The sequence below is a fragment of the Centroberyx gerrardi genome, chromosome 5, assembly GCF_048128805.1.
Source record: "Centroberyx gerrardi isolate f3 chromosome 5, fCenGer3.hap1.cur.20231027, whole genome shotgun sequence".
NCBI lineage: Eukaryota > Metazoa > Chordata > Actinopteri > Beryciformes > Berycidae > Centroberyx > Centroberyx gerrardi.
In genome coordinates, this window is record NC_136001.1 from 22,748,623 (window position 1) to 22,873,416 (window position 124,794).

At 45.9% G+C, this 124,794-nt stretch overlaps 5 protein-coding genes across 7 annotated transcripts in view; 1 reads left to right on the plus strand and 4 right to left on the minus strand.

The window, feature by feature from the left end:
• The window catches only part of dyrk3 (dual specificity tyrosine phosphorylation regulated kinase 3), a 12,205-nt gene extending 941 nt beyond the window's left edge, over positions 1-11,264 (minus strand). Inside the window, exons 1-6 of the mRNA XM_071910777.2 lie at positions 10,328-11,264; positions 7,922-8,031; positions 3,270-3,475; positions 2,565-2,877; positions 2,006-2,422; positions 1-1,843 (exon numbers count right to left, since the gene is read on the minus strand). The exon at positions 1-1,843 is cut by the window's left edge and continues 941 nt beyond it. Of these exons, the coding sequence (XP_071766878.1) occupies positions 1,112-1,843; positions 2,006-2,422; positions 2,565-2,877; positions 3,270-3,475; positions 7,922-8,031; positions 10,328-10,370 (1,821 nt within the window). The 5' untranslated portion in view covers positions 10,371-11,264 and the 3' untranslated portion in view covers positions 1-1,111. The remainder of the gene's footprint in view (positions 1,844-2,005; positions 2,423-2,564; positions 2,878-3,269; positions 3,476-7,921; positions 8,032-10,327) is intronic.
• Positions 11,265-13,077: 1,813 nt separating this feature from the next.
• On the minus strand, positions 13,078-42,539 carry rassf5 (Ras association domain family member 5). Its single transcript, XM_071910352.2, has 6 exons — positions 41,710-42,539; positions 28,212-28,336; positions 17,806-17,919; positions 17,355-17,688; positions 16,456-16,571; positions 13,078-15,699 (listed from the first exon to the last, which is right to left on the minus strand). The coding sequence occupies exons 1-6, from the start codon at positions 42,509-42,511 to the stop codon at positions 15,556-15,558; spliced, it is 1,635 nt and encodes a 544-aa protein (XP_071766453.1). The 5' UTR covers positions 42,512-42,539; the 3' UTR covers positions 13,078-15,555.
• Positions 42,540-44,444: 1,905 nt separating this feature from the next.
• ikbke (inhibitor of nuclear factor kappa B kinase subunit epsilon) lies at positions 44,445-55,566 on the minus strand. The gene is made up of 21 exons (XM_078283670.1): positions 55,390-55,566; positions 54,608-54,707; positions 54,270-54,407; positions 53,144-53,273; positions 52,835-53,016; positions 51,578-51,738; positions 51,138-51,248; positions 50,760-50,939; positions 50,292-50,488; positions 49,643-49,701; positions 49,410-49,501; positions 49,158-49,259; positions 48,290-48,347; positions 47,397-47,509; positions 47,235-47,311; positions 47,064-47,103; positions 46,832-46,933; positions 46,004-46,100; positions 45,705-45,796; positions 45,522-45,593; positions 44,445-45,401 (listed from the first exon to the last, which is right to left on the minus strand). Exons 2-21 carry the CDS (start codon positions 54,695-54,697, stop codon positions 45,338-45,340), a joined length of 2,157 nt encoding a protein of 718 aa, XP_078139796.1. The 5' UTR covers positions 54,698-54,707; positions 55,390-55,566; the 3' UTR covers positions 44,445-45,337.
• A 1,832-nt stretch (positions 55,567-57,398) lies between these two features.
• srgap2 (SLIT-ROBO Rho GTPase activating protein 2) lies at positions 57,399-108,854 on the minus strand. 2 transcript variants are annotated; one of them, XM_071910052.2, is made up of 23 exons: positions 108,595-108,854; positions 82,065-82,257; positions 76,134-76,296; positions 72,399-72,461; positions 71,057-71,272; positions 70,447-70,575; positions 69,040-69,261; positions 68,652-68,753; positions 68,120-68,317; positions 67,866-67,950; positions 67,217-67,244; positions 66,888-66,918; positions 66,029-66,089; positions 65,718-65,795; positions 65,374-65,508; positions 65,181-65,286; positions 63,860-64,084; positions 62,848-62,927; positions 62,306-62,486; positions 61,620-61,757; positions 61,262-61,478; positions 61,046-61,156; positions 57,399-60,949 (listed from the first exon to the last, which is right to left on the minus strand). In XM_071910052.2, exons 1-23 carry the CDS (start codon positions 108,659-108,661, stop codon positions 60,383-60,385), a joined length of 3,396 nt encoding a protein of 1,131 aa, XP_071766153.1. In that variant the 5' UTR covers positions 108,662-108,854; the 3' UTR covers positions 57,399-60,382. The 2 variants fall into 2 exon arrangements, with proteins under 2 accessions (XP_071766153.1, XP_071766146.1); XM_071910045.2 differs by having other exon boundaries at positions 62,306-62,504.
• Positions 108,855-110,285: 1,431 nt separating this feature from the next.
• Positions 110,286-114,274, plus strand: LOC139920664 (protein FAM72A). Of its 2 annotated transcripts, XM_071910704.2 has the most exons (4): positions 110,286-110,855; positions 111,042-111,119; positions 111,532-111,656; positions 111,741-114,274. In XM_071910704.2, the coding sequence occupies exons 1-4, from the start codon at positions 110,704-110,706 to the stop codon at positions 111,833-111,835; spliced, it is 450 nt and encodes a 149-aa protein (XP_071766805.1). In that variant the 5' UTR covers positions 110,286-110,703; the 3' UTR covers positions 111,836-114,274. The 2 variants fall into 2 exon arrangements, with proteins under 2 accessions (XP_071766805.1, XP_071766814.1); XM_071910713.2 differs by lacking the exon at positions 111,042-111,119.
• The last annotated feature ends 10,520 nt before the right edge of the window (positions 114,275-124,794 follow it).

Below are 124,794 nucleotides of genomic sequence, written 5' to 3' on the forward strand. Positions count from 1 at the left end.
CATGCGTTCACACTTTACCCCTCACTTTCCAGCGCCAACTTTCCTTGCGATCATCCCACAGGTGTGTGTGTAACGACTTGCAGATCTATATGAGTTTATGTGTGAGCCAACCTCACACAGCAGTCTCACGCAAACCACTTTGTGAAGTACAGAGAGTGAGGGTGACACCTTTGTGACAGAGTTAGAGTGGAGTTACTGTCCCTTCCCCCACTCTTCTCACTCAAATGGTGGAGGGGGGCTGTAATAGGCCGTCCCATACCCTCTCTATGACTCGCACAGTAGCACCACATACCAAAAATACGCACACAGACACACCAACGCCACATACTGAGCTGACATGCAAGCACCAGGGATCAGGAAAGGTAGAAAAAGAGCGCAAATAGAAAAAATGAGTGAGTGCAGGCTTAATTTATTGCTAAAAATTATTTTCCTAATCATTCACTACACAATGCCAATCCCTCATTATCTGTGTAAAGGCGTGTATGTTGTATGTATGAGTGATAATTATGTTTGTGTGTGCAGGGCCTAAAACTAGAGCATGATTCGTTCTCTATGAAATCAAGGTGGGTGAACAGATCTTTGCTACCTGATACATGAGTCATCTCTGTAGCCCTTTTCAAGTTTCACTCTTAAAGATAAACACTGCCCGAGAAGGGTGGTGAAATATGAGTGTTGAGAGTGTATGAAAGAGAGGCAAGTGACAGTGCAGGTGTGCTTGAGTGTGTGTAACTCAAACACTCACGTGAGAAAACACACAGGTAAAAACATTTGCTCATGTACAGAGCTATCCACTCACACAAAGAGTTTTTAAAAAGCAATGTCTAAATCAAACCGTATCAATGGCTGTAGACAGAAATCACACAGCCGCTCAAGGAAACTGCTGTATAAAAACTTGTAGAGCGTTTTTTTTATTGTCTCTCTCTCAGTTCAGCTAATATTAAAAACCAGGACCTGGGGTGTCGACACCGCTCAGTATAAAACAAATAAAAGAACAACCAAACGAGTTTTAAAACCTAGGATCCACTCATGTCCATACTCCTACCCCTCCTGAGGAGTGGAGAGGGGATGAAGTGGAGGGAGAGAGGAGAATAGAGGGTCTCTCTCTCTCTCTCTAGGAGACAAGTTTGGGTAGGACCGTGCGGAGAGGTATGGCCTCCCCTGAGTCTCCCATCATGTTGCTCCTCAGTTTGTTGTTGGTGGCTGTGGTGCCCAAGCCAGGCCCCCCCTTGGCCAGGATGGAGGGGAACGAGGTGCTGTGGTGCTCGGGGAGCCTCTTCACCGTGGCACCCTGGCTCTTCTCGGCGCCAGGCAGGGGCTTGGGCAGCCGACGGTACAGCCAGGGGTGCCTGAGGGCTTGGCTGGGGGTAAGGCGAGACGAGGGGTCCCAGTCCAGACACTTCTTTATGAAGTCAGTAAAGGTGGGGTCCTCGCAGCCCTTGAGCGCAGCACTCCACTCCTTGCTACCTGGAGGGCCTCTCATCTTGCCGCGGCGGGAGCGAGACCCTGTCAGCACAGTGGCCCCCGTGGGCAGGGTGTTGGCTCCGCAGTAGCGCGGGTGGCCCTTGGAGTTGATGAAGTTCTTTGCCCGTTTGGCCTGTTCCAGAACCTTCTGTGGAGGCATGCCCAGCAGCTCCATGACACAGGCCAGCTGGTCACCCTCGTCCTCCCCGGGGAACAGGGGGTAGCCTGTCAGCAGCTCAGCCAGTATGCAGCCGAAGCTCCACATGTCGATGGGCAGGCCGTAGCGCGAGCCAAGGATCACCTCTGGAGCACGGTAGAAACGAGACTGGATGTAGGTGTACACCCGCTGGTGTTCAAAACAGCTGGAGCCAAAGTCTATCACCTGGCAGAGACAGGGTGCAGAAAGCAACAGTCAGTGAGTGTTTGAGTGAGCATGCTCATCAGATGTACATGACTTATTGTAAAGCTTGTACACAATAGGGCTAATCCACAGTCTAACCTCTGCATGGATAACACACCATCATGAATGTGTCGCATGTCCTACCTTGATGCCGCTGCGTCCCTGCTGTTTGAGCAGGATGTTCTCTGGCTTCAGGTCACAGTGGATGATTCTGTGTCTGCTCAGGGCCTCCAGACACTGCAGGATTGAGTGGGCAAACTTCCTGACCAGCGGCAGGCTGAAGCCCTGGAACTTGTTCCGCTTGATCAGCTCGTACAGGTTCATGCTCAGCAGCTCAAAGGTCATACAGATATGGTTGCGGAAGGTGAAGTTCTCAAGCATGTGCACAACGTTCATGGTGCCGTTGCGATCCTGCTTGCGCAGGTGCTCCAGGATGCGGATCTCCTCCTGCGCCTGCCTGTGGAAGCGTTTCTCGTTGCGCACCATCTTCAGGGCCAGATGCTGCTGCAGTTTGTGGTCGTATACCTTGGCCACCTGGCCGAAGCTACCTTTACCGATTACCTGAAGAGGGAGAGAAAGAGAGAGGGAGGATACTGGGTTAGCTAAAACCAAGAGAACCAAGGTCACTGGTTTCACAGACCCATGACTGTAAATATGTTGGCCAGCAAACACCAAGGAACAGCAAGATAACTATGTGACTGACCTTGAGGAACTCGTAGCGGTAAGCCAGGTGGTCATGGGGTACGTGGATGTAGCCCCCCTGCTCGTCATCGTAGCCGCAGTTGTTGTTGCCCCCAGCAACGGCGGGCCTCTTCTTGGCGTTGGGTCCCAGGAAGTAGATGTCTGGGTATGAGTGGATTTCCGTCTGCTCCAGGGTGGTCAGTTGGGAACGGTACTGTCTCAGAGCCTGCTCAGGAGTGAGGGGGCCACACAGCTTGCCACTGCCTGTACCGTTCCCTCCAGTCCCAGTTCCCTGTGGGCCAGACGATTCACTGGAGCCCTTACTGGAGCCCGTGCTGTGGCCAACAAGCATATTATTAGAACCAGCCTGGAAACAATCTTAACAGGATTAATGATAAAAGTACTGAACAAATGAACTGGACAACTGAAGCGTATCTTTCTAGATTATTAGAGTTTTTGTGCAGTTTAATTACGCCTATATACACAGTTGAGAGGTAGGTACTGCAGATGGAAATCCATTTTTCCCAGCATTGTTAATGATAAATATTTAACTGTCATGGGCCATTAGCAAGGGATTTTTCTACCAGTCTCAGAATGAAAAAAAAGAACATTTATGTAGCTGGCCACCCTTTACATTTATGCTTAAATTACAGACTGGGCCATTGAGTGTGATCTGAAAGGCAATTTAAAAGCTCTTGTAGTGTCTTCATACACGTGCACTTCTCACCTGTCCACACTGCGCTCCTTGGACAGGCTGGAGGCTGGGGCAGGTCTACCGGGCGCCTGACCAGTGGTCCCGCTGTTCTGAGTGGTTGCTGTGCTAACAGCGTTGATCTTACGATTGTAAGTGGAGTCTTCATACAGGTACTTCACCTTCAGCTGACCACCTCGCACAGTCACCTGATCCCTCATTACGCCCTTGTTACTGACCACCTGTGAAAGAAAGGCAGAGACAGACAGTAGACAGAAAGAGATAGGCATTAGAAAATCAACTGGTAAACACTGGCCTGTAGCTTCTATACAGTCTATGATTGGGTGTAATTATTGCAGTTCATTGTGTAGAAGACATGTAGTCCATTGTGTTATGTGAATGTGTTCAATAGAGCGAAGAGAGGACCTCTGTGTGGATATGCGTGTGTCTGTGTGTGCTTGACCAGTGGTACTAGGTCTGACTACAGACTAGTGGCACATTGTGCAGAATAGGGGCCACTTGTAGCCTGCAAAAGACTTAAACTGAGAGGCAAAACAGTCATGTACAAAACATTTCCTTGATGCCTTCAAACATGTCAATATTATACAAAAACTATAGTATAGCGCTAACCAGTCTGGCAAGCGCATTTTGCAAGCAAAGCGGAGTGCTGATGGCAAATGTTCAAGAGGTTGACTGTGAAAACAATTGTATCAAGGTGGCCCCCAGGCTAAATCTATTCACATAGCACTGCGACACACCCACAGATGGATCAATGGCAGTGAATCTGGATCAGGCTGGAGCAGAGACATCACTTAAGACATCACTTATGGAGTGTGTGGCTAGCTAGCAGATCTAGCTCAAGCTTTCGTATCACAACATCCAAGCCCAAATATCAACAGCTGTAACTTCTGAGTGAGGGCTGGTGAGCCACTAGCAGAGATGCAGCTAGGTGTGGGTGAACCAGCACAACAGGATCTAGATCCTGTTGGGGAGAAAAGCCTGGGGGCTGAGGCTAAGGCTGTGTTCACATTGCGGAGCGGTTTCTGCTTGAAATCCGCGATCCGCTACAGTTTTGAAAAAAGTGGCAGAAACTAAGCGGAGCGGTAATGGGTGGCGCTCAGTTTGTTGCCGGGCAACCAATGTAGCGCTGAGCGTGATCGCGGAAAAATCTGCGATCTCCCTAGCAGCCGGTGGTGAGTGTGGAATCCGCGCCCTTCCAGAGGAAATAATGGCATTTTAGCGGTCATCGCTCCGCAATGTGAACACAGCCGAACTCCTGTGTGCATATGCACGTGCACACACACACACATGCACGCACATACACAGACAGACAGACACACTCTGACCCCCAACCAATACACATGCATGCTGTGACCCACATCCCTGTCTGGCTACTATTTTGTTAACCAGCTGTTTAAAATCAAGTACAGTTATAGGCAAGCTTTGTCTCAAGATTCCTATACATTTTCCATTTCTAAAAATTCCAGCGTTTATCTTCTTGAAAGGATTTAAAGATTTTGGTTGGGGTTCATTCTGATGAATACAACAAATATCACGTTATATGAAATGACGGTGGGGTCTACAACTGCAATTAAATGTTAAATTGTGTAATGGGGATTGTATGTGTATCTAAACTAAACTAACTAAACAATTACATTGCGTCATACTTGTCCAATATTTGTCCAATTCCCAAATTTTAACACCTGGAAATGATCAAATTCATTTTTCCAAACTTGCGTAGAAACCCTGTTGTCTAGTCAAGCCTAGTCTGCTAGTGTTTCTGCGATCTTTGAATAAGGCCACCTCTGCTTGGGAGGACGAGAAAGCAGGCTAGACGTGTTAGAGGAAAACTCTACAGTCTGGCTCTGGGCTGCCAGTAAACAGCTTCGTTTCAGCAACCCCAGGAATTCATTCCTCCTCCCTCCCTCTCTCTCCCTCTCTCTACCTCTCCCTCTCTTCTTTCTCTTACCAGCGGAAAGAACCTTCCACAAGATTATGGAGCAGAAGGGAAATGACAGTCATTAAAGTTAGATTATACTCTCAAGCTCCTGAAGCAGTGTGGCTGTTAATAAGACACACTGTCATACACTTCGCCTGAGCTTCTCGTGCAGATACGCAACAGAGGCATAAATATTAAAAGCGTCGTTCTCTCACTCTCTCTCTCGTTCACATAAACACTCCTTATTTTAGTGGTAGAGTGGTTTCAACCAGCTGAGGGAGGGAACATCTGGACACTAATGTTTTCTTTTTTCCCCCATTGCTGAGCGTGAAGATTGCTAGGCTGTCCTGTGGAGCCTCTGCCGATCTAGGGGCAGAAACCAGGTCAGCTGATAAAGACAACACAACAAGGAAACATACTCTTAAAGTAGGTGTTGATATGTTCCACTGACAGAGGACCTGACTTGGTGTGTGTGTGTGTGTGTGTGTGTGTGTGTGTTACAAGCATGATCCTAAAATAGAGGTGGCATGCAGGATGAGTTTCCATACATGTAACCATATAGTCTTAACTTATCACAAAAGCCCCATTGCAGACCCAGGGTCACATGCAGCTGTTGCCCTGAATGTTGTACTACAAACACAGTGGACTACATTGATTGAGTCCCTTCACCCACACACACATATACAAATGCAGGCATAAAAATCAAAAGCTTTCAACATGTGGAGTTCCAACCGTAATGGATTATTGATTGCCTGGGCTGGGGTGTGATCAGGATAACACATAAAACAAGCGACAATTAATGGGAAGAGAAGCAGGAGAGTGTGAATCTTCTCTACTGAGGGTGGAGAGTCCTCTGTGTGCAAATCTACACAGTGCAACAGATGGAGAAGAGCTAATCTCTTTGCCGTCAGAGAAACACCTAAGCATGCTTTTCTCCTTCACACACACACACCTCTCTAGCACACCTCAACACATGTAGCATGCACACAGACTTTTGTCACACACACCTCAGCAAATCCTGGTCATCAAGATATAAATTCTGGGTCACAACTATCAGAATTGATGTTGCTGGTAGTGTTGATCTCTCTCCATCTCTCTCACTCACTCTCACTGATTAAAATTTTAGGAAAAACCAGAACTGAATGCTACTACATGCTAGGGCTGGGCGATTAATCAAATTTTATTTTCGATTACGATTTTGGCTTCCCACGATCATGAAAACAAGAAAATCGAGATAAAACGATTTTTGTGCCGCATTCCGTTTAGCAATGTTGCTTTCGTTTTGTCTTGTGTTGTAAATCCAGCGCACCCCCTTCCCTCGCAGCGGTGCGCTCCGCCAAAGCCCAAACACACTGTGGTCGGTAACAGAGAGCCGCCGCGTTTCTCTGTTTTATTTTTAACCCTTCCTTGGTAGAAGATGACAGAAAGAGAGCTGTTGGTCGCCAGGAAAGGTAAAACAAATTCATTGGTGTGGAAACTCTGTACAGACCCAAGGTGCGTGTTCAATTGCACTGAAGAACTGCAACACGGTCAAATTACCTAATTCCACTAACGTTACTTAAATACCACAAGATAACGTTAAAGCCACCTACCGTTAATGTCTGTAGGGCAGCGAAGACAAGTTACTGTCTGCAAATCCCCGTATATAATAATCGTGGTTATGGTTTTTGCCATAATGGAGCAGCCCTACTACATGCTGCTAATTTCAGTTGTCTGCCTCTCTTTCGCACAAGGACCAGGAACGACTTTATTTAAATGGTGTAGAGCACAAGACAACTGGATGTGTACTGTATACACAAAGACACACGGGACTGGGATGAGCTACTGGCAGTCACATTCAATTGAGGATATTACCTCTGTGAGGGATGGAGGGAGTGCAAGAGAGAAAATACAAAGGAGGAACAGGACTAGAAAACTAGGCCTAAGCTCTGTGTAGGCGAGGCGAGGAGGGGGAGAATTGTTGATTGGTGATTTTGTTTGTGGGTCAGATTTTCAAGCCCAATAAATCTTTACAATCTATCAGACCAGAATATCCTGTGCTACGTCACGTGTATTTTCTGCCAAAGGGGCTATTCAGAGGGGCAACCTATGCGGCAAGGTATTCTGCTAATCCTTTGTGGCATATTTATGTGCATCTACAACCCCTGCATCTATTGATCAGCAAAAAAACAAGGCAAATGACAACGATATATGTGGGTCAATCCACTGAAGCCTGTGAACTCCACCTTACAAATGAGTCTCATTGGTCTAATGGTATCCTCATAAATATTCATAACTATGGGTGGGCTTACAGGTCACAATGGCTTGTGGCACTTCTGAACTACAAACATTCCCAGGGCTGGTTATACCTCAACTCTCTGCCTTATGTATTCACTTTGGCTGGAGGAAAACAATGGCCACTTCACTTCTGGTTACCAGCCAATCAGAGACACTTATGGAGGATTACCTGCTGCGACACACACATTCTTGCATATCCTCTGGGACAATATTACTCATCACATCTTATTCCCCTTGACTGCTATGACGGCTGAATATGTAATACATAAGTTGAAGATAAGCTCACCTATCCTGTCATGCAACACTGGAGGCTGGATTGAGGAAAGGAGGAGGGGCGCAAACGAGATGAATAGAAACAGGGCATGAGTAGGGAGTATCTCTCTTAGGAACAGGATGTCTGGACACAGTGTGTTTCAGCACAGGAAATAGGGCTTTAGTGACTCTGTATGTGTGTATGCGTGTATACACTTACCGTGTGTTTGGGCATCGGGGGCAGCCCAGAGGGACTGTTTGTATCCGCTTCGTCTTTCAGGATGTGGTCTGTCCTCATGTACGAGTCATACAGTCCATCGCCATGCCGTGCTAAAGGAAGAAAACAAAACCAAAAAAATAAAAATCAGTGGAACCATCAAATCTACATAAACACAGACACTCAGTGAGGATGGGGTTCAGAGGACAAGTCTCTGGAATGCAATCTAATCTCCTCCACAGAAACAGACAATCACCCCGGTTCTTCAAACCAGTCAAAGCCCCATTGATTATTTCATCAATCAACCTATCCATTCCAGTAACTCCCCAAAGACCAAAACAAATAATTTGATGTGACCACACAATTCCCCAGAGCTAACCTCAGCAAGCTAGCCCAACTCCATTGGGCGAGTGGAGCTCCTACTACCACAGCAACCTAGCCCAAATTTGCTGTTGCAAAAGGCCAGTATTAACAGACCCAATACATTGTACCCAAGGCCAGGGCTCAGAACTGACCGGCTTAGACAGGGCTTAGGGTCTCAGAGCGCTAGCGTTGCAAGTGGTATTATTGGCCTAATGGGAGTAACAGATGCCTCTATGACGACAGCATCTTTCCGTCTGCCCATCTGTCCATTCAGGCCGAGTCATGTACTGGACACACCAGGTGTGTTCAGAAATAGAGCTGGGATGGAAGGATGCGGGTGCTTGTCATTCAATAATGCTGTACGCGCTCACCTCAGTGGCAGGCAGCCAAACACATAGGCCTAATGCAAGATGATACAGAACGGGTGAAAGAAGCATTTGGGTCTGTGGGAGGAACCCAGTTACTCAAATGACAAACCCCATCAGTCAGCTGTTCATCTCAACAATCATTTTAGTTTACACACTGGTTGCTTCTGCTACTTGCTTATGCAAATCAATAGAAATAAACTGCCGGTATTAATCTCTCTGATAGCTTGTAATGGGGTTGAGTAACCTGCTGGCACAAGCCATGTGTAGGGATTTTGGGCTGGGTTAGCTTGTTAGCAAAAGCCCAAAAGAGTGATAGGTTTGGTGTTGGCTGTGGCTAGCCCAAGAGAGTGTTGTAACCAGTGTTGCAGGTGCGTCAGAGCCCTTGTCCCTAGTGCTAGGCTGTCAACAGACCGGCTCCTGGACAGATTAGACCTGCTGCCTGGATACAGACGCATTAGACCTGCACAGCACACAGAGGCATTAAGGCTCCATACACATTATTAGGCAAGCACAGACCCCATTAGTCCTCTACGAACTCCTAATCACTCACTGGGGGCTCAGCACTTTCTGCACAGTATCTGGCTCCACTGCCCAAGCAAACCTTCCAAGAACATTAACAAAACAGAATCCAAACCTATACGCAACTAAACATCTAGCCTACTGCACTCAGCTGGCTTTCACCTCTCCGCACTGAGAAAATCCTCAATGAAGGACACACAGCAGAGGGTAGAAAACAAAGTTCAGGCAAACAGACTTACAGCAGATCATATATCAAAAAACGTGTGTGTGTGTGTGTATGCATGTGGTGGGGGAGGCAAAGTGACAGTTTCCTGTCCTCCTGTTCCCAGTATTCTGAACAAAGTGTCTCCTTACAGACAGATGCTACTGCGATTGCCAATTTTTTGGCCAAATTTGATGTTAGGCGTATGGTAGTGAACAAAATGTACTTACATGTATGCAGTATATGCATAACTTAAAAGATCAGCTATTACCCCTAACATACAACACACATAAACCCAAAACAAACAGAACCTAAAAATGAATTCAGTACCAAATAAATGTGTAGTACCATAATGTACCAATAAATTGATTGTGATAAGCTGTTATCAACGATGACAATGCCTTGGTTGTGGTATTACAATTCAGTTGATCAAACAAAATAAGCCAGCACGGGTTAGGAGGGCTTATCCAGCACTGATAAGACAATGCTTACTACAGAGAGTCGTCGAAACCTGGGCAGCGCTTTCCGGGGTCTCTTCCAAAGTACGCACAGATAGAGGAGTCTTGTGATTGATACGAAGTTGCAAGCAAAAGAAAACATGTTTACAACTCGCGTCTTGTAAAATGGCCGAGGCATTGTGACATTGCATGTCAGTCGTCTGTCCAGAGAATGACACGACGTGACATTCAAGTCAGCACCAAATAACAATTTGTCAATCAAAGAGCTTTTAAGAGGGATCTACCACCGGCCCAAGATATTTCTGTAAATGCCAGAGTTCATTGAGGGCGAAACCAATGCCCTGGCAAGACTGGCAGCTAGTATTTGTGTAACCTACAACTCGTCTTCATTTTGTTAAAAAGAACTGTGGCAAATGCATAAGCAAAGCATACATGTTTGGACAACATTATAATACAACAAACAAAGGGTAAAAATACAGTAAGACTTCGTTGTGGTTACCTGTTGCTATTGGGCCCTCTGGTTTTCTGCTTATTATCATCATGATTGCAATTTATATTTGATGCCAGCATCCGAAGTGAAAATATAAAAAAAATCTCCAGAACAAGAAAACAACAAAATGTAAAACAAGTAGAAAAAACAATGGTTGTAACGTGCGTTTACTAGCTTACTTAGCTATTAGCATAACTTTTCCCTAGTAGTGTTAATAAATGCAGTCCAAGTGACCATTAGGTTGAACTGTCGATTTAACTAACTCGATTCTTATCTTTACCTTGGAGTTAACTTTTTTCTTGCCACCTACTTATCACTATGTAATCCCCCCTTGTTCTTCCAAAACCATGCAGTTGTGTGTTCAGTGTGCTCTCACACTCGCCCTGGCTATCATTAGCCTTGGCTGCAATTTGAAAAAGTTGAGCAGGCGGTGGGGGTCGTTTCCCTACGCTAGCTAGCTAGCTCGCACAGCCACAAAAACACTCGTCCGCCTGGGCGCCGCTCCCTCTGTTAAAAATAGTTTGAGTCCGAAAATTATAGCTTGGTGGTCTAACCCGAGTGCCCCTCGCCTTTCTCTGTCGATGGAGAGTGCCGATCCAGAGCACCATCCCCGTGCTTATTCCCGGTTAGCTGGCTTGTAGCAAACAGCGATGCTACCACTCGTTAGCTGTGCTTGGCTCCGGATGAACCCGCAAGATTTTGTCCTCCTGTGGGACAGCTCGGGGCTGCTTCACTTGTCTTGAGGGATGGCTAGCCAAAACAGGCTAGCTCGCTAGCTGTACTCGGGCCAATCATGCCCCATGTTAACCGCAGACATAACAGCCGAGGGCATCCCCTTGGAAGAAAACCTTCACCTGCAGTCAGTGCAATAAAGCGGCAGTGTTTAATCCGTCTTCTCTGCGGTAGGAGTATCTTATTCGACGTAGCTCAGTGTGTTGTTGCTAAGGGCGTCTTCTCTGTGCTCGGTGTGGTGGCGTCATCAGACAGACAGAGGGGGATGGAGGAGGGCGGTGCTTAGCGTCCATCTTGGCTCAAAGCAGAAGGGCGCCCCGCAGCGTCCAACTGGAGCTCTGCTCTCACACGTGAGAACTGTGAGTGCTTAAGTAATGCAAGTTTGCTCCCTTTCTGAAACTCGCTATAGCATAAAGCCTGCATTTTGTAATTTATAAATCTAAATGTATTGTGCACGGGCCAATCATTTCGTGGGTTTTCACTGCACAAAGCTTGGGACAGAAGGGGATTACCTCTCCTCAGACACACAGTGCTCTTGGTCATTCACTTAGTTTGGCAAATATAGTTCACCCTTGCTGGCAAGTTGAACCATGGTCATGGATTGAAACTGGAGAGGGTATGGAGATATATACAGGGCTAGATATAGTAAGGGGCAGGGCAGAGGACAGGCCGAGTGAGACAGGGCAGGCATGAGATGGGGGACAGGCTAAATTCAGATAGTGATACGTGGTCCGGGCAGAGGGTGTTGCTAATCTTAGCTCTTTCTCAGAGGTGAGAAGAGGGGTCTGTCTATATTTGCTGCCATAAATAAGCATACTGACACAGTTTCTGGCTGACCTCTGGGCAGCAGCCAGTCCCTAAGGCCAGCTTGGCAGTGCTGATTATTCTTAGATGGTGGTGTATAGAGAGAGTAGGGTGGCAATACCTTTAAATTGATCTGCTTATTGCACTTTCCTCTCAAAATGGTCCAAGGTATTAGTGTGAGGAACAAGCCCAGGTCTAATCACTGCCAGTGAATTTACAGCCACAGCAAAGCTACCTATAGGTCCTTGTGGGGGTTGGGAGCTCTGTCTGTATTTGGTCTCAGATCCTGTGACAGACACTGACACCTGTGGGTTTATTGGTCTAACACTTCACTTTGGATGCCCTTTGAAATCAGAATCTGTCTGAAAACAACCATAGGAGAGTACAGTATTGTTGTGTAAAGCTGTTGGAGTCACAACAGAACTGAAATCATTTGTTCTCATGTCAAGTATATCAAAGCTTCTATGACAATAAAATTACACAGACAAACATGCACACACATGCATATGCACGTGCACACACACACACACACACACACACACACACACACACACACACACACGCGCGCGCACAGTTGTTGCACTGACTGAATCATGTAAATGCAATTTAGATGAGGTGTTGCCACCTGCTGGTGACTTGAAAGCAATACAGTTTGGCTACTGTTGGAAAGCAGAGAGCTCAGCGCTCCCTCCCTGGACCACTACCAGACAAGGATGCTGCAAATCACTGCCCCTGCACTCTGACTCTCAAATCCTGATTTCACTGTGTGTAATATGGTGATGGCGCGCTCATAGTTATAATAGGAGGAAATTCTCGCTCCTAGAGCTGGCAGGAATTCTGTATCTTGCTCAAAGACACTTCAGCTGGGTGGACACATGCCAACATGGGGACATGAACCCATGTTCTCCTTGCTCACTCTGCAACCCTGCCGCACCCTATACTAAAGAACTAAAAAAAACCTAGCCTATCAAGATATAACTCTGAGAGGCATCTGTTCAAGGCACCTCCTCTGCTAGGAGAAATCCTGTATTTCTTTCCTGACTTAACACAGTTTCTGTGAAGTTAGCGTTCTATTCAATTTAGGGATGAAGACCCATACATTGGGAGCCATTTTAGGTCTCATGAGTTCTTGAGAGGAACACTGCAATTTTACAGACAGCTCAAAATGAGAAAGAGGTATTTACTAAAACCATATAAGAACCAGGAACATGAGGACAAGAGAATTCCATAAAGGGATGACCTTTTTATTTTGATTATCTGTACAGTTCTACTGATATTTTTATACACACTTCTTCAAATAAAACAAAATAAATTGCAGAAAAGCATTAAGTATTCACATCCTTGACATATTACCATGTCGAGGGGGTGAACCATGAAATAAATTACACGCGCGCACACACACACACACACACATTCACGGAGGGTTGTAAGGACAAATGAGTGTTAAGGTTAGGGTACAGAAGGGGGAATTACATATATAATACCAACCCCAACCCCAACCCCAACACAGCACCCATACATGCAGCCAGGCACGTGTGCACTGAAATACACACACACACACACACACATTCACACACACTGTACATACACAAGGGCGCATGGAACAAAAGGCACTGCCAGCAGGAACAGCATGGACACTGAGTGGTGGCGTAGAGCAGAACAGATCTGAAGGTTTGTGTTTGGGAAGAACACTGAGAATCATGTGCTTATGGACAACGGGCCTCATTTATCAGTATTTCTCTATGGATCAGATGATGCAAGATGAAGGTGTGTGATGGTAAAATGCATTCAATATATGAAACATGCATGCCAAATGTTTTTCCAAGACTCATTACTATCTAGTTTGCTGTTGAAATGTACTATATTACATGTGCGCTCCATCCATCCTTCTGTGGATCTTACTTGATAAGTGAGGCCCAATGAGGGAGAGTTGATGACACACAGACACTCTTTATCACACACTATTTACATTATCCTCACCGGTGAGCACACACACACACACTAACCAGTGAGAATGATACCAAAACAATAAGGATATTTATATTCATAATAATAATAACAACAAAGTTAAACCTTTTCACTCTTTTTCCAATGTCTACGTATATATACATATGCATCGCAAACACATCATTGGTACATCATAGTCATTATCATGAGTTCACTTGTTTGGGGAAAAATAAAAAAAAATTAAAAAAAACTGAAATGCATGCCCAGCCCCTTTGTTTCTACAGAGCTGTGGGCTGTTCAGTGGCCTGCATCTATATGTGCAAAACAGAAGCTGGTTTAACTTTTAAATATGCCACCTTTAATTAGATACAGCTCCTAACGTCTCTCTTCCCTTTAAACCCCCCTCAATAGATCTGTCCCTTTATGCTTTGGTGTAAAAATCCTTTCACATTCAAATACAACCCATAGGTGATAACAGTGTATGTTAAAATGTATCCGTAAAGGTATGTGGAGTGCCACGCTCAGTAGGACAGCAGCTTCCTTTCAGGGTGGAGTTCATGCATTGGCTGGGTTGGTTAGGTCAGAGTTTAGGGAGGGAAAGTGAAGAGAAAGTCACAGTTAACATCCCCTTATATGTGAGAAAGGAAGGGGTTAGGTTTGTGTGTGTGTGTGTGTGTGTGTGTGTGTGTGTTTGGTGGGGGCTCTTTTGTAGAACTGCAGTCAGGGAACAGTTGTCTGATTTGAAATCTTTATACCAGTGAAGCATCTGACAGCATCTCCATACCAGTGAAGTCTTCTAACGTGGCATTAAAGCAGGACACACCCTGTGATAGTAAAAGATAAGCAAGGCAGAGATAATGGGACAAGGCGGGCTAAGATGGGAAGGGGGTGTCTCTCTCTCTCTCTTTCTCCTCCTTTAGGTTTCCTCTTAGCTCAACATGCTCCCTGAGAAAAATCAGAGAATGGATATCGCTTTCTCTTCTTTCCATTCCCCCCCTGTTCTAGCATCCAAAGCAAAACACAACCCTCTGCCTCCTACCTTTGCCTCAGCATAAGCACTGACGGCCGGCACTCCGACCCTGCCCCTAAACACCTCCCTCAGCTTGAAGAGATACCAGCAGTATAATGGAATATGTCAAGGTGACGCCTTATACATCAAGTTATCAAACACTCCAAAAGATACACTCAGTATGATTGTCCTTCCATCCCAGAAAGATGCTGTGAAAAGTAATCATGTCTTCTGTTTTTAATTCTAACTGTATGTGCGGGGGCGGGACGAGCTGAGAGAGACTCATGCATAAGTAACACTTGCAGTAGCAGCAGCAGCAGCAGTAGCAGAAGAAGAAGAAATCTTTAAAAACACCATCGGATCAGACCGTATCACATCAGTCCCGGATGAAATCTCAAAACCACAGTCACAGATCTTTCTGTGCGCGTCCTTGGCGATGAAAACACACCATTTGTCCACTCGGCTATTAGACCACACACACCGTAGCCTTTCACATCTCTCTCAACCCCTGATTTCTCTTCAGAGGGCAGATGCATGGTTGGGGGGTGGGGGGGGGGGCTGTATGTGTCCTGAGAAAAGGTGTGTGTCTGCGTATGAGTGTGTGAGCGTGTGTGTATGTGTGTGGAGACAGGGAGGCAAGTTCAGCTCCGGCTCCGGTCTCTGAATAGATCCCGGGCCCATGAGGGGTCAGCGTTCAAAGGTCAGTCTGTCCCTGGGTCGGGGCCATAAGGTAACAGGTGAGGGGTCAGGGGTCGTGTTGTCGCAGCGCCTGCTGTAGTTTCTGTCGGTACGCGGCGTATCTCTGCTCCACCGTCCGCACGCGCTCAGCTTCCTCCTTCCCCAGGATTACCAGGAAGTTCTGCAGCTCCGGGACCGAGAACGCATGCCACTGTTGGAGAGAGTGAGAGAGAATGAGAAAGAGAGAGGGAGTATTATACCACTGCTGCACTGACACTTACTGATTTTTGTTTAAAGTCACAGTGAATCACGATGCATTTTGCTTCCTTAATGTGATGTATTAATGTGATGTTGGGGCGGGACATAATGCAGGGAGGGATCATTCAAAAGTGTCAAAAATGGGATAAATGGGATATCAGTTCGCGAGAGAAAGGCAGTTATATTGGATAGGAAGGGTGGAGGGCGGGATTGTTCAAAAATTTGTGAAGGTTTTATTGGCCAGAATGTTTTTGTATGCCTCCTGGCACACGATGAAGTCACTACTAAAGATTTTCAGTTTTACAGGATGTAAAAGTAATGAGATTTTGATATGAAAATACAATTAAATGTCTTTTTTTTGGCATAAATTGTCAAATAGGTGTATGGTATGATAGTTAGAATGAGCTAAAAAGGCAAAAAAAAAAAGTAATTTTTAATTTCATCGTGACTTAAATTATTATGAGCCATCTGTGAATGTCTGCAATATTACATCTATTGAAATAGTATATTGCTTTGGCAGCATCAATTATTTTCCTGTCATGCCAGTAAAGCTTATAAAAACTGAATTGAGTGAATTGAGAGAGAAAGAGAGATAGCGAGTGCTTGGTAAGAAGGACTCAGAATGTGCCTACATACCAAAAATGTGTGTGTATGTGTGTGTGTGTGTGTGTGTGTGTGTGTGTGTGTGTGTATTTGTGTATTTTCTCACCTCCACCTCTCCAGTCTCATTCTCCTTGAGGACAAAGCTGAGTTGCTCTGGGTCCGGTCCTGCTATCAACCTCAGAAGAAGAGGACGCTCACACAGAGGAAGCTTCTGGAACAGATCTGCACACAGAGGAAAAACATGCTGTTTCAATGGCGGCTCTTACATACAGTGTATTCAGTGAATGAGAAAGTTCGTCCTTAAAACAATATTCCACTTAGTTTTAACATGGGGGTTATTTGGCACTTGACCACCATGAAAACCAGAATATAAACTAATCACCAAGATCGGATGCAGCTGGCACGAGTTTGTAGGGTTCAGATTTTTACTTCCCATTCATTTGAATGAGGCCACGAAAATAGCCTGAAAACTGACATTTAACACGTTCGTGAACAGATTCAACAACAGATCCTGCTTTTCAGACAACAAAGCAGTCCTGGGTCCGTCGTCATTTTGCATTGCTATTCTTGGTTTACACTAAAATGAGTATTTAAAAAATAAAAGTAGATCCAATCTCCCAAACAGGAAGTATATCTCCTAAATGGTATCCCTCCGCTATGTTCTCATCTATCAATAAAAATTATATTCGAGAAGAAATTATGTTCTAAAACATTGGACCCACAGTCAGTTGAAAATCACAGTAGCAGGATCTGTTGGTGAATCTGTTCACCAACGTGTTAAATGTCAGTTTTCAGGCTATTTTCATGGCCTCATTCAAATGAATGGGAAGTAAAAATCGGAACCCTACAAACTCGTCCAGCTGCATCCGATCTTGGTGGTTAGTTAATATTATGGTTTACATCTCAAATTCCGGATAACCCCCATGTTAAAACCAAGTGGAGTATTGCTTTAATGTGCCATAAGCCATATTACGCATATTGGTGACTATTGTTATGTGGCCTTACACTGCCCGTCGCGGTGTGTCTGCCTGTACAGGGCGAACTTGCGGGGATTGTCCAACACCATGAACTTCTTCAGCAAACCCTGGATGACTTCTCTGGCCGTGGTCGCAGAGCTGATGTGGAGCTGCTTCACGCAGTCGCACGGCAGGTAGAAGGATGTTCTCTTTTCATTCTGCCCGCAGTCTGGCCCTTCCTGGCCTTCTGATGCTGGCCGATCGCGTCTGTCCGTCTGCCTGGACCCCCCCTCTGTGCCCGCCCCCTCCACAGCGGGGACCGTGACGGGTCGACTGAGCCTCAGGTTGACCTTGATGAAACCTGTGTAGGACCCATCTGAAGCCTGAGACAGAGAGAGAGTGGAGGGACACTTCAGTCTTTATATGTGCACTATAGTTGCTGCATGTGGATCCTTAATGTTATACAGTAGCCACCTACAACACATCTCTTGGAGACTCACCAGTTTCATGCCATTCTCAGAGACTTGAGAGTTGTAATCGTCTATCCTGGTCCGCACCTCTTCCTCTGACAGGGTTTTTGTCCTTCCCTCCTCTTCCTCCTTTGCCTCATTCTGCTATAAGGCACAGATAGAGACAGAGATACAGAAAGAGAGAAACAGAGAGAGAGAGAGAGAAAGAGAGAAGAGAAGTAACTGGTAAGTACTGGTAGTTTACTACTGTAACCAGCAGATGGTGCTGCTTCAAGCACAAGTTGCGTAAATAACAGATTCTCTCTCCTGTTTTGCTCAAGTTAATGCACGGATATCTGAAGTGAAGCTGAATATCAGCCACTCAACACCAGAAGGATAAGACACTCAGCATAACCCCCCCCCCCCCCCCCCCCCCCACACACACACACACACACACACATCCCCAAACTGTTGACTGACTCTAGAGCATCTCAGGTTGTATACTCGGTCAATGACGTGACTCGCGTGACCACTTCCTTTGATTTTTTTTCTGTCAGCACCTCAGCCAGATGTTGCTCTCTGTGGTCTCTCTACATGAGAAGTACTACTGTGACTGCACCTCCCTCTCCCATCCTCCATCTCTTCCTCCTCACTATGGTTGCACAACTCTGCCGCTGTTTTGCTCCACATGGGGACAGGAAATCTTGTGAATGGAGCAGGTGACACATTCAGCGTTACAGCATGGGCATATTGACAAGCACGGCTTCTCTCTCTTCATCGCTCTCTAGCTTATCGTAGGAGGGAGGGAAGGAGGATAGAAAGCGATGAATGGCGGTGAAGGAAGGAGGAGAGGGAGGAGAGGGGGTAAAGAGGGGAGGCAGTGAAAGGGAGCGAGAAAGGGGTGAGGACTGATGAAAGAGCGGCTGCTGAGCCAGCCTTAGCAACACAGAGTTTGACTGGGTTATTTATAGCAGTGGGTTGCATCCTCTCTATCGCACAATGGCGATTTTTTTCTTCCTCCTCCTGTTCGTTTGCATTTTCTGGGGCAGAGAGAGAGAGAGAGAGAGAGAGAGAGAGAGAGAGAGAGAGAATGCAGGGCAGGAATCATTTATGTATGGGAGTCCTCAGGTTGTGTGATAAGAGAGTCACTGCTTCATTTAGCACAGATGTGGTAAGTGCATGTGTGTGTGGGTGTGTGTATGTGTTTGCATGGGCATATAGACTGAGGCGCCTGGTGGTAATAAACAACACACACACACACACACACACACACACACACACACACACACACACAGCCTGAGCATAGCTTAGCTCATCCTGGCTGGCATTCAGCAGAGGGACGTGATAACATTCAAAATTCAAGGCTGAAGTCTAGAGATAGAGATGCCAGGACTGAACCCACTATGCGTGTGTGTGTGTGTGTGTTTTTATGTGTGCATGCGCGTGTTTATGTGTGTGTGAATGGAAACAGCAAGGACAGGATGTTGTGTCTGCTCTCCTCTCTTGTCTGTCATCACAGCTCATTCTCTTTCTCTCTGCTGCCTTTCTCTTCTCTTCCGTACTTGTCTTCTTCTCCACTGTGCAGTTAATAAGGCCCTATTGCATCATGGCAAATGGTCATATTTGGGTGTTGCAGTGGAACAGCAGTTAATGAAGCTGACGCTGCTGTCGGCAAATAGGACTGAATGTCACAAACTCAAACAGCATGAAATCCCTCTTAATTAGGGTGCAAATACCAATGTTTCTATTAATATTACTGTTAACACCCTTGGTCTCGCCCAAAACCCATACAAACTATTAATTCATCTGGATTAAAAAAAAAGAGTTATTTTACTGACCTAACGGTGCTCATGTCAGAACACAATAAAAATCCATACATTTGAGCAAATACTCTGAAGCAAAGGAAGACAATCTGAGGGATAAACCCACATAACTACAGAAGTGAAAGTGTGTGGTACAACAGAGGGTCAAGAAGGGAGTCAGCGACGTGGGAGGAATTCATACATCTAGGATTCCTCCCAGTCTTTAGGCAACAAAGTGAAAAGAACCTCGCAGGAATTCCTGTGTTTGTATCCGAGCTGCTAAATATATCAGGCAGCGCCCCGCCCTCCCTTTCTGCATACCAGTGAGAGTGGTCAGAGGACAATACAGCGGGACAATAGTCCAGCTTCCGCCCCTGCTGGGTCCACAGGGCGCTGTGCTGGGCCACCGCCCTGCCCGGACCAGACCATGGGGAGGCTATGAAATAGATAGACGTGAAATGTCTTGAACAGTGTGCCCAGAGAGAGCCTAAGAGAGTGCTTAAAGGAATACGCCAAGTTTTTGGAAGATTGGCCAGTTTACCTGTTAAGTGACGAGAACATAGACACCGAAATCATCCATCTGTCCCCAGTACATTGTTGGCTCCGATGCTCTATGCTAACTCTTTAGCATACACTATGTTGAGTGATAGTAGGTGATTAGCATTATCTAAAGTAAGAAGACTAACCTTACAGTATAAACATATAAACATTACAGTTGCAAAGTGATTTTTAGCTGTACAGTCTCCCATCGCCCACCATATTCATTTCGTATGGAAACATGGAAACTACTCGCTGGTATTTCAGCATATTTTGTAGAGATTTTTCCAATCTCCTACACAAAACTGTCAGACATGGCAGTATCATATCATTTAAGATTTCATTTACTTACTATTTAGCTTTAGAGCTCCTACAAGTCCTCATTTTTTCTCACTTTTGAGAAAAAAATGCTAGTCGCCTGCTATCACTCAACATGTGATAGCAGTGTATGCTAAAGTGCTAGCATGGAGCACAAACAATCTAAGAGGAACCCATGGAGGATGAGGCAAGCGGTGTGTGTGTTCTCTTCACTTAATGGGTAAATTGAGCAAGGGCCATTCCCCCAGATGAATAAATAAATAAAGAATAAAGATTTTACAGGTGAGTGGATTGTGAAAAACAGCCCAAGAGAAAGGAAGAGAGAGAGAGAGGTGCAGGCCATGCCAACCAATCAAATGGTGTGATACAGATGGACGCAAGGCAGCTTGTGTGTATAAGATATCTAGAACTGTTGCATAAGGATCACACGCACATGTATATGTGCCATGCTTATACTCACACACACATAAACACTCACACACACACACACACACACACACACACACACACATACCTCAGGGTGACATGGGTAAGTGTTGATGCTCTCACTCTGATGAGATCAGACAGGGGAGGTCATATGACTACTTGTAATGTCTCCGCCAAGTAGAGAGTAATAAACCATGTGCCAAACTTTATGTGTGTGTGTGTGTGTGTGTGTGTAGTACCTGACCACCTGTCCTTAATTTGAACCGACTCTTCTGACTCTTGACTTTATTAGTCAAACCCGGGAGTGTGACCATTATGACAAATAGGTTGCCTGCCTCTGTGTGTGTGAGACAGAGAGAGAGAGAGAGAGAGAGAGAGAGAGAGAGCGTGTGTGTGTGTTTGTGTAATCGTAAGGTAACACTACACTCTGGGGTCTATTACCATTGGCCATCAAGGCTCAGGAAACTGGCTACAGACGGAAAAGAGACACCTCGTCCTAAACTGGGTAGTGAGAGAGAATATGCGAGAGAGAGAGAGAGGAGAGAGAAGAGAGAGAGAGAGAGAGAGAGAGAGAGAGAGAGAGAGAGAGAGAGAGAGAGAGAGAATGGCTTAGAATGGCTACTACAAACGCTGCCACTATTCCTATCTCACTGAGCCAGATCAGAATCTAGTAGAGGGTATGTGGGTGAAGTTAGAACGCATCTCTTTAGATCACAGTACTGAAATACAGCAAAACATTATGACAAATGACCTTTCTGTGATGTGCAAGAAATGCAGACATAATTTAACAATCACACATGGACATGCACATAACACCCACCCACACACATACACACACACACACACACACACACAAAGAATAGCGTGTGTTAGCTCAGCACCATTAGTAGGTCAAGTGTTGAGGAGGAGAAGCACAGTCCAGAACACACACGCTGATTCCATTTCACAGCTCAGAGACTTGGGTCTGCACACACACACACACACACACACACACATGCACACGCATACACATGCAAACACACACACACACACACACACACACACACACATGCACACGCATACACATGCAAACACACACACACACACACACACACGCACAAATCCTTGTTTCGAACTAATGCTGCCTGATGTGTGCTGTGTATGGTGTGTGAGACTGTCTATGTAGTGTGTACGTGTGTATGTGAGTGTGCATTTCTAGTGTTAATGATAAACAACAGTGATTTAATTCATTCATTATCACTGCATCAAAGAGCAGACCGGAGAAAAGTGTACATGCCTACACACGCGCACACACACACACACACACACACACACACACACACACACACACACACACACACAAAACACATTAAAGCTGGCTGGCTTGTCTGGAGCAATGGGCTCAGCTCTGGAGATAATTAATAAAGAAAAGAGGATTTGAACCTCTACCACTGATCTGATGAACATACGTATCTCCCTCTGTGTGTGTCTGTGTGTGTCTGTGTGTGTCTGTGTGTGTCTGTGTACGTACTAGACTGAACTGGACACCTTGATATATACTAATGTCTTATACACATACCTTCTAAATGTGTCCATTGACAGTACTGACCAGACGTACCGCATGTTAAAGGACCACAGGTGAGAGAGCTGTGAACCTGCTAAGGATGCCACACAGGTCTTTGCATGTCTCCTTTTCATATTCAAACACAGGAGAAGAACAGGACACTTTCTCTGCACTGGGAGATTGCAGGGCTACTTTTAGTGTTCTGCCAGTAGACACAATTCAATTACTATTGAGGACTCATTGAGCCCATTCCTTCCCATGCTCAATAGCTGATAGTGCTGCCATATTATACTTCATGCCATTTTGCAATGGCTCTGCGGTGCCAGAGGACACCACCCAAATTAACCCCCATCAGCCGGCAGCTTCTCCACTGGCAGACCAGACAAGCTAACCCCAATACCCTTCTGTCTCAGCACTCCGCAACCTTAACTCCACACTCTGACAACACAGCTGGTCAATTATTTAGAGATTATGCTCTCTCCAAATCAGACACCAACGGCACTGCCAGGTCCAAGACACTTAGGAGAGGGCTGAGCATGTTTACGTGGATGTAGATGCAGGCCTACGTAGTTTCAAGGATTTAATCTCAAGGCAATCAGAAACACTTCCCTTCGTGCTACGTATCTTTCTCTCATTCTTTCTTTCCTTCTTTCTCTCTCTCTCCCTTGCTCTCTGTAGAGAAAGCATTAATCACGCACAACATGGGACAATCCATAACAATAGAATAAGCAACATCTATCACTCACAGGATATATTATATGTTATTATATTACATAATCATCTATTAACTAATCGAATGGACTGTACACCACGACCAAATCTCTGGAAGTGTATACAGAGTGCAAATCTTGATCATGTGTATCCAATTGTGTGTGTGTGTGCGTGTGTGCATATGGATGATGATACTAGTGGATAGAAAAATGAAACAGTTGCTACGGTAACTAGAAAAATGGCTTGTAACAGTTAAGTGGTTGTCCTCCACACACACACACACACACACACACACACACACACAGGCACAGGCAGATATATTGGTGTAAAAGTATCAGCCTCGTTTCTACGGAAACCTCTCCCACACAATCTAGAGAAGAAGCCTCCAGTGCATCTAAAAGGTCAATATAGTCTCATTAACAGCTACACAATACCTCTGCTAAAACATAGTAAAGAGCATTTTCTCTCTGTGGACTGTTGTTATGCCGCACAGTTACCTAAGCCACAATCTGAGATGAGGCCACGGCATAAATAGCAAAACAGTTAGGAGCACCCTTGTCTCCAATATCTAAACAGTGTTTTCAGATGCAGTATGGGTTGGGGTTATACTATCCACTCACATGACACAGAAGCTGTCAAAAGGCATCGTTGCGCGGCTCAAGGTTAATGAGCAAGGCTGAGAGGGCCGCTGATCAATGTTAGAAAACAGATGGATGACAATAACACCCCCCCCCCCCCAACCTCTTACACACATCCACATACACCTAAAGGGCCCACTCAGGCATGCACAAACAGCACCACTTCCTCTCGATACTTCTCCTTTTCAGCTGAATGTTCCTGACGTGACCGGCAGATTGTTCCCCACCCCAACCGAAAACACCAACCATGGACCCATCTGACTTCTTCTTACTCCCCACCCCACCGACCCGTCTATGTGTCACAGTCTAATCGAGCCTAACCCCAGTGCTGTACCTTAGCCGCGTGTTTGGGCTTGCGGAAGAAGGAGGTCTTGGCTGTGAAGAAAGTGAAGTCTTCGCTCTCGTCGTCCAGGCTGCAGTACCCGCTGCTCATGCTGTTACTGCTGGTCATGGAGGGGGTCAGCACCGTGTTGACAGTCATGGAGAGGTCCAGGTCCGGGGCCGGCCTCCGGCACGATGACAAGTGCTTAGGAAGTGCTGTTTTTCCTTGAAAGGCAGGGCTGATGTGACACCCGGCCACGATCAGAGTCTACGAGCATCTAACTGTCCCCTACTCATCCAGAAAAAGGCAGAGCTCCTCAGCTGATGCATCCAGAGAGCGTAAGGCCCACCTGCAGGGGTGAGGAGAGGGTGAGACAGGTGAGGTCGGCTCAGATTCGGCGCTCGGCGTGCCACCGGAGAGGGACCAGGAAATCCGAGAGCGAGCACAGACGTGTCACTTCCTCCTCTGACGCCGGTGTCACACACATGCGCGTGCACGCACCCTATATGCACATAACACGTAGTCGTACACAGCTAAAAATGCACACAGGCATACGCAGCATGTAACCGCCTCTTAACGTGCGCACAGGCACGCACACTGGTGTCATGGAGTCAGATTACAGCTGGGTTTCAAGTTAACCCCGCTCACCTGAGAGCACCTGTCATACCCGCAAACAAACACACATAGAGGCAGCCGTGCGATGCCACACACACACACTGTCCTCACTCCCTCCTGTGCTGAGTCTCTGTATGATGATCAGCTGGTAAGACACACAGCTGTAGGTTCAATTCAGAGAGTCCAGGTTGCAGCAGCTCTGTTATGCCGGCGTTTGTGTGTGTGAGCGTCCGTCCGTCCCTGGAGTCCAGAGTGAATAGTGGTGGAAGACCTCTTGGCTGCAGCAAACAAGCAAACCACACTGAGCGACGCTCACCGACCTCGTGCTCCTCCTCTCCTCTCTTCCTCCTTCTCCTCTTCTCTTCTTTGCCTTGGCAGTACTACTACAGAGACAGATGCCTCCCACTCAGCCTCTTTCTCACTCTCTCTCTCCCTCTCTCTCTCTCCCTCACTCTCTCTCTGCACCCGTTCTGCTCCCTCGCTCTCTTGCAGCCTTGCTCAACCATCTGTGGTTGAGTGTGTTATCAGCCTGCAAGCTCTGTGCTGAGCCACACAAACACCCTCCCCCTTCTCCCTCCATTCTCTCTCTTCCTGCTAGCTTCTGCACCCTGCAGAGCCTAGCCACTTCCTCTTACAGAAGGCGAGAGAGAGAGCGAGAGAGAGAGAGAGAGAGAGAGAGAGTGAGAGAGAGAGAGAGAGAGAGAGAGAGAGAGAGAGGCATAAAGGCGAAAGAGAAACACTGATGACTGAGCGAGATGAAGCCTCACAGCTCCCCGGTTTAAATAAGAGCACTTGATTTGCAGTGGCAGGGAGCAGCTAAGAGACTGGGGAAGATGGCTGCTCTGCCGTGCTAATGACGTTTCTTCTGCAGCATGTTATGGTTGACTAGAAACCTGAGGCTAGCATCCACAGCAGCTGCATAACATATAACATGGAGCTTATATGTAGGACCACACGGCATAATTAGAGAGAATGAACCCACACCGATGCCCATCCATGGAAGCAAATGCAGGGAACAGATACAAAAACACAGACCTAGCTTCCACCCAGCTTCACTGCTGCCTGCGGTATAAGGGGGGAGCCACAGTGCTTAAAGTAAGATTAACAGCATATTGTGTGATTACCCTCAGGCTAGAGATTACGGTGACCCCTAACCTTACACTGACCCTACTAGCTGCCCTCTGACCCTGGCAGTGACACCCTCATCAAAAAAGCAGCTAATGCTCCTGTCACCGCTGAGATGGATTGCAATGTGTGTGTATGTGCATCTGTGTTTCTGTCTGTGTTTGTAATATGATTCAAAATATTCTCAGACCGGATTAAAGTAAACCTCTGTATGACACTGCTGGAGCTGGAGGACAGCTAAACAGCCACCCCTTCTGACACAGAGTGTGTCTCTCTGTCAGGTTTGAGGCAGCCGAAGACAGATTACCTGCAGCCTCGGCCCTCGCTTCCATCAGTATAATCGCTATTGGAGAAGGCAGTGGGGAGGTTGCACACACACACACACACACACACACACACTGAACGACACTGCTGCTGCTGGCTTTATGTCGATGAAGCCCGGTCAATGCTGTCGGTGCGCTCCATGTATGTGTGTGTGTGTACTGGGGGAAAAAGGGAATCAATTTCTGCTGATGCACACGCAAAGAGGACTCTTAAAGATAGAGAGGAGAGAGAGAGAGCACACACACACACACACACACACACACAGGCACAGGAACAAAAGAGCAGAGGGGAGAGAGGAGGACCGTAGGACATAACTCGTCATCTCTCCTCTTGTCTGCAGTACAGTGCGCTCTCTGAACCAACAGCAGAGTGGACAAAGACAGAGTTTAACATGCCTCCAAGACACATATTCAACTCTCTCTTAGTTCTGACTTTAGCTCATTACTGTCAACTAGACCGTTATTATATTCGAAAAACTGAGAGTGACAGTGTTTAGGCTCTGACAACTCTACAAAAATATATATGCTAATATTTTTATACCAATAGATGTGGAATATGGAAACATTCATGTCTCAACTCTTTCTGGAAAAAATGGCCTCAATTCTAGTTTGAGCAATTGTTAAAATTTACTGTATTTATCCCCCTCCCCTCTTCCATCCTTGCCACCCACTGTCAGTGTATTTCAGAGCAGCATGCTTGTGTGATTACACGTGTATTGTGTGTGTGTGTGTGTGTGTGTGTGTGTGTGTGTGTGCGTGTGTGTGCGTGTGCTCTGTAGAAGCGGTGTACTACCTGGCACACTACCAGGGGTCTAATTTTGTGTTATCTGCCCCCTGGGCATGGCATGACTGCCAACTCTCTGCTGCAGGCCTGCTGGGTATCCATCTAGCTCTCTGAGTGTGTGTGATGTGTGTGTGTGTGTGTGTGTGTGTGTGTGTGTGTGTGTGTGTGTGTGTGTGTGCTGTGCCACACTGCGTGGGTGACTGAAGCTGGGATGCTGGGATGCCAAGTGCAGCACACAGGCTCACTCACTCACTCACAGGCTCCTGTACACACACATGCATATGCACAAAGAGTGGGCGAAGTACTATTTTGAGGGAGCATTTTACATAATTACTGTATCATTGGATAAACTGTAGCTCATACAGTATGAGAGTGTGGGCGCAACAAGATCAGAGCGCGTTTGCACGAAAGCAGGAAGTGAGCTTTGTTTTTAGGGTTTTTTTTTAATGTAGCGGACCATGCCTTGAATAAACAGTCACAGATGTCTAGTTTCTACCCTGCTCCCTAACACTTGGCTATATTGTGTTAGAGCAGAAACATTATTTGCAGGCTAGATCCTATTAGCATTTAGATAGCACATGTAATGAGAACACAAGGTACCATCTTTAACAAACAGCTAGTCCATATTAGAGGCTCCCTAGAGAGAAAATACAGCTTCTGAAGTGATGTAATTAGTTAATATTCATGTCCTGTGATAGAAGCTGAGGAAATGAGGACAGCAGTGGCACTGGCCCTACCGCTGATGGAATAAAACAAGCCTACGCTGCCGGGGAGAGAGGAGAGAGGGACTTGAAACAGGAGGGTGGGGCGTGGTGAGGGTTGCCAAAGGAAGAAGAGGAGAGCAGGCGGAGGAGAAGGAGACACATCAGGTGCTAATGTGAGGTAGCATATCTGTTCTGGGAACATTCTGTGACCAAAAAAAGCAAATGAGTGAATATATGAATAAACAAGTAGACAAGTGAGGAAGGGGAAAGCACGATGTGAAAAAGAGCAGAGCCCTAGGAGGATGGTTATGTAACAGTGTGGGCTTGGAGCGATGCTGCAGATTGAACCCTGCCATGCCAGATCCTGACCCATACACACCTCTGCACCACACACACACACACACACACACACACACACACACACACACACACACACACACACACAAAGAGTTCAACACACAAAGTCTGAGGTGAATGTGCTTCCTCTTCCACAGTGCCCCTGAAAAATGTAAGCTGTGTTTAAATTGGCTCAAAATGGCTCTAATAGCTGTACCCTTCACTGAATTCACTACTCAGGCGTATCAAGATAATGGCCTTTGAAATGCTCACCTTGTGTTGAGGGGCTGTGGAGCAGTGGCTTCTGGGAGATGGAGTTTCCTCAGGCTTCCTGTCCCTCTGGTTGCAGTCCAGCTGGACCTGGTCCTCACACTCCAGGTGACAGGTGTAGCTGCAGTCTGACAGACACACAGGAGAACACCAATCAGTGAGCAGCAACAAAATGACATGCCATCATTCCGGTATCTAACCTCTTGTGTTTGCTTTACTCTGCTGGGGTCTTTCCTGTGAGAGAGTGAGTGAATTATTGATTAGCCAGCTGTGTAAGTGGCAGATATTGTTGATAACCAGAGATAACTCTGATTCAATACCATAACATATGCAGTCACACATTAACCTCCTATTACACAGCAAACTGGTTCCACCTAGTGGTTGATGCCAGACACACAGCTAAAGGCTATTAGCCAGAACACAGAGTATTCATTAACAACAAAACACAACTGACAACAATGTGTTTGTGTATAGTCAGACTGAGTGAAAATAATTCCACCGACCTACAAGACACACCTATCATTATAGTGTGCAAATATAGGCTGATGATCAAATAGGATACCTGTCAAAATCCAGCAACTTAACTTACTAATTACACCTCTGAGATCCTCTTCTGTTGTTACATCAAGCTCAATCCACTAGATGGCATTTAAGAGATGCATCAGAATCAGAATTGCTTTATTTTGCTACACAAAGAATATGATCTATTTAGTTGGTGCTGACACATTACACAATACAGAATTGACATAATAGGTGCAGCACAGAACATAAGAGGGCCTCACATATAATACAAACAAGACGTACTGTATAACAATAGATTAAACAGACACACTACACTTACACATTCAAGGACAAAGAACTGTACCAGTACAGCAGTGCCATGGTCAACTCCCATCTACTGTTCAACAGGGAAAGAATAGATCTGGGTATTTCCCCAAAACTTTCCAAAGTAGTCTACTGTTCCTTAAAGTTTTAGCTGGGACCACATATGACGGTTTGTTTATGCCTTGCAGACTTTATTGTGGCCTCAGCCAGAGCCTTTCCACTGAAACACATAACGTCAAATCTCACTTCTCCTCTGTCGGTGAGATAGTCCGTTTTTAAAAGAAAGAGAGAAGACTCTTAAACCACATGAGCAGGATCAGAGTACAGAGAAATGGGGAAACTCTGAGTCAGATCCTCTTTATGGTGCTCGTGCAGACAAACTTCTTTAAAACTACTGTAGGTTACACCCATTCATCAGGGTTCAGCAACAACAACAAAATATTGTGCTGAAGAGAATACACACAAGCTAATCCCTCACCGATAAGTTGAAGGACCCCTATAATACTTAAAGGATCCGGCGCACCTCTTCATCGCTGCTGTCATTGCGGTCATTGCTGGATAAATAAGTTGAGCTAAGCTGAGCTGCCACCATGCTGTTATCCTGTTCCTCATATTAGCCGCTCTGTCTGTATCCAACACAGAGAGGGTCACCACTGCTTCTCTACTCAGCAGCAGCATGGTAACCAAGGCAACAGGCCTTCTTCTTGATGCAGAAAGAGAAGCAGGCCTCTACTGTACTTGTATGATGCTTAGTGTCAGAGCTGTGCATGCTCTACTTTCATAAGGTGGTTTCACTGGTGGATGGGTTTCATTCCAAAACGATAAACATGTAGCCAGTGCTCAGTATTTAAAAATCACATATGTCACATATGATTGCATCCTCTCAAATGCTATTATTTTGTAAGCTAAGGGCTCAAGCTAGCTAAAAACTATGAGTTTTATTTTCATGTCAGTAATCATGCTGTTTTCAAATGGTGGATACCTTATTTTGTATTCTGTCAGCATGGGATATAGATATAGTAGGCCTGATAATTCAAGTAGGGGTGAGAGCTGAAACAGGAACTGGAGTAACATATACAGTAATAGAGAAGCAGGGACATGGAGGAGTGCGTAATGGAGGGTGTGAGGTACACAGAGAGAGAGAGAAAGAGAGAGAGAGAGAGAGAGAGAGAGAGAGAGAGAGAGAGAGGGCAGAGCAAAGGGCTGTGATGCCTTGCTGACAGGTGGGATGGGTCTAGGAAAGAGGAAAGGGCAGATAAGGGATACACTGCCCTTGACAATTTAGAGGTCACCACAGAAATAGAGGGAGAGAGAGAAAGTGTGTGTGTGTAAGAGAGAGACAGACTGGCAGATTGGCAGAGAGAGAGGCCAACCCAAACAAAGATGGAGGAAACACGAAGGGAAGGGAGAGGAGAAACTCCTATCCTGCCCTGCCTTCTCTCATTCCCTCTGTCCATCCTCTATCTGGATTAGGGATCATGCCTCCATCTCTAACTCAGGTCAACCTTACAGTTCTCTTACTGTCATTCTAAAGGCAGACATCAGCCTGGGTGGTGATAATGAGGCCTTGCCCTTTGGCTTTAGCCTACAGTGTGTTTTGAGGACAGGAAATGCCGCTAGGAGGGCGGCAAGGAAAATGGGAGGAATGCTGAGAGGTGAAAACTTTCTCTACGCCCCACCTCTGATACACCACTATCAACAAGAGAGGTAGACCTGGCATCCTGCATCATTCCCACACTGATAACACTCTCTCTCCCTCTCTCACACACACAAAAAGAAATCAGTCAGTATCAGTCAGTATGTCAGTTTCTTTTGATTGGATCAATTGTATGTCCTGCTGCATGATTTAAGCAGAGTAAGTACATGACTAAACAAAACCCAGTGCTATGATTTATTTGTGACCACAGGGTCAGTGGGTTTTTAAATGTGTGTGTGTGTGTGTGTGTGGAGTGCAGTGGGGGAACACTGATAACTGCTCTAAACAAGCTCTGATGGGATCAGACTGGCCAAAGCTCCCCAAAGACCCCCAAAGCTCCCCTTAATTCCTTGGTAAGACCCTGTGTAAGACCTGCAGAGCACACTTAAGGTTCATTAGTGACCGTGTTAATATCCTCGCTCCTACGCTGTAGCTACTAACCCCTGTTACCCCCCCCCCTTACCCCTCACCCAGACGAGCTGAGAAGACAACATGTCCCTCCCTCCATCTCCCCGCTATGCGTCTGTCTCTGTCTGGTGCCACACACACACATCCTCCCTGACCTGAGAAACAGTGCTAATCTGTATCTGTCCCCCTCCGCTGTCTGTCCCACACCCACTGTTACAGAAAAACAACCACCCACATCCCCCATCTTCCAGGTCCTCTCTCTCTCTCTCTCTCTCTCTCTCTCTCTCTCTCTCTCTCTCTCTCTCTCCCACACACACACAGCACTCAGTCCAGTTCTCATCACACGCAGGAACATCTCGGGTTACAGGCGCCGATGCAGAAACGGGACGATTTTCTGGCTCCTTGAGCTTCCGAGGAGGATGAGATTGGAGAGAGGGAGGGAAAGACGAAGAAACCAAAGAGTGAGGGTGAGGAGATAGACAAGAGAAAAACATAACAATGGAAAAAATGACACCAAGCAGCCTCCGCCAAGAGAATGTGAATGGCTGCTTTTGGGAACTGGCAATCAATCCCATCATTAAACTCTCTGCGATCGAAGCTCCTCCTTTCCCCCTGTCTCCCTCGCCGCGGGTGTGATCGACCCTTGTGCAGCAGAGGAAGCCTAGAGGGAGTCACCAATATAGATCCTTACTACCGGACAGGCCGGCAACATGACTTTGTCATTCTGTTTCCGATTATCTCCTTCTATCTATCTATCTGTCTCCCCCCCTTCTCTCTGGAGGCAGTGGCAGTGGAAATGCAGTCAGACTGGAATGACGGGATAACAGAGGGAGAGGGAGAGACGGTGCACTCTGCTCATCTCCTCTCCTCACCGAGAGCCGTCTCCTGTACTGTGGAGGAGTAACCAAGGCCAGTCTGCCATGACGCCACACGACACCACCAGCCCTTCTCCTGTTGAGACAACAGACACAGAAAAGGCTCCAGACATGATGGCTCTCTGCAAGGGAACAGAAACTGATGACTGTTTATGGCTCATAACAGCTTCATTACAGTCATCTCTGGGGGTCCTGGCCCTGTGTGTGTGTGTGTGCGTTCACTGTCATTACTTGTGCACTCTAAATTCAACTCTTCTAATGAAAGCTGACCGTCAGTATCCCAGTGAGCTCGGTAAGTTGACCTATAGGCCAAGACCCCCTAAAAAACCAGCAGAGGGGAATCTCCGCTGCTCGCTTTAACCAAGTCCAAGCAACTTCCCCATTAGAGAGTCTGAGTAACACTGTACTTTCCACCGCACAGCATAGGGAAACCCCTGCAGTGCCTAACATGGAGTCCATGGTGGTAGTGGGGTGGGGGGGTGGGGGGTGGGGTTGGGACGCTGAGACTTCTGTTTCTGGGAATCAAGTCTCTATCCATCAGTCCCGCCGCCCGTCACACACACAACAAAACCCTTCCAATCTGCTGACTCCGTCCTCTCTTCCACTTTCTCTTTCAGTCTTCTCCCTCCCTTCTCTCTCTCTCTCTGCCTGTGTCAGCACGCCTCTCTGCCTGCATAACCTTGAGAGTCCCTCTGGGTCACTAGATCACTGCTGCAGTTCCTCCGCCTGCTCATCGGCACTCGTATATCCCCGGCACCGCATCCCAAGGAGGTACACCTGATACTAGGCCTGCACACACACACACGCACACACTAAATCAGTGTGAGGGAAAGCCTGAATACACTCGAGTTCCACATTTGACAGAGCCACCTTGTAGCCACAGAAAACACACATACACACACAAAAATCCTTGCACTTCTATCTTTATGAGGACCTTCCATTGATTGCATTCATTCCCAAACCATAATCCTAACCTTAGACCTAACCCTAAACTAGCTCCTTGAAGAAGTGAGGACCGTCAAAAATGACCTCATTATACAAAAATGACCTCAATCTGAAGGTCTAAAATCTCTCTCACACACGCTGACTCACACACAGGAGTTGCCAGGATAAGCATTTCACATGCTGACCTACCAGATGTTGCCGAAGTCAACAAGTCTCTCTTAACCTGGATAAAATCTGGCCTCATTCACTCTGATACACGTATGTGTGTGTGTGTGTGTGTGTGTGTGTGTGTGTCCTGGAAAAATAATTTGATTCTATATTTGGTACTGACATGTAACATTCTCTTATCTCCATCTCTACAGTATCTCTGTCTTCCATTCCTCCGTCCCCCCCATTTGTCCATCTAAAGACGTCCCCCTGAATCAATCAATCTATCAAACAAAGAGTAGGACCAAGCTTTAATTCAGCCTTCTTTGAAGGACTTATTCTGTCCAGTGAGCAGCCAGGGTTATGCAATGCTTGGTAAATGGATGTGACTGAATGCTTAGAGGGGTATCTCCTCTCCGTCTCTTGCTTCTCAAGAGCATTTCTGCGGCTGATAATCATATCGCCGCTGTTGGGCGAAAAGCTCATCATGCTAATTTTGATGGCTTTCATGTTGTAAATTCAGTTGAAGGATTAGATGCTCCTTTTCAAAACCAAAAGTCAAAAATGCAAAGTCGTCCAGCTAAAAACAAGGCTGTTTTTCTTAGCCCCTGAAAAGCTGTCATTTTGGAGGTACCACCATGAATACAGCAGGACACAGAAAGTAGAACTCGGTGCACCTCACTTCACTGTAAAGTCATCTTGACGATTTTTGCCACCTGATTTACAACGGTCTCTCCTATAGGCGTTATGTGCTAAAGGCCTTTAACTGGTTGACCGCCTGTTTAGCAGGTCCTGTCAATAGCATCGTCTGAGGGAAATATGTAGCTCTGTCAATAACAAGAGGATAGCCTAGACCCTGGACACATTCTGCCCTCCCCTAACACACATTATCCACCTCAACCACCTTGCAACAAAACCACTGTCACCGACATATTATATTCTTAGTAGTTTTCAGCATTTGAGAAGAATGTAGCCAGTCAGCTTCATCCCAGATAATTACATGCCTTGCAGAAATGATAGAAGATGTGGTAGAAGAGGGACCGAGGAATCTGGTTTGGCCCGGTTAGTTCTTAAAGGATTTACTGGGCTTCCTTACAGGGGATGCCACCTAAAAATATCCATTATCTGGCTCCAGTGTTGATGCTGTTTACGAAGCTGTGCAGCATGACGTCACCCAGGTGGAGTGGTGAGCTCTTGATGAGCCGCTCCCTGAGTCATGTTTGGTCAGGGTCTTATCAGGCCCTTACAGGCAAGTGAGGGCATACACACACACTGTCTCTCTCTCTCTCTCTCTCTCTCTCTCACACACACACACACACACACCCAAACAGACACACACGGTTCCTCAGAGCAACTTTTTTTTTATTCACCTGTCCGTATCTTGCTGTAAATTAATCAATAATTCTGCAGCACCCGGCCATTTTACTTTCTGCCTCTTTTTGCCCCAACTGCACATTGTGCTAATGTTACATTCTGTATTCATCACCCAACAAAACTACATTAGCCGGTCCTCTCTTTGGAGAAAACATGGGAAAAATCGATGCTTTATTGCCATGCAGCCTCCAGCAGCTCACTCTCATCTCAGATTCCTGCTACAAATATGAAAGTCAATATGATAATCCACTCACATAGGGTATTCTCTACAGATTAAAAAAAACACTAGAGGTCTTTTGTGCATGTGTGTGTGTGTGTGCGTGTGAGAGAGAGCGACGTTTATCTGTAGCCAGAATAGATTGTGGATCCCACTGCTTTCATCTGACCTGTTTACTGGAGTATTCTGCTGTTCACAACCAATCTGCAGCCTGTCCTCACTATTCACACACATTCTGACAAACACACACACACACGTGCACACACACAAAAGCGAGGGGGATAGATCAGCCGATGGATAGAGAGAGAGGGGCAGAGGGAGGGGGAGACATAGACAAAGAGTAACGGGGCTTGAGGGCATTGCAGTTCACAGATAGACGGACAGATGCGCACAATACCCAAACATTTTGGCCCACAGCCGGCCTGTGAGGCCAAACCTGCTCCAACTGACACAAGGCAACAGCATCTACTCATCATCTCCTTCTCCTCCTTAACACTGACTCCTCCTTTCATCACCACTGACCTCTGTCTTACCAGGCACTTCCTTTCTGTCAATTCTTAGATACCTTTTTAACTTTTATCTCTTTTATCTATCATTTCTCATTTCCCAGTCTCTGTTCTTTACTACTTCAGCATTCTACATTCTCCTCTCCTCTCCTCTCCTCTCCTCTCCTCTCCTCTCCTCTCCTCTCCTCTCCTCTCCTCTCCTCTCCTCCCCTCTCCATACCTGAGGTGGGGAGCAGTGATCCGTTGGAGGACGTTCGTCGGAGGATGCGGAGGCTGTCACTCCAGGAGCGAGACTTGGGCAGCCTCTTCAGCAGCCGCCCCAGCCGACGGGACACCTGTCCGAAACAGGCGCTGCCCACCGCCCCGTCCTCCCCTTCCGAATCTCCCCTGACCTCCTCCAGATGCAGAGACACCTGGTTGAAAAACGCTCTGCCCACCCCGACGCCTTCAACCGCCCCGGCCCCCGCCTCGGTCCCCACCTCTACCTCCCCTTTGGCCACCCCGCGCCCCGGGATCAGGGGTGCTATCTGTGCCATGGATGGGGCATGGTGGCACCATCCGGCAGGCACCGTCCTGTGCGCGTAACCCTCGCTGGCCCTCCTCTCCTGCCCCCGGCCGCCCCTGTCCCTCTGAGGACTGCCCCAGCGCCAGCCCCCCCAGTGCCCCCCTCCGCCATCCCAGCGCAGCCACTCTGCCACCGGTGCCACGCTCCGAATAAACAGCCCCCTCTCCGCTCGCTCTGCCACCCCTCCACCTGTACTCCTCGCTCAATCTCTAATCCTCTCGCCCCTCTCTCTCTCTCTTTTCTTCTCTGGTCCACACCTGTCCGCTCTCTCTCACTTTATTCTGTGGACATAAGCCCCGACTCGCACTCTCACTGCCGGCACGCTACCTGTTCCTCTCTCGTTCCGCCGCTCTGCTGTTGTCAATGTTCCCTCATCCTCTCTCTCGTTCCCCCTCTCTCTCTCTCTCTCTCTCTCTCTGTTTCTGTCTCTCTCAGCTCTCTCCGTCTCTACTGCAGCACCCACACACTCTGCAGTAACAAACAGCCAGCTTAAAGAGACAGAGACCCCCAGAACAGAGACACACTCCTGGCTTCTCCCGTTTCCCTTCTCTCTTCTCTCTCCGACCCCGGGAGCCTTCCCTCTTTTCCTTCCCTCAGCGCTTGTCTCGGCACACCTCAGTCAGTGTCCGAAGACACGGTGGGATCTCCATACACCGTGGAGGACAAACGTCACACACCACTGCAGTGCTGGCTACTGATGCTCTCTCAACTTCCTCCGGCTCTCTCTTCTCCCCCCTTCTCTCTCCTTGGTGTGAAACTCATAGCCTGCTGAGGGGAAGTGAGTCAGCCCATCCTATCTGAATCCACGACGGTGAGAAATCTTATTAGTCTGAGTGACATGCATCACATTGACTGTGTGTGTGTGTGCGTGTGTGTCTGTCTGCTTGTATGTCTGGGTCTTGGTGATGCACGGTCCGTTGGTTATTAATATGCACTGTGGAAGAGAGAGGACTGCTGGGAGTTCTCCTGCCCTACTTCTCCAATTGAAGAGTTTGGAGGCACAGGATGTGCCTCATCAATTTCACACACACACACACACACACACACACACACACACCAATGTATGACATAATCATGTGCAACACCATGAGAACGGTACTGATGATGCTCTGATGTCATGTAGTTATAACATCACACCTTTACTCGCTGCAGTGCATGTGAGGTTTGTGTATGGTGGGTTTCACATCGTGTGTGTGTGTGTTTGTTTATGTAGCCAAACTCGCCCTCAGTCAAAGTGTGTGTTTAAGAGTCTCTTTGTCCTGTCCTTTCTACCCAAACCACCTCTTCCTCTGCAGTCCTGGTATCACTATCCACCAAGGGCGACCTAAATATAGCCTGGCTGAAAATCCCCACTGTTCTGCCATACATACAGCCGAGCAGCGATGCACAGGGAGGAAAGCACATAACACCACACAGGTCTTTCTGCAAAAACATAACCATTATCTGCATGACCAATCTTGACACTTATTTCCTATGAGACAAATTCATCACGCTCAAATAATGTCATTTCCACAACAGATATGAGCCAAGAAATCTTCACCAATACCTAAGAAACCTTGAATATCTTAAACTAAATATGAATATCTTAAGCTAAACACATCACATATTTGTAATAGCTGCTTTCCATCAGATGTGTGTACAAATACTTTCAAAGAGAGTTGATTTGATGAACATGTATTCAACAGGCCTATTCAACATTCATTACCGCTTGGCATTCAGATACATTCAGATTGGGCATAAGACATATGAGCTCTGAAGGAATGTTTTGGCTGAAGTCTAGTTAAAACTATATCCATCCCAGGTCTGGCAGCACAGCAGCAGTGGTATGCTGGAACAAGAAGGTTATGAGCCATTTAACACAACCCTCCTCCCTCAACCCTCCTGTTTTCTCCTTCCACAGTGAATGGAGCTTTGAGAGGACAACCGGGAAACTGCTGAGGAGGTTCCCAAGACAAGGCCTGCACTGTGTAGACCAGGGGCAGAGGTAGAATAAGGGATGGGGGGGGGCGTATATGAAGGACACTGGGTTCAAGAAACATTCTCTAGAGAGAGATCAGGAATGCCATGGGGCATAAGGAGTACACTGGGAGGGTAACTGTGTGTGTGTGTGTGTGTGTGTGTGTGTGTGTGTGTCCGCATGTGGGCCTTCCTGGCGGTCATGTGTCAGTGCGAGTATCCCTCCCTGTCTCCACCGCGGATGCAGTGACCAGCAGACGACCCCACACATCTGCTGCTCCCCTCTGCATGGACACAAGGAGGACAGAGCTCCTCTATAAACCACACTGTAATAACAGGGATAATAACAGGGATCTCTGCTCCGCTTGTAATTATTCAAGCACATATACCATTAATAGTGCCGAGTCAATACTGGAGACTGTGTCAGCTGACATGGCTCAGATAAATTGCTCGTGAACACGGTTCCTGGTTGTGAAATCATGGTTAGGACGGCAGAAACCTGCTCTGAACTCATTCACATTCACCTTGTCTTACAGCAACAACGAACAGAGACATACAGGCTAATGTGCAGGACCAATAACAAATCAATAACAAACATGGCCACTTTGCAAATCACTAGAGTACAAAGACATTGAAAGGCACTTGCCAGCTTGGCAATGGTTGTATCTTCAAATACAACTATTCTGTGGGAACTAATAATGTGAGGAACAAAAAAAGATGCATTTACTATAACGGTGGCAGGGTGTGGCCTAGTAGTTTGAGGGCCAGTCCCATAATGGAAAGGTCGCAGGTTTAATCCCTGCATCACCATCTTGTTGAAGTGCTACTGGAGAGGATGGTGATACACACAAAGATCTGCATCTTACAAGCATGTCAAGTGCAGTGGTTCAACAATAGCGTAGTTCCCTGAAAGCCTTAATTAAATATTAATCTGACGTCTGACTCTGTCTGCGAGTCTGTAATCCCAACCACTCCACTCCTGAGACATAATCCCACGCAAGAGACACCCGGGATTAAGGAGGCTGGCGCTCCCTCCTTCCCTCCCTCCTTCCCTCCCTCCTTCCCTCCCTCCTCCCTTCCTTCCCTGGCCAAAGGCACAACAGTCCGGAGCAGACAGGGGGGAGAAACAGGGCAGCCAAAAAGGGAGAGAGGAGAAACAGGCTATCGAAACGAATCATGGGGAAAGCGAAAGAGAACAAACAGTGACGGGAACAAACAAGAGAACGGGAGAGGAGAAGAGAGAGAGAGAGAGAGGGAGAGAGAGAGAGAGAGAGAGAGAGAGAGAGAGAGAGTGAAGATGGGAGAGAGGAGTAAAGCGTTCTTTCCCTAAATGAGCCAGATTAGTGTCAGTAAGACAGACATAAGGAGATGTCTAGTCTGTCACACTTATTAGACATGTCGGTCATATGTCTTATTGTGTTATGCCCCATTAGGCCCTGGTGGCACATATGGCTCTGGAGTGTGTGTATGTATTTATGTGTCTTTGTAAGGATAGGGAGAGGGGGGGGGGGCTGTAGCATTGAAAAACCACATATAAAACTCCCTAGGGGAAGAGTAAAGAGTCAAAACGAAAGCAAGAACAAGAAAGAAAGCAAGAAGGCTTCACAGCAGCCTATGGGACTATGAGCGCTGGTCAGAGTGACAGATTCCAGTGTAGGGCAAGGCCACATCACAACCCTGCCTGGAACCGCTCCACTGTCCCAGGGGGACAAGCCGCATAGCTTTTTCTATAGGCTTTCTATCCAACAATGCCAAGGCAGTCGGCGGGATGGTGATAAATTAGAGACAGACAGAGGGAGGGAGGGATAGAACAAGAGAGAGACACAGAATGGCGGTTGTTTATGGTTGCAAAAGCCTCAGTCTCTCACTCCCTGTCATTTGCTGGGTGTAGTTGAAAGAAGGTTATGGAGAAAGAGCGTTTTGTGCATGCGTGTGAGTGTGTGCCGTTTCTATTTTGGCAGTTTCGGTTGTTTCTCTCCGCAAAAAAACTCCTACATCTGTACTCCTCTGCATAATGCCTCGGTGACCCCCACTAACTGTACACCACCCTCACCTCTGATGTTTTCCAAGAAAAAGGGAGTGGCAAAGACGGAGTACGCTCTGGAGGAAAACTGCTGACAGCACCAGATTCAGTCGGAACTAATTAGCTTGATCCACAGAGAAACTGGTAAAAAAAAAAATGACCTCCATGAAGTTCTTTAGAGGTTATAAAGAAACTCGTGATAATATTGTATTGTATGTGCGTGTGTTTGGCCGTGTATGTGTGTGAATAGCGCTCCAGTAATCTCTCCTCTCGCTCCACTGAGCTCCTGCTGATAGCACACTAAATCAGACAGCTCTGCAGTACTGGACGAACTCTCTCTCTTTTCCCCTATCCCTCATTCGCATTGGCTCTCTTTCCGCCCCCCCCCCCCCCCCCATGCCTCTTGTTTTAGCTCTCCGTCTCTCCTAATTTCTATCATCCTCCCTCCGCCTCTCCTCGGCCTCTTTCCACTATTTTCTTGTCCCTTCTTCCAACCACTTGTCATCCTTTCCTTTTCTCGTTCCATTTCCCCTCGGCTCGGCTCCGTTCCTGTGTATCGCCGCCTGTCCGCTCTTTATCTGCCCCGTTCTTTTCCTCACTTTCAATTCCTCCCCTCCCTTGCTTTATCTCGCAGCGCTCCGCAGTCGCAGCCTCCCCATGACAGAGTGCTGCTGACACACTGCCAGCTCAGCAGCCGCATGCACACACACACACACACACACACACACACACACACATACACAAACAGATGCATGTATGCACACACAGAAATGCATGCCCACATGCAGGCACAGAAGCACATACACAGAAACACACGCACATACACTCCATTTGGGCTGAGCTCAGGGTTTCCAGCAAAAGGTGTGAGTATGTGTATGAGTGTGTGTATCCAAGCCAGACTAAACACAGTGCCAGGTCAAACTGGCTTGGTCCAACGTCTCCATGTCCCACAGCAGTGCAGGTGGGGGTTATATCATCACAATCTGAGCAGCTCTCTCCACCAAGCAGCATGGATATGTGTCAAATATGTAAACCCAGAAATAGAGTGTCCTGTATTACACCTGTAATGACTAATTGCACAAATATTAGACCCAACACATACCCGCCTCTCACATCCTGAGCAATCTATAACACCAAAAGCCAATCCATTCAGATACAGACTCACCATTAGCTGTGAGCTTTAAAGAGGCTCGCACTGTGTTTCTGAATTCCACAAATGCACCACTGTGAATTCGGCTAACTTTCCCTCTCTATCTCTCTCTGTTTCACTGGCCTGAGCCGAGGCTGCAAATCACAGAGTGACACTATAAGACTCTGGGAGGCGATGCTGGGCGGACAAGATAATGGGGTTTCCATTGGAGGCTTTTGGCTGCATCTCTGGAGCTGAATGCTTGGCAATGTCATGCTCTGAGTGCTCCACTCTCCTCTCCTCACACACTCGCACACTCACATAGGCACATGCACACTGTGGTGTATATACACATTTACACACACACACGCACGCACACACAGGCACGCACACACACACACGCACGCACGCACGCACACACACACACACACACACACACACACGCACTCAAGCACCACTATGGAGAGTACAGCATCCTGCTATTTCCCAGTGCTTGTGTCCTTCATATCATAACCCAACAGTGAACCAGCAACATGATCCAGACCATGATGTCAAAACACACAGCCCTAACCAAGTTATTATGCACCCATCCCAGCAGAGAAAAGACAATAAACACAGCCAATGAGCCTCAAATCCTATTTGTGTAGGGATTCACAGGCATGTTTTGGATGTACACTACAGGAAAACACAGTCATATCCATAATAAAGGCAGGCAGGCTGCTGATTCCTCTTCTCCCCTCACCAGGGACCCAGCAATGGTAATTACACTAATCACTCACTTCCCTGGGGACAGACGCAAAATGCTGTCCTCTAAATGTAACATCCAAATACTTACTTTGACATTTAAGTGCCTGTGAGGTGATCTGGCGGCTACACACGTCACACCAGTCCTGCGTAACGGGCTTGGACTCGAACCAGTGTCCTTCGCCCTTCTCTGTCCTCACCCGAGGGTCCTCGTCCTGGGGGAATATGGACCAGGCCTCTCTCCGGGGAGGCTCCGTGCGGGCCAGCCTCACGACTCCGCTCCTGCCCTGTGTTAGCCGCTCCAGCGGCAGCCCGCCGGTCTCTCCGTCCGGTGACCCGGTGGAGACGCTCTGCTGTCCGCTGTTGCCGCCCTGGGACGCGCGTCTCCCGGGCGCTCCTTTATGTCCATTGGCAACCGATGCGCTTGGCATGACATTGATGCCAGTCCTCTTGAGCGAAGTCCCCCTCCGGCCACCTGTGTTATGGTTGGAGTCACAGTCGACGTTGCTGTTACAGTCACTGTTGATGTGTCTGGTTTGACTTTCCCGAGTCCCGGCGGCGGTGCGCCTGTCGCAGTCCATGCTGCCCTCCTCTCTGTCCCGGTGCGGGCTACGTGGCGCAGGGGCGGCCGGAGCTCCGCATCCTTCACCGGGCATCCCTCCTCCACTCTCCGCCGTTTCTCCCGCTCGTCCCGGAGACAAGGGGTGAGTTACCGCTTCCCCCGGCGCAGCTTCAGTCGTGACCGAGCCGCACTCCCGGTCGGTTCCCGAGCTTCTCCTGAACATCTTCTCCAAGGAGGATTTCCTCGGCATTTTCTTCATCCCGCGGCTGGACAGTTTAAAGTCCAGCCGATGCGGACCCGGGTGCTGCCCCACCACACTCGCAGACGCCATTGTCCTGTACCCTTATAATGCGTGTGTATTTGGCAGGTCGAAGTGTGTATTAGTGTGTGTTTGTACTCCGTGCCGTGAATGTAAACTCAACTCACGCCTGAGCCAAGCGTGTAGGCTAGTAGTGACGCAAGGGATCAATGTGACAGCGTTTAAATGTCGTGGGCGCGCTCCCTTAAAGCGGCAGGAGCGCGCACTAATCCCTGGTCACAGATTTGATTTGACAGCATAATCTCCCATAGATTAATTATTCACCACTGCATCACTAAGTGACACTACTTATTTCCTGGAGAGTCATTGTAATGTACGTTATTTTAGTAGGATAGGCTACTATTGCTACACTACTCCTGCTGCAGTACTAATTGTAGTCCCAGTAATAGCCTACTAAAACCACTTGAACTAAAAGTAGACTACAGAAAATGAGTGGCATAAACCAGAAACCACAATCACAAAAGATCAAGAACCTGTGGAGAGTTCATAGACTGGATTGAGAGGTATAGACACAGAAAATAAGAATGAGAAAATGGGTTGCCTATTTTAATTCATAATCGTATCCCAAGAGAAAAATATGTTATAGCAAAATATTAAAGGCCAATGGGCCAATAGCCATTTTTTTGGCTGGATGGGAGTTTATAGCTCAGAGTCGCCTCAGAATCTTTACTCTGGTACAATAGATTAACCTTTACAGAAAAGGATAAGTGATACAGTTGGGTGTAGCACGGCATGTTCATTCATTATGATGATTTTTGTGGGTGTTTAAACTGGTTTGGGGTATTTTTACATAAACTGGCAGACTTGGCATTGTTCAAACAGCACAAATAGCAACCAAATATCTCAGGGGTAGAAAACCTTGTAAAACAGGTCTAAGATATTATCTCATGTGAATGCAAAAATGAAACATGACTCATGTAAGAAGTAGAAGTTATCATGTCCTTTAAGTATATGCTGATTATTGTGGTAATGTGCCATCCTGCATTAAAAACAATCATAATATAATATAATCAAAAACAGTGACAAGGTCTAAATGATGAAAACACAATATCATACTTGTTTGTGTAGGCTAAAAACAGGAAAGTTATCAAATTTTCCACTTCACTGAGAACACATCATATGAGATGTGCAAAACCACAGGACCAACTGAGCTTGTTCCCTTAGCAAAGAAGAAACCCCCTGAGGACACCCACACAACTTGTACACAGCCCGAGCTAAACTTTCAATTTCTCATTCTCTATTTACTTCACAGTCACAACAGCTCACTTGTTTCCTGTTTTCTGTGTGAAACCTTTCATCTGCCCACTCCGTTTATACCCACACATACTGAGTGAAATGTTAAAGTCATCGGAGTATAGACTGAATATGATAGTGTGCCGTCATCATATGTCGTCATCCTTAACGGTTTTGACCCCCCAAAACAAGGCGATTCATTCTCAGGACCTCCTGATTCAGGTGTAAACTTACAGAATCGTGAAGTTAGGCACCAAATGATCCTTTCTACTTTCCCCTTTCAGCCTATATTACTTGATTAAGTATTGGAATAAGTCTAGAGTCTGCAAATATTCATTATTTCCCAAGAAAAGGGCATGAAAGATGAACAACATAACAATAAAGCTGTGTATTAAAAGTTTTTTTTCTGTTCTCATAAATAGACCTTGTGACCCCTCCAAAAACCCTCTAGCAATCCATGGGGTGTCCTGACAACAAGCCTGTGAACCACTGCTCTAATGTCATGTCACTGTGGTGCCAATTTGCCGTACTGTCATCAGACTGCATCAACCTTATGTGGTTCTGCTTTAAAGTGGAGACTGTGGTGAGTGGTGAGTTTCCCTGATGGCGTTTCCTCGCTGCTAGAGAGAAACCTCCCATTGTGATAAAATACAGAGCACGTCAGAAAGAAACACTGTATGTGAGTATAACACAATTAGGACTGTGTGGTGGGAGAAATCACTTTATCACTGCAGTTAAACATCAACAGAAACAGAGACAAATGCTACTTCAAAGCTACAGACTTACTGTGTGCTTGGAGACGCTGACAACCAACGATTTAATCATCCATTCATTTAAATAAGTTACAATGATATACATAAAGCACTCCTGGAAGTCATGTGAAGTCATTTGAATGATCAACCATTACAAAAAATTGCAGATTAGACGACCTCAACCCTTCCCCCAACACACACGCAGACACACAAACACAGACACACACACACACACACACACAAAGACAGTGACCTATTCAGCAAGACAGAGTCAATATTAATCTTGTCGATTCATCATTAAAGGTTCTTCACATTCTGCAGCGCTGCTTCCATGGAACAAGAAAGAAGCGAGGCCACAGCAGAATACGCCAGCGACTGACTTGAGATTCATTTTGCGTTGCCATAACAGTCCATCACTATGGCAGCCTATTAGAAATACAATAACACTAAAGGCATTAATGAGGTTTGTATTGAACTGCTGTATGGAGCCGCCCCTCCCCACACACAGTCTCTCGCCGGCTAAACTTCCTTTCCATGGCGTTTCCTCCTTCCCCATTCTTTACATCTTATCTCTACATTACGACTCACATTTTATTGATTGTCTTCAGCTGTTTCCTCCACTTGCAACATAGAACGGAGCCAGCCCTCGCAACAAGAATCAGTATAGTATCCATGATGACAGTGTCCATGATCAAATGAGTTGCAGTTAAAATGGAAAGATAGGATCCTCTTGAATATGTCAGGTCAGTAGCACTGTGTTTGTAAATCATTGCAATATATATATATATATATATATATAGTGTGTGTGTGTGAGTATTTGCATGTGATAAGATGCTAAGATGCTGCACTTCAGTCACAGTGTAGAAGGTCTGGCCAGACTGGGCTCCAGAGCCGCTGCAGAGTTCACTGCTCCCAAACTGCGGAGCATAAACACAAACATTGCAGTCAATCAATATCATACTCATCTATAAAGGGGCGTGACTTGTGCCTTAGAGACACAGAAGATGTATCTAGAGGAAGTTGGCTATTCAACTGACCTCTCTATAATGCTGTTGTTACACTGTAGCTCCCTGACCAACATCTCCATTTCCTCCTTCAGATGGTGCATCCTGGAACAGAGGGAGACATTATGTGATCAGCTGTCTCTTTCCATCTTGTACACACACACACGCGCGCGCACACACGCACACACACACACACACACACACACACACACACACCTGGAGACCATCTGACCCTTGTCCCTGGGAATGTTTCCAGGCTCCTGTCCTGTTCTCTTGGACTGCAGAATAAGCAGGACACTGTCCAGAGCCTGAGGAGGAGGGAGGAGGTGTTACATCACTGAGACGTTACATGAGTGACCTCACTAAGATGACCGGTGAAAACATGCACTCCCAAATGTACTGAAGGTATGGAAGAAGGAGCTCCAAAAGAAGAAGATCCAAAACATTTGCCACAGATTAAGACAAGAGTCTACAGTGGCCAGTTTGGAGCCAGGGATGGAAAGTGAAATGTTGACCTTGTTCTGGTGCTGCTCACACATCTCCAGGTCTGCCAGCAGGCCTCTGGAGAAAGAGCTGAAGTCCTCCAGTCGGGTCTGCATCTCCACTAGGATACTGGAAACACAGTAGGGACACACTAAGTCAAAGCTGCCATATCTATGATGTGTCAATACCAAAAACATATTTACTATTTATCTTTAGATTTATCTTTAACTTGCTAATTGTATCTTTAGCTTCAAATAAAAGATACATAGCAGGTAATAATGCTTTATTGAATTTTGGAATGTATTATAACCTATATGTCCACATGTATGGATTACCCAATCTGTATCTTTGGGAAAATAGAAGACAAAAATAAGAGAGTAAAAAATTATGAACATTTGTTGTCAGAAGTTAATGTCAATATCACTTGCCAGACAAATATCAAGTGGGGAATCATAAGCCAGACTGCTAACTTAGCCTGTTTGAGTTTGAATAGCAGCGTCCTACAGTGTTAGTCTTCTTCAGTAAGCTGCCGTGAGCCCTGTGCATGGAGTCAAACCAAACATACAATTATCTTAATGTAATTAGTCATGCTTAAAGACAGGGGAGGGATAAGCTGCCCTCTGTGCTGTGTCACTGGAAACTTCAGTCTGATTGTCGGTTGTTTCCCCATCAGATATTTTTACCATAATCAGTCACATTATCTCTGAGAAAAACAATGACAGTGATTTTTTACAATTGTAATTGGGAAACCCCAACTCGGAGTGAATCTGGTCAAAAGTTTGCACTGTTTCTTCCTCCTAATACTTGAACCCAACTTTCTATCAACTGTGTTGGAAAGGAGAGTTGAGTGCTCCTCTGACCTGCTCCATCTCCTCGTTGAGGCCAGAAGCTCTTTGTATCTCTGCACACAGTCCTCTCTGAACAGAGACTTCACTCGCTTAATATGGGACGACAGGTGGATCCTGGGAGGGGAGAGTGACAAGCAGAGCAGCAGATCACAGGAGAGCTCAGAATAACATCCTCTTCAGGCCGGGTGAATAGGACAGCAGGTGTGTAGCAGACACACAGTCACAACTAAAGACACATACTCACTTCTCAAACTTGTGGATTTGCTCATCATTGTATGCCAGCTCTGTGGTGAAAATGAGTATGAGTTAGGAGAGTGTTGTAAATATAAGCATGCAAACAGACAAACAGAACAATATATATATAGGACACACAGAAACATACGGAGACACACACACACACAAACATTATACATACTGCCAATGAGTCTGTCCTTGCGGTAATGCTGGTGAATTGCCATTATCTTCTCCAGCAGCACCTCCATCTTCTGACGGCTGTGGGAAGCAGAGGTCAGAGTTCAAATACCACATGCACATCACGGGCACACCCTGAAGCTGCTGTTTCCCCACCTCCGTGTACCTCTTGTCGTCGGCCAGACTCTCTGCCAGCTTGGCCTGTTCTATGAGCAGCTGGTCCAGTCGGTTCTGAAACTCTTGGATGCCGGTAGTGTACACTGGCAGGTGCTCTCGGATCTGCAGGGACAGCAGTCAAAAACTCTGATACCTGCCAGCCCAACAACTAGCCAATCAACACATCACAAGCCCACTGAACTTATGACTGATCTGTGGACTACTGTAACATTTACAGTATTAAAGATGTCATGAGTTTGAGTCTAGCTATGTTGGATATAATTACCCCCTCTCTGTCATGTCTTTCCTGTCACTCTCGATTTTGCAATGTCCAATAAAGTAGAAATACTGAACAAGAGGCACCTGAGCTGCCTAATGTCCCACGATAATCACCAGGATATATTAAACATAATCAGTTATGCTAATGAGGTAATTATTTAAGCTAATTACTGAATTAAATAGCGAATATCTCTGTGTCAACACATGGGCAGTACTATTATAAACTCTGTGTCTTAAAGCATTAACAAGGTATAGTAGTTTAAAGAAAAAACAGTTTTCCTCATTAATATGCAAGTTTATGCAGCAAGGAGCTCCAACATCTAATCAGATCTCAAGGACACTTCAGCAGGACAGATGCTTGCCGACACGGGGCCTTGAACCCCTCTGGCTGAAGGACAGTCTCCCTCCTCACTAAGCCACCCTGCTGTTCATCACCTTTGTTGGATGTCATCCCCTCTCTCATCCCTCTTTCCCATACTTCCTCTCCGTCTCCACTGCATACTGACTAATGACGGAGAAATGGCATAACAATGTGGAAAAAAAGATCTTCCACAGCGCCACCCCCTGCACCACATCCCGTCAGTCAGGCTGGTGTCTGTGATGTTAATTGGCGATGGGTCTCACCAGCCGCAGCCTGTTGCTGTTATCAGGTGAGCCTGGGGTTTCTGGAGCGCAATGGCCTCTGAGACAGACAGATAGAACAGATATAGGAGGAAAAAGCACAAATGCACAAATGATAGGACCCACTGAATTCATACAAGTTACTACAGACCTCACTCCTATGGTGGCCAATTTGAACTTACATCACACTCAGGGTGGGAAACTGTACCGAGCAACTACAACCTAGCTATGTCCTACTGTTGTGTACCATGATGCACTTCATACAAACTTTCATTATTTCGTAAATTCCCCACTGAAAAAGGTATTAGAAACAAATGATAAGATAAGATAAGATAAGATATACTTTATCGTCCCCTTGGGGGAAATTTGTCTTGGACTCTGTGTTGCTTTATGCATACATCATAAAAAACACACACATACATAGAATTTAACATACATATTCCTACCTACCAATACAAAGAACACAAAGCAACCATTGCACAGCCCCATCGCATCATATTGTGCAACTAATGCACTAAACACACAACCCCTGTAGCCTATTACTATTATTGCACTGGATCCAAGGAATTCTTAGGTTCACATGTACTGTATATTTTTGGCTCACTATAGCTAGCTACTGGAATCTAGCCTAGGTATCTGGCTAACTTCCCTGCTAAATTCAAGCAATTCTAGTCATTGTAGTTGTTGTTCCCAAGATTGCTACTTAATTTGATAACTGCTACATAGTTAGTTACATAGCTAGTTTTATATATATGGCAATCTTCCCAGTGGAGTTTCCTATCTCGAATGTTCAAAAAATGGCCACCGTAGGAATAAGGTCAATTTACTTTCTCTCCCTCAAAATGTGCTAGGTGTGTATGGATAAACTCACAGTGAGCGCAGTCTATGTTCTGAGGTGAGGCAGGACTGCAGTCTAATGGTGATCATTGTGATACTGAGCATGGCTTCTCCACACTCCTTACGCAGCTTCATCCTGAGGAACAGCAAGGGGGAGGAAAGAGGTACAGAGAAATGACCGGATTTGACATGGGTAATTAGCTTGGGTAATTACATAGCCAGGTAGGGAGGTAAAATGAAGTGCAGGGAAACAAAAACTCTTTGTCTGAGAGTGTATGTGTCTCACATGTAGCTATAGTATCCTTGCAGTAGCAGCTCTCTGTGTGTGTGCAGCAAGCGCACTATCCTCAGATACTGGTGCACCACTCCTACTATTACCTGCAGAAAAAAAAGATTGATTAAAAGAGAGATAAAAGGATGGGTTGGAGGATAAAGGGAAAGGTATTAAAATAAATGAGATTCACTTCATAGACTGTTGGCATGGATGGACTAGAAAAGAGCTGAGAGCAGCAGCAGTACCTTGGAGAAGCTGTAATCTGCCATGACGTCAAACCTGGACGGAATGACAGGGGTCTCTGCTGCAGGAGAGAGAAGGAACACATAGCCCAAATTTGTACTGAAAATAATATGATACTTTACAGAGCAGCACACCTGGAGCTGGTAGGGATTCAGTGTCTTGCTCAAGGACACTTCAGCAGTCAACAGGGGCTTGAACTTCGGTCCTCTGGATGTGCAACTGTCAGCTGCCCTGCCACCCCAAACGGGCTTATGGGAACAGTGTGTGCGTGTGTGCCTGCACATTATTAATTGTATGCAGACATCGTATGTAACCTTATTATGTCAAAAATAATTTTCTTCCTTTTTTGCTTTTTTAACCAACCCTAATTATGTACACATTTTGAGCAAATGTAAATAATTTGCCTGTATTTGGGTTTGGCAAACATTTCTGTCAATGAAATCTGCATAAAAATGCTGATTCAAAAAGATGTTTATGAATATGTGTGTGTGTGTGTGTATGTGTGTTGTGTGTGTGTGTGTGAGAGAGACGTAGGGTAGCCTTCAGACACCACATAAAACGGCCTTCTATCTCTCTAGGGCAACAGCAGAGAATAAAGAATAGCTCAGGAAGACTTCACAGAAACAGAGCAACAGTGTGTGTTTGTCTTACGTTCTCTGAAAGGGAGGCTGGTGTTTGTTTCAGGCCCATGGCTGAGTAGTAGGAGGGGTTGGGAGGGCGAGGTGCGGGGGAGGTTGACCACCTTCATGTTGCCCTCCAGAGGGAGGTCATAGCCCAGGTAGAGCAACTGTTGTTGCTGTACTCCTACTCCAGTCTGAGATGCCACCTCCTCAAAGAAGACTGACACCCTGGGTGAAGAGAGAGGGGGGAGAAACAGAGAGAGAGAGAGAGAGAGAGAAAGAGAGAGAGAGAGAGAGAGAGAGAGAGAGAGAGAGAGAGAGAGAGAGAACAGATGATTCTTGTAGTATGTGATGATCCTGGTTGTCACAGGTGTGATTCCTATCCCTGCCTTGTCTTCAAGTTTGTGTACAGAAAGAGTAGAAAGCTGCACAAGTCTGGAGGCAGCATTAATGGGGTATGATCAGAGTAATGTGTGTGGTGATGTCTGTGCAGACCCACGTGTTGTAGTGGTGTATGTAGATGCAGTGTGCCATGGCCTCTTGCAGGGAGAAGAGGTAAACAGGCTCCCGCTGCAGCACGTCTGTGGTGGCTGTGAAGAACTGGTCAAAACCCCAACACCGCTCCTGGTCAGCCTCCAGTATACCTGCTAACACTGGAACCAGCTGCACCTTCAGACCCCTACAGAGAGAAAGAGAGAGAGAGAGAATGGTATGAAGGGAGGGGAGCTGGTTACAATGCAGGTTTAATGGGGGTAAAATGAATTTGAGAATGAAAATGAGAGAAAGAGAGAGATAAGTAAGGGGGAAACAAGCATCATTGCCTCTCATCTCATGTGTTCTTACTAAACTCTCACACACACTCCAGGTGGTGACGTACTGTGAGAGCTGGCAGTTGTAGGGTAGATGGTAGCTCCACTCAATAGGTCCGTCGTCCTCCCTCTGCATTCCAGCTATTGCCCCCACAGGTTTCTCTGTAGTTATCTTGTACCTACCAAATAACACAAGTCAGACTTACAGGTCTTTTCATCTTCTGCCTGATAACTCAGGCTTCATGTGTCATAGAAAGAGATAACATGCACCAAAACTTCCCTCTGTAATGGGAGATTCTATGGCCACAATTAAAATGTGTCATTTCCACCACTGGGTGGAGCAATGCCCTTATAGATAAAAGCTGTCTATCTACTGTTCAATATACTTTTCTTTCAGTGAAATGGAAAAGCATACGATGAGTGGTTTGAGACCAAACTCAATATCAACATTTTGAAACTGAAGGTTACGTGTGATTTGTGGTTTAACCTTTCACACCTACTGACTTACATGGTGGGCTTGTTCCTGCGGGGGCCTCCGTAGGGCGTGAAGGGCAGGCTACCAGTGGCAGCGTGGTAAAATGTCACACCAATACTCCACAGGTCCACACTCACACCATAGACCTTCTGCTGGGGCTTACGCAGCACCGCACGCTCATACATGTCTGGATGCTACACACACACACACAAACACACACACACCACACAGTAAGACTAGTGGTAGTTGAAGAGGTGGATATGCTGTGATCCTACCTTCATATGTTGAATACTAATTAAGATTATGAATATAGTGGGTATAATCTAAATGTCAAGAGAAAGCAGAGTTTTAGCAGCAACTTGGAATACCTTGCCCCGGGATTCACTCTTTCTCTCTTTATGTAGCAGGGAACATCACGTCAAACTTAGCAGCATGCAGAAATTTACCACTTTAACAACGTGACAGCAAAAGTCCCGTGAGCTCACTAAATATGCTGCATCCCCTACTCCAGACAACACTACCTTGAATGACTATAATAGGTGTAAAACCAGTTTTGCAGAGTCTGTCAAGACTACTTTAATTACAAGGTGGCTGACTGAAAGACAAATGTTCATGTCACACAGTAACCGTCAAATGACCTCTAGATATGACATATACTGCACTATTGTTGTCTAAAATTATCAAATATTATTCAGGCAGACAATTACATGCCACATTACATTTGCATCATACAGACCGCTGTCGGCCAAGGCTTCCTGGTCCCACTCCCCAACAAACTCCCAATGTGGCTCATGGGATACAGTATCAGGTGCTATACCCAACACTGGCATGTTCAATTACTGAAATAATTGTTATACCCAAGCTGTATATTCTTTTGTCCACTAGAGGGCTACCCAGTCTTAATCGTGCAGGCTGGTTTGAGGTGTCAAGATGTGGGTAAAAGTTTCGACTGGAGCTGTGTAGCATGCTAAAACGTGTTTCAACATTCTTCTTAACATCAACAAAACTTTAGACATGAACAAAATTATTACACTTGGGAGACTCAGAAATCAGAGCTACCTTAATGACAATGCGGAACGGCAGACTAAGCAGGAGTCATGTTGAGTTATGTTATGCTTATGCTTGAGTTATGCTTGAGTTATGTGGGTTGTACTGTGGGAATGTAGGCTGCAAAATGCTCAGCAGCAGAAACTGATTACCCTGTAACTGAGTAGGTGGCAGTGAAACTTGTTCAAGTCCAAAAGACTTCAACAACATACTTGCTGTGTCGTGGTGCACCCCGTGTCTTACCAGATACTCTTCAGTTCCATAGATAGACACAAACTTCTCATCGTCCTCCAGCTCTCTTGCCGCTCCAAAGTCAGTCAGCTTATAAATGGATTTGCCGTCTTCCCCAACCTGCCGCATGATGTTGCCTGGCTTGATGTCCCGGTGCACCACTCCGTTCTCACGCAGGTGGTTCATCCCCTGCACTGAAGGGAATAGGTGGGGGAATGGCTAATTTTAGGTATGAGGGGAAATGGGGTTATTGGGGAATATCCTGTTAGGGTCACACACACACACACACACACACACACACACACACATACATACACACACCTACACACTGCAGTACGGTGAGGAACTCTGTCTCAGGCAGGCCGAAGGCATTTTCTGGCTCCTCCAGCAGGCTGAGCAGACTTCCTCCTGAACAATATTCCATCACCAACACCTTCTGTTTAGAGGGCAGCTAGAGAGAGAGAGAGAGAGAGAGAGAGAGAGAGAGAGAGAGAGAGAGAGAGAGAGAGAGAGAGAGAGAGAGAGAGAGAGAGAGAGAGAGAGAGAGAGAGAGAGAGAGAGGCAGACAAACAAACAGCGGAAGGAGAAAGGATTATTCATTTTCAATTCAATTTAATTCAATACGCTTTACTGGCACGACTGTTAAAATTAGCAATATTTCAGCAAAACTCAGACTTCACTCCCATATAAGGCAAAAGGTTGTATTACGCTTTCAAATATTTTCAAACAAATCCTGACAGGAATGTCTATATTTAAATGTTTCTTTTTGATAGCATGTACAGCAAGACCATATTTGTTTTTTGCATGGTTACTGTCAATGCCAAATTTCTGCAGTAGTCCTAATACAGTGATTCTCAACCTTTTTCATATCAAGGACCCCTAATTTAGTCCACATTAGGGCCATAGACCCACATTTGATGAGATTTTGTCTCTCAAACCCAAATCTAAGAATATTTTTATTGTTAGATATGATTTTGTCCAGAATTCCATGACTATCTATATTGTAGGTAGAGAGATAACAGTGAAAAGATGACCAAAATAGTCATTCTTCTACATTCTCTAACTTCTTGTTAATGAAATAATGTTTAAGTTTAACAATTCATCAATTTGCCTGGGACCCCCTGGAACCCCCTCAAGGACCCTTGGTGGTCCCCGGACCCCACGTTGAGAACCACTGCTCTAATATATTGAGGTTATGCTGAAGAGTTTCTTTGTTTTTTTGATAGGACGACTAGATCATCAGCACATAGTAAATATCAGATCAGTGTCTAAGTGTAAACGCTGTTGACTGGTTCAAGTGCTTTGCTAATCCATTTATATGTTAAACAAAGTTGGAATGAAGTTGCAGCCCTGCTGTCTCACACAGTGATGATTATTATCTTATTCCAGTATCACCTCTCTTTTCCATTGCCCTGTTTTGTCTTTCCTCCTCTCTTCGTAGCCTTACCTCCTCCACAGCGTACAGCCTGACAATGTTGCTGTGGTTGAGCCTCCTCAGCATCTCAAACTCCCTCATCTGGACCTCATGGGGACGGCTGTAGCTCACCAGGTTAAACACCTTCACTGCTACCTGCTCACCTGTCCTCTACACACACACACATACACACACACACTCTCACACTTTTACATCAGTATCACATCATCATATCACTCATCCTGGCATCACATCTCTAACAAGATGGGCACAAACACATCAGATGGCCTCACTGATTGAGAGGAGATGTTGGGTAAAACACACCTTTGAAGAGTGTGTTATAATAATAAAATCGTCCATGGTAAGGCTACCTTGTTGCGTGCCTTGTAGACGCTGGCCGTGGCCCCTTGACCGAGGACATCCTGCAAAGACCACAGGTAGCTCGCTGTACTGGCTGTCATCCCTCACACACTGGACAGAGAGAGAGAGAGAGAGAGAGAGAGAGAGAGACAGAGAGAGAGAGAGAGAGAGAGAGATCTCAATAGAATTTGAGAGAGAGAATTGAAAAAACAAAGTGTCAGACAGAGAGAAAGGCAGACAGCAAGAGTGAGAGAGGGAGGGAGACAGACACAGAGAGAGAGGGGGCGGGGGCAGGCACAGAGAGAAACAAGTATTTTGTCCTTATATTCTGTATGAAAAAGAACTATAGAGTAAGCTATCCTAAAAGGATACCTACTATACAAACACCACTGCAAAAATGCCACTGTAAACACAATGTGTACCACAAATATACTATAGGAACACAGACTATAGAAGACTATAGTGAGTTTTCGATACAGGGCAGGCTAAACTAATCGACAACATGTTTACAGAGTGAATACAAGCTTATTGGCCATTCAAATTAATAACGCAACAATGAACAAACCGCCATGTAGGCTAGTTGAATTTATCTGTCTGTAGCCTACCTTGACTGGTGCTCTCGAGCCTCTCTAAGCTCGCACGGCTGGTTTACCTATGAAGCCAGGTGTCAAAACAAAATGCTAGTCGTGTCACTTATTGCCCAAACTCGTCCAACTCCAATTGTGTGGAAAAACAGCAAAAAAAAAAAGCCTACGAGTGCAACTTCTTCCGTGGTTAATAAATGACAGCCTACCTTTGGAGGCTGGGCTGTCTTGTGAAGGAGCAGGACGGGCAGCAGGGAAGCGGTCAGGGCTACGGAGAGTTTAACTTGTGTTGAAGGTCCCGTTTAGCATCGAAACATTATTGAGTAAAAACAGTTTTCTCCCCTGACAGCTGGTGGCATCGCATAGCTGTGCCTGGGCTGGGTAGTCTACACTGGGCGGACTCTGGAAAAGATGGCGGAAACAGATACAAAGTCTAACGTGCAAACGAGTTTCATTTTCGCCTTTACTTCCTAGTACAGTGTTAGCTGATTCACGGCTAACAGCAGTGCACACACACACACACACACACACACACACACACACACACACACACACACACACACACACACACTGTATCAGACCCATTTAACAAGATTGCATCCCAAGGAACTGAGAAGATTCATGTTGCCAGTTTTGACTTGGTAGTTTATTCGTGTCTGTAGATGGGAAGTTAACAAACAGACAATGAAACCTATGATGAAAACAGTCATCTTTATACATTGTCTCACTGTGCTAACGTCTATACATAGCCTAGTGAAATAGGCTAATAGCCTACCTACTTAAATTAAGCCGGTCTGGGGACCCCTAGGGGCCCCCAAACGCTCCCATTTTGGGAACCACTGGGTTGAAGATATGAACCACTGAGAATCATTATTTAAAAAAAAAAAAAACATTACCTTTAGGCCGGCCATACAGTTTGATAAGATTGACTAATACAAAGGAAAACTTGTTCAGGCAACAGTATTTTAGGCAAAAGTGTAGGTAGGCCTATATGCAAAGCTGCCATACACAGAAATAAAGAAATAGACGAGGATGACTGGACAGTTTATTGTCCTCTGGGATATAAGCAAAGTGGTTCTTAAACCGTTCTAGCTGTGTTTTCCAGCTCCTCAAGTTGATTTTTTCACTGTTTGTTTTTTCCTCCAGTGACTGAAAATGAACCTATGAACCTGAAAATGATAGGGATGGTAAATCCCCTATAAACCAGGTCATATGCAATCTGAATATGACGTCAATTGGCTACATGGGGAAGCTACGTTAGAGTTGAGAAAATGAATACCTCCTACAGTTTTTCAAATAGTTTTGAAGCTTGGCACAGGTATGGCTATCCTTACTCCATATTAACCTTACAAATAGTGACTTGGTAGAAGTGGTATGATAACAAAGTAGCAAAATAACTAAAAACATCATTACAGTAGCTCACAATCCCATGGAGCCCCAATCTATATTTCTGGCAGGCTATGTGAGTTCAACAGCTGTCTCAGTGCTGAAGAACAAAATGATGACTTATTGGTTAATTTACACATGGCTCTTAGAGTCTGTCTTTCTGCACATCTCTCCTAGACACACACACACACACACACACTCTTACACATACACATTACATCAGTGAAATCAGAGCATAATGTGTCATTGCCTTGCTCAAGGGCATTTGGGTGGAACTGTACATGTAATAACAGCCGCCCTCCAGTTGTCAGGTCACAGGTGGAAAACCTTTTATCAGGGCTTGGACTCAAACCAGTCTTCAGTCACTGGTCTGCCTCTTTATATTACAACCTGCCACCCCAAAGTAGGATTCAAAGGCTTTGCCAAACTGCCTCAAGGTGTCTGTTGTTCTAAAGTTTGACTCAGTCACTTACAATGACTTGGCCTGTGTTCAAGAAAATATAATCTCACACATTAGAACAGTATAGTGCCCCCTCTGGTAGACTCATATTTCTAAGTATTTAAACCGTGTATATGTTTCATGCTTTTATTGCAAAGTGCATGATTCAACTTTTATGATTTAACCTTCGTGTGGGGCTCCGATCCATGGGACAAAGACTATGTTTCACAATTACATATTTTGGACAGATACCAAACTTAGTATTCTCTTCATCATTGATATGATCATGGAAGATTTTCTGAAATAAAATGTTCTCTTTACTGTTATAACCATCATCAGACCAAGGCAAGAATCTTTATAGCAAGCAATGTTTATTAAAAAAAAAAAAAACATATCTACTACAAGAACTACACATAGAATTATATAAGGCCTATTTGATTAAACTACTATTGCTATTACTGTACAATATTGTACCAAAAAAAAGAGTGTACCTCTGTAATGTACAACATTGTATATACAAAGTACATCTGAACACAGGATTCTCCAGTAATACAGAGACAACTATAAATAGATTTGACATTACAGTCTTTTTTTTAGTTCTGCTGTTTTCAAATGGACACAAAAATGCATATTTAACAATATTCAATTCCGACAGATCATCCCCACTCAGTCAGTCCACACGCAAGCCAAGTCGTTCAAGTGCACGATGATTGATTTGAGATCAAACTGACAGGTGGCATGGAAACAAGAGGGTCCCAGCTCCTTCACAGCACAGCTGGGACAAAACACACCAACCACCCACATGCATGTCTGTGTGTGTGTGCGTGTGCATGTGTGCGTATAAGGTGAGTTAATGTCTCTGCGCTTAATCACTCACCGCAGAACACACACACGGACACAATCCCTCCAGTTGTCATGATGAGGTAAGAGCAACACAAATACATCAGGTAATACACATACAGTATACAGAGATAAAAACCTTAACAATTATAATCCATTACCTGGTAGAGAGCGTACAGGAATGAAGTATGTATACCTGGGAAGGAGGAGTAAGGGTTGGGGAGGAGAGGAAAGAGAGGATCAGAAGGGAAAAAGGGCACAAGGTACCAGGTGGACAGAGGGGAATATGAGGACAGACCTGGGTAAAGGTAAAAAACAGTTCTATACCTTTTGAAAACGTGAAATACGACGAGGAAGGCTTCATTTAGTTAGGCATGTGTCCTCTTTTGAAGCCGTGTCAGTGTTTGCAAAATGAATCAAAATATCCCCCAACCTATTGACATCTGTGAATTCATTGTCATATCTAGTTTTGCCCAGGTCTGGATGAGGAGAGAGAGCAGAGAGGAGATGATACAAGATGGTAAACTCTATTCTCCCTTCTGGGTTTCTCTGAGCGCCTATAGTTTAGTTCCCTGGAGTTGTGGGTTATTCCTCTTTGCAGTTAAAGCTGGTCTGCCACTGGTGTTGGTAGAGCAGCGACTGGAGACAAGGGAGTATGTCGGGTATCCCTGCTGGTCATTTATCTGGTCACATGGGCACAGTGCATGTTATTTCAGCACATGAGGAAGTGCTGAACTCTACTGGACAGTGTTTTTCCTTTCCTCGCCTCCAGACAGCTGCTGTTCCCTTTATGATGAGAGGTGTACCCTAAGATCTGTTAGCTACAAGGTTGGGTGGGGGTTGGTGGTGGGGGGGGGGGGGGAGCGGGGTGTCACACCTGGGCGTGAACGTGCACACACACACACACACACACACACACACACACACCCTCACACGCATGCATACATACATACATACACGCATGCTCACACAGGCGCACAAACACGTGCACACACCCAGACGGCTACACAATTCAACATTTCACCATTATAGATTCTGAGCATTAATAAACAACTGGAAAAAAAAAAAGTAATAATAAAAGCAATCTTTGTTTAAGAATGCATTGGATGAGGCGGTTGGTTGTGCTTCTATCTAAACACACTCAGGAAGATCCTCAGCTCCATGCTTCCAGTTATCATATGATTATTAAACATACATACACACCATTAGAATAATAAAACCCTTTTTGCTGTTAAGTCTGAAGTATATAGATAGAGGAGCAAGCTATAATTTTATTCCAAGTGTCCTAGAGCTGTATTTGACCTGTTGATAGATAAATATTACTGATGCAATCAGCCAGCTTGCCACTATGGCTGCTGTCTGTGGCCCCAGCATGCAAGGAAAACCTGAAAGGCGTTTAGCTGCCACAGAACACCAACACACACAGCTTTGGGGAATGTGTGTGTGTGTGTGTGTGTACATTCCAACATTACATATATAAATGCTGGGTTTCAACGGTCCCCCTACACACTAATAGAGCTGCAGGAGAGAAGCTGCGTAATGCCTCAAACTGCCAGCTTTTATTATTTTTATTGCTATGGATTCAGAATTAGTTAGGTATTGGAGAACACCTTGTTATGCTCCTGTTGTGGTGCTAGTAATGAGCAGTAAGAGAAAGAATCGGCATCGTGTTCAGTTAGCAAGAGAACATTGGAGTAAGAGAGAAGATGAAAGCTCTTAATCACACGCGTTACACTGATATTTGGCCCAGTTTTCTTAGTCTTTGCCTCTTCCTTCTTCTCATCCATCCAAGCATCCATATTTCTCTCCAGTCTTCACACATTTGAAGCAGCAAGTCAGTGTATTGAGTTTGTACAGAGAGATTAAGAGAGTTCAGCATTTCACAGTCTATTCTCAGGAATAAAACACTCCATTCCAGTCCTGTAGTCAAGGGGGTCTTAAAAGAAACTGTCCCGTCTACTATACAAAATCAAACAGTGCTCTTTGTTCCTCACTCAGATCTGTGTGTAAAGGTAAGTAACACTCGTGCACGCCCACACAAACTCACTCTCAAGCATCACAAACTAGTGAATGTAGGCTCCAGGTGCTGTAGGTCTGTATGTGTCCATCCTGAGTCCTGTTCCCTTGTGTGTGGGTTTGAATCCAGTGATCCCTGGAATCTCTGAGGTGGCATAAGGAGGGGAGAAGACAGGGGAGGAAAGGAGAGCAGAGGGGAGGAAAGGAGAAGAGAGGAGATCCCAGTGAAGAGTGTTTTCTAATCTAGGCTGTGTGATAGCTGACCTGTAGTGATCAGAGCTGGCAGGAGGGGGCAGAGAAGACTCCTAACAGTCCAAAGGGAACAGGGGGTCAGAGAACTTGTCTGGACACCGATAAGTGAATGCTACACATGGGTAGTGGGTTAGGTGGTCCTATGTGAAACAAGTGAAGTGCTTTCAGCACCTGGGGGAAGAGCTATAAGAATCTAACAGGATGCAAGGATCGGTTTTGGGGGTTCAGATTTGGGCCGGGGTGGTGGCGGTGGTGGAGGTGAGGGGGTCCTAAGCTGGACAGGACTTGTCGTTAGACTGGGGCGGGGGTGGAGGAGGAGGGGTGTGCGGGAGAGAGTGTGTGTGGGGCGGGGGCGGAGGAGGCGGCGTCAGTGGTACGGTGGAGGTCGGGGAGCCCATGGCGGGGCTGCCTCCTCCTCCGCCCTTCGGGAACACCACCGGCTTGGGCCTGGTGGCCGGGGGGCGCGGCTCTCTGAAGGAGGGCACGGAGGAGGACAGGGAGGAGGAGGAGAGAGAGGGGGAAGTGGCAGAGGGCAGTGGGCTCCGCGGCTGGCTCTTGGCGGGCCGGAAGGACGAGGGCACGTCGCTGGCGGAGGAGGCGCTGCGCTGAAGCGGGTGGCCGTGCGTGGAGCCCCCCTCGCTGTCCCGCAACAGACGGGAGTGAAGCGGACTGGAGGGCTCCGAGGCCCCGCCTCCTCCTCCTCCACCACCACACACACCTTTCAGCTGCTCCAGTGTGTCCAGGACCACGTCGGGCGCGTGTGTGTGTTTGGAGGTGCTCTGTCTCTCCAACTCCCTCAGCTCGCTCAGGGCAGAGCTCATCGCTGCCTCGATGTCCTGCAACACAGGAGGCAGACATACAGCAAACATTAGCTTGTGCTCACACAAAGATACAGATAGGGATATGCTTGAACTGCGAGGTGAGAGTGGTACCTGTGAGCTGTGCTCCACCTGGGCGATGACCTCAGGGTCCAGTGGTCTGTGGTTGCTGAAGCTCTTGGAGCGCCCTGCTGCAGTTGTCTTGCGTAACTGCGGACTCTCCACCTAAGTGTTCAGAATGGGCTCAGGATAAATTAAAAACGCTCTTAACAGCCGTTTACCAGATACAGCAAAATCATTCCATCCACTCCACTAACTTTTTGACAGTACCTTGGTCTTGAGTGAGGAGTGGCGTGTGACTGAGTTCAGGATGCTGTGAGCGCTGACGGGTCGTTTGTCTCCGGTCTCTTTCACCAGGGCCCCCCCGACAGGAAGAGAGGCCGTTCTCACCCCTCCTCCCGCTCCGCTGGCTCCTGGACTCGTGCTTTCACTCTCTGAGCCCCGGAATGTTCTTCGGATGCTCCCAGACTCCGGACGCTTCCTCATCCTGAACGAGAGAAGTACTCAGTGATACTGTTTCCATTCATGACAGTCTTGTTTTGACTCAGTTCAAATGGTCGGTCAGTGCTGTTGTTGAAACTGAAACTCTATAATACAAATACTCTGTATGTGTGTGTGTGAGTCTCACTTGTTCAGGTTGGCTAGGTAGATGTCAGCCACATGGGCTCCAGTAGGAGAGGCAGCGCTGCCTCTAGTGGACACTCTCTCCTCCAGCATGTCCCTGGACTCCACGTCAGGCTTCGGACTGCCCCGGCCCCCGTCAGACCTGAGACAACCCAGTAGAATACAGTCTACTATTATGGGCTAGGTGGGATATAATTTACTCCCATGTATCTAGTCTCAAATAACACATAATGTACTGTGCAGGTGGATAGATTACATATTGGCTTCTACTAGTCAGTACTAGTGAGCCAGGAAGCGGTTGTTTTCGGTGAAGCCAAGTTTCAGTGGAACAGGATGAATATTGTCCTAACCAGTTCCAACACACACAAATGCAAATCTAATGCCAGTAAAGGATAACTTAGTGACTTATTGTCCATCCCAGCACAGCAGGGATGGACTCTCATGTTAATACATTACTTCTGAAAGGCAGAGCTGACTACAGGCCTGATGCTAGTAGTGTTACATTATTTCTGACTGCCCAAACCAAATTCAGGCCCTTGACATACACATCCAAACTGGCCACAGTAGAATGACTGTAAGAACAGTTATGAAACCTGGCTTCAGGCTGCACTATAGGAATGAACAATAAGAGGCTACATCTATTTGTCATATATAGAAGTGGTCACTGCTGGTGTGTGGAATATATCTTACATGTCTTGGACCACGATGTACTGATGCGGCACCAGCCCATCCACTCCGTTGTGTCGTCCCTCCCACCAGTCGTCAGAGGCTCGCTGGAACAGGAGGAGAGAAGCGCCCTTCTTAAATGATAGCTCCCGATTGGTCCGGCCGGAGTAGTCGAACCGAGCGATGGCTTCGATTGGGTCTGACTCTGAAACAGCCAAGGAGCCTGAGATTCAGAGAATGGTGGATAGAGACAGAAAGTGACAGAGAAGCGGGGGCAGCAAAAAATAAGAGAGAAAGGGGAGGTGGGAAAGAGGGGAAGCCAGATTAGTGCCAAGCAGGTTAGTGCTGCTCTAACTGGTGATTGTACAGATGTTAAAATTGCTGAGCAGTAACAAAGCCGCATAATTAACAATTTACTGGGAGCAAGGTATGAGTTGGTCTAAAAAGGTTAGAGACAGAAGCACAGTGATAGCTGAGAAAAGCAGGGTGAGATCCATGGTGAGAGGAGAAAACTGGCTTCATGAAGGTTTTTTGTGTGTGTGTGTGTGTTTGTGTGTGTTATGCACCGTCATCGCTGTTGTGGCTGACAGAGACAGTGTCAGGCGCAGGCTCTTCCACTAGGGGGGGCTCACAGTGTGGACTGTCACTGAGGTAGACACAGAGGGCAGAGGAGGTTAGAAGACAGATAAACAGAGGTTTGAGACTGACTGGCTACATGTGTTGATGACTCACAGCCTGACCTCATATTCCTCTATTCAGTCGCCTAAGCTCACACACACACCCCAGCACTGCTTGGTGCTGAGATCATAACCGTCTAGCGAACTTGTGCACTCCTCACAATAACATTTTTGTTCAAAATGGGCTATCTTTCTCAGTGTGTGTGTGTGTGTGTGTGTAAGATGAGCTCTCCTACGCTCTGCTTTGAAGTGTTATGAGAACTGGGCTTGGGAGCATCAAAGCCAAACCGTGCCAGTGTGATAATCTATTCTGTCATACACTCTCTACAGCAGAGACTAGGAGAGTCGCTCCTCTAAGAGTGGGACTTATGTTCTGAGTAACTGCACTGACTGGCAGTAATCATAATAACTGGTCCCACGGCTTGTTACAGTAAAATTGGAAGTTGGTTGTTGTGTGCATGGGAGTGTGTTTATGTGTGTGTGTGTGTGTGTGCTGGGCTCTCCCAGGCTGATGCGGTCAGGCGGTACTTTAATCTCCTGTGTGATGGAGGGTAAGCTGATCCTCGTGGCCCCCTGGCCCAGACCGGAGCGGACAAGCTGAGCCCCCCATCACTCCGCAGCAGCCCCTAAATCAAGCCCTTCTGACCCATCTCCACCACCTCCTTCTCCTCCACCGACCCCCTCCCACCCAAACTCTCCCCCCCATCTCCGAACCCCCTCGCGCCAGATAACTTGTCTGGCCGAGAGACCCCCATCTCTCCTACTGCTCTTACCCCCCTTCCCTTCTTTAGCTGGGCCCCAGTTCCTTCCCTACATGACTGATGGCTCAAACTCTCCTGTCATCTCTCTCTCTCTCTCTCTCTCTTTCACACACACTCTCCTATTGGACCCCCTCCCTCACCAGAAGTCGTCTCCCGCTCCGGGGATGGTGTAGACGGGGCCCTGCAGGTCCTGCGGCCCGGGGAAGATGCTGTCGTGGTGGATGATGATGGTCTTGATGAGCTCGTTGACGTGGGCCTGGCAGGAGACCTGGTCGTGGCCCTCGGGGACAGACATGAGGGTGGGGCCGAAACAGATGGCCAGGTTGTAGGGGTCCATCATGTTCTCCTCGCTGTACTGAGACAGGCTGGGTGAAAAAGAGGAGGGGGGCAAAGTTGTTTAGAGCCCATTCTCTCATCCCTCTCTTTCTCACATCAACAAAACCGACTATGCACATAAACAACCACGACACGTCATTTGTACCGTTACTCCCACCTTGTGAATAAGCTGTGTGTGTATATGTGTGTTGGATTGCAGGAGGGAAAAATAGTAATGTCTAAACCAGCTGGTACCCATACATCACCTCATTTGTGAGCTGTGGGGACGGAGAGACTGTGATGATGTGTGTGTGTGTGTATTTCTGTGTGAGCATTGGGGTCACGGTAAATCACTTAACCAAAAGGAGAAGCTCCCTTTCTGTCTTCACATGAGTTGCCTGGGACCACTTCGTTTACCCAGGGGTCTCAAGTTTCAACTCACCCACATCCCACTTCTTTTTGTCACTCATCCCCTCCTTCACCCCCCCCCCCCCCCCTCGTTCTACCCCCTTATACTAGAGGGCTTTGTCATGGATTTTAGGGATGGATTGTAAAGCATGGATTGTGTGTGTGTGTGTGTCTAAAACTGAACTTTTACAGTACATTGCATATATTCAATCAATACTGCACCAAATTAGCACAAAAATATGTTTTCAGCAAAGACCTTAGAGAAGATTATAATTCTTTGTAATTGTTTTGTATTTGTATTTAGTTACTTCAAAGTTTAAGTCCTTTTTCATGTGCTGATTTGCTATTTTGTCTACTCCCTGTATGTCATGTAATAGGTTTTATATGTCTGCGAACTTTGAATATAGGCCTAAGAATGCATAGGACCCACACTAACAAATCAACATTTTTCCACAAGATCATATTCTTCTTGACATATTTATTGTATAAAGTGCAATAAATATATCCTGAGCCTAGGGTAGGCCACAACGTTTTCACTTTATACAATAAATATGTCAAGAAGGATATGATCTTGGTAAGAATTTTGATTTTGTACCTACGCACCCACAACAAGAACAAACAAAGCAAAGGAGCGGTGAGTCACATTTGATACCTTGAACAGAACTTTCAATATAGCCCTTGGTCACAATCACTACCTGAGAGCAAAATATATGTGTGTGTGTCTGTCCTGCTACTTACTGGTTGAGGAAGGCGAACAGGTATCTCATGATGATGAGGGTTTTGCTTGGCAGAGACTGAAGAACTTTCTTAATGTGGACTGCCCTCTCCTGGAGGCTCTCCATCGCTGGAAGATGAAATACCCATGATACGCATGAGATTACTCACTCACTCAGGCACACACACACACAGAGACAGCGGATGTGACACTCACAGACGCAGGATATGAGGTCGTGGAAGACTTCCTTTGGGAAGAGGGCGTGGTCCAGTCCTCTGAAATAGAGCTTCAGGACGCCAGCGATGGAGTCCATGTCGTGGTCATTCTGGTCCCCCGCCAACGGGTCCTCACCTACAGCCAGACAAGAAAACAAAGAGGGGAGGGAAGAGGGAGTGACAGAGATTAGGAAAGACAAAGAACAGGACAAAACACATTCTGATCAGTATTTCATCTTCCAGCGGGAACAGGGAGTAACAGAGATTAGGAAGGACAACAAAGTCCTGGACAAAACACATTCTGATTAAAATGCTCCTGTTGCCTGCTGGATGGTTTAGTCCTACCTCTCTCGAAGGCATTCTTGATGTCGTTGACTTCCACCTGAGAGCCTGACACTCTGAAGATGCCCTCATGCTGCAGTCCTACACACACAAACACATTTGTTCTAATTATTGTTGGAATACAGGAGTCCCCACACACATTTTAATAAATAGGCCTGAAGATCTTGCATCTTTATAGCTTCAGGTAAGCACTACTGGTGAAATTAGCAGTTTAATTTTGTCCACAACCAATCACACTTGACATAACAGCATAACCAATCAGTGCACAGGACACCTGGTGTTAAACCAATCGCTACGCTGGAGAATTTCCTCACCATGGCGACTGATGAAGCGGATGCAGCTCTCAACCATCAGTGGAATGCCCTGACCCGAGTCCTAAACAGAGGAGGGAAGAGAGGGATTAGTCCCGACGGAAGGAGAGGGCAGGAGACGGGTATGGAAATAAAAGAAAGCACGGCACACTTCTTGTCAGGAGGATTTCTGCACACGCGTCTGCACACGTACACGCGTCGGTGCACACACATGTAGGGAGGAATGGGTATCAGGCATGGTGGTGAAGTGGGGAGAGAGGGTGGGCGCAGTACCCAGCTGTTGCTAGGAGACAGCTCCTTTTCTATTCCCTTTGTTTGTTTAGGCTTTCCAGAAAGCGCTGGGAGGTGAGGCCGGGGAACGGGGGCTATAGTGTGCGCTCGGTATATGTAGCCTAGCCATCGCTGTGTGGAACCCATTATAATATGCTCAAACCTGAGTATTATTTGAAATGAAAAATTGTATGATTTCTCTGGCGATAGTTGATGGCGATGGCACAAGCCACCCACAAGGGGGAGCCACACATTAGATTCCCCAACGGAGCGGGTATTTTGATCACCAATGTATTGTTTCAGTTGGCATCAGAGCAAGATGGCATAGGAATGATCAAAGAGATGCTAATAATTATGATAAACTGTATACATGTATATATATATGTGTGTACCTGGATAAAAGACATGGGAGTGTTGCATGTTAAGATGATAATGACCAAAATGCTATCAACATGTAGGTGCCATACTTCCTGTGGGTGGGGGCTACAGTGAGAAAACATGTGGCTTGAGTTAGAAACAAAGCTACAGTGACTGACGGAGAGGCTAACAGCCACTCAGGCACAAACATACACACTCAAGGACAGATAATTACCTGCTTCCTTACTGCAGAGTTTCTCCGTCCACTACATAGAGAGAGAGAGAGAGAGAGAGAGAGGGGGGAGAGAGAGTAGAAGAGAGAAACGGTACTCTGTCATTATGTCTCCAGAGAGAGTCTATTTATACACACAACTCTGGTAACGCTCTATTTGTATACACAGACACATATGCACACGTGTTGAGAATATCTATAAACAGTGACAGGGAAAATAATACCCTTGGCTGCCAACAAATCAAGCTTAAATGCTGCTATGGTATCTACACGAGTGTGTGTGTGTGTGAGTGAGAGAGAGAGAGCCTATTTCCTTCCTTCACCACACCTACCTGGCAAGGCAACAGTCAGTCTTCTGACCTAGAGGAGGGAGAGACAGGAAGAGGGGGAGGGGAGAGAGAGAAAGGGAGGGGATGAAAGGAGAGAGAGAGCGAGAGAGAGAGAGAGAGAGAGAGAGAGAGAGAGAGCGAGAGCGAGAGCGAGAGCGAGAGCGAGAGAGAGAGAGAGAGAGAGAGAGGGAGAGCGTTATAATAGGAGCAAGACACATGAGGAAATGACCACAGCTGGACAAAAACAGAGACACCAACTTCCCGCTAAATCCATACACACACAATTTCAGGAAAGGTTTTCCGGTGAGACGCTGAGCTCCAGATACACATTCAGCCCAGAGGAACCCCCACACCCTTTAACACACAGCTGCATCCACATATGGCCCTGCTACTGTGACCTAGCCCTCTACACACTCACACACACACACACACACAGCTAGACTCATCCTGCTCCCCTGCGTGGGTCCTTGTGTGTCCCAGCACGCGACTCATCTCTCCAGCTTGTTCTCTATTCGGTCTCTGGGCACCAGGCCCTTCCTCAATCCAGCCCCCTCCTACTGTGAGCCCTCACACAGACGCACACACACACACACACACACACACACACAGGATGTCTCTAAGATATGAAAGACACTATGACAGTTTAACTCACTCTCTCCCAGGGTCTTCTGGATGAGCTCATGCTTGGCCTCCAGCTTAGTGATCAGGTTCCTGCCTTCCAGAAACTCCTTCAGCTTCTACAACAGAAAAAACACACACATACTGGAGTCATAATGAGAGCAGTTTATGGCCATAATATAACTACAGTAAAGCATATGACTAGAGGTTTTAATCCGCTAACACGCCAAGGAAATCCGCTAAGCGTTGAGAATTCAGAGAATGTATATCCGTGTGATTGGCTCTAACCGTGAAGTAAAACTGCTCAGTCTCCTGCTGATTGGCCCGTCGCTTGGCCAGGCTGGGCTTGCTGAGATAGGATTCGCTGACAGTGGACTTGACCGACTCCATGCTGTTGCTGTGGTGGAAGCACTCGGAGACGTCATAGTCCTCCACCGTCACCATGTCCTGGATGGTGGACAGAGTGGCCTCCATGGTCTTCTTCACCTGGGCGGGCAGTAGAGAAGATGAGACAAGACATTAGACAGAAGCTGTGGTAAACAGACGGGATAAATATACATAGATATAGATGTGGTTGAGGAGAGTAAGATGGCGGTGGGGGAGAACACAAGGGAAGGAATGTATATGAATATGCTGACAGATGAAGTGGAGAGGACAGATGGACAGCTGTAGGGGATGGAGTGATGTGGTGGAAGAGAGAGGATTATTATTATACAGTGATGAGGTGGAGGAGAGAGAGAGAGCTATGACGGAGTGATGAGGTGGAGGAGAGAGACACAGGAGGATGGGGTGATGAGGCAGCAGAGAGAGCAGGTCTGACCTCCTCATTCTCGATCTTGAGGGTGGAGAGGCGGGACTGGAGCTGCTGACACCTCTGGAGCAGCTCGCTCTCCAGTGGCTGCTGGGCACACATCACACCCATCTACACACACACACACACACACACACACACACACACAGGTGGGAACGCAGAGGCAGTTATTAACTAGTCTTACAAAATAACTGACAGCACAAAATTAAAACATTCTGGTGACTTCAGTCCTTGATTGACAAAATTATTTTTGCAAACTGGATTATCTATACATTAGAGGTATTTAATGATGAATTTAAGGGATTGATGTTTTTTTTTTTCCAAAATGGATATCTAGCAGTGCACTCACTCCCTCACACACACACGTACACACTCTCTACCCCTCCCAGCACTCTACCATGTCTCCCATGTGGGACTGGAAGTCGAAGCGGACTGGAGGGCAGAAGACGTTGTTGTAGGTCTCCATCAGTTTCTGTTTGTCCCCGTTGGGCTCCAGACTCTCTGCGGCTCCCTCCAGTGTCTCCAGGCCGGTGTGTTTGGACGCCTCTACGTTCAGCTCCGCAGATAGGTAGGTCCTCAGGGCACGGTGCAGGCTGGCGTGGTAGCCCAGGTCACAGCACTGTCAAACACACACACACACACACACAGCATGGCATGTTAGCATTGTCACTAGTAGAAATTTATCGAGAGGAATCACTTTTAATGCAAAAGAGAGATGCAGTCGCCCTCAATGCCCATGAGTAACAGTTATGTCACTTAGTTTTGACCTGTAATTGTAGGGCCCCTCCCATGAGCTAATCAGTGTAATTTTGAAAATGCTGGAGTGCTGTGTTCAGATGCATTTCCCCAAGTTTCATGAAAATATGATCAGCAGTGTTTGAGATATCACTGACACATGGACAAAAAAACAGTAGCGTCCCCCTTGGGGTAATTGGGATAATTTCAAAATTGCCGGAACATGGTGGTGAGATACATCATTCCCCAAAATTTCATAAAAATCTGAACAGTGGTGTCTGAGATATCATTTGTGATGTATGGGCAAATGAACAAACAGCAGGAGATCAATCCAAAGTCCCCCAAAAATGCATACATAGCCTGTGGAACACTAAATGTGGCAGCAATCATTGAGGGTGTTGCCTTAGGACTTTATCTTTAATAAACTGTGTTCTTTGTTCATTAGAAGTGGTTGCCCTCTCCTTAATTTTCTACTATTTTCCTCCTTGAAAACACTTTGCCCTTCTTCACACCCTTCATGGTAGCATTGTCTCTAGTAAAAGTCATATTGGTAACAGGGTAAAACAACATGGGAAAAAAATGAACACGCATGGGCAGGTACAGCAGACAAAATTCATAACTCATACAATGAGATAACATATTGAACACCATTGACTTTCCACCAGAGCACCATTTAATCAAAAAGTGTGTCAGTGCCATCAATCAGCAGAGTGAGAGAATGATAATCCGCAGTTCATTGGTCCATCAATCCAGCAGGGAGTGAAGTGCTGTTCCCTGCTACTCTTCCAGCCAGAGGCTCCGCCACAGGCTGCCTGTCTGTGGTGCCACACAACATCACTCTGATGGCAGGAGCGTTGAGAGGCGGAGAGATGAAGGAGAAAACAGAGGGCGAGAGGCGCAGGGTGCACAGCGAGCGGTCCTCATTAAGAAAGCACTGAAGTTAATGTGAAGAGACTGGCTGAGGGGCCACCTCTGGCCAGAACGCCGGGACAGAGGGACACACACACACATATATACTGTATATATATATGTATATACACAAAGAGTAACAGTGTGCATTTACACTCACGTTTATGATGTCGGAGAGGTCGTGGATGTAATATTTGAAGACACAGCTGTTGGTGGCCTCTAGAGCTAGCAGGTACTCATTCCTGGCTTTGATGGCCTTCAGCTTGTTCTCTGTGTACTTAGCCTGCCTCTGATAGAGAGAGAGGGGGAGAGAGAGAGAGAGAGAGAGAGAGACAGAGAGAGAGGTCATTACATTCATTCAAGACTGAAAGAAGCCAGGAAAGAAGGAACAAAGACGCATAATAACAGGAAAAGAGAAAGAAAGAATGGAGAGGGAGGGAGGGAGAGGGATAATAGGTGTTAGAGTGAACACGGTCCAGTATTGATTATGGATAATAAGAAGTGGAGAACCATGTTGCTGTGACAGGCCCCAGCTGTGGTGGACAAGGTTAGCAATAAGCCAGTCATGCACTCATACATCATTTATAAGAGGCATGCATGCACACACACACACACACACACACACACACACGCACACACACCATAAGTCAGCGTGACAACAGGTGGGACACTCTGGTGGAGTGAAGCTGTCCATTCTGCCCTCCCCCTTAACCAGCCTTCCCGTCTTAATCATTGCCCTCCATTTCCCCTCCCCCCATCATGCCCCTTACCTTCTCCTTCATCTTCTCGATTTTCTTCACACTGGAGCGTCGGACGTGTTTCTCCTCGGTCTTGACGCTGGCCAGGGTGTCCGGGGAGCGCGGCGTCTGCCGGTCGTCCTGCCGGCCGGAGCGTCCCATCTGCTTCTCCTCCTGCTTCTCCGCCTCCTTCAGCTTGGACTCGGCGTTGATGCTGTCAGTGTTGTACATGTGGTACGTCTTCATCACCTAGGAGTGGGGATTGGAGGGGGAGGGGAGAGAGAGCGAGAGAGAGAGAGAGAGAGAGAGTGAGAGTGAGCACGCGTGAGAGTGTGTGTGTGTGTGTGATTTGTGTGCGAGTGTGGATGTGTGGGTTCCGCTGCGTCTCTTCCTTGAGTTTTGGCTCCGGATCAAAAGTGTCTGTCTGTATTAAGCCAGTCAGCATCATGGAGACAAAGTGGAGCACTGCAGCTGTGAGCCTCTCTCTCTCTTTCTCTCCCTTACAAACACACACACACCACACTTTACAGGCAGATTTGTTGGAATGTCTGAATCTCCACGTTCCATGGAGGCTTGGAGCGCTGGCATACCACAACACTGCCAGGGAATGTTGCGCAAACACACACACACACACACACACACACACACACACACACACACACAGCCTCCTGATTCACACATATACACACAAATATACAACATGTGTGCTTGTGCAGGGTGGTAGGATATGTCATGAGAGTTAAACACATGAAACGACTGAGTGTGTGTGCAGTGTCAGCCTTATTCCACTGACCACCACCAGAGCTGTCATTATATTGTTCTGCTCTAATGCCTGTCTCCTCCCCCAACACTGGAGACACATACACCAGTCTGTCTGTGTGTGTGTGTGTGTGTGTGTATGTGTGTGTATGCACACGTCAGTCAGGCTAGATCTATTTCTATCTCCTCCTATATACTGTAATTACAGCATTACACTTGCTTTTACGGGCCTGGCCGCAGTTAAACTACACAGTTGGAAGTTTGCTGTTCAGAACCTTGCTGTAGGAAACCTTGCCTACACACACACACACACACACACTGAAATGCAGTCTGACTGCCTTGGGGCTTTGGCAGTAGCCTGGACATGTGTAACCAGTACCCATGATGCCCCTGACAGCGTGAGAAGACCAAGACAACTGACAGCCGGCGATGACGTCTGACCTTCAGCTGTAATATCAATGATCAAACCGGACTGCATAATCAATAGGGAAGTACATAGTGCCATGAATGCACACATTTTAGCGTGGGTGGGAAACAAACCTCTACCCATTGAGCTACACAGAACACAAGGTATCACTACAGAACTAGTATGTAAGATGGTAGATGTTTCGCTTACCGTGTAAAGCTCATTGAGAACTTTCATCAGATCCTCTTGTAGCTGTATGCCGACCTCTTTGCTCTGGAGAGACACGAGAGAAAACGATAGAGAAATTAACGTGAAAAAAAACCAGTCCCAGTCATTATCATCATCATCCATCTGTATTCCATCCATCCTAACATCGATCTGCCCCTCCATTTCTCCATCCACCCAGCCCCCCCCCCCCCCCCCGCCCCCCGCCGATCCATCAGGACCAAGTTATCCAGCGGAACAGGGATGGAGGAGTTGCCAGTCCAGATAAATGAATAGGGTGGTAGTGGACTTGATGGATGAGGGGTTAGAGGCTGAAAGCTACAGGCTGATTTCTAAATGATGGCAGGGAGGCAGAAAGAGCAAGAGAGAGAGGGCAAGAGGACAAAAGAGCGAGGGAGAGGAGAAGAAGGTTTAGGAGAGATGCACTGGGGCATGCTGGGAGATTCGGTGAGGGGGTGAGACAGGAAGAGAGGGAGGACAGGGAGTAATGAGGACGCTACCATTCTCCAGACATCACTGCCGCAGGCCAACACTGACCGATGACTTCACAGAAGACTCAGACAAGTGGACTCCTCACACACACACACACACACACACACACACACTTCTTCTTATACTGGGATTTCTATCCCAAATACAAAATGTCCACCATTCACTGGAGTGAACATTGGTTTTGATAATGAGGCAAACAGAGACGTGCGGTAGCTGCTAGGAGCAGTTTGTGCACACAGACACGCACACACACACACACACATAAATACAGACAAGACACACACACACACACAAACAAACAGGAGACAGGTGAAAGGAAGCAGAGGACAAGTAAGGGAGACGATAAAGGAGGAAAGAGAAAAGAGAGGAGACAGATAGTCAATCGAGAAAATGAGCTAAGCGATGGGGAATGAAAGCAAGATGGAGTAACAGATTTCGCCAGCACATGTTGAGCATCTGTCTTCTACTAGAGGAGGGCACAGAGGGAGGCGGGCGGGGGGTGGGGGGTGGGGGGCTGCGGGGGAGGAGGGGGTCAGGAGGTGAGCTAGTAAAAGGGGGGAGGGTGCTAAGGTGAAAGGTGACTGGTGAAGAAAGGGAGGAGGAAGAGAAGGGAAAGGGAGGGAGGAGAGCCAGTTTACATGATGATGGAGGGGCGATCAGAGGGAGCTGGGTAAGAGGTTGAGGGTCATGGAGGAACAGAGGACAGAATAAGGCATGACTCATCTATTTAAGAGAATTACAGAGAGTGAGAAGGTCAGGAACGGATGGATACAGGAGGGAGAGAGAGAGAGACAGGAAACATTCAGGGGAGTGGAGCAGAGAAAAGATGTAACAGGATAACTGATCTTGTCCCGCCTTCCCTCTCGTAAGTGCTGTAAGAGGCGTGTATTGGGTGACAACCAACCAGACTACAGCCAGTCAAAAAGCAATCAGCCATGGCAGAACCCTCCTATCTATCAGCCATGGGGCTTGACCTTTGGACCCTTTACCCCGTCTGTGGTTGTCTGCCTGGCTCAACAAACCCGCCAAGGAAAACGGAACAAAGAAATGAAAACAGTACACTGCGCTAGTCCAGATGTCTATTCTCCGGCTCGTTTCATACCTCTGGAGTCGGTTTTTGTTCAAATTCAGCTCCCCACACCTCCTGAGTGTACTCATTAATGCGGTCGGACTCATTAGTGCTCTCTCTGTGTCAATGAACAGTCTCTCTTGACGACATCACACACACTCCCCCACTGAGCAGCATCATTCTGCACTACTTACCACAGTGCGATGGAAGTGTGTGAGCTGAATGTGTTGAGTTCTCTATTATGGGTCGTGCATCCCCGTGAGTGGTGTAAGTGAGTACGTGCATGTGTGTGTGTGTGTGTGTGTGCGCGGGCATGTGTGTGTACTATAGAGCCACGGCCCCTGGTGCCGCTGGTTTTTATGCCACTGACTGGAAGTGTTATTGAACTAATTATCTACTTAATTAGCCATCAGAGCAGTTTGTGTGTATGCATCTAGGTGTCTGTGCGTGACCCGTACACATGATGGAGACGGCGCTCGTGCCAAAGTACAACAACGGTATTTGGAAATAATCAACTGGCCTGTGGCTCAGCCAAGAGGGGGAGAGAGAGGGAGAGAAAAAGAGAGAAAATATGTGTTTGTTTTGCATTGGCGTATCACAGGGACAGTGAAACAACAAGGGTTAAAGTGTGTGTTTGTGTTCTCATTGCCTGTGATCAGACTGAGCCGAGTTCAAAGACAGCCTATCAGGATGGAAATCAGCGGGCTCTGCCATGACATTCCATACACAGGCTGCTTCATTTTGCCTTACACACACACACACACACACACACACACACACACAAACAAGTTTGTCTTACTATATTTGTGAGGACGTTCAGCTGACTACATTCATTCCCTAACCCTAAACCTCTTCATTAGATTCCTTACCTTAACCCTAGCACCAACCTAAACCTAATCCTAATTCTAACCTTAATCCTACACTCAAATCCTGACCGCTAGCCCCTTAAAGAAGTGAGGGCCGGCCAAAATGACCTCACTTCACAAAAATGTCCTCACTCTGAAGCTCTAAAGCTCAAACATACACACACAGAACTGCTGCCTGTACCTGTTGACTGTGTGATGCACTTTCTCTCACAGTTTATGTATTTGGTCTAACATGTTCAGCCTGGAGATGGATGGCTGTTTCCCAGGGGAAGACTCAGTCTTGGTATTTAACTCACTCTACAAGGTTAGAAGTAAGCTGTGATCCAGAGACATTTCTCCCTGGCCCTCTCGCGATGCCCCCTCTCTCTATCCCAGTTCCCTCTGTTCTTTCTCTCTTTGTTATTCTCCCAGAGTTCCTCTTTCTCTCCCTCAGTCGGGCTCATCTCTTTTCCCTCAGACATGCAAAGGAGAGATCAGAAGAGACGAGAATGAGGCTACTGTATAAAACAGACAACACACTCTCCCCCGGGCCGGAGGATCAGGTGACTGGCTGTCAGTTACTAAATCAGCCAAGACAGACAACAGATGCTGGAGAGTAGGATGGACAGAGCAAAATGCTGATGTGGATTTAGGCTATTGGGTTGCAGTTACTGATGTGATATCGATAATCACTGCTTTGTGAGAAAGACTATAATTTCACAAATAGCTACTCTCAACAGCTGCTCTCAAACAATGCCAATAGTATCCATCTGTTCTGTTCATTATAAAATGCATCATCGACTTCATAAGTGTTTACAATATGCTATTTCACCGGGATTTTTCACAACCATGATTTAGAAGAGAAGAAGAAACTTTTTCTCTTTCAGCAACCATCTAATCTAACCGGATTTGACTTATGTACTTATATGCAAAATCAGCTCTACTATTCTTTCATCCTTTTAGTCCTTACAAGCTTGTTCCTCTGCCTACTCAAGTTAAACCACCCGTCAAGATGACTCTATATATATCATTTGTGAGCAATATTTGCAGTGGCGCACTTCCCATTTTTCTCTCACCCTCCTCCAATGTTTGATGCTCAGTAAGGAGCACCAATTTACCAGAAACACCCTTTCAAAAAACCCTTTTGCATATGCAATAACATTTGAAAGAGGTGTGATCAATATACTGCAATATTCAGATTCAGATCCAGACCAATACAGGGAACCTCAATAGGAGGCAAGACGAGATCAAAACGCACTTTGTCCCCCCCATCAGACTAAAGCCATGGTGTGTGTGAGTGAGAGTGTGTGTTACCTTCTTGAAGAGGCGTCCCGAGTCCTCGCTGACCTGTGCAAAGCGGGGGATGATGTTGTTGAGGTAGAGGTCGGACAGAGTGGCGTGGTCCCGGCTCTCCCTCTTCACTTGCACCAGCAACAGGTTCCAGCAGTTCACTGGAGATAAAATGCTCTGCTCCTTCCTACAGAGAGAGCGAGACAGAGAGAGACAGGGGTCTTATGATGTATTCATGCGCCTCCGGGCACATTTTTTATGTAAATCACTAGATCTAAGTCTCCAAGTCTCTTTCATCTTCGAAATTCTTTTTTCATTCATCAGTGGCAACAAGAGTCTTCACTTGGCAGTCAGATGTTAATGAGATGGAAATTAGCCAGCTGATAAAACAGCACAGACACAAACCATTTATACTTTGCTTTGGCAAAGAGGCACCAGCTCATCAAACCACACACACACACACACACACACACACACACGTGCCAACCATACACTGGCATGTCGAGTAAACCCGTTGACCTACATTTCTCTCTCTCTCTCCCCCTCAGACACACATACAAACACACCAGCTGCCCCTTTTGGTATTCCTGGGACCATCCCTACAGGAGACATGAGCTTAAACACATTCCTGATCTGATCTGTCTGTCTGTCTATCAACTGACTGACGGTTGCTTTAGGAATGGGATGCTTCATAGCAAGCTGGGGTGCAGACTGACCTGAGTTTGAGTTGGCAGCCCAGCCAAAACAGCTACTTGGGCTATTAGCCTACTGGGAGAGGGAGCTGAGAAAAGCCTGCAGATTTTCTCTCTTCTAAGTGCGTTATTATTTCTGCCAGACTGGCAACAGAGTAAAGCTAATGGTAAATCATTTACATGTCCAATGAGCCTCGTCCAACCTTGGCTAGTACATTGATACTCAAAGAAAAACAACACATGTAGGTCAAGCATGCCATGATAGCAAGGTGTCCAGCCAAATTCTAGTTCTAAACACACACACACACACACACAGGGATGAGATCTCAATAGATTCGATTTCAAACCTGACACACACATACCCACAAACAACACACGCAAAACACACACACAATCACAACACACTGTCCTACTTCATGTAAAACTTAGACATACTGTACAGAAACACACTATTCACAAGATGAGGCAAGACACTGGGATGAGAGGCAGGCAGGGCAACAATGTCCAGACGGATTTGCGCATACACCCACACACACACACACACACACACACACACACACAGGGTCAGCAAGCCAGCCCAAACAGAGGATTCAGCCAGGGTACAAAACCCAGCGGGAAGAGATAGGACTCCCCCACAAGAACAGCTGTCACAGAGAGGAAGAGAAAAAGCACGGAGAGGAGAGAGGTTGGAGGGGGCAAAGAGAAGGAGCGATGAAAGAGTGTAATGATTTTATTAACGGTCTAATAGTTTAATGGCTTTAATTGTCTTTGCTTCAAGTACCATAGAGCCATTACACTGAATAAGTATGCAAGCCTGTCAATGCCCTGCTTACATGACAACACTGCCCGCTTCAGTGTGTGTGAGCATATGTGTGAGTGTGCGTGAGTGTGTGCGCGTATCTGTTATGGATGATCCACGGATGATCTAGTGGGTAAAATGGATTATGAGTGAGTGTAAGTGGATGAAAGAAGGTCTTTGTGCCCCTAAGAGCAGCTTTAACTGGATAGTGAGAGCATAGAGCTCCGAGGCATTTACATCGCGCACACACACACACACACACACACACACACACACACACGCACACAGGTCAGGAGAGTGGAGCAGCGACCCAAGCAGACACAAGGTCAGACAGACAGAGAACGTCTTTGACCGAGGGGTACAGAGTGGGGGTGGTGTCTGTGGGGGGGTGTGTGTCTGTGTGTATGTGTGTGTGTGTGTATGTGCGGGAAGGGAGGCTCTGATGAGATGAGTCATAGAGTGATGTGATATGCTGGTACTGGCTGTCACTGCTCAGATGGTCAGATGACTAACCAACAGCATGTAATAATAATAATGAAGCAGAGCAAAAAAAACAAAACATTAAAGCCAATATATTAATATACTGGAACTTCCCACTCATGGTATGTTTAACGGAGGCTTGAGCAATCACAGTGATCATGTGGGGATAATGTGTGTATCCATGTCTCTCTCTCTAGTCCAACTTCTCTCTGCTCTGTCTGCCTGTTTCGATTTCTGTCCGTCTTTCTGCGATTGCCCAACATTTGCCTAAAATACCAGAGCTGCAGTTCCTCTATTTGCTCCAAAATGCCCCTGCTCTCCCTTCCTTCCCCTCCCACACACACACACACAGAGACACACACTCCATGTGACACGTCACCCTCTGCCCACCAAAAATCACCATGGTAATAGCGCAGCGCTGCCCTGTCCCTGGCACTGGCTGAAATATCACCTGACTACCTCGGAGGCCTCAGCTATCACAAGATAAACACTGAAATGTCATTGGCCCCCCGAAGGTCACATGGCGCACACTGGGTGACATCACGGAACTGAGTGAGGGTTCAAGTCAGGCGCTGCTGGTGGCTCGCACTGGAAGGAAAATGTTAAATGGTGAGAGTGTCATTCACATTCAGGATCAAAGCACATAGCATTAAACAGGGGATGACTGCGGGGAGGTTTGCACTGCTGAGGCAGACTGAACAGTGGCCAGGCCGCTCATCACCGTAAATAGTTCCTACACTGAGTGAAGAAAATATTGGGACCACCTGCTCTTTCCTTGAAACAGGCTACAGCTACACTTGTTGTTTCAATACGGCTTATCATTTAATCACACCAAGATGCGTTAAGTGACTGGATTCACAAAAAAATAGATTTAGCTTACACTGCTATCAGAAATGAAAAACTAGATATGGAAGAAGTCAGGCTAACATTGTCTTTGTAATTCATCATAGTCTGGATACAATCCAGGCACAATGCACATAGAAACAAAGTGAAGAGATGGAGAGGAGGGAGAGCAGGAACTGATTTTAATAAAAAAGTCCAGCCACAACAGACACAAAACAGCAACTATCAGGCCAAGTGTGGTGATACAGCAACATGATGTGAAAATCTGATCTTTAGAATCAGATAACAAAAATAACGTTGAAATAATAAGCGCGACTGCAGTCATGGATTGTGCAGCTCAGTAAAAGGAAAATCGTCCCAATATTTAGCATAAGGGCAAGCTTTGAATCAGTGTGCAACTTGTGAGGGCTTCTCAGTGTGACCAATCAGCCTCAGGGCACGCACACACACACACACACACACACACACACACGCACACGCACGCACACAATAGGGTTAAACCATGTAGCCCGCCTTCCCTACCACCACCACCACCGCTGTACACAGTCTGCCAAATAGCAGGAATACCAGGGGTCTCCATGGGATCACCACCACACACACACACACACACACACAACCCCCAACCCTCATACCCCACACTGCTTAGAGCACCATCAACGCTTGGCTGTACAGAGAAACAGCCACACACACACACACACACATACCCCTACATTCACACACACCCACACAAGCAAAAATACACACTCATAACCGGAAAATAGCTGAAATTCCAACGTGGCACCCGGACTGAGCTGCAGCAGATGCAGGGAGACTGTTAAATACACAGATGTTAGAAGGAGAGAAAAGGAGAAAGAGAGGGAGACAAGGATGGAGAGAGCAGAAAAGAGGTGAAAAATCCAGAACACAGAATACACTTCTCAATCAATGAACAGGTATTCCTTATTGCCTTATTACATCTGGATAGATCATGAAGTGAGCCTAAACAGACAACGGCTGCAGTAGCTGACCTGCTCAACTATTCTAGTCTTCCTCCTTTGCCCTTCCTTCTCCTCTTCTCTCCTTCCCTACTATAACCCTCCCCCAATATCCAGCAGTGGGGAAACACACCCTCTGTAACTGTCTCAGCATTGATCTGAGCTGGAGGGTGTGTGTGTGTGTGTGTGTGTGTGGTGGAGATTGGGAGGTTGCAGGGGGTACGTCCTGGTTGGGGTGCGGTTTCGTTTAGAGGACCTATCGATTGCAACTTCTGCTCTGTATGTGTCTCCATCTGTGTGTGTATGTGTGTGTATGTCTGCATTCAAGCGGGTGTACCCCCAGCAGATAAATTTACAGAGAATAATAAAAGAGACATAAGAAAAGAGAAAGAGGACAGTGCGGGGGGGAAGAGGAAGGGAGAGAAAACAGGGAGACGGAGGTGACTGCAGGGGAGGTCAGGGATAACAGGAAGCCAAACAGACAGAGACAGAAAGAAGAAAAGCAGAAGAGGGGAGAGTCCTGGAGTCATTCCTCCCCTACAGTTCCTCTCGCTGAGCTGCGGTTAGTTTGGAAGGTCCAGTCTATCAAACAGCCAGCCAGCGTTTCCTCTGCAGGGACTGATGCACCACAGCAACAACAACACCACTACTGCTGCTGGAGAAAAGATGAAATGACAAATATCAAAGCATCTAAAAAAAAACCCAGCTCAGCCTGATCTGTCTCCCAAGCACATATTTATATATTCAGTCATTCCCTTAGCAATAAAATCTATGAACAAGCAATAAGACTCACTCTGCAGCTTTGCAACACTAACAAATGAGCCTGTTTTTATGGCTGCTTTTGTTTGTCTATATGCCGCGTTTATTGAATGATCTTATATTGATTGATGAGCCCATATCAAAGACAATCTTCTGTCCAAGTGATAGACAATAAAGTTGTCTGAATCTGAATGACAAATAATATAATTCATATAGATAAACTACATACATAAACTAAAAATCTAGGTAACAGATGGTGCTTTTATCATAGTAAAATGTCTATAGGAACAGCTTTACTGATACAATCTGCAATAGAACCAAAACTGGAACCTATCTAACACTGATGACTCCATTCATCCATGGTGGCTATACACTGGATGTGTGTGTGTGTGTGTGTGTGTGAGTGAGACACTGGGTGGTTTATGATTAGCTAGCAGTTCAGTGTGTCCCTCCCCACAGGGCCACAGAGCGCTCTCTCCCACCAGACGAATTATACAAGAACACACCATGCTGCTAAAGCTGATGAGCTCCGGTGTGTGTTTATGTGTATGAGAGAGAGGGAGAGAGAGAGAGGGAGAGAGAGAGAGAGAGAGAGAGAGAGAGAGAGAGAGAGAGAGAGAGAGAGAGAGAGAGAGAGAGAGAGAGAGAGAGAGAGAGAGAAATAGAGCGAGAGAGAGAGAATTTGTGAGAGGGAATCCATGTTTGGGCAAGGTTACATACACGGCAAGACGCCACAAAATAGTCAGAGCAAAAAATCACCACCTGGCACTTCTGGCACTGAAATGTACACAGACACACACACACACACAGACACACACACACACACGTACACACACACACACTGGACTTCAATAAAATCAGAAACTACGCATAATGAGGATCTTAATGAAATGAATAAGATGTATTATTGGATCAGGCTGTAAATCAGTTTGTGTTTTATTGGATCAAGCTGTGAAGCAGTGAGTAATGAGATGTAAAGTTGTCATCTAGACACGGGTCAGTAGGTTACAGTCGGTGTCTAACTCTGCCGCTCTCTCTCGCCCTCTGCCTCTCTCTCCCTCCCTCAGCTGTCCCTCTGTTTCGTTCTCAGTTTCATTCCCTCTTACCACTTCTCTTTTCTCACGAGAGATACCAGCTACCTCAAAACCTCTCTATGCTGTTTGAATGCAACAGGGGGTGGGGGTGGGGATTGCATCTTTCTGTGCAATATTCTATTGATCCCCTGAAGGAGAAATTTGTCTTTTCATCTTGCTCACGGACATTTCAGCAGGGAGAATACTTGATGTCACGGGCGCTTGAAAACCTGGGTTCAATGGATAGTACCGCATGAAGCATTGTAATTACTATGACACCCTGCTGCTCAGTGTGTGTGTGTGTGTGTGTGTGTGTGTGTGTGTGTGTCCCGTACTTGAGCAGGTGGTCCTTGGTGCTGCGAGTCTTGGTGAGGAACCTCTCGGCCAGCTTCTCCAGGTTGCGGCTGTAGTCCATCTCAATCTCGGCCTTCTTCCTGAAGAAGTCCTGCAGGTCCTGGAGCAGCTGGACCCTCAGCTCACACTGCTGGTCCAGACACTTTAGCTGCTCCACCAGCTGGGCACGGATCTCTGGAGGTGTGGGGGGAGAGAGAGATGATGATTAGAGATGATTAGTTTTCAGAACCACTTTATTCAATTAGCATGAAAACAAGAGTCTAACAGCCCTGTGACATTGCATTTTGTGGAAGCGTCTCTGCCGGGAATCGAACTTCCTGTGGCACACTTTCAACCACAAGACCAAAAGTGGTGAACGAAGCGACCGACATTACGATCCATAGAGCCCCTGCTGTCACCGGGCAAAAAACAGTTTATATTACAGCAACCAAAATCCAGGAAACTGTGTAATCAACCCACAAAGGAAGTCCTACAAAGAATCCCCCCCCCCACTCTAAGACCTAAATACCTCTAAAATCAAACATCTCCCTCCCCCCAAATTTTTTTAACTACATGCAATTATCCATAGAATTGGGAAGTAAGTCACGGACGCCGCTGTACATGGTGTGCGGTGCTGTCATTAAGATGCGTGCCACAACAATGTGTAAGATGTTACAGCCTAAAGCAGTTTACTCCACACACAGCTGATCTGGACTAGACTGGGACCCAGCTCCAGTGAAAACACCTGGCAGAGTCCTGACACACAAGCCTGGAGTCTTGGCTGGAATCCATTCCCCTCCCATCAGTCCAAAAAGCACTGCCTGCTGTGTGTGTGCGTCAGCGTGATTATATGTGTGCATGTATGTATGTATGTATGTGTGAGTGTGTGTGTGTGTGTGCGAGCGATCATCTATCCTCCTCCACACATATCCAGAAATCTCCAGAGGTAGTCATTTATCCCGGCTTATCACTTTTCATTTTCATCCTCTCTCTCCCTGCCTCCCTCCCTCCTCCCTCCTCCCTACTGCACTCAAGTCTGGCCTCAAATTAATAGAGTGCAGTCAATGCAGACACACTCAGTAACCATATTCAATCACTGGCTGGAGAAAAGTCCTCTGGAGAGCCCTGACCAATGCAGTTATAGATAGGGCCGCATGGAGCATTCGAACAAACGCAAACACACACGCACACACACATATAGACCCACAGACACACACACGATGATAAGCTGGATCAGTGCTGACAGCTGACAGACTAATGCTATGCTCTCATAGCTGCCGAGCGGGCTACACTCGCATCCTTTCAAAGAGTGAAGAAGAAGCACACACACACACACACACACACACACACATCTCCAACTGCCAGCCTCCACAGCTCCAGCATGGCTCTACTTTAATCTGGACTCCCAGCCAGTCAGTTTCCTGCTCTCCTACCTTTACACCGCTGGCTGTAGAGAAAACGCATGGCTTTGGCCTCCATTCTGGCTCCAGTCTAGTGCGGACACCCACTCCCTTCACACACACTCGCACACACACACACACAGGCAGGCAGGCAGGCAGAGAGGTGTCTGTCCGGCTGACAGGGGCTGTTGATGCTGCCTTTGTCTTTTACAGCTGAGAGAGCAGTTTCTCACCCCCACAAAGAGAAGTGGGATTTCTAAATGTGTCTGCAACACACACCAGTCCCCTCCGCCACCCTCCCCATCTCCCACTTCTCTCTCTCTCTCTCTCACACACACACACACACACACACACACAGGCTTAAACATTGTGCCACTCTGCCACCCTATGGCACTCTCCTGTTCACAGTCATTGTTTACTGATTAAAGGCCAGAACGGGGGAGTTTCGTCCTCTCTGGTAGTGGTGGCATCATCACTCTGCAGGCACACAACCACACAAACACAAAACACATAAATGCATACACACAGTCTGTGTCTGTGTTAATGACCTGGTTGGAATGTATGCTTTGACAACATGTGTTATTGTCTCGGTGTGTGTGTGTGTGTGTGTGTGTGTGTGTGTGTGTGCACGCGCATATAATTTGCTGATCGCACGGTGCTGTCAATGATGGGAAGTGAGTCAGTGTCCCGCCTCTCAAGGCTGCAACACAAACCCTCTAGACGGCACCCCTGTAATTAGCCTGCCCAAGACAACAACACACACACACACACACACACACACACACACACCTTAACTGAAAACAAGCTCTCCCATCCATAATGAGGGTGACGGAAAGCATAAGGTAACCAGTGGGAAGACGGCTGGAGGGGAGGGGGATGTGTAGAGAGGAAAAGAGACAGTGGTCCCATGTGACCCCAATGGGCAGTAGAGTGTGAAGGAGATTAGAGAGAGAGAGAGAGAGAGAGAGAGAGAGAGAGAGAGAGAGAGAGAGAGAGAGAGAGAGAGAGAGAGAGAGAGAGAGAGAGAGAGAGAGAGAGAAATGGTATGAAGAGAGGGGAGCTGGTTACAATGCAGGTTTAATGGGGGTAAAATGAATTTAATAGGTGGGGCATGCCCTAAGCCCCCAAGCCCTGCTCGGGCCCCTAACAGCCACATTAGGATGCAGAGTCATTTTGACAGCCCGCTCCATTTACAGAATATATGGCTGTGCGACTCAAGCGGACCTAGCCTTGAGCGCTCCACACCGTACCCTGTTGATATTGGCTACTCACTTGAATTTCCCTCAGGGATTAATAAAGCAGCGATCTGTTTTTCTCTATCTATGCCCTGTATGGCCAACAGGAGAAGAGAAGAGCTCGGCATGGCAAAGAGGAGACGCGCGGTCAGAATAGGTCTTCCTTACGGTCTCTCTCCTCTGCAACGGTCAGCGTTCCCACAGCCAGTAAGAACTGGGATGTGAACTGGAATGTGACGCCCCCACCCCCTCCAGACAGCCCCGTCACATTTTCCAGGCAGATCAGAGCAGGTCTTGTAAAAAGGCTCTGGGATTCTACTTTCTGATGCTCTCCTCTCCCTCTTCCCCTCCTCCACCTCCGCCTCCTCTTCTGTCTGTAGTGCTGAGGGCTGTCTGGCTCTGTCTGGGCCTCGTCCACACACTGTTCGCTCCGCTCACTCACACCAGGCCCAGCGCACCAAACACACAACCACTCAGCCAGCTACTGGAGCTAACACACACACACACACACACACACACAGGACATGACAAGAGGAGATTGGCCACGCAGCTCGGCCTTGGAGCAGCTCCTCCCCTCCGAGGGATCTTTGTCTTACTGCTGTAACAGACAGCACCCTAGCCATCTATCTGTCTGTCTGTCTACGCAGAAACCCACTGGACTCACAAACTAGCACGGAATGGCAGGGATCTGAGGAGCTAAATTACTTTCCTATCGCCCTTTCTCCCTCCATCCATTTCGCCTCGAACTGCCCCTCGTGATCATCCATTATTGATTAGTTTGTTTACCCAGACAGAGACCCACAGAGAGAAGGAATAGCGAAACAGAGAGAGATGATGGACTGGGATGGTGTAACTACACTAGAGGGACATTACCAGCATGGCCAATCCTGCTGTTAATTTTGCAGTGGGTTGAGGCTTAAGGCAGTGGTATACTTATAACAAAGGCGAACTTCCCTGAAATCAAACCACATTCAAACATGTCACTGCATACAAATGTGTGTATACTTGGAATAAAACTGGAAAAGGAAATATATATATATATTTTAGACCAAATGCAGACAAACACACACTACGGGCCGGTGTGCGAAGAATTCCTTAATTTCGGCCAGCAGGCCTGTGCACACTGTGGAGGCCCAGGCGAATTCGGCGCTTCATTTTCTCTGCAACGTTTCCCTTTCTTCGCACAAAAACAACAAGAGTTCAGTTTTCGCAGCAAATATACTGCCGGCTTCAGGCTGATTTGTCGGTAGCTGACAGAAGCGACAGTTTTCCTGAATGCTGTATTGTGAGGTAGCCTAGATACAGGAGCCACAGATACTGCTGCGAGCACTCATTACACCTGAAAACACCCTGGGCTATGAGCACAGCGCACACATACACACTCACAGCGACGTGACACCGCGTGCCCAAGCTGTCACTCCGAGCTGTTTCCACGGCAGCCATCCAGCCAGCTCCTGGAAGCCCCGCCCCAGATCTGTCCTGTTTTATTACTGGACCGGCTTGTACACACACAGACATGCGTGCACAAACGAACACACACACACCAAACAGGGTCACATGGCAGTGGTTTTCACATGGACATGATGAGTGTTCAAGACAAGACTTGAATTGGCTGGAGGGAGAGGGTCAAGGAAGGTACAAATAACAGAGGAAAGCACAGACAGCAGCAAACCGACACACAAGACCGCTGCCAATGGCCTGTTCCTTTTGACATGAGGCTCTCTGGCAGCATGGAGGGTGAGTGTCCACAACCTGTGCCAGGTAATCAGTGGGCACAGTGGGAACTCAAGAGCACACACACACACGCACACACACACACAGGCAAACACACACATTGCAACAGTTAGGTAGTATAGATCTTGCCTCTGGCGAAGTAGAGTATTACCCATTCCCCATGGTCTGTTTCTGTGTGTGTGTGTGTGTGTGTGTGTGTGTGTGTGTCTGCCATTTATGCAGTAAGGCCTGGTCTTTGTTGCTCCAGGGGCTGATACTGCAGTACAGAGGAGTGGAGAGGAGGAGGAGGAGGAGGAGGAGGTGGTGGTGGTTTTGAGTTGTACCACTGTGAGCTCATACTATTGTCCTCAGAAGAATGAAAGAGGCAGAAAGAAAAAGAGAAAGAACAGAAAGCAATGTAAAGGGAAGGGGGGGGGGGGGGGGGGGGGACTGCGTCACTGTGAATAATATGTCCATTCATCCCTACACACACAGGAAGAGAGGACAGAGAGACAGGAAATCAGTCGGACCAGGACCAGTTCATAGCCAGTAGGGAGCGTGGGGGGGAGGGGGGGGGGAGGGGTCATACTAAAACAACTACAGGAAGCATGTGTGTGTGTGAGTGTGTGTCAAAAGAGGGAGTGCGGGGTGGGGGGTTGGATAGGGTGTGTGTGTGTGTGAGTGTGTGTGTGCGTCAGGGGGGGTTCAGTCTGGCCAGTCTGCCCGTTTCTCCAAATGAAAGAGCCTGAAGAAAAACAGGCAGCCATAGACTTCACCAGTATACGCTTCCGAACCTGAAACCAGGCAGGAAAGGAGGGGAGAGGGAGAGAAACTGGGCCATGGGTTTGCAGTGCGAGCGAAGGGGGGTGAGGGGCAAGGAGGAAGGTGTGTGTGTGTGTGGTGTGTGTGTGTGTGTGTGTGTGTGAGGGGAGGGGAAAGGGTTGGCTGATGGACAGGTTTTTCGGGCTGTTGAATAAGTTGGTAGTTTGAAGCCTCAGGTCCCAGGTTGTATTTCCTAATAAGATTCTTCAGCAGGGCGGAATCTATTAGTTCCAGACATGCCTGCCTAATACTGCTCCACTGTACACACACACACACACACACACACACACACACACACACACACACACACACACACACACACACACACACACACACACACACACACACAAGTGCGAGTGAGGAGGGGAGTAGAGGAAGAGATAGAGTTACAGTACAGTAAGTGTTGGAGGGAAAATTGTTGCTGGAATGGAAAGATTCCAGCCAATGTCTTTTCCTTGGGTCTGGACCTTTCCTTTAAAAACAAACACACACACACACACACTTACACACACACACACACACAGTTAATATGGGCATTTCCTCTCTCACCCAGAGCCTGATGCCTTTAGGAAAAGCAGTGTCGTCTTAAGGAGGCAAGTTAACGAGCTTAGTGACTTCTAGACATGGAAAACCCACCTACAGCCAAACCACAGCGGACCTGCTTTGTATGGCAGAGGAGAGACAGAGGGAGAGAGAGAGAGAGAGACAGAGAGAGTGACAGAGAACAGAAGACAGCAGAGAAATGAGTGCTACTCTGCAATACAGTTGAGCATAAATAAGTAAAGGACAGGGGCATCAGAGGGTAACAGCCAAAGTTTGCATATGTGCTGTACTTAGATTCACTCTGCTGATCCGGCTCCATAATGAAGAAGAGAGGACTAAAGGATGCTGTTAGCCAGGGAATGAACCATGGTCCTGGCCTACAGACACACACACACACACACACACACACACAAATCTACATCTCCACAACAACTAAACCACTGATGACCCAGGACACACAAATGTATCACTATTGATCCTTCAATGAAAGGATACAATCTCTAAATCACACTCACATGGGAATTATTTCTTCTAGGAGTGAAGTTGAGTGAAGTTTGAAGAATGAGGCTCGTCTGACACACAGGTCTCCCCCTCAAGCCCAGATATACTATATAAGGAGATTGATCATCATTGGGAACTCCAATGAAAGATATTCCCGCAGTCTACTGTTATAGATCAGAATTCATCTAAATGGTAATACAAGCTTAAAATGTATTTACTGCAAGTTGTATTACACCTCCAGTTTTTTGTCAAAACAATCATAATATGATATGTTGTCCACACTGTGCTTAGTTGCCCTACATGGTAGTTGTGAGGACAGGGGGAGGGAGTAGAGAAAACACTGAGAGGGAGGTATGGGTGGGAGGAGAGAGGAGAGTAGGTTATGGGGAGAGGGGGAGCTGGGGTGAGAGGGGGATAGAGGGGTTGTACTCAGCAGGGGTAAATTCCTCTGCGCTGCTCAGCACCTCTCTCTCCGTGTAGATCAGGAAGTCATTTAACCCTTTACTAGCCCACAAATGCTTCCTTTCCAGCCAGGGGAACAGAGCGAGAGGACAGGGAGGAGAGACCAGAGAGAAAGAGAGAGGTTCCCATGGAAGATGAGAAGTGTGTATGTGCTAGTGCCTCTGTGTCTCACAGTCCCGGCCATGTGGGTTCTCGTCAGGGTTCCTTGCACTCCTTGAGCTGGGAGCACAGGTCAGGGGTTAGGGGTCACGAAGCCACCGGAGGGGTCAGTCTCCCATGTCAACCAACTAGCGGAAACACCTACAACAATACAGCTATCAGTATCCAGCTCTGACTAAGTGCTAAACTAGTTTCAACTACTCTAAACCTAAGCCTAAACCTAGTCTCCTCGCAAATCATCTTTTCTGGTATACACATTTGCCGTTAAATTTCTTGCACGGGTCCCAATCCGAACACAGTGGGTAGCAGCATATTCTACCTCTCTACAGCAGCATGCTAACCGCTCCTGACACCAGGAGCCCCTTACAGCCATCACATGCTCTGATTCCTCTACTATGGCGGCAGAGGGGTTGGTGGGTTGGAGATTGGGGGCTGGGGTCTCTATGCATAATGAAAACGGCTGCTTATCAAAAGTTAACTAGCTCCTCACCCATTTACAGCCCCTGCCTGCTCTACTAACCCACTCTGGGCAATGCTTTGACAGTGTGTGTGTGTGTGTGTGTGTGTGTGTGTGTTTGGGTGGGTGTCCATCTCTCACACAGATGCAGGGACTGAGGGTAGGAAGGAGGGGCCTCAACCAATTCACTGAAGCCTGGAAATGCAATCACACAGAGTGAATTTTACCAACCAATGACACTTGCATAGCCTGAATGTCAGCCTTCACGTCTGATCAACTCACATGACTTGAGGCATTGCTCCCTCAACTCCAGTCCACTAGGCTAACCCGTGTGTGTGTGTGTGTGTGTGTGTATGTGTGTAGTTCATCCTCAAGGCTACTGTCCACCTGGTGTCACCTCTATTTCCTGTCTCTGCCGGACACAGCCATCTGGGCCGCAGTCTGTTCAAACAGGCTCACACACACACACACACACACACACACACAGAGACTCTTCGCTGTAGGGCTGTACACCGTGACCGTAAAGTGGTCTATGCCATCTGTCTGAGGAGATACGGAGAGGTATCAGACAAAAACGCACACACAGATTATACCATCCTGGGCCAGCAGGAGAGACAACATTATGCTGAGCTGTCCCACTGTGTGTGTGTGCATGTGTATACGAGTGCGTGCGTCTGTGCATGTGTGTGTGTGCATGTGCGCTCTTTTCAGTGATTCCAAATGGCCAATGCATAACCCCCCCCCCCCCCCCCCGCTAATCAGCTTAGCAGCCAGTCAGGGGATTTGACTAATCCGCAACACTAGCATGGGAAGGAGCCTGCTGAGTGTGTGTCTGTTTGCGCGAGTCGTCTGTCTGACAGTGTGTGTAGTAACTTAAATCAACCTAGACAGTCCTGGACAGTGCTCTCTCCAAGCATCAAGCATTACAAGCATCATCTAAGCCTTGGGACTCTTTCAAATAGCGATGGATGGGCGTGGACCTCTTTTATTTGCAGACACAGCATCTGGAGGGTGAAGGCTCATTCCCCTCTTTATTAATAGTTTTACTCTTGTCATAATTCCAACGAATGAGAGATAGCGTTGCTGTTCAGTGGCTCCCTACTTCTAGATGAAACAGTCATCAATCCCTCTATCCCTCAGTCATCCGTTCCCCTTTTACTTCATCTCTCTTTCATTCCTGTGTCAGAAATAGTACGGTCAGCACCACTGAATCATCGGGACCTTCAGGGCTGTGTGTGTGTGTGTGTGTGTGTGTGTGCGTGTGTGTGTGTGCAAAGCCACCCCTGAGGAAAGCATCAGGGCTTTGAAGCCTAACGTGGTGTGTAATAGCTTCCCTCTGTCATCTAATAGCTCAGAGTTGTGTAGGACAGCGTCTGTCACACAGCAAACTGCACACATGCATACACACACACACACACACACACACACACACACACGGACCCCAGTGGGAATGAAGATGTATGATACTGAACATGTGTACGTGTGAGACTGCATTCGCTTATGTTGTGTGTGTATCCGTACGCAGCAACCTCTTATCGCTGCATTCCAAAGGACATCAGTGGCACGCCGACAATGGCTGGAGGAAAATGGGAGAGAAGGAGGGAGAGAGGAGATAGAGAGAGAAGGAGGGAGAGAGGAGATAGAGAGAGCGGAGAGGAGAGGGCGGGCATCAGCGCGAGTAAAGGCCATATCTGCTGATGGCTGGTGATCCTTATCTGACTGCCAGTCAAAGGCAGTGAGGCTGGGGTGGGGGGAGAGGAGCAGGGGGACATGTTCAAAGAGACGGAGAACGAGACCCATGCAGCACAGCAGTGGATAACATAGATCCCATCGCCACGTTCACCTAGAGGTCACACCCACTGTCAGCACCGTGTTCAGCTAAGTTTGTACAACCTTCTGCTCAGATAAGAGTCCGCAGACGGAGGAGGGAGGGCTGGGGAGAGAGTTTGTAGGGCAGATGCACAAGATGTAGTGATGCAGAGGTAGCGATGCCAAGCAATGCAGATGTAGCCTAATCTAATGTTGTGTGTGTGTGTGTGTTCTGATCCTGTGATGAAATATGCCCATCCTCTTGCATCAACCTCATATTTCTCCTTTAACAGCATCTGCTGGCACCAGCTTCCTGTGGATGATTAAATAAGGACAATTCTATCACTCACAGCACCCACAAAACACACCCACACACACTGGCCTGTACGAACTCGTGCACACACAGATATTTTAAAAGTATAAGTTGCACAATAAAGCTATGAATCCCGAGGTTATGCTGGAGGTAAAAGCTGTAGATCCTAATGAGAAAACAGTGTGTGAGACAGACTGTTACAGTATATGTCTCTCTCACTCTGTCATCACTGAAGGCAGAAAGAGCTGAATCAGAATCGGCCTCTGCAGCAACTGAAATCTCTTAATCGCAAATCCCCCCCTCTCCCCTTTTCTCCCTCCATTTCACCCACGGCTCCAGAGGTATAACTCATTCTCACGCCTGCCAGTGTGTGTGTGTGTGTGTGTGTATGTGTGCACATTATGGAGAAGTGGCCTTGCTGTGTAATGACTCCTGCAGAGGCGCAGCTCAGAGAGCCAGGGTTGCCGGTAATGACAGGCTAGCCAATGAAATATGGCCACCATTTCAACCAGGCGACAATCTCTTACTGCTACAATCCCCACAGATACCAAGCCTGGTTATGTGAGGAACAGCTAAAATCTGCATGCGAGAAGACCTCAGTCTCCACCCGACCACCCCCCTCAATCAAAACAGAGATCCCCCTCACCCCATTTAGCTTTGCGGAATATACCATCGGCGAGAAATGGAGAGGGCCTATAGCGCTGCTGCTGTGCTTTGTGTGATTTTGGTGCAGCTCAACACTCATCTCCGTTTGTCCACCATGAAGATCACATTCAGCCAGCTACTTAAATTCTTCCTCACTCACACTCCCACCCGCTCACATACCCACCCAGGCATTTGTCTGAGTGCTGCAGAGACACGGGGGGGAAAGAGAGAGAGAGGGAGAGAGAAAGTGGGCCAAGCGGCATGCAGAGGCAGAGGCACACAGGGAGGGGGGGGACAACTCAACACCTCAGCTCAGCAAAACCACCGCAACAACAAGAACAGCACAAGGGAATTGGATGGGAAAAGACTCTTTCTGCTCATCTTTCCCAGTTTCTCTGCAGTGCTGTAGGGTCTTTAGCTGTTTTTACATTTAGTTCTTTTTACATGAACTAAACTCTCTTTAAGTGGACCAACACGAGGACCAAAAGGAGCGAACTATAAGTTCTCCTTGCAGTCACACTCTCCTCTCTCTGGATGAGGACCCAGATCATTTTTGTCCAGTTCACTTCTGATCAGGTTGCAGCCCACTTTCTATTAATTCAGACTTTTTTGTTCAGAGTTCAGTCCCTTATTCACTCTTATGACAAGAAAATATTTTGTACTTCTAGATACGGTAGGATATTATCTTATATTAAATGCATAAGGCTGAAAGGTCATTTATTTGGTCAGGCTTATTATGAGCTCAAACAGATTACACTAACCTTATTCTCGCAGAATTAGAGCTCGACATCTTGTTTCCTCTAACAGGATGAGTTGTAGCATAGAGGCACTCTATTCACAACAGAACTTCATGATGTTGCATCAGAGATTAGCCCTCCGCTGACTAGCCTGGCATCATTCAAAAAACATGACAGTAATTGCAGTGCAGTACCAGGGACTTGCGCAAAGACATCTACTGCATGGGCAGCAGTGTAAAACAGAGCACGATTATACATAGCACACATCTTTCCAGCTTGGCAGTCTTTGACACAGCCTGTAACCAATCAAATGTTGGTAAAAAGTGTTTAGTTTTGTTTTTAAATGATTGAGTTGTTTATCAGCTGCTTCAACAAGAACATTTTTTTGCACAAATGTATGAATTTAGTGGTAAGCAGTTGGTGCAGGCTGCTGCAGACCTATCAGCAGTGCCTCATGTAAGGTAGGTGTGTGATTTGGTGTACACTCATTTAGTGGTTGGGCTATTTCAGGCTGAATTAATCTCTCTTCCGCAGGGCGAATCAGGGTCAGTTTGAGCTCACTGGTCCAAGAACACTCTCTCTCCATGTACGGCGTTGTGTGTGTTGGGGGCTGTCCGTCTCCGCAATGCAGAGCGCTCAATTAAGCCTTAAGCAAATCTTTGGACAGCGAAAACTAGAATGAGAAGCCTGTAGTCAGTGAAGGGAGACGATCAAAATAAACTACTTCTCCCAGAATTCTCAGAGTGAAGTCTGACTGAGAGGGGTCGTTGGGAGGATGTTTCTAAATCACTGCAGGATGAGTGAGAGGAACACTCACCTGATGACAGATGGGAAATCAGTTATTTCCTCTCCTCCTCCTCCACCTTTTGCTTTCATCACCTCACGCTCTACCTACCTCCTATAAACTCACCTAGCATGTTTCTGTGGAGCAGAGTGCATGGTAGCCTGGGAACACCCTGACACAGGGCCAACAACTCCACACACAATGAACACAGCCTTTGTGTTGCTCAAACACACACACACACACACACATACATACACACACACACACCATTGTTTTGCTTTCACACACATAACTGCCTACTTAGCAAGCACCTCATAGCACCCACATGACTGTCCCTACAGCTCAAATGTCACCATCACATGGGTCAAAACAGGCATCTTCACAGTCTGCTGATCACCCTGTCAGTGAAGGATGTGCTAACAGTGTGATGCTCCTGGCTACAGCCTGACTCACACTTGGACAGACTCTAACTGACATACCACCAGACAAGTAGTAGGGTGCAGCAGGCCTGTTTAGTGATTAGGGATAGGTTCAATCCCCAGCGACAGCAAGCATCCGCCCTGCTGAAGTGTCCTTGAGCAAGACACTGAATCCTTACCAGCTCCAGGGTCGCTACTGTGTAGCAGGCCCTGACCTCTGACCTCCCTGTGGAGGTGCGGAAGGGATGAGACAAATTTCCCCTTCAGGAAGCACCTGAGTATCAGAGAAAAAAAGGCGAGCTCCTCCTGACGTCCCTATGGCAGACCCTGCGGCTGAGTCTTACTGCTCTAGGCAAAGCCTGACTCTCAGCCTTTCTGTCCTTCGACGCCATGAGAGCCTGTTGTCTTGTGAGCCTTGGACACATGATACAAAAAAAAAACATTTCTCATCAGGAATGGACGGCCCCGATACCAAGGGGATACGCCTCTCCAACCAGAATGGAACACGGGGTCGGTGACTCTACGCAGTGTGTGTGTCCTACTTCGTGTGCGATGTGTGCGTGTAGGTATGTGGTTTAATGTATGTGTGTGTGTGTGTGTGTGTGTGTGTGTGTGTTAGAGAGAGGACGTGTCGGAGTCAGTGCAACACAATAGAGTGCTGCAGTGTGGGCGGCCACACCCTTTCCTCCCAGCACCCCTCCACGGCCTCCTCTCCGGCCCCTACAAGCTGCCTGAACAAGATTGGAAAAGAAAAGGGACAGAGGAGGGAGAAGACGGAGCAGACACAGATACACCAGGAGTAAAATCTTGGATACTACAACAGACAGGAGGAAGAGCGAGAGAAAAAGAAGAGGGAGAGAAAAGAAAAAAAAAGGAGACAGAAGATGAGTGGAAGAAAAAGTGAGAGCTCTGACAGATTCACAGCTCTAGTAGTGGAAAAATGACAGAACAGGGGGTGGAGAGAGAGAGAGAGAGAGAGAAAGAGAGAGAACGACAGAGTGGTGGGCAAAAATAAGGAGACTGGGGAGGGGGTAAGAGAAACAAAATGGGGACATAAAAACGGTCTAACAGGAGAGAGATAAATACTGAGAGGAATCTAGTGGGAGGGAATGGGAGAAAAAGCAATGCTGTGTGCAGCATTGTGTTCTGCAATGTGTTGTTGAATTATTGATGCTGCCTCAGAGCTGAAGGGCGAGAAGAGAGAGAGCACTTTAACACAGAGAGTAATCTCTCCATCATACACACACACACACACACACCTATCAGTCCGTGTCGACGGTGTGTTTGTGAGTCATGAGCAGGTCCCCAGGGAGTGTATGTGGCCGGCAGGGAACAGCAGAGGTCAAGGGTCACAACAGACCAGAGGGAGACATGTGACCCACACCTGTCCTACTGAACACATCACAGCTCACAGAGCACCAACCTGCCTCAGCACCCTCACACACATCAAAACAATCACGAGTCAGACACAAGCTAGGGAGACAAGTGAGATGGTCATTAGTGCCGTTTATTGTTGTTCTACAAGTCTTCTCCTGTTTGAGGGACTACAAAGAGCTTTCTTCTCGCTCTCTTTTATCCCTCCCTCCCTCTGTTTTTCTCTCTCCCTGCCTGGCTCCCTTTCTTATCCGCAGAGGAAGCCTGTTTGATCTAGCAGGGTCCTGCTGTTCCGTACTCTCCGGCTCCCAGACATCTAGCCTACACTCCTCTCTCACTCACTGAAGAAAAGAGAACTCCCTCACTTTCTTTCTATGCTCCCACTTCTCCCTCACAAAGAAACACAGACTCTCCCTCCTCCTCCTTCTTGCTAGAAATCTGACAACATTCTCCCTCTTGTACCAAAGACAACAAAATAATTCATGGATTCAAAATGGCCCCGATGCCGTAAGCTGCGCTGAGGCCAGTTGTACTCTGTGTGTGTGTGTGTGTGTGTGAGTGTGTGTACCACGTGGAATGTAAGCTATGACATAGTGATGTATTGCAGCCAGCGGACAGTGGCCATCATTGTCATCTGCAGTGAGAACGGGACACAATGGAGAGAGATACAGCCAGGGACCTGACTCACACATACTGTAAGCTTCCTTGGCCATCATCTCTAATGGAGATGCCAGGAAACCCTGGGCATAAACGACATGCATGTCAACATGATGTGCGGAGATACAATAGCTGCCTTAATGCACTGCTGGCATGCAAAAACATCATCACTGCACCTTTGGTGTTTGTCGTTGTTTACTGGAATTGAAAGTTTGCAATGCTTCTTTCTGTGTTGAGTAAGTTGTGTGACCCTTAGTGCCCAGGAAACTCTTCAAAATCCTATTGATTGTTTCTATAATGCATGAGAAAAATCACGCCCTTTTTTTCCTCAAGATATGACATTTCCACAACCTATGCATGACAGATGGAACAGAGAATGTGTGAAAGCGAAAGGGCCACAGTGATTCATAAAAGCTTGTTTTCATGCTCAGAGCCAGCAGTGGGAATCCACCACTCCAGACTGGGAAACTCTCCCTGTCTCCTCCACATTCCTCTGAGGGAATACCACCAGCACATGACAAGAGCCCCACTCACACTCAGCCACTTAGCCTGCTGCCTCCCACTGCAACCTTTACACACAGAGAATGCCTGTGTGTGTGTGTGTGTGTGTGTATGTGCGTGTGTGTCATGCACAGCAACCTATTACATACACACAGAACACTGCGCTCAGAGAGAAAGAAATCACAGAGGGAAGGGGGCTGGGGGGCAAGAAAGAAAAAAAGAAAAAGAGTGATGGGGGGCACCAGAACATGCTGGTGTCAAGCGGGTATGCCATGAATGTGACGAAGTGATTGATGGGAAGTTGCTTTGTGCTAGAGGGCATCCTCCTCTCTGCCCTCTTTCCTATTCTTCCTCCTCCTCCTCCTCATCATCAACTTCACCCTCACCCCAATACTAGGGTGTCGTCTCCACTTATTTCCAAGAAGAAAAAACACTTGGTCTTGCTCAACTTTCAGCTTAGCGCATCTAGGCAGAAAAGCAGCTCTTTACAAAGTGACAGACAGAGTGCAGCTCACTGTGTAGAATCTATATGGAAAGCAGCACCCTTCAGCTCCCACTTCTAACACAACCCCCTGTCCTGCACGGGCCACTGCACAACAGGAATGTGTATGTGTGTGTGTGTGTGTGTGTGTGTACGAGTATAAGGGGAGGGATGTTCCCATTTCCACTCTGTTTGAAGCACATGGACTGAGTCGGAATGTGGAGAGAGAGAGGGGAGGGGAGGAAGAGGGGGAGGGAGAGGGAGGGAGAGGGGAGAGGGAAAGGCGGTAATCTGAGAGGGCTATCCCACAGTGCAGCTCAGCACATGGTCCGCACATTCTACTGTGGGCCTCGTGCAGAGGGAGAGGGCAACCAACCAAAAATATTTCACTTTTAATCACAGACCAGAATAGAAGAATAGGATCGTGGATGGCAGGCTTGGGCGATATCAAAACTTACCTATTGGCAATATTCATTTGATGATGATAACAGTATACAATATTTTCGTCGCTATATCTGTTGAAAAGAAGCCCATAGACGATTGCAATTACTACATATGGCCCTTACACAATACGCCTCCATTTTGCACTGAAAGTGAGTTCCATCCTGTATGCTTACTTTTTCATCTCAACCCAATAAGTAGCTACATTGCCCATGCAGGGCAGTGACAGTGTTGTTTTTACTCTGATTGAGCTATTACACAGTTATGCAAGACATATGCCTCAGAACACATTAGTGCACTTTGCCTGTTGTCAGTGTTGAGGGCAGCTTTGCAAACTGCTGGATTGTGGTTCATTAAGCGCTCTATCTAAACTCTGCCTTGCTGTCTGTCTCGCGCTCGATAAAATACTTTGACAGTCACTAGAACACTGTTCAGCCTGAATTCAGACCACAAAACCTCAACCCGCTCCCTCACCTCGTATTGCGGTATATTCTCTCGCACTAGCTGACTCCGGTACTGCCTCATGTAGCTGAACTGCAAACCATTTTTCTCTGTGAATATCTAGTTACTAGCAGATCGAGTGAGTACAGCAGTTTTGTGTTAACAGGTGAGGAATTTATTAGGTTTGGGAGTGCTACATGAGCCCTGGCTGGTAGGGAGGCTGATTAATGACAGCTCACCCAACATCATCCAGGTTCGCTGACTCTCTTTTCTCATTTAGGTTGAACCCAAAGAAATGCCAAATAGGTGCAGTAACATTTTTCTTTGCCGTCTTGCCGCCATTACGGAAAAATATGTGCACTACATATGCAATTAGCTTCTGTAAATTATGATATATTTTGGCACAAATACCAGTTGCACCAATGACCTATCATGCCATAAACGTGGCATAGTGAGAATGCTGTCGCTATATTGTCCAAACGATGGAAATATGGAGGAAATATATTGTTACAGCAGTGTGACACAGATCCAAACATTCTCTACCTGTTGCGTTGCTACATGACAAGCTCTGAGATGTTCTTCAACAGCACATATTCCACAGCCCCAGGACATGCTTAAACATGCATGAGGGAAGAGCACATATCAGCATGTTCTTCACACACACCACTGCCCTCTGGCCACAGTGAGAGTGAGAGAGAGAGAGAGACAGTCTGCTAACAGGCGCCTGCAAACCAGTAAGATAAATATCAGGCCTCAGGTATGTGCTGCTGCCTCCAAACGGTTTCAACACAATGACTGCTACAGTAAAACCACATGCTAAGGGTGGGTTCATCAACACCAGCCATGGCACCAGCATCAACATGTCTGACCAAAACACACACACCCAGTATATATACATACATACATACATTCAGGAAGGACTAGAATCATAAAGACATGTATGCACACACCCTCCAACACCTACTGACTAACTGTAGGACATTTAACCTTTACTGCTCTTGAACTTGTCTGTTTGTGTGTGTGTGTGTGTGTGTGTGTGTGTGCGTGCGGCTGTGTTTCCTTATTTGTGCACAGCGGGGCCCCATATCATGAGTTGTCCCTCAAGGATGAGTGAAAAGGATGACGACAGGAGGAAGTGTGATGTCCACATCTACGTCCGGCTCCTAAGTCACCAGTCAACAGTCACCTCAATTTAACCTCCAGCTCAGGTCAACATCGTAGCCCAACCACCACTCACACAGCTAAAATGCTATTTAGGTGTGTGTGTGTGCTGATGTATAGATGGGGTACGTACATCTGGTTTGAGTGTAAGGTGAGGGGATACCAGGGGCCCAATGAAGGGAAAGCAGGGCTAACTCTCCCCTCGTTGCTGAGGGGTACCTTCAGTTTCACATACTGTACATACTCTGACTTTCTTTCTATTAGGGACCAGAAGCATGTGCATTTGCACTTAACATTTTTGGCATTTAGCTGATGCTCTCATCCAGAGGGAGCTCCATCAGTAGAATAACCTTTAATTCCTAGATCATCATTACAAGCAGCTAATGGTAAGGAGCGCAAGGGTCAGAGCCATAATGCCCTGACAATACTCCTGTGACCATAGAGCGCTCAGGACACAACAGAAGAGGATTAGGGCCACATGAAAAATGTATTTGAGTTCTGAGATTAATCTCAGAAATCTGAGAATAAAGTCACAATTCTGATATGAACCTCAGAACTCAAATACATTTTTCACGTGCAGCCCTAATCCTCTTCCGTAGAAAAGAAAGAAGTGCCAGAAAGAAAGAAAATAAGGGATACAAGAAAATTAAGGTGAAGATAAGGAAGAGGGGATGTGATTCATTGGTGAGACGGTGATGGGAGGCACTTCTGGAAGGTACCCATCCATTCAGTGTGTGTACTATTTGTCATCATAGTCCATGCAGAGAGTGTGTATGTGTGCGGGAGAGAAAACTACACAAAAGTTAAGTGAGTTTAAAGGAAAGCTAGGACTCAGCACTTTAAACAACCCCCCTCTGAGCCCACGCATACACACACGTATGCAGCAACAAACACTGAGTGAAATGGGAGAAATCTCCTCCAGAGCAGCTTTGATGATGGGTAACTAAAATAGCAGAGGTTGTCTCATTGGTGCATCCAAATAGCAACCGGAGGGGAAGAACACTGTGTCCTCACACACACATTCATGTGGAAGAAAGGATATTAGCCTTCCACAAATAAATAGAGAGAGAGAGAGAGAGAGAGAGAGAGAGAGAGAGAGAGAGAGAGAGAGAGAGAGAGAGAGAGAGAGAGGTGTGTGTGTGTGTCTAAGTGATGCAGATTCAGCTGAGAAATGGTGATGAATGGCTTCATTAAAACAGCATTAGCAGAGGTGTGAACTCAGGATGGTGTGCCAGCCTGCAGTGACTGCTCTCTTCCAACACACACACACACAATAATGTTGTCACAACACCAAAATTTTGTCTTTGACACCAAAACCGCCCCTTTATCCACTTTTGCACTCATTTACTGTATGTTTGTTTGATGTTTATGCAAGCTTAAGATGCATCCTGAAGCTTTCATAAACATCAAGCTTAAGCATCAGTGACAGGACTAATTATTTAAAAAAAAACGTCAGTGAGTTGGAATTTCGTTTTTTAAGACAGAATTAAATAGTATTTTACGACTGCCAGTGCGCCCTACATCACACACACACACACACACACACACACACACACACACACACACACACACACACACAACCTACCGCCCCACAGCCTGAGGGAGATGAGGAAACAGCAGTGACACCATGGAGAAAGAGAGTGATGAGAAGGAGGAGTAAGGGAGAGGAAAGCGGTTAAGAAGAATGGGAATACAAAGCTGGAAGCTGGAGTATACAGCAGCCAAAAAAGCTAAAAGACCTAGGTCCTAAGGTGAAAAACAGAATGTGATCTAAGCGTGTGTGTGTGTGTGTGTGTGTGTGTGTGTGTGTGGAGTGGTAACCTGATTAGCCAGGCCCTACAGGGGAGACAAATCTACATTATTCTTTCTCATTTTCCCTCTCCTCCTCACAAACCCAGAAAAATGGGGGCAATTCAGTAACCCTGGCAACCATCTCTGCCTGCCTGCAGAAAAGGCACTGATGGAGGGGGAAGCAGAGGGAGAGAGAGGGAGCGGGAGAGAGTGAAGAGGCTAATAGAAGTGCATATACTGTACACACACATTTAATCATGCAGATGCATCGTACAGTTTAGTAATGGGTTTCTTCCCTCCTTTACACCTCTCAAAAATTCTCCTCTCTTCAGGCCTCCACTCGCCGGTTTCCCAGATCCCTCCTCCTTCTCCTTCCCTCTTCCTACCCCCGACCCCCCCTTCCCTCCTTGGTCAAACTCCTGCCTTTTTCTCCTCCTGCTCTCTGGCCACGTATGAGGGCTGTTCAAACACAACCTGTTTCCTCTGGCGTCCCCTGGGAGCGTTATCCAACCTTTCTACTGCTGTGTTTTCTCTCTCTCTCTTCTCTCTCCCTCTCTCGCCTGTTTATTTACAGCTGGATGTCTGCGCTCCTATTGATTGTTTTATAGAGGATATGAGTGGGCTTTGTCTCTGCCCTGCTTGGCTTTATATAGATCCCTCTGTTCTTAAAGATGTTCTCACCAACACACACACACACACACACACACACACACACATGCGCGCACACACACACACACACACACACACAAACATCCTCCCTTGGTCTAAGCTGGATGTGAGTCACTATACTGTGTAGAGACACATGCACGCACACACACATACACACAGTCTGTGTGGTCACACATGTTGAAATCATAAAGTGGTGATTATTGGTCTAAACTGCCTAAGGAGGCGTGTCTAAAGCGAATGTGTCAGATTTCATCACAACTGACAAACATCACAAGAGTGAGGGAAAAAGAAGGAATGAGAGAGGGAAAGAGGGAATGTGAGAGTGAAAGAGAGAGAGAGAGAGAGAGAGAGAGAGAGAGAGAGAGAGAGAGAGAGAGAGAGAGAGAGTTGAAGACCAGTAGTTTTGACAATGGTCTCATTGTTCATCTGACATAGCCTGAGAGAAAGAAAAAGAAAGATTGAAAAAGAAAGAGAGGGAGTATAGGGGATAGAAAGAGAGAGAGAGAGAGAGAGAGAGAGAGAGAGAGAGAGAGAGAGAGAGAGAGAGAGTGAGGGGGTAGGCCAGAGCACGGCTCCGCTTTCACATTCTTAAACACTCTCACAGGTTGCTCTGCTGTTGCTGTGTGTGTGTGTGTGTGTGTGTGTGTGTGTGTGTGTGTGTGTCTCAGATAAAGAAAGAGAAACTTGAATGAGGCACCCTAACAGAGGTCAAGGCCTCTATGCCAACCCTGGGCTCAGGACACACACACACACACACACACACACACACACACACACACACACACACACACACACACACACACACACACACACACAAGTGGGCGAGCAGTAACCCATTCCTCACCACAAAACTGCTCAACTTCATCATCCCTTAGAAACCAACTGTCTGGGTGGAATGCTACAGTTGACATTATGCAAAAACCCCACAGCAGGTAACAAAGGCTGGTGGTGTGTTTGTGTTTGTGTGTGTGTGTGTGTTTTGCATGAATAAACATGACATCTCAACTTCACCGTGTGTCAAAATGTCAGTGGAAGAGGCAACCCCTTTGGCTGGGCATCTATTAATCAAGTACGCATGAGTGCACACACATACACACAAACACATCATCACACCTACACATCAAAGCAGGAGCACCTGAGTGGAGGGGGGGGAGGTTTTAGCCAATCCCAACATGCCTCTGTGCTGAGGGGCCTACTGAGGGGGCGGCGGCCAACACGTTAGGATTAGCCAACCAGGGCAGGCAGAAACATCTGTTGCCCAATCAGAGCATCTGGAACATCTGGCACCAATGAACAACAGTCGTCTAAAAGCTGAACTCTGACCTTACCCACTTGGCTCCACCGGCTGTCTGCTTCTCCACACATTTCTTTCTCTTTTTCACTCCTCTTTCTCCAGCCATCTCTATCTATCCATCTGCCTATTCATCTCTCTGCCATGAATGACCAGATTGTCTGAGCTTCTGATAGGCTGGGTGTTGCCGTAGGCCTGTACCGGTTTCCCTGCATATCATGTTGCTGGAAGCTATGGTTATCATAGCAGACATTCTTCTCTTTATCTCAAGTCTCTAGACTGTATCTAGAATGTAGGGAGGTAGGCAGGGATGGATTAGAGATCTCAATCCAAACTACAATAACACACTCACAGACTTGAGAGTAGCACTGAATGTGTGTGTGTGTGTGTGTGTGTTTGTGTGTGTGGTGAAGGAGGCCAACTCAGCACTTACAGTGTTTATAAATTTGGCGCTGTGTTTGTCTCAGGTGCAGCACCGTAGTAAATAGCCACATTGAATATTGAAGAGCAGGGAAGCAGATAAATCGAAGGGAACAGAGAATCAATGAAAGCGTTTTCAGCCGTGTCGTGCCTGGTGCTGACGCAGCACACAGTAACTACTACTGCACGCACGCGCACATACACACACACACACACACACACACACACACACACACACCGGCAGGACGGTGGGACACCCTGCCTGGAACAAACTGTTCTAGACTTATCAAAAGGGAAGATAGGATTTTCTCTTAAAAAATCTCTACCTTCATCTCCTGCTGCACCAGCCCCTCCTCTTTTCATTTTCTATTTCTCTGATAGGCAGTGTACTGTCTGCAGAGTTAACCCACCCTGACACACCAAGCACAGTCACACTGTGTGTGTGTGTTGTGTGAGAGGCTACAGGAGTTCACAAAGTGCAGTTGATTCCTTTGCCTAGGCACTAAGCCCTGGGCCCAAACAGGAAGCCCCACACACTCCCTGTGCGATCTGTGTGTGTTCCAGCCTGACTCCTGATCCGTGGCTTTACACAAACATCCTTCCTAACTGATTATTTTAAGCACCGTCAGCATTTTGTATTCAGCACGCAATACACACACGTACACACACAGATCCACACAACCTATCAGGCTCCTTTCTTTCCCATCCTACCTACGCACTCAGACAGACAGACATCCACACACTTGTACAGAGTCTACAGAGAGTAAACGGTTACATTCAGAATTGTGTGATTGACTGCGGTCACTGCACTACTGGAATCACTCAATCAATACAGTCCAGCCCTAATTGACTAGGGGCCGTTAAAAAGATCACACACACACACAGCCACACACACACACAGCGCGTATGTAGGCATGCAGACAAACACACAGCGTAATTGAGCGTGGGTCGTTAGAGATTGCATTAAAGTGGACAACAGGAGATTAGTTAAAGATGTCTTCCCACAGCCGCCCAACCACACACACACACGCACGCACACAGAATTCTCAGCTCTTAGGATTATCATCATCAGGATTAACATCATGTGTTACAATCACAATCGTTCTGTCGCCATCTTCCCATCCGCTTTCTCATCTCTCTATCCCACTGCTTCTCGCTACGGACGTAGTGAGTGACCCATATGATAGCTGTTAATAAATGCCATCCATATGAGACCCCTCTTCAACCTTCCCGCTCCCTATGCTCCCCCTGATCAAATATACATCAATGAAGCACAACAGGCTCACAAACATAAATATTCAGCCCATGACACCACACACACACACACACACACACACACACACACACACACACACACACACACACACACACACAGACACACAGACACACAGACACACAAGCATGCACGCAGACAAGCCTCTTGCTGTGTGTCACCTCCTCTTCTATTGTGTGCTAGTGAAAGCAGCCATTTATCCTAAATCATATGTTTCTCTGGCTGCCTTGTAAACACACAGCCTGGTAACGCACACGCAGGCAAACACACACTCAGTTGACGGCCACAGGCATGTATCCCTCTTCAAGGAGACGGACATAAATCAGCATCATATCTGCGGTGCTGCCTGACTTCACCGGCCAGTCTGGATCAGGCCTCATGGTAGCCCACAGGGACATTGTGTGTGTGTGTGTTTGTGTGTGTGTGTGTGTGTGTGTGTGTGTGTGTGTAGCCTAAAAATCAATCAGAGATGTCCAGTGTGTCATCTGTGCCAGGCTTCCATCAGACCGTATGGCCATACTTCCTTCTCTGTGTGTCTCTGACAAACCGCAAAAACACCATAATCAATACGTTTTTATCAGTAGCAAGACTGGGAGTCATTTACGCTGGCAATCATTTATCAACATTTCCAGATGTGTAAAGCACTGAGAGATGCCGAAGTACTGGGCCAAGGCGTATTTGAAAATTGAAACATATGCCAAATGTTTTTAAAGGCTCAGCACTGCCTAATTTTTCACTAAAATGTTTTTCATTGCATGTATTTAAAATGCTTTCTATATAAATAATACACCAGGCTTGCTGATTGCTAAACGAGGCAAGCTGATTGCTGCTAGACTAGATAAATGCTACACAGTCAGATATAGAGACTATAATAGTGTCAAAGCTCAGAGTAATTTGTGGTCTTCCTAAAGGCAAGGTAGCAGTCTGGTTTTGATCCCAAATGTGCATTCTGTAGACCATGAATGCTAGGTGACAAAGCTCATTCCTTAACTCCGTTTCAGCACTGTATAACCATTTGCATCTGGGCTGGAACATTCCTGTCCCTCTTTTACACTCTCTCTCTTACACATACACACACACACACACACACACACACACACACACACACACACACACACACACACACACACACACACACAGTCTTCCTGAGCAGCGGGAACATTCCTTGCAGCAGCCAAAATCTCACATTAGAATATCAGCAGCACTTTGCCTGTGTGGAATTCCCAGGCTTAGAAATGGATGGTGATATTCAAGCTTTGGTGTGTGTGCGTGTGTGTATGTATAAAAACACATTCTTCTTCAGCTTCAAATGCCCACAGGTGACACAGTGCCAATTGACATCACTAAACCCCACCCTGTTGAATCACCTCACACTAAAATGCTTGAGGTTTATTCCTATGCGCAGGTACATAACATGCACATCCGGTGTGCTCCTCTCATGCTGCAATGCTGTACGAATATAAGCCATAGGAGGATTTACATTCATTTTCCCTGAGAGGCCATATGGCTGCAGTGTACAGAAAAGCCTACTCCTGTTGCTCAGTTAGAGCAGAGTGATAGGAGTCTGATTCACCGGCAAGCTGGTGTCCTATCCCTTGATAAATAGCTATAGTAAACACACCAGAATGTAACAGCGTAGCGTGGGCTGATCAAAAAGATTAGACAGACAAGATACACACACATCACTGCGTACACACAAAACACAGAGACAGCTGTGACCTGTAGCTGCTTCATGCGTTGCTGTTTAATACCCTCCATTAGAGAATCTCTAACAACAGTGTACAGGGTAATGACAGACCGTCTCCAGGAGCAGGGAGACTGCTGGGAATGTCACAGCAGACGCACAGCATCTGGAGACGCCACCGCACAGGTGGGGACACACACACACACACCTTAAGCAGTTATGCGGAGGTGCAGGTTTACCCTTTCATCTACGCACTCGAGATAGGCAAGAAGGTATGTGGAAGAACGTGCGGTCGGTGAGAGAGCGAGCAAGAGAGAGAGCGCAACAGAGCTGTGCACTGGGGAGCAGTGAAGTGTCTCTGACAGCAGGAATCGATGCAGAGCGTCGATGGACAAACATTAAGTCCACAGAGTGACAAACACAGCAGACAGCCCTCACAATGCAGCACGGACAGAAAGCCTTTACACAGGCTGCCAAGCACAAACAGCGGGCTGCTGGGACATTGGGACAACGACACTAATGTCACTGTGGTGACAGCCACAGGGGTTTGCAGATGGACAGGTAAACAAGAGGAAGCGGTTAATAAGAACCAAGTGGTAGCCTGGACCAGTTAGCCTGGACTATTCTGTCCATCAGTTCTACTGACAGGACTACCACTCGCTAGATTAAAGGCCCATACACATCTTAGAACGGTAACTATAAAGATAAATAGAAACTATAATGATTCATTGTTGCTCAAGCATTCACACTACAACATCTGTGACAAGTTCCTGAGGAAATGAAGCCATCATTGCAGTGAGCTACAGAATTATCTCTCCCCTTCTTTCTTACAAATTTAATTTATTTGGCTGAAAATGTTTTATTGTTGTCTCTGTATCCCAAAAAATTTAACCAAAAATATAGTTATAATTTGGGGTGTTCTTATAGTTATCGATGTAGTGGGAACACAGACATTCTATTTACGTAGAACGATTAAAATCTTTTTGTTATCATTATAGTTATTGTTCTAGATCTGAATGGACCTTAAGGGACCAAATCACAACCCAGTCCAGACTCTACAGTAGAGATGCACACCCACAGTAGATGTTTGAGTATGACAACATATAGAGATGTATGATAACACTCCTGTCTCTCCCAAACCCCTTCATCTCACACCGGCTGCCGCTCTGTCTAAGACACCAGCAGGTGACAGTGGGTCTGGAGGAGAACAGGAGGCCAAGAGGTGACCATTATGGGAACAAGGCTAGGAAGAGGATGGGTGTCCTGTTCTCATATGGACATGAGGGGGAGAAGGGAGGGGGGCGGCCAGTCTTATCTGGTCATCTGCCACTGCAGCAGAAGTGGAAACATGCTGTTCATCAGGAGGGCAATATCCTGTCCTCTGTCTCTTCCGCTTCCCTCTCCCCCCTGCTGCCACCTCTGTGCTCTCTCCTTCCCCAACACAGCTCCCACCCACCTAAACCAGATCTGATAAGACCCTCATGACATTCACTGACAGCGTCCAGTTGAATATAGTGCGCCTGTTGACAGAAACATCAATACAACATCAGCCAGTAAACAGTTAACAACTGGACACCCCCTTCTACCCACTACAACCCTTCAGTCTGCTGGCTCTCTCCCACTCCGGCTGCACTCCCCATGCCCTTCATCATCGGTTCAGGCGACACCAACGAACCGAGGTCACTGGACAACCCCTGCCATAACGTAATCATTTCACTGCTATCTGCGTTTAACCCAGAGATGCGTCTTGGACACACAGACACTCACACACTTGCAGCATGTTCAGTAAGCGCCTCTGAACGGCAACACACACCAGCACACAGACAGACATGCAGGAGAAAGAGAGAAAACGCCCTGCCTTGTTCCATGTCGAAACCCCAGCCCTCCGGGTACACAACTTACACACATGCACCACCTTCACATTATACATTTTGCTTTTGTTTAGACACAATATCAAAGCCACATCTGCACAGCAAAGCAGGTTTCAAAACATTTTTTTCCCCGTCTTTGTTAGCCATCTGTGTGTTGCGTTAAAGGCGACTGATCACACGCCTGATGACACGCCGATCATGATGTTAAAATCATCCAAACGATTTGATCTGCCACCGCCGTATGATGACAATTTACCATTCATAATTGGCTGAAATGAAACACAAAGACGAGCGACACGTTATATGTTATAGTCATGATAGCCAGATTGGAGAGGCGAGGGTAGCCTATAGAAAATCATGCAATCAGCCGAGAGGAGCAAAATACAATATGTAACATCGCTACATCGTGGCTACATCTTTGGTTTGTCGAAACAGTAATAATCCTTTACAACCCGAAAAGCTTAAGAAAAAGTTATACCTTTAACTTGAGTTTCATATTCGGCCACTATCTCCTTGTCCTTTCGGAATTTGGCCGGAGACGTCATGGCTGAGTTTGGAGATCAAACCACTTGCCCACGTAGTGAAGTCAATTTTGTATCAATCAATCAAAAAATCAGCCGTAGAGGGGGAAAAATACAACTCTGTAAGTGGTTTTGAAAAAGAGAAACCCGATGGAAGATTGCAGCGTCTCAGTCTGCCCGCGGATCCGTATTGTCTCCCTGCCTCTGTTCACTCAGGGCGCATTGTGAGTTTGGCGCTGCTGCTGTGTGTTCCCATCCGTGTGGCTCCGCCGTGCCTCACCGCCTCCTCAAAACCGGTTATGCTGCAAACAACGTCAGGAGAAATTAGATTCATCCCCCCCCTTAAAAAAAAAAAACAAAAAACACAGCAACAACTTGTCATTCAGCACTGCCAAAAGTTTGGTCCTCAGCCGGTCTCAGCGAGTGAGTTGCCTGTCCGCCTGTCTAATAGATCTGCTCCTCCTCTAGTGGGAAGAGGGACAGGGTGGATGGAGGGGCTGGCTGGTCAGCCCAATGCGCAGGACAGGCATGGATGCACTCATGCATAAACTGTACTGATGTGGGCACATAAACCACATTTGTTGCGGATTACCCTGCTTAACTGCATGTAACAGTTCCAGCAGATCTGTATCACTTTGACCAGTTGACCTATATATCCATAAAAAAGGCATCGTAAGGCAGACATCGATATAAACAAAACTCAATTACATTTTCAGAACAGCATTAGGCTGATTGATGCCTTTTTCACTTAATACCTTATCCTCAGGCTATATAGATCAGTATGATACTACTGAGGATGATGCATAGGCCTACTATCAATTTACATTATAAAGATTTACCTCAGCCTAAATGAGTGGGTTAACTCTGTACCGCAAATAAAAAGGTGCAAACTCTGATGGATGCTAAACCTACATTTAGGTTTAGCATCCATCCACTACATCCCTGTCTACCGTTATATCTGTTCAGGAATTTACTATAGCCTCCAGTAAGGGTTGACAGTAGCAAGACAAGCTGTCAGTGGATCCTTTTGATATTTTAAGGACAATTTCTGTGTGCACACCGGATGTGCAGAGGATTTAACTGATGGCAAAAAATGTGTAATATCATACTGACTGAAGCAAACTAGCTTTAGCATTTCTGAGGACACCCCTTTCCACCAGAAATGATGAAAAAGCCCAAAGCTAAGTTAATCTTTAGCCCGTTAGCTAGCAATTGCAAAACTATTCTCTCTGAAGTTAAAGCAATGGAAATACATTAACCTTGCCTTGCACTTTGACGAGACCAAATTCTAGAAAAACATGTCATTGAAGTTACATTGTCCACTCCTCTCTGAAGGACCTCCCTCCCTTTTTATTTTTCAACTTTTCAGACCAAAAAAACTATAGCCCCGCCTAACTTTATAGGACGAGGTCTATATTTCCCATACCACGATTGGTCGAACGGGCTTGAATGACACACAAGCAAACAAATTGGCTTTCAGAACCATTGAAGGTGGGCTAATCAATTCTAATTTTTAACTAATCAAATTTAGACTTTGTGATGAAGCTGTCCAATGGCATCGGTTATTGTAGAGCACATCCAATCAGAGTCAGTTATGGGGTCGTTTAAAGAAAGTTTCAGGAAGTGTTGTTAAATACCAGGAAGTTGTAAACAACAAAGCTGACAGCTATATAGCTGTTAGCTACGTTTTGACTGGATCCAAAGCCAGTCGTTTAAAATTAGACTCGCTAATCGCCAACGTTGTTTATTTATTAAAAATACGACTAACCGAAGGATTCGTTATATAGACTGTACCACGGAAACCGACATTTGTTCGCCCGTTTATCCAACAAGCTAGCTGCTTTCCGTTATTTTGCCAGGAAAAGGCTAGCACAAGGACATATTAGCTAGCGTTAACGTTTGCGAAGTTAACGTTTAATACATTATTATTATTCTGAATTGGACGGATAGCAGGGAGGTGAGCAAAGTTGGTAGTGCCCGAGCCTCGTTGCTCTGCTGGATTGGCTGTCTGAGGCTGACAAACATTGGGGAGAGAGTGAGAAACCGTCCATTTTAGCAAGACAACCATGTCTACATCTAACGCTAATTTCAAAAACAAGTGTGTGACTCAAGTAAACTGCATATTCTGTGACAGTCTGCTCTGCACGAGAGGCATGAAAGCAGTGCTTCTTGCAGATACTGAGATTGAGCTTTTTTCGACCGACATACCACCCAACAGGTAAGTGCTACCTAGTTAGCCAATGCTGCTAGCAATTGTTTGTTTTGATCTGCTGTTATAGCTGTTGAGATGCGAGATGCATGTAGGCACCCAAACTATGATTAGCTATGTTTTATTAACATGTATTGTTACTTCTACAATTTCATGGCTATGTTTCTTTCTTATTCCACGCGCCCTCCCCCCAAGAACTGTTGACTTTGTGGCCAGCTGCTACTCTACTGAAAGCTGCAAATGCAAACTGAGAGACATTGCCTGTCTCAAGTGGTATGTAGAGCCCTTTCATACCCTCCAGGGTTTGCTTTGGTCAGACCATCTGCTAGTGCAAGATGCTAATAAAAAACCTGGCTAGGTTAGGTTAGGCATATTAGCACAAGAAACAAATGGGTCTTACACATATAGCTGTCTTTCATAGGATACACCTGCAGTTGTTTTTAAAATTCTGTCAGTTCATATTTCTTTCTAATATCAACCTTGAGCAGAGTTTGGTACTACAGTGAGGCTTTTGTGGAACCTCTTTTGTATCCCCAGGCCTTTGTTGTTGTACACAGAAAAAAAACAACATCTGTTAGATAATAGACACAGTAGTGGAGTTAGCAGTTTTCACAGGTGCTCACAATAAAATGCTGACACATTTTTCCTCTTTGTTCTCTCTCTCTCTTTCACTCGGTCCCCCCAGTGGTAATGTTGTGGGCTATCATGTCGTGGCCCCCTGTAAACCCTGCCTGCTGTCCTGTAACAACGGCCACTTCTGGATGTTTAATAGCGATGCTGTGTCTACTCTCAACAGACTGGATGCTACAGGTCAGTATAAGCTCCGCCTGTTGAAGTTTTGCTCTGTCAAACCTGTTCTAAAAAGCACTGTCACCCTGTCTCCATTGTCCGCAGGTCTGAATCTGCTGCTGTGGGGAGATCTTCCCGAGTTGGATGACAGTGAGAACGAGGAATCAGAAAGCCCCTCAGAGGAGGAGTGCATCAGGTAGAGAGGAAGATGGACAATGAGGAGAGAGAGAGAGAGCTGGAAGGCCAACATTTGAGAGGTGGAACTAGAGGAGTGGACAAACGCTTGCTTGAGAAGAGTGATGAGGGAGAGAGAGAGAAAAAGAGAGGCCTTAACCTGTGATCATGCCTTTTCCTATCACTTTTCACTGTTTAAAGCACAGACATACTCACTCGCACACATTGTTTTCTCTCTTTCTCTCTTTTTTATCTTTGTGTGGGCTATAAAACATGTGGCTGAACATAACCGACAAGTAGACTCCTTATTCTAGTGCATTCTACTTTCATCTCCACTAAGCTCATGATGTTGATAGACTCATCCTCATGAGTTGCTGTGATTGTGGGATGACAAACAAGCAAATGGAGCTTTGGCTTACCAGTGAATGCTGTGTTTACATTAAGTCCAATTTTCTGACGAGATGACCACAATTCACCTATCTTTCCTTTTTAATGGCAGTAATAATCTGTAAATTATAATGTAATATGGCTGCAAACAGCAAGCTCCCATTGACAGCCATGTCTTCAAGGCTTTTATTCTCTCTGTGTGGCTGGTTGCTGACTGAAGGGTTGTGTGCTTTTTGAATCCTGTGTATTAGAGAAATAGCACAATTATTGACTGATGATATCTATCTATGAGTTGCTTGCTTTTAAGGGCATATTTAACATAGGTTACTTTACTAGCTGAGGTTCTATCAATGATACATTTTGATATGCTAATACAGTGTCTGTTACACACCTGACAGTAACATTATGTGTTTGATACCCAGAAGAATCTGACTGTAGCAGTATCTGATATTAACATACTAACTTCTGCGTAGGGTGTGCTTGCACAAAGGCGGTTGGAGCGGTTAAATTAAAAGCCCTGCGTTAGTTTTTGCTAAGAACCCATAAATCAATGATGTAGTCATCATTTGCCAGATTGATGGCATTGGTGGAAGGCTAGAATGGAAATTAGCGAAGGTGCAATTTTGTCAACAGGCAAAACTCCATAACTCTTCAATGTGGATCACTCAGCAGAATTAGGAACACAGGAGTTCCACATGGATTCCAGGGTCCGTGCTCCGTTTCTGTGACACCACTGTTCAGTTTTATGTAGCAGCGTAATTGTAGCACCTGAAGAAAAAAAATACCATTCCAAAGAAACCTGTAACATGTCATGAATGTGGAATTTGACTCATTGACTGTGAAATCTTCTGAACAAGATGTTATGTCACCTTGGCCAGTTTTCAGTATAGCATTTCATGTTTTCTTAACTAATGGGTTCTAAAGTAAGACTTCCCAGACATCCCACTTGCAGTCTGTACATCAGGGCCGGAGACTAAAGCAATGGAAATCCAGCCAGTCATAAACCTCTCATCCCTGAGTATTCTGTTGGCCTTGCTGGTATTGTGGTTGCTGATGATGAGCTATTGTTAAACTGTGGAGTCGGGGTTGTTGTGGTGTTTGGAAATCACCGCCTGACCAGTCGTTCTCCTCAACCTGCTGTGCCAGACACGAGCTTCAAGATCCTCCAGTTGCAGGAGGCTTTGCAGTTGAGGCAGCGGAGGGAGTTAACTGAAATCAGTCCTTTTTTGGTAGCACAATCCATGAGCTCTTGTCATTGTTTTCCTGCTGTGTCCTGCCAATACTCTGATCCTGTCTTAAAGTAGCATTGTTTCTGTGAGTGAATGAGAAAAGTTATGCCTGTACTGTTGGCAAACGTTGCTGAAGAAGCTAACATAGAATGTCACACTTTTTAACTGAAGGACAAGGATAAAGGAAGTAGGTCTTTTACCTGTAATTGGCCTCTCAGTTGATATCCATGATATAGCCTATAGGCCTAGTTGTGAAAGAATCCACTTAGTGGAAGAGAAACTTTGACTAAAACTCCAGGTCATTTCCAGATTTTCACATCCTTCACCTTTAAAGTTATAACTGACAGTTTGCTAGACTTGCACACCAAATACAAATGTACTCTGTCTCATCTCTGTGGTCATGTTACGTTATGTGATAACTTATATATATCACTTAAGAATACAATTTAAGAAATGCATCAGCTAGGTATTTATTAAAGTCACACACCAAATATCTGTAACCACTTAGAATTTCCTTTTTTGTTTACAATCTTTGTTTACAAATGCATTGTTTTGTATTGTGCTATAGTACTTATGTTTTTGTTCATCTATTTAATATTTCCTTTGTGATGTAGTGCTTTGTTTTGTATGTTAAAGATCGGATGTATACAGTTTTACCTCATGAAGGTATCACTTGCGAGCTTCCTCTGGCTAGGACAATTGTCAAAAGATAATCAAAAGGAATATTTAAGTGGCTGTTTCTGACGTGAATAACTTTGATTAACTTGCCCTGCTGAAAAATGTATATTTTGGAATTGCACTGAAACTGCATTGGTAGTTTGAAAAAAACATGATTTGTTGTTTTGTATGCTTGTTAAATTAATAAACTTTTTTTTTCCAAAAAATCTTGTAAATTGCACAGTTCTATTGACATTAGAAGATCTATACACTCACAGCTTACTTTGTGGAACATTTAGGGTAAAGTTCCAGTGCATCATATCATTGTATGATCCCTCTAGTAGTAATTCCTCTACATCTGCTGAGGTACGCAAAAATCTCCTTTATGTCAATGAAGAAAAACCACAATGACTTAGACTGATAATTTTGTTTTTGTGCAGTCTCATACTGCACACTAGAGTTTCCACGTGCATTATTACTATTGACTGAGGACCCTGATCTCTCTCAATTCAATTCAGTTCAATTCAATTCAATAGGCTTTATTGGCATGAAGGTTTAGAACAATATTGCCAAAGCATTACGGTATAGAGTGTCTGTGTGTGTGTGTTGGTGTGTGTGTGTGCGCTGGGTTAGCACTCCCATCATATGATGACTATCAATAGTCATCACTCTCTCTCTCTCTTTGTCTCATTCACACCGTGTCCCTCAACAGATGCCTGTCAAGTGCAATTATGAATTTATCAGAGATCAACTCCCACCCTCAAGCACCAACATCTGTTATTCGATTAAACCTTTTCAACAAGAGTACTGTATATGTCAGTGGAATAAGCAAAAACATAAATAATCTCTTTGGTGGAAAGTACTGATGCTGTAAATCTATGCTGCTATACAGTATGTTTTCTAGTGGCAGTACACAAAGTGAGTGTGTGTGGCTCTGAAAATTAGTGGTGATAAAACATTTAGGATAAAGGACTTGGGTAATCCTTTTTGCCAATGATGTCTCAAAGCATTGCAACTTCTGCCAACACTGTGTATGTGTGCATGCATATGGTTGTGTGTGTTGTGTGTGTGTGTTAGCTGAATCTGTATCACTGTGTGTTCACTGTTAGAGGGACATAAAGAGAGAGAAAGAGATGTGGAGAGAGGAGGCTGGATGTCATGACACTGCTGTTTCATGCCCTCTGGCACTGTCCATGCCTCTGTGACAGACAGCGTTGCATATGGGAGTGTGTCTGTGCGTCTGTATACTCTCAAGGTTAATTGTTTGTCATCAATATCACTTATCTAAATTGCTTTACTGGCAAAGCAGAGCAGCCTGCTGTCTTCTCTGGCCAAACAAAGTGGGTGGAGATACAGCTAAGAGTGTTGCGGTGGACTTATTTAGAGGCTGTGTGTGTGTGTGTGTGTGTGTGTGGTATGTTTCTGCTGGGGGAGTTTAAGTGTGGTGTTATTTTGAGTTTCATTTATGCAGTATGCAGATTTGTAATATTCATGCACAACATTCCACTGAAGAGACCGACAGTCAACCTGAATGTTTATATGCCTTCTTACACTTGTAGTCAGGTTACAGAAGACGCTTTTGGGGGTGAGCAGTTCCTTAACGGATAAGGCCGGTGTTTTTTAATGCATTGCTTACAGTCAACAAATCCTATGAAAATAACAAAATCAACAATGCGTTTGCTCTACTCTCGTTACTTTCTGACTTCCCACGTACCGTTTTTAGCCGTCAACCCGGAAGTCATTGGCTCCAATTGTAAGCTAAAAACCTTGAAAAACAGCTCACAAAGACATAGTTTCAATTTTAAAATTCGCTAACTGTTACCACAAAAAGTCAGGCTGTTGTAGTTATTACCAAATCAAATTCAAATGGGAACAAATTCTTCATTACGCCGGGGACTATTTTCGGTGCTACGGAACTACTTTCCTGAGATCGCAAACGTGTTTACAGCCGGCTTATTAAGTTGTTTGTTTGCATCGTGATGATGAAATATGTTGCCCAGAGCAACGGCATGGCTCTCTGACCTGTTTTTAATCGTTTTTTTAATACAAGGGAGTTCTATGGCTGCTGGGACATGGCTGCATTGGGCACCGGCTACATGGACGAGACTTGTTGGCGAAACAAAATCATTGCTGATTTTGTTATTTTCATAGACGGTAAGTAATGCATTAAAAAACACCAGCCTTATCCTTTAATGTAGAGGCAGCACTTCTGTGGATGCATTGAAAATTCATGAGCGGGATTTTGATTTCCATCCAGGAGGAGATGAGGAGCCAGTGTAGTGAAGCCAAAACTAGCTACAAAAAGGAAATTTCTATGGACGCATATAGTGATTCTGATTCTGAAAAAATCCCTTATATGTGAAATATGATTAAAAAAAAAAAAAAAAGCATCTAACATTGCCAATCGGAAATGTTTCCTGACCTGTGGTTCTATGCTTTGTGTTGTTTTCAGAATTGAGAGAGAGTGCTTGTGAATCTTAACACCAAGACCAGACGTTTTTAAAGATTATCTGACTGTAGTGGGGTAATATGCTTTTGCATACCTAGTTCTCTGGCATTCTCAGCTGCTGTTGGGACATGCACAGGGCAATTTAGGTAGTAATAGCAAAAAGTCAGCAACAAATAGTTGTGGCACGTCCTGTTTTCACATGTTTTTATAGACAGAGCATCCACCCAACTTACAAACCATGTCCATACAACATCATCTCTATATACACCTTGTCATGAAGGCATCAACAGTCTGTTCTTTTCTGTACAATTCTATAACTGACAGTAACAAAGTGCGCAAACAGTGCAACTGTTTACACATCCATTCAATAATGTAAAGATCACCACACCCTTAATCACTGAGCCCACCTAGTTGAATGCTGCAGGGTCAGGGAAATCAGTGATCTGGATGTTCTTTGAGATACAGTCGCACTCTCCTGTATTTCACTCCTATAAAAGGCTTCCAGACTCTTGAGGGCATTGGTAGCCCAGAGGTTAGAGAAACACTATCTGCTCCTCCACAACTGCTGTCAAGGTGCCCTCAAAGTGCCCAGTGGCCAACAGTAGAGACTGTGGCTGCTCTGGGCAGCTTCCAGGTGTCAGTGTGTGTGCCACAGTGTGAAAGTGAAGTAGGGTGTTGCTGAATGAGAGAATGCAGTGCTCAGTGCATGCTCACGTTTCCTAAACAAATAAAGGTTAAATACGGCCTCTCTGCCTCAGCGACACCCAAGCTAGGTAATCAAGCAGAAACTCCCTTTATAGAACTGCATGTAAATACATGTGTAATAGATCATGACCTGTCACGCCAACCAAGGGATTCAAACAAATAAAACAAATAGTAAAGCGATCAGGAAGCATGATCAAGTGGCTTAGTATGGCTTACTAAAGTACATGACCTGTTGATGATGAATGAACTGCTATTTCCACAGTGCACAACAGGATCACTTGCACATGCACCACACTTTTATCTGCTAATGTTACTTCACAGTACAGTATGGTGAGCATGTGTGATCGAGATGAAATCAAACTTTCAATCCTCATTGGTTTTGAAGGAAAAATTCAAATAGTGACTGTGCATTATGTTTTTCATACTGAATGAGTGAGTGGCCTTTTTACCTTATTAAACCCAGTAGTGGAGACTACATTTCAACTATTACACAACAGTGATAAATTGCACAAAAGTACTTTTATGTTGTGATCTCCCTCACTTGCTTTCATTTTGAAAAAGTCACAAAGGTCAACATGAACCACAGTGATGTAACCCAGATTGTATTAGCCTATATAGCCTATATCTACTGCATTGTACTTTTCAAGACTGAATTTTGCCTGTTTGCAATTGTCAATAATGAGAGCAAGAGGGTAAAAACAAACAATGCCGGTGCTGAGTGCAGCTTGTCAGGCCGGCTAACTATTCTTGAGTCATAGAGATTAGTTTTGAGGTAGGCAGGAACCCAGGCAGACAGGTATGGAGCTAATCTGGCAGGTGTTTGTGTGAAGTGTGTGTTTAGAGCCTGGTGAATGTGTGTAAATGGTGGGCAGGTGTGTGGAACATTGAAGCTAAGTGGGCAGGTGCAGTGCTAAAGTATGACTGTTTTACATAAACAGCTGCCAGGTGAGCAGACACATGACACACAGAGCTGATAAGGTTTCCTCCAGCTGAGAAGAGCTGATTGTGCTGGCCTGTAGTATAAGTAGGCTACCTCCTCAGTCTAGGACAGTGGGTTTAAGATAGCATGGTATAGCACATGTGCCATATAATAAGCTCAAGTGTGCCTTGAAATTTTGCTTAAATATAAAGAAAACTAAGATTGAAGTTTAATTTTGTTAATTTTGTTTCAATCAAATAAAATAATAATCAAGAATATTTTTAATACCTTTGGTCAGGCAACTGTTTTTGCTGCCTCTTCCTATTTGGCGATTTGGCGTGCATTGGATTTTTGCGCCTCCCTGAAGTATATTATGTATGGAAACGAAAAAGTTGAGAACTGCTGGCCCAGGATGTCATGAATCAGAGGTTAATCCTGCATCAATTGAACTAGGCTGTGGTTGCCTGACCCTATGACCTGAATGGAGTGGCTCAAATTCTCCCCATAAGGGATGAGTAGGCCAGTCTATGGTCCTCTGGGTTTTGGATAGGACCTGTCATGAGCGAGGGCGATTCTGCTCAGTACCAATGATCTCAACGACACTACTGTAGGTGGGGATCAATCTAGGTGTAATCAGTCTACACAATGTTATAATGAGTTTCTGCGGTCTACTCATTACTATTCATGACTGGGGTCAGGCCTACAGATTGCTGTATGTGGTGCTCAATTCTTCTCTCACATTAGTTGTGATCATAACTATACATCAAACCAATGAGAAAAAATATAAATAGCCGTATGCCTCTGACCCTCTTTGTTTTCACAAAGAGGTCAGAAGTTTCACAAAGAGTGCACAGCCATTCCAAGGCTTGAGAAGGTTTGTAGTCCAGTTTGTAGTTTGGAAGTGTTTGAGTAACAGGTGTCCAGTTCATCTGATTCATGCTATGTTAGTCTATATTCATGAATATTTATTGTTTTCACTTGTACTGGCTGAAACTGTGGCACTTGTGTGCTTACTACAATAAAGCTAGTTGTGCTCAGCATCATTAACATTTATGAGCATGACAGCATGTCTACAGACTCATTATCTTATCAAGCAAACATGGAAATAATACTCAAATATTTCACTCAAATAGAAAGCAAAAGTAAAAGAGTGGGTCACTGAATCAAAAACACTCTAGTATGCAGTTACTAAAACACCATCCAAAATCTTGCAATATTAATTAGGCTACCCATTTTAGTTTGGTACGTGCAAATGATAAATCCCCAAAGTTTATGGATGCTAAGCTATAGTAGCAATACTATAGCTACAAAGCAGGTAACATCCAAAATTATTATTTGACTGTAAATGTCAGATCTGTGCTTGAACTCAAAACTTACTCAACTAAAAGTAGTAAAGTACAGTAGGAGAAAATTCTTAAAAGATTTATCAAGTAAAAGTAAAAGCAGACTTTGAAAAACTCTGCTATCAAGCAGAGATATCAGACTTTGCTCTTGTACTTCCTGATGCCTCTGAGTGGAACATCTGGCTCCACTGAGATATCTGAGGTTTCCCACGCTGCACTCCCACGACCACTCAGAGAACACACTGGCGCTCTCTGCTGGACATGATGTACAATTACACACATAAGGATGACCAGGCAGGCACGGCCCTCTCCATGAAAAAATGATCTTCCATTGGAGAGTTTTGTGCCTGCTCATTCATATGGACTAACTGTCATTTTCAGGTAGGACCTCTGTTCCAATTCAGCAATTTTTTTTAATGTAAAATTTTACTTGACATTAGAGATATTAAAGGCCACTAATTAGGCCTTAGAATTAGAAATGTAGCTTAGTCATAAAAAAAATGAAATAAAATAGGAATAGACTTTCTAAGCTACAGCATTGTGTTTATTCCTATAGACTGCCAATGTTATGCCTCCATATTGCTCTATCAAGTTTATCATATTGTCAAAAAATATGAGCTCTATAAAATCACCTATCCATCCATCTACCAGTGATACATGCTGACTGTTATTTTAATGTATTTTCTGTTGTGTATCTAGGTATTTGCTGACATGTGTCATGCTTTATGGAGGTCAGTTATAAACCCAGCTGGTCTTGGATGCCACATGCAGCTGTTGCTGGATCCAGTCACTACTGAGAAATACGTGATTTGATATTATCATGGTTAGATAATAGGAATTAAGCTACTTCAGCCTTTGTTTTGCTGTAATCTGTAATGATGAAATTTGAGGCTGTCATGGTTACACTGGCCCAAACCCCAGAAAACAACAAAGACTGTGGCATTATGACATCTTGGTCCTGTGTTCTAGAAATGCATAGAAATCTGGAAATAAATATACAATAGTGAGTGTTACAGTAGTGAGCATAATAAATGTGTAAGACAATGCATTAACTATATATACTCATTTTTTATATATAGTCATTTATTTCCTTATTTATTTATTTATTCCGTATTTATTTATTTATTTATTTATGTATTTCTCCCTGCTGAGACAATGAGGCTGTGTCAATCAAATACATGTGGGTGGTGTTTAACACATTATTTGGAGTCAGTGAACTCCAATAGTTTGATTGCTATGCTTGACTATAAGACACCTCAACCCACTGAAACATCTTATTAGAATATTATGGAGCAGGATATACAGGAATAAATAAATACAGAAATAAATGAGAAGGGGAATAAATTCTCTCTATGTTGAATAGAAAGTGGATTTACTAAATCATTTATGTTGATTTACTTTTTTTTTTTTTCACTCAACAGCAACATCATTTATCTGTTTTTTTTTTTCCTGTGTTGTTGTCAGTGTTGGCAAAGCTACTTAGGTCTACAATCTACTATTTGCTTTGGGGGAAGCTGAACTACAGCAAAGCTACCCTCAAGAGAAATATGGTTTTGTTAACTAAAGTTACTTAGAAAAGTTACTTTGTAAAAAATAATATCTACATCCGCCGTCATTTAATACAAAATCAGACCCTAACCCTAACCCTGTGACATAACAAAAAATTATTAGGATAACAAAAAATTATTAGGATAACAAATATTGCATTTTATTTGATTTATCAAGTGCAGGGAAAGTTTATTGCATTTATAATGGCAACACTATGACAGCTGCCTGCCAGAAACTAGAGTCAGCAAATCTTCAGATGAGTAAACTTCTCCACAGTACTGGTTGTAGGAGCTAGTTAAGATGTTACGCTTTTGATATGTTTTCCACAGATATCCAATTTCATACAGAATGGTGAACAACCAGGCAGATGGAGAGGAGGAGGAGGGGAACACCCTATAAATCATCAGAGAAGTAGGCTGAAGAAGTTTTGCCAATTCTTGAGGGCAATAAAACTCAGGCTTCATCCCTCAGTGAAAGGCAAGAGGAGGGATGACAAGCAAGATTGATGAGGAGGAAACTGATGAGACACCAGTGATGGAGGAAGTCCTGGTAGGAAGGAGTCGGCCGGGGACAGAGGAGGAATGGAGTGAGAGTGAAATGAGGATGAGAGTGTTGCTCACCTTGAGCTGGTAAAGGGAGGAGGAGAGAAGGAAAAGAGAAGAGAAAGAGCTTGAGAGAATGAGAGAATGATAGAGGTAGAAAGGCAGGAGAAAGAGGAGATGAGAGGAGTAGAATATATGGCTCAGTTGATGGCACAGCATCCAGAAATTGACTTTACAGACGTAGAATGAGTTGCCAAACCCATCTGGGGAAACAGTGGAAGATCCACAAGCTAAATCCAGAGACTCCATCAAAAGAACAGCCAGATTCAGGTTGGGAACAGGACGTTAATCCAGAATTGGTACAGTTTCCTGAGACTCACTCTGGAGAGGCAGAATGGGATAATGAGAGGCCAAACCCTTCTTGGCAGCAGGACGCTGTTTCAGAAATCAAACTGCAATAGACATTTGACACAGAAAATGAAAATGCAGTACAATTATTAATCCATGAGGAAAATGGCTTGTTCAGGGAAGAATATCAGTACAGTGTTGATTGTCTGAGAGATTATATCCAGAACAGAGAGGAGAAAAACAAGGACAGGGGTGAGAGACTGGCTCTCTTCCACAGAGGTCTGCACACTGATATCAGTGATGACGATTAGACAGACATTGCTGATGGCTCAACACATAAAACAACAGAAATGATCAAACAGGCAGACTGTGATATGGAAATGGAAGATGAATTTGAGTTGAGTTGAGCACTGACAACAGAGTGATCTTGACAGACTTGAGGAGAAAAGACACCCTAACGAAAAGGCCCCAAATGTATATAGCAAGAAAAGAGAAAAGAGAAACAGCAAGACACAAACTCAAGAGGAAGACAAAAATCAGGAAAGGGTAAGGGGAGAGAGAAAGTCATGAGATGGACTTGAGTTTGAAGTTAGGCCGGAATGGCCTGGTCCAGATGTCAGACTGGACACCCAAAGGTGCTAGTAGTGGCTTTGGAGAACCAGGAGGATAAACCCCAAAGCTCCAGGGTAAAGATCTAGACTTCTGTAAAAGAGTTCTATACTTATGAAATTTAAAACTGAGGGGATGTAAAGCTAACTTTTGGAGAACTCCTATCTATGATAACGGATAAGGAGGTCTCATCCAAAGACAACAGGACAATCGGCTACCTGGGTTGTTGGCAAAATCCCCAAACCAGCCTTCATTCCATCCTGGTCAATCTATCGCAGCCCATTTGTTTGATAGACTGATAGATTGAAAAGTGGATAAAAAAATAAGATGTCCACAGGACTCAGAAAGAATTTCATAATGACACAAAACAGGCAAGGGTTACAGGCAAGGAGTTGTCTATGTTGTGCATGTTTACCATAATCTGCAAAATAAATGAATGAAAGCTTAAATGATTTGTTGTGGTTGATGTAAAGAATGTCCATATTGTCACAATGTCACAATGCACTTCATACACTCTGCATTCACAGTTACATCATAGAGTCTTGTTGCTTCTGTGCCACATCCACAGTCTAGCAAAGACAGTCTAGAGTATTTACTAAAACAATGGAGTGATTTTTAAGAAAAACATTTTGCTCTACAAAAGTGTCCACCTTAAATAAAAGTATTGAAATGCAATTTTGTGAAACTCTAAAATCAACCATATCATTCAGCAATGATGACAGGAAGACATTCCTTTCATTGATTAAGCCCAGCAGAACACAAATAGCAAATGACCATATAACGGTAATATTATCATAAGAATACAAATATACATGAAAAAAGGACAACTGTTACAGGTGCGTCATTAATTCCAAAGTTTAGGGACACTGATCACAGTCAAAAGCACTTTGTCTTCTTTACACTAGATGGAGCAATCGTACCATTTATGGATGGCACCATCAGTAGTGACACAGCTACAGTAGATTTAAAGGCTTGGTGTCTAATGCATCTACTTGCATAGAGAAAATAAGCCAATCAGTCTTACTTTTTCTTCACTGAATGCCGAGGAGTAGACAAACATTCCATTAATGTTAATACTACTACTACTACTAATAATAATAATGATAATACTACTACTAATAATAATAATGATAGAATTGGTGTAGAAGGAAGTTCCTTTGTGCTGGTCGATAAAACCAATCTCGACATCTGGTTACTGATAAAAATAGGTTTGTGTGTCTCTAAATGCTTTACATTATTTCACTCAGTATACAAAGACAGTCCAGCCATATTAAAAGACTGAATTGGTATACTTTCCAGTTCACATGAAATAAATAATTTTGTATATAAATCTTTTAGCTGTCATTACTGGCTACTTTGTAGGATAGATGAAGTGGATTGCCATCAAAATAAAGGTCACCTTGATCATCAAAGGGAACAGCTTATTTTATATGAAATATAAGGAGGTTAATAAAAGCTCTGTCATGGTCATCTCCCAATAATAGGCATAATAGGCTAGTAGACTAATGTCCAGCATTGCCTGATTATGCATATTAATGAAGCCTCATCACAAAGATCTTTTTGCAGTGGGTTTGGAGGGCAAATGGTAATAAATGCTAGAATTTATTCACTTTAAGAATAAACCCTTTAATCAGGAAAAAAAAAAACCTTTCATGAGGCTGGTAGGCCAGCCAGCTTGAATTCTTAAATAATTTAATTGAATAAATTTTATATGTAATGTTATCACTTAAACACGAATAACAACAAATCCTTTAGGAACTAATGAGCCCATAAGCTTGAAAACATTAGCTGTATAATTCAGAAATGATAAAATTGCTTTTCCATGCTTAGTCTGGGAATACATAGAATTACAGGTGCCATATGCAATAGTGCAGGTTTTCATCAGCAGGCCTGCCTGCTGGCCCAGCATCATACTCAGCAGCAAGCCGCATCGGGCTTTTGTTAAAGTGCCCAAGATAACAAAGAAAACTTCAAACAGGCTTCTTATTGTGTTCTATTCTTCTGGGCAAGCTGATTACTGTTCAGGATAAAAGTTGTTCCTATACAGTAAACTAATGCGGAGAATCAGAGAGTGCTAATTAAGTCATGGGGGATCCGAGGCGGTCGGCTCGGATGTGTTCCCCAACGCCCAGACCACGGGGGTTTAGTGGGAACTTTACAGCCAAATAGCAGTCAGCATCAAACGTGTTTATTGTCAGCTGGATGTCCGGTGGAGGCATGAACCACTGGATCTGCAAAGCCACCTGGGA

Coding starts and splice junctions, on each gene's coding strand:
- ikbke (XM_078283670.1), bottom strand. CDS start 54,697: ATGACAGCCAGTACAGCGAGCTACCTGTGGTCTTTGCAGGATGTCCTC. Junction 51,249..51,577: donor CGCAGGAACAAGCCCACCAT/GTAAGTCAGTAG, acceptor GTTATTTGGTAG/GTACAAGATAACTACAGAGA. Junction 46,101..46,831: donor TCAACGAGGAGATGGAGCAG/GTCAGAGGAGCA, acceptor CTGTGTTTCCAG/TATCCTAGTGGAGATGCAGA.
- srgap2 (XM_071910045.2), bottom strand. CDS start 108,661: ATGACGTCTCCGGCCAAATTCCGAAAGGACAAGGAGATAGTGGCCGAA. Junction 69,262..70,446: donor ACCTCTCCGACATCATAAAC/GTGAGTGTAAAT, acceptor TGTGTTTGACAG/TGCTGTGACCTGGGCTACCA. Junction 61,758..62,305: donor TACATCGTGGTCCAAGACAT/GTAAGATATATT, acceptor GGGTTGTCTCAG/GTCTGACGGGGGCCGGGGCA.
- rassf5 (XM_071910352.2), bottom strand. CDS start 42,511: ATGGCGTCTGCGAGTGTGGTGGGGCAGCACCCGGGTCCGCATCGGCTG. Junction 17,920..28,211: donor CCACAGCCCCTCAACACAAG/GTGAGCATTTCA, acceptor TGTGCCTTATAG/CAGAATGAGGCAAAGGAGGA. Junction 15,700..16,455: donor ATGAGACTGGAGAGGTGGAG/GTGAGAAAATAC, acceptor TCTCTCCAACAG/TGGCATGCGTTCTCGGTCCC.
- LOC139920664 (XM_071910704.2), top strand. CDS start 110,704: ATGTCTACATCTAACGCTAATTTCAAAAACAAGTGTGTGACTCAAGTA. Junction 110,856..111,041: donor ACCGACATACCACCCAACAG/GTAAGTGCTACC, acceptor CCTCCCCCCAAG/AACTGTTGACTTTGTGGCCA. Junction 111,120..111,531: donor GACATTGCCTGTCTCAAGTG/GTATGTAGAGCC, acceptor CGGTCCCCCCAG/TGGTAATGTTGTGGGCTATC.